At 39.0% G+C, this 128,354-nt stretch overlaps 6 protein-coding genes and 1 long non-coding RNA gene across 14 annotated transcripts; 6 read left to right on the top strand and 1 right to left on the bottom strand.

Moving 5' to 3' along the window:
• The first annotated feature begins 14,316 nt into the window (after positions 1-14,316).
• Positions 14,317-15,473, top strand: LOC124856152. Its single transcript, XM_047346387.1, has 6 exons — positions 14,317-14,372; positions 14,461-14,487; positions 14,581-14,877; positions 14,983-15,264; positions 15,345-15,387; positions 15,470-15,473. Exons 1-6 carry the CDS (start codon positions 14,339-14,341, stop codon positions 15,471-15,473), a joined length of 687 nt encoding a protein of 228 aa, XP_047202343.1. The 5' UTR covers positions 14,317-14,338.
• LOC124857244 lies at positions 15,400-30,395 on the top strand. Its single transcript, XM_047348431.1, has 10 exons — positions 15,400-15,638; positions 16,166-16,225; positions 16,311-16,400; positions 16,651-16,707; positions 26,507-26,563; positions 27,593-27,640; positions 27,966-28,052; positions 29,190-29,230; positions 29,343-29,377; positions 29,630-30,395. Coding segments are annotated over exons 1-10 (615 nt in total). The 5' UTR covers positions 15,400-15,499; the 3' UTR covers positions 29,631-30,395.
• A 3,953-nt stretch (positions 30,396-34,348) lies between these two features.
• On the top strand, positions 34,349-38,111 carry LOC124857273. The gene is made up of 3 exons (XR_007035557.1): positions 34,349-35,326; positions 35,743-35,783; positions 35,886-38,111. It is a non-coding gene; the product is annotated as an uncharacterized LOC124857273 (long non-coding RNA).
• Positions 38,112-41,065: 2,954 nt separating this feature from the next.
• Positions 41,066-47,343, top strand: LOC124857297 (endochitinase 2-like). The gene is made up of 13 exons (XM_047348508.1): positions 41,066-41,160; positions 41,308-41,334; positions 41,455-41,751; positions 41,857-42,138; positions 42,219-42,512; positions 43,033-43,092; positions 43,178-43,267; positions 43,563-43,574; positions 44,610-44,657; positions 44,970-45,056; positions 45,625-45,665; positions 45,778-45,812; positions 46,071-47,343. Coding segments are annotated over exons 1-13 (1,347 nt in total). The 5' UTR covers positions 41,066-41,087; the 3' UTR covers positions 46,072-47,343.
• Positions 47,344-49,891: 2,548 nt separating this feature from the next.
• On the top strand, positions 49,892-51,315 carry LOC124857503. Its single transcript, XM_047348782.1, has 5 exons — positions 49,892-49,967; positions 50,056-50,082; positions 50,176-50,472; positions 50,578-50,859; positions 50,940-51,315. The coding sequence occupies exons 1-5, from the start codon at positions 49,895-49,897 to the stop codon at positions 51,275-51,277; spliced, it is 1,017 nt and encodes a 338-aa protein (XP_047204738.1). The 5' UTR covers positions 49,892-49,894; the 3' UTR covers positions 51,278-51,315.
• A 10,352-nt stretch (positions 51,316-61,667) lies between these two features.
• LOC124856096 lies at positions 61,668-78,239 on the top strand. Of its 5 annotated transcripts, XM_047346296.1 has the most exons (16): positions 62,319-62,338; positions 62,455-62,481; positions 62,570-62,638; positions 62,722-62,857; positions 64,728-65,024; positions 65,117-65,194; positions 65,378-65,407; positions 67,556-67,600; positions 67,693-67,770; positions 67,957-67,986; positions 70,740-70,841; positions 71,542-71,589; positions 72,915-72,949; positions 76,297-76,363; positions 77,857-77,897; positions 77,981-78,239. In XM_047346296.1, the coding sequence occupies exons 4-16, from the start codon at positions 62,749-62,751 to the stop codon at positions 78,020-78,022; spliced, it is 1,002 nt and encodes a 333-aa protein (XP_047202252.1). In that variant the 5' UTR covers positions 62,319-62,338; positions 62,455-62,481; positions 62,570-62,638; positions 62,722-62,748; the 3' UTR covers positions 78,023-78,239. The 5 variants fall into 5 exon arrangements, with proteins under 5 accessions (XP_047202248.1, XP_047202249.1, XP_047202250.1 ...); XM_047346292.1 differs by having other exon boundaries at positions 61,668-62,338; positions 62,570-62,857; XM_047346293.1 differs by lacking the exon at positions 70,740-70,841 and having other exon boundaries at positions 61,668-62,338; positions 62,570-62,857.
• A 193-nt stretch (positions 78,240-78,432) lies between these two features.
• LOC124856095 (voltage-dependent calcium channel subunit alpha-2/delta-3-like) lies at positions 78,433-127,196 on the bottom strand. Of its 4 annotated transcripts, XM_047346288.1 has the most exons (40): positions 126,973-127,196; positions 125,632-125,713; positions 123,279-123,500; positions 121,827-121,943; positions 119,067-119,126; positions 112,054-112,216; positions 111,407-111,538; positions 108,878-108,938; positions 108,620-108,770; positions 107,409-107,483; positions 107,209-107,298; positions 104,170-104,283; positions 103,190-103,268; positions 101,172-101,305; positions 100,793-100,810; positions 96,184-96,255; positions 94,481-94,561; positions 94,324-94,398; positions 93,433-93,516; positions 93,099-93,170; positions 92,937-92,998; positions 91,379-91,446; positions 91,155-91,200; positions 90,951-91,048; positions 90,786-90,879; positions 89,418-89,513; positions 89,161-89,282; positions 87,230-87,307; positions 87,089-87,150; positions 86,941-86,985; positions 86,803-86,865; positions 86,413-86,454; positions 83,516-83,586; positions 83,351-83,426; positions 83,108-83,148; positions 82,967-83,022; positions 82,742-82,859; positions 82,527-82,639; positions 82,282-82,364; positions 78,433-79,282 (listed from the first exon to the last, which is right to left on the bottom strand). In XM_047346288.1, the coding sequence occupies exons 1-40, from the start codon at positions 127,083-127,085 to the stop codon at positions 79,190-79,192; spliced, it is 3,522 nt and encodes a 1,173-aa protein (XP_047202244.1). In that variant the 5' UTR covers positions 127,086-127,196; the 3' UTR covers positions 78,433-79,189. The 4 variants fall into 4 exon arrangements, with proteins under 4 accessions (XP_047202244.1, XP_047202245.1, XP_047202246.1 ...); XM_047346289.1 differs by lacking the exon at positions 86,413-86,454 and having other exon boundaries at positions 82,527-82,657; XM_047346290.1 differs by lacking the exon at positions 86,413-86,454.
• Between the last annotated feature and the right edge of the window lie 1,158 nt (positions 127,197-128,354).

Below are 128,354 nucleotides of genomic sequence, written 5' to 3'. Positions count from 1 at the left end.
AAGATTAAAAGAATACATATGAGTACAAAGATACACAAGGTGATTTCAGATTATTAAGAGATAAAATATTGAAACATTTATCAGCATTTGGATTGTAAAAGAGGGGTTCTAGTAATAAGTTTTTCCCAACTCTCAAAATTTAAATAGCCAAATTAAAGAAAATGATGTTTGTTCTTTTTTAAACACAATGTGGGAAAAAGTCCAGTTTGGAGACAAGCTTCTTATCTTAATTTCTGATTAAGTCAAACACTGCAGTTTTGTTTAGTTTGGGTATACCATAAAAATGTCAATGCCGACTTTTCTAATTTCCCCTCGGGGATCAATAAAATATCTTTGAATTTGAATTGAATTAAATTAAAAATACTTCTTTGCATTTAACTAGAAATTCTGCAATACAGCTGCGATCAAATTGAGCCAAACAAAAAGAGAATTATAACAATAACTCTCAGGATTGTAGTTATTATTATAGAGTTACAGTACAAAGAATTAGCAAAAGGTTTCAGCATCAGTAAATTTGGATTCATATAAGAGAAAACTGTTGCTGTGCTTCTAAATACTTTGAGATCTCTTTGGACTATGTGCACTCATTTTTAAAAAGGATCCTGACGATTGTCATAACAAAATTGATCAATTGTAGCATTAAAAGATATGGTTGAGAAAACATATTCTGAAAAGAGATTGTTAAAAATTTCTTTGAATTCTTGAAGCTTCAAATTTGGCCATTTGTTTGTCTCTGATGTTTTGTCTTTGTTTTGTTGGTATGAATGTTTGATTATATGTTGCATGAAACAATAATCCATGTTTGGAATAATGTTTCTAAATCTCAGATTGATTAAACTTTGAGTTTTCAGGAGAATTAAGAAGCAGCTTGTTTCTGAGGTAGGTGCATGTTAACACTTTTGTAGTTTAAGTTTCATTAATGTGGGATGGAATGAAGAAACTGTGGGGTCCGCCCATAGGCTGTCAATCAGAGGTTAGTTCTGCCTGACTCCGCCCACCTACTAGGTTGGTTCATGCCTTTGTTGTCATGGTAACGCTCAGCACCTCCCTTCCCAAGTTTTAACATTGTTTAAGAGACAATAGAGTCAAAATGCTTGTAGTGATTGTTGCCTTAATAACATGTTTTTTTTTGTATAATGATAAAGGATGTAGCATGACTTTTAGATTTATGTGTTTTATTATTAAAAGGTTAATGAAATAGTTTAAACTAGTTTGAAGAATTAGTTTTGCATGCAGAATCATTGGTGATTTATTAGATTGAAAGTTTCCCTGGTGCCATTAAACTAGTTGACAGTTCAAGATATGCAAAAGTAAGGAATATATTTTTGATAAAGAATCAGAGTCATGCCTTTATACTTGGTGGGAATTATTTATTTGATTCAATTTGTAGGGTTTATTCATCCAAATTACATTGGATGTCCATTAATCTAATACTCATCTTTGTACAAGACAAATTAGGATGATGTGTGACTAATTTCTAAGTGAGACATTGATGACGTGAATAACTAAAGTTTGTGTTTAGTTGTTGATGGAACTGAATTGCAGTTAAAAAAAACATCTGGATGTTCTTTATGTTGCTTTTCTTAAATTCATAGTGACACATAGTTATGTCAGAATTCATTTCTTTGGTTCTAGGTTATGTGATCTTGGTTACTAGAACATTTTTGTACAAACTTTTTGCTGGATTGTCGCATGGGTTGGACCCTGCGCCAGAAGAGGGGAATGTCAGAATAAAGTAACATGGGGTTCCAAAAGTTGTAGCACTCATGGGAAAAAGGGTAGCTCAAACCTCCAGTGAGGACTTAGTGACAATGCGAGAGAGACGTTGTACTTTGTTTATATAAATGGTGCATAGCTCCCTAAGACCACATTATGAAAACCTCTCTGAAATTATGGTGTTGATTTTTTGTGAAATTTTATATCTCCACAGATTAGACCATTTTTGAAATTCTTTTTGGGTTTTCTGAAACTATGAAATATTGACCTGTAATCAGACCTTCCTCAAACATCATGTCACATTTTTGATATTCAGAATATTTAGCTGATGGTCATTGCTAGTATATCAGGTGAAGTCAGAAGATCAATTCTTTTGATTTTGTTGGATGTTTTGATGAAGTTCATGTAGTTAAGCACTTAGGTTTGAGAATGGGACTTTGAATTGAAAGTTAGCCAAGTGTTGTGAAGGCCCTGCCTATTGTTCTCACTTATATGAGATTGAGACAAAGGACACAGGCAAATCTCAGTCCTTTTGAAGTGCTGTGTGGCAGGTCTCCTAATTTGGACATGGGAATATTGCCAAGATAATTTTCTTCCACATCTTTGTGTGAAGATAGGATGTTGTTTTACTGTCAAAGCCTGTCCACTGTGTTTTCTCAAGTTTCACAGACGGTGAAGGCTGCATTACCAGAAACAACCACTTCCACCCTCCAGTCCTTTATTCCTGGCGACTGGATTCTGGTCAGAGAATTTAGGAGAAAACACAGGAAGTCCAGGCGCTGGAATGGCCCATATCAGATCCTACTAGACACCCAGGAAAGCTGCAGGAAAGCTGCAGGAAAGCTCCAGCTCCTCCAGCTTCATCTGGCTTCCAGGACACAAGTCATCTTCCAACTGGATCATCCACGGCCTGAAAGGTGTGAGGACAGCGGACCACCACAAGACAAAGAACTGTAAGCTGATCACTGGCGAGTGATTGAACAGGTGGTTGAAGAACACTGTTCTTACAAGGGCACAATAATCCCTTGGGCAGTGCAACGTTATTTCAGAATCTACTTAAGGCCATCGCATTGCCTGAAAGTTAAAAATCATAAGTTGGACTATGGAAGCCTAACTTCAAGCAGGTTAGAGTTCCTGTTTCTAAACATATTTCTAGAGGAGCTTCCTACGACCGCCCACCTGTACCAGACTGGTAACAGGGCAGCTTGAAGCGCAGAAGCCACTCAGGAGAGGCAGCAGGATTTTTTTATTATTATTTTTTTTAAAGTTGTTTATAATTTGTTTTCTTTGAGAAAAAACTGTTTGCTTTCAGTACCAGAAGAAAGGACATTCCACTTCAAGGTCACGATGCAGTTAAATGGAAGATTGTCTGTTCTGATGCTAATGATTGGTATTTCAAGTATTTTTATAACTCTTGTGTTCATTTGGGAAAAGGTACAGCAAAGACAATGTAAGGCTAATTTGAGGAATTGTGTTAATAATACTCATCAGCTGATTTGAAGAGAGATCCATCACTTTTCTGACTACTATGATCATACTGATAATGTCTGGTGGCAACTGATGCATCAAACCGTGAGGAAGATAAGAAATGATAGTTGCTATGTTTGTTGTTTGATTCCACATGCTATTAATGATCAACCATTTTTGGTACCAGTTCCTATTGATACTGCTTATACTCTAGCTACTTTCTTTCCAGATAACCGGTTGGTGGAGGTCATTTTTCCTTGGGTGAGGAATTATGCTGTACGGACAAGCAGAAATGTTAGTAAATTTTCTAGTGAGACTAATTTAACGTGTGCGTCTACAGGAACTCTTTATAGATTTCGGGGTAATAGAAATCCAATTAAAGATCCAGATATTTGTATTGCTCAGGAGGAAAGCACACCTTATTTCCTTGGATTATAAGCTTTGGGTGATGCTTTTGTAGAATTTTCTTTTAGTTTTGTGATTATCTTGTAATCAGAAGAAAGGAGTGTAATGGAAAATTCTTTTAAAGTGCTCTGACATTCCCTTCACCTCTCACATTTGAGTCTGTGTTTTATCACCCACAGGTGATTTTCCATCTACCCCTCACCTCTGACCTAGGATGATGTCAGGAAGGGCAGTTAGGTCTGTTCCTAGATAACCTTGTCACCTTTGAACTCAAGAAGGGTTTGGGTCATAAAGCACAGACTCTTGGAAGTTGAGATAACACAGTCATGTTCTGGTATAAATACTGTGTGTAAATGTTGATCGGGGCTCTGTTTCACTGACTAACCTCAGTGTCAGGGTCTTCAAACGCTGAATGCCTTTGAATAAAACTTATAAGACAAAGTCCGGATTTTCTCTTGTTGTGAGTCAACTTCTACCCACTTTGATAAGAAAATTCCACAACAAACCGTCGAGCACCCTGTAGAGGGTATAGAGCTGGTCCAGTGTTCCACGGCCGGGACGAAAACCACACTGCTCCTCCTGAAGCCGAGGTTCGACTATCGGCTGGACTCTCCTCTCCAATACCCTGGCGTAGGCCTTACCAGGGAGGCTGAGGAGTGTGATCCCCCTGTAGTTGGAGCACACCCTCCGGTCACCCTTCTTATGAAGGGGGACCACCACCCCAGTCTGCCAGTCCAGAGGCACTGTCCCCAACCGTCACGCAATGTTGAAGAGGCGTGTCAACCATGACAGCCCAACAACATCCAGAGAATTGAGGTACTCAGGGCAGATCTCATCCACCCCCGAAGCCTTGCCACCGCGGAGCATTTTAACCACCTCGGTGACTTCAGCCTGGGTGATGAAAGAGTCCAACCCCGAGTCCCCAGCTTCTGTTTCCACCACGGAATGCATGATGGCAGGATTGAGGAGATCCTCGAAGTACTCCTTCCACCGCCCGATAATGTCCTCAGTCGAGGTCAGCAGCCTCCCACCCCCACTATAAACAGTGTTGGCGAAGCACTGCTTCCCCCTCCTGAGGCGCCGGACGGTTTGCCAGAATTGCTTCGAGGCCAACCGGTAGTCCTTCTCCATGGCCTCACCGAACTCCTCCCAGGCCCGAGTTTTTGCCTCTGCCACAGCCCGGGCCGCAGCACGCTTGGCCTCACGGTACCCGTCAGCCGCCTCAGGAGTCCCACAAGCCAACCACAGCCGATAGGACTCCTTCTTCAGCTTGACAGCATCCCTTACTGCCGGTGTCCACCACCGGGTTCTGGAATTGCTGCCGCGACAGGCATCGCAGACCTTACGGCCGCAGCTACGGGCAGCAGCATCGACAATAGATGCGGAGAACATGGTCCACTCGGACTCTATGTCTCCAACATCCCCCGGGATCTGGTCAAAGCTCTCCCGGAGGTGGGAGATGAATACATCCCTGGCCGAGGGCTCCGCCAGGCGTTCCCAGCAGACCCTCACTATGCGCTTGGGCCTGCCAAGTCTTTCTGGCTTTCTCCTCCTCCAGCGGATCCAACTCACCACCAGGTGGTGATCAGTGGACAGCTCAGCCCCTCTCTTCACCCGAGTGTCCAAAACATGCAGCCTCTGAAGGTAGAGAGGCCGGGTGGGAAGATGGCTGTGGAGTAGAGTAAAAGGGGTTTGTTTTACTCATGTATCGTTGTTGCTGTTTTCGTCTTTCTCTTACCTCTCTGTCCTGAAAAGCTCTTTTTTCTGCATCAAAGACGGAACCTGCAGCTACTGACATAGATGAGCTGGAACATCCGCTAAGAGATCCATCTGCTTCAGCTGGAATGTCTAATCCATGCACTACAAGTGTTCCATTCTGTACTTCCAATATGGGGTACAATCCACCAGGGGGCGGTGTGGGTGCTTCAATGAGGGAGCTGCATGAGGAGGAGGGTCTATATGCGGGAGGTGTGTCTGGACACTTCCCCTGAGCTGATTTTGACACCTCCTTCTTGTCTCCCCCTCTGGGTTTTTTCCGCTGCATTGTGTGAATTCCTCCTTGGTAAATCAAAAGGATGTCTGCCCAGAATCTTTCTTCTTTTTCAACTTTATTTATGTTGGTCTTGTGCTTACCTTTGGACCAAACAGTGTTCAACTAACTTTGTGCGTCCTGTGTGTTTTTCTTCGCTGTGTTGAGTTTCTTTCTAAACCAATCACCTAAATCGCACCCGTCCGTCAAATTAATTCCTTCCGCCTTCAATGTTTGTCTTACCTTCATTTCGATCTTATTTTTAATTTTTTCACCTTCCTCCTTACTTCTCGTTTGGAGAACCAGTGCTTGTAAGTTAGTTAATTGTGTTTCTAAATCTACCCACACTCTGGCTGCAGCCCCCCTTTCAGAGACATTAATTAATTCCCGGTCTCAAATTCCTCCGTCATGTTGTGCAAAATCCTGTGAATTAAATGTTCAATCAATTCTTCACAATATGCGCACAAAATCCGCTTATCACTGTATTGTCTTAACAGCACAGTTCACCCGCAATGGTAAACCTGCTCTCCGCTGGCTTTACCCAGACACACATACACTCAGCGTCTTTCTCAGTCAGTCCCTCTCGTTACACACACACACACACACGATCAGAGCTCCTCACAGCCACTCCCGTTTAACATCAGCAAAAACACTTAATATTCACATTTATTCTATAATCCGCCACACAGACACTTATCCCTAGGACTCGACAGTTATTTTAACCCAAATGATCATCTCGCTCAGTGCACACACACACATTCCAGCTTGGACTTCCTCAATTCAACAGCACTAGCAGTTAGTTAGGGTGAAAAACAGAGTTCTGGCGGGCGACCAGGAGGTCGTCCCGAGCAGGCACAAAGTTCCGGCGGGCGACCAGGCCTGCACCAAAGACGTGGAGGCCGATTGAGCAGAGTAGAGGACCTCCCAGACACTCTGTGGAACTCCAGAGGCGTGGAGCCTGGCGCACCCTCAGAGGCAGAAGCTGAGGCGTCAGCCGGACCCTCAGTGGCATGAGCTGAGGCTGAGGCAGAGCCTGGCGAACCCTCAGAGGCGTGAGCAGAGGCGTCGCCGAGACCCTCAGTGGCGTGAGCAGAGGCTGAAGCAGAGCCTGGCGAACCCTCATCTCTGGGTTCAAAGGCCAGAACGAGGACAAAACTTTCCTTAAATCCCTCAGGAACAGGGTCCAGCGGCGCTTCCTCCTCAAACCCCTCGTCGCAGGGATCAGAAGCCAGAACAAGGACCAGTTCCTCACTGAACCCCTGCAGCCTAGGAACAGGAGCTGAGGCGTTGCCGGGGCCCCCGATGACTTGAGCCGGGGCGTCCCTTTTACGACTTCCTCTGCAACGTGTGTCTGGCCTGGAGTCAGGCTGTGATGTGTCTGGCCTGGAGTCAGGCTGTGATGTGTCTGGCCTGGAGTCAGGCTGTGATGTGTCTGGCCTGGAGTCAGGCTGTGATGTGTCTGGCCTGGAGTCAGGCTGTGATGTGTCTGGCCTGGAGTCAGGCTGTGATGTGTCTGGCCTGGAGTCAGGCTGTGGTGTGTCTGGCCTGGAGTCAGGCTGTGGTGTGTCTGGCCTGGAGTCAGGCTGTGGTGTGTCTGGCCTGGAGTCAGGCTGTGGTGTGTCTGGCCTGGAGTCAGGCTGTGGTGTGTCTGGCCTGGAGTCAGGCTGTGGTGTGTCTGGCCTGGAGTCAGGCTGTGGTGTGTCTGGCCTGGAGTCAGGCTGTGGTGTGTCTGGCCTGGAGTCAGGCTGTGGTGTGTCTGGCCTGGAGTCAGGCTGTGGTGTGTCTGACCTGGAGTCAGGCTGTGGTGTGTCTGGCCTGGAGTCAGGCTGTGGTGTGTCTGGCCTGGAGTCAGGCTGTGGTGTGTCTGGCCTGGAGTCAGGCTGTGGTGTGTCTGGCCTGGAGTCAGGCTGTGGTGTGTCTGGCCTGGAGTCAGGCTGTGGTGTGTCTGGCCTGGAGTCAGGCTGTGGTGTGTCTGGCCTGGAGTCAGGCTGTGGTGTGTCTGGCCTGGAGTCAGGCTGTGGTGTGTCTGGCCTGGAGTCAGGCTGTGGTGTGTCTGGCCTGGAGTCAGGCTGTGGTGTGTCTGGCCTGGAGTCAGGCTGTGGTGTGTCTGGCCTGGAGTCAGGCTGTGGTGTGTCTGGCCTGGAGTCAGGCTGTGGTGTGTCTGGCCTGGAGTCAGGCTGTGGTGTGTCTGGCCTGGAGTCAGGCTGTGGTGTGTCTGGCCTGGAGTCAGGCTGTGGTGTGTCTGGCCTGGAGTCAGGCTGTGGTGTGTCTGGCCTGGAGTCAGGCTGTGGTGTGTCTGGCCTGGAGTCAGGCTGTGGTGTGTCTGGCCTGGAGTCAGGCTGTGGTGTGTCTGGCCTGGAGTCAGGCTGTGGTGTGTCTGGCCTGGAGTCAGGCTGTGGTGTGTCTGGCCTGGAGTCAGGCTGTGGTGTGTCTGGCCTGGAGTCAGGCTGTGGTGTGTCTGGCCTGGAGTCAGGCTGTGGTGTGTCTGGCCTGGAGTCAGGCTGTGGTGTGTCTGGCCTGGAGTCAGGCTGTGGTGTGTCAGGCTGTGGACCTGGCGTGGGCTGCTCTGCAGCAGCAGCTCCCTGGAGACCTGGCGTGGGCTGCTCTGCAGCAGCAGCAGCTCCCTGGAGACCTGGCGTGGGCTGCTCTGCAGCAGCAGCAGCTCCCTGGAGACCTGGCGTGGGCTGCTCTGCAGCAGCAGCAGCTCCCTGGAGACCTGGCGTGGGCTGCTCTGCAGCAGCAGCAGCTCCCTGGAGACCTGGCGTGGGAGGTGGACGGCAGTAAAACTGCCTTACTGCAGCCTCATAATCCCTCTCCATCTGCCTGATTCTGTCCATCAGCTCAGGAGAGGAATACATGAGGCTGGTCTTCCTGAAGCTCTTTATCTGTCGTGCGTAAAACCTCAAACGCTGCTCCAGCTCGTCAGGTGTTGCCTCAGAACACCGGGCTGGAGCGAGCGCAGACGGCATGGGCGGAGGTGCAGCAAGCCTGGGAGACAGTGCTGTGGCAGACGAAGATGCGGGCTTACTTGCCGCAGCGCTCACGTCGGCTGGCTGGGAAACCACTTCCTCCCCAGCCGAACCACAGGAAGGTGCTCCACGCCGGCGTTTCTTGCGGCGAGAGGAGGGCGAGGGCTTCACTGCTGGACCAGAGTGCGCAGCCAGGTGAGCAAGCGGAGAAAGGCGACGAAGGGGACCTGTCCCCGGACATGGAATCGCCAACCCGGATCCACCATAAGCCGACTGCGGCACTGACAGCCCTGCAGACCGGCGCAGTGACTTCTCCGCCTCCCGAGACAGGAATGTAAAGAGGTCCACCGCATCGCGGTCAGACCCGGGACCAGCAGGTGCGAGTTCCATCTCCTCCAGCAGAAGTGGAGAGGGCACAACCTCCAGGTTGGTCGGCAGATTGCTCATAGCCTCCTCCTTCTGACGCTGAACCCAGCAATCCAAGGTGTCTGCCTTGTGCGTGTCCGCGGGGTCCGTGGTTGGCGGAAACATTCTGTTATGGTTTGCCAGATACAGGACCCCAGAATGCAGACCAGAAGGCAGCATGACGGTAAGTGTAAAAGATTTTAATGACAAAAAACAAAAACTCACTCACAGCAGGAGGCAGGAACAAAACAACGGACGGGCAGGCGAGACAGGCATGGCATGATCCGAAAATAAGACTTGAGCATCAAAACTTGACATGAGCAAAAATCTTTCCGCGAAGACTAAACAGAAAAGGTGTGTATAAATGGAGCAAGGTACAGGTGGAGCAACAAAACTGATTAACATGGTGCAGGTGAACCAAATAAACTTAATTGACAGAACAAAACGTGACTGGAGCAAAACAGAGACTCAACACAAACTAGAAAAACATGAAGCAAAAGCATAACCAGATCCAAAAACCAAACTTGACAAAATATGAACAAGATGACAAAACAAAAGCATGAGTCAAAACCTCAACTGTGAAAAACATAAGAAACCCGAAACCAAACACCAAACAGCCCTACATCATGACATAATCATGACTAAAGTAAACAGAGAAACTAGAGGGAACATAGAAAACACAACAACAACATGAGAACAAACAAAGAACCCATAAAGAAAACCTGAATACAAAAGTAAACAAACCTAACCACACTGACTGAATTAACTGGAAAGGAAACAGAAAATAAACTAGTAAACAAGAAGAGTGCAAAGGAACAAATAAAACACAAGTAACCACAAAGATACTAAAGAGAAATAAAACTAGAGAATCCAAGGAAGACCAAGAACTATAATAATTACAATAATAATAATAAACCATACCAAGTAATAAGAAAACAACCATAAAAGAACTTAAGTACTAAACATTAGGAGGCAGAAGAGGGAGAAAAGAAAACATTATACAAAAACCAAAATAGAACAATCTAAGCAAAAGGTAAACAAACACAAAGCCACAAACAGAGTCCAAAAATGTCACTCCGTGACAGTAAAAAGATTTGGCTTTTTTGTTATTTAATTATCAAGAAAGAATTGTTCCTTGAAAGTTGTCAATGTTGTGAAGTTGTGAATAACAAAGTTTTATATTGGAACAAATTTGTTATTTTTAATAAAAAAGAAATTTTTGCGGATGTTTTGTTATGTATTGAAAGCTGCAGCAAGCTAGTCAGCCTAAATCCATTCGATCAAGCAGAAAGTCACTAAAACATAAAGGTGATGAAACATTTAAATAGTCCGCCCTGGTCCAAATCCAAATCCATTTTATTTATACAGCACATTAAAAAAACAATTTGTTTAACCAAAGTGCTGCATGGTACTAAAACAGGGCAAACCAAGACACAAATAATGGGAATAATAAAATATAACAAAAACAATTAAAGTTGAATGAAAATGCACTTCCTTGACCGTAGTAAAATAAAGAGAATCAACAGCAATTAAATCATATTGTGTCAAAAGCCAAGGAAAATAGCTGTGTTAAGAAAATCACACTTATAAAGAGTAACAAACCCTTTTCACTGAATGTGTTTTGTTTTTCAGGTATACTAGTTCATATTTTGTTGTTGTTTATTTCTTATGTTGTCGTGCCTCCTCCCCATAAAGCAGTTTCAAATGTTTTCCACATAAATACATTTTGTATTTACATTAATTCTGGTGCATAATCTTTGTTGGAGTCCGCACAGATTCTTATCGACAGTTTGGTCTATAGAGGACCCAAAACTTTGATGACCTCACATAAGCTGATACATAAACTCAGTTCAGCAACTGCAGAACTTCTGAGAACAACCAGTGTATTTGAGAAAGATTTGGGAAAGATGCTTTATTTATTTGCACTCTGGAGCTGGAAATCTAGCCACCATGGTGTATTTGAGGCTGGTGTGTAGAAAGCAGACATTAGAATAACTTAAAGGCTGGAAAAAGGTGTGAACATTAATGTAGGGTGAATAAAATATATAATATAGCATAGAACCTTGTTGGACCACTTGTTGCTGAATATTGGACTACTTGCACAGACACCAGGCCTCCTGATGCTTTCGGCCATTTTGTATCCAGGACAGTCCGCTCCTCCATATCCCGTCAAGCATCACGACTGATATGACAGGGCGTCCCAAGTCTGACGTCACAAGACGCTATACAGGTCCTTCTCAAAATATTAGCATATTGTGATAAAGTTCATTATTTTCCATAATGTAATGATGAAAATTTAACATTCATATATTTTAGATTCATTGCACACTAACTGAAATATTTCAGGTCTTTTATTGTCTTAATACGGATGATTTTGGCATACAGCTCATGAAAACCCAAAATTCTTATCTCACAAAATTAGCATATTTCATCCGACCAATAAAAGAAAAGTGTTTTTAATACAAAAAACGTCAACCTTCAAATAATCATGTACAGTTATGCACTCAATACTTGGTCGGGAATCCTTTTGCAAATGACTGCTTCAATGCGGCGTGGCATGGAGGCAATCAGCCTGTGGCACTGCTGAGGTCTTATGGAGGCCCAGGATGCTTCGATAGCGGCCTTTAGCTCATCCAGAGTGTTGGGTCTTGAGTCTCTCAACATTCTCTTCACAATATCCCACAGATTCTCTATGGGGTTCAGGTCAGGAGAGTTGGCAGGCCAATTGAGCACAGTGATACCATGGTCAGTAAACCATTTACCAGTGGTTTTGGCACTGTGATCAGGTGCCAGGTCGTGCTGAAAAATGAAATCTTCATCTCCATAAAGCTTTTCAGCAGATGGAAGCATGAAGTGCTCCAAAATCTCCTGATAGCTAGCTGCATTGACCCTGCCCTTGATAAAACACAGTGGACCAACACCAGCAGCTGACACGGCACCCCAGACCATCACTGACTGTGGGTACTTGACACTGGACTTCTGGCATTTTGGCATTTCCTTCTCCCCAGTCTTCCTCCAGACTCTGGCACCTTGATTTCCGAATGACATGCAGAATTTGCTTTCATCCGAAAAAAGTACTTTGGACCACTGAGCAACAGTCCAGTGCTGCTTCTCTGTAGCCCAGGTCTGGGGAATGCAGCACCTGTAGCCCATTTCCTGCACACACCTGTGCACGGTGGCTCTGGATGTTTCTACTCCAGACTCAGTCCACTGCTTCCGCAGGTCCCCCAAGGTCTGGAATCGGCCCTTCTCCACAATCTTCCTCAGGGTCCGGTCACCTCTTCTCGTTGTGCAGCGTTTTCTGCCACACATTTTCCTTCCCACAGACTTCCCACTGAGGTGCCTTGATACAGCACTCTGGGAACAGCCTATTTGTTCAGAAATTTTTTTCTGTGTCTTACTCTCTTGCTTGAGGGTGTCAATAGTGGCCTTCTGGACAGCAGTCAGGTCGGCAGTCTTACCCATGATTGAGGTTTTGAGTGATGAACCAGGCTGGGAGTTTTAAAGGGCCTCAGGAATCTTTTGCAGGTGTTTAGAGTTAACTCGTTGATTCAGATGATTAGGTTCATAGCTCGTTTAGAGACCCTTTTAATAATATGCTAATTTTGTGAGATAGGAATTTTGGGTTTTCATGAGCTGTATGCCACAATCATCCGTATTAAGACAATAAAAGACCTGAAATATTTCAGTTAGTGTGCAATGAATCTAAAATATATGAATGTTACATTTTCATCATTACATTATGGAAAATAATGAACTTTATCACAATATGCTAATTTTTTGAGAAGGACCTGTATAGGAAGGCGGACATTTCGAAAACTCGCTTTCAGCTGGGAATCTTGACAAGGTTACCACGCAACTGGAGCATCCTCTGGAGAAGAAGAGATCCCACGTGGAGTCTTCATTTATTTCTCTCTCTCGTTGGCCAACGAACAATTCATAACAGGTTTCTGGACTAGGAAGGCCAGAAATTTCACTTTGCCGATCGAAGACATGAGTTTAACACGTAACCAAAAACACGGAGTTCGAGGAAACGAACCGCCATCGTGTTTCATCCTTAGTCGACTGCTGATGGTCAGATCCTTTTTTTTTCCTTTTCGTCAAGAAGACCAAAGGACGGGACTGACCGCTCTCTTGGAGTGTAACTGCGGACGCGCACAACGCTTCAACCTCCCCCTTTTTCCCTCTCACTCGCTGCCCCAGAAGGAAGCTTCGACAAGTAAAACCCATCTTTTATTTAATCTTTTATTTCTTTATTAGAAGGCCTGGGCAGGGTCAGAGGTGTAGAGCGATCAGAATCGCTAGTTAGGATCTCATGTGTTCTGAACGATATGTGCATGTAACCTTGCTTATTGAAACTTTGATGTGTTATTTTGATATCTGGAGCCGCCGCGTTCCTAGCTCTGTTTGTGTTTTTACTATCTGGGAGTCAACGCGTGTGCGTTGTAAGACTGGACTGTTAAACAACCTCATGGTAAAATTCTCCATTTCCCTTTTGTCTTCAATATCACTGCTCGCTAGCTTGCCGCCAAAAGCTTTATAACCCTTTGTCTGCTCAAGAGTTGGGGGAAGTTTTATGAGCAGAACATCACTGAGTACAGTCGGAGTGGCGCCCCCCCCCCCCACTCTCCACTCACCACCACACCTTTTTGTCATATTCTCAATTGTGCCATAAATGCTGGTTGATTCAACACCCACTGCTGTTTTCTTTATTTTTGCTTAGTTAGATGTGTTACCCTTGTTATGTAGAATTTTGCATGTTGAGTAGGTGAAGATTAATAAATATTCACATAGATAAAGAGAGAGCGTTTTGTGTTCATTGTGTGCAAAAAGTGATTCGTCAGTCAAAATAAGGTTAACGTTCCACACGTTTCAGCAGAAACGGTCGATTAAACAGTGACATCTCCGGCAATAGTTATTAATTATTACGGAGTATTTAACGGTTGTAATTGTCAAAGGCGTTGAGCCGCAATTACAACACCAGAAACATCTCTGGTCTTGATTCATAAATGAGGATTTTGGTTAAGAAATTGATTTTGTCAAATTATGATTTGTAATTATAATTATTGATCAAGATTAATCAATCAATAATCATAACCCCCAACAACCCTAATAAAAATAGGTGTCAGTAAAGTTAGCGACACAAACAATAAATGTTTCAAACGTTGTGGTCTTTCGATGCTGTGGGTTTAGCTGATCTGCATCACTGATGTACTGTGCATGCCGTGGGTTTGAGGAGTGTATCAAATATGTGTTTCTGTGGCCAGTAGGAGGGTCCACTTCTGATCATGTGGGCTTTATTAACAGCAACATAAGGTGGTCTATTCAGGATATCACCAGCTTCATCATGGCTTTAGAGCTGCTGTTCTTCATCCTCTTCAGTAAGTTTAGGTTTTTTTATTCTTCATATTAAGTTATGGAAATTATGACACGTTGCTTCTTTGTCTCATTTTCAACATTTTTCAACAGATTTGTGTCATGAGGCCAAATCTGAAGGTTGGTTTAAGTTTAATGTTTGTGATGTAAATATAATATGTCCTTTCTTAGTTGCTAATAAAAGCTGATACCTAAATATCTGTAAACTTTCAGCTCTTCCTCAGCCTAACTTAATGGTGGATCGACTTATGATCACAGAGACTGACTCAGTCACATTAAACTGTTCGACTTCACCAGATGTTTCTGTGTCTCGGTGTGATTTCTACATTGCAAATAAAAAGATGTCTGCAGACTCCTCCTGTGTGGAAACAGTGACAGGAACCAAGCTGTTGAGCATGGCAAAAATAAGGTCACCAGCCGAGGTCAAAGTTAAATGTTTCTACAGTGTAAAGGATGGAGCTGTTGATATTACATCATCAGACAGTATATCAACAACCATCACCATAAACAGTGAGTGATCTGGTTAACAGATTGTTGCAACATTGCTTATGGACATACTGGATATCCCTCGTATATCCTTGATTAACCTGCTCTTTACTGTGCTCATATTTTCAGATCTGTCTCCACCTACACTGACAGCGAACCCACTGGTGATCACAGAGTCAGACTCAGTCACTTTAAACTGTCAGCCTCCATCATCTGTTCCTGTGACTGAGTGTTTTTTCCACATTGGGGGAGGAGAAACACCCCAAAGATTTCCTTGTCTGAAGACACTGAGAGGAACTGAAATCCTGTCTTTAACAAAGCAAAGTTCACCTGCTAACTTTGATGTAACATGTTTTTACCTGAAAGTATATGAATCTCCACAGAGTAACCTGCTCAACATTATAATAGAACGTGAGTAAATACTCCTGGTGTGGACTAATACTGATTACTGTGATATTCAACTGTCTGAATTATCTTCTTTACATTTTCAGTTCCTCCAGCTGAACTGAGAGTGAATCCACAGCAGATCACAAAGTCAGACTCGGTCACATTGAACTGTGGGACTCCATCATTTGATTCTGTGGCTACCTGTTCTTTATACTTCATAAAATCAAAGATAGCCAGAAGCATCTCCTGCGTGCAGAACATGACAGGACGTGAGCTCCTGATGATGACACATCAAACCTCGCCTGCTGAGGTTGAACTAACATGTTATTACACTGTGAAGAATACAGGAGGACAGCATCTGTCTCCAGACAGTCACATATCCTCAGTCACTGTTCACAGTAGGTTTCTAATTCTCCCATCCTCCTCACTACCTTGATCTCTAAATGTAAAACATAGTTCAGTCTGTCAACCATCTTCTCTGTAGACTTCACACACCCTGCACATAAACTGAGTTTTACCTTCAGGCCGCCGCTTGTTTACTAAAACGAGCCACCACAGAGACAGTTTCTTCCTCCAGGCTGTTTCTCTGTTGAACATTTAATAGAGTAAAAGTTGCAATTCCACCTTGTATATGTGTATATTGTATATATGTGTTTAAGGACATAAAGATATATGCAGAATATATCTCACAACGCAAAAACAAAACAACCCCCCCCCATAAAAAAGCAAAGTGTACCGGAGTGAAATTCCTTGTTTGTTGTATATACGAACCTGGCAATAAAGCTGATTCTGATATTTTGTTAATATTATTTCAGCTTCATATAGTTTTTTTTTCTGATCTCTGACATATAAATACATTTTGTATCACATATTTTTATTTGTCACCTACTTCTGAGAGGTCTACATGCGTCTTCTGTCATTGCAGATGTTGAGAAAATAGACTCAACCACATCTCAGAGAGTATCAACATTCAGTGTGACTGCTGGTAGTATCTGCTTTCTAACTCCAGTCCTGAACATTTCTACACATATATGTTTGTATTTACTATGTAACATGTTTTTATCCAACAGGTCAAACATTTAGCACCACAGCAAGGAAAACAGACAGCTTATCTTCCATTTCCCCAGGATCAGTTAAACCCACAGTAGGTGGTACAACAGGTCAGTCTAAACATTTGAAATATCTTCAACATCACTCTTTGAAATTGAAATGCATGTGTTATTTCCAAAATATTTTTATTATCTTCAGATCTAAGTAGAAATACAGCAGTTAACACCTTGTGTTCAATTGGTCAAGTAGCACGAGGTCATTTCATAACCCTATTTCATATACTCGAATTAGGCTGTTTTTATGGTACTGAAAAGTTTTATGATTCATATATCATTACGTTTTCTTTTTTAACTTTTACAGATTCTACGGACAAAATGACCCCTGGGTTTCTTGTGACGTCACCAGTCCCCCAAACAAGTAAGATAAATACTTATTAAAAAGACTCAAGGAACAATTGAGGTTGTTAAGTCAAGCACAAGTTAAACAGGAAGCACTGGTTTAAACACCACACGTTCTTGGTGTCCTACTGGGTCCGGATTCAGCGACCCTATCGGTTCTTAGAGCTGCTCTCGCTCTAGTCTGCACCACAGCAGATCATCAAACGGTTAGGACCAGCCACCTTTCGTTTGGCTGAGGGCTCCTGTTGGCATGGCTGCCAAGTCCCTGCCTGTAGGGGCAGTTCTAACCCTGTGTGTGTATTGATTTGAGATTAGATATAGCTGATAAAAAGACAGTGAGCACACAGTAGTTGTCCGTACATTATTGGATAAAAGACACAAGTACTTAAGTACTTAAGAAGTACTTTAAAAGGTTTCAGGACACTCAAAGAAAAAACCCCCCAAAAAACTGTAAATCGGCCACTCCGCACGGAGCCTGCTTGAGGTTTGTTCCTAATACAACTATTATAATTAGAACAAATATCATTATTATTATAGTTTAAATAAATCATGAGTTGAAGAGACCAACGTGCCATTGCATTCTCGAGGCACATTTGCGCATCACAAATAGGTTCCACATATATTAAATGAAAATGCATTTTATTTACAAAAGCATATTCACTTACAGATGTGGCCCTTATAGCAGTATGGGTGCAGTCTATAGCACTGATAACATTCAGAAATCGGCTTCTTGCTACAAATAAGAGCCACGGTTTAGGGGAACTTTATATTTGTGAGCAACATACAGATGAGGCCGTGCCATATGGCTGGCATGGCACGGCTCAGGGACGACCTGTCAGTCAGCTCCCTCTGGAAAGCTCCGGTTGAAAGGACCACAGCGTAGTGAGAACTTGAACTGGCACTGGCGACCCACGGTTTCTCCTGGTTTCCCTCTACAGCATTGGGGCAGAGCTCCATAATAATTGTCCTGGGCAATCTAAACCTGCTAATAACCCATGCATCATCATTTACCAGCAGGTCAGTATATGACCATCTTCCATTGATGTCCTTCAGCTGTACCAAAGTTCCATCTTTATGCAGCTATTTATAGACATGTGTGATTGTCTACAGCTTGTCCACTTTAGCAATCATCAAACCTGACTTGTTAGGAATTAATCAGCTGTCTCCGACAACGTTTTCTTCTCAGTGAGAATGAAAGTGCCCCTTAGATGATTCACAAGCATTTTATGCTACTCAGCGCACAGACTGATGTGCATTTCCATCTACACAAAAACAGAGGAGGTTTCACAGACTGACTGAGGTCGTTTACATCATTTGTTGAGGTGTGTTAAGTTATTGTATTAGGCTAAAGGTGATTAAGGTTCATCGGTTGGGTTTAAACCATAAAAGCTCAAACTCATTAAAAAACATCAGGTTTGATGCTCCATGAATTAAACAAAACTTTATGGAGTCATATTTCAGTGTATTTGGGGGAGGTTTAGTTCTCTGTAGTTTATTTATTGTCGATAGAAAATGTTTGTGTGGCTGGTGCACATTTTCACAGCAGGTCAAAAGTTTGCCTGGATTTCCACACACTATAACATAAGGTTCATTTTTGTACATGCCGAGTTGTGCATACGCAACGTTTGTACATGAGGCCCTTACTGATGAGGAAATTCAGTCATTTGATACAGGTGTGTTTGAGAAAGAATGCATCCAAGAGTTGCAGAATTGTAGCTCTCGGGGACTGGACGCCAAGCAACATGGATTCTCTGCCTCTCCACTGTTCCTTCAGACTCTGGGACCTTAATTTCCAAATGAAATGCAAACTTTTCTTTGATCTGAGAAGAGGACCTTGGACTGTTGAAACAATCTGTTGAAACAGTCCAATTCTATTTTTTTTCTTAGCACAGGTAAGTTGCTTCTGATGTTGCCTCTGGTTCAGGAGTGGTTTGACACGGGATTCATCTGTGTGTAACCGGTCTCTACTTCACTTCACTGTCGCAGACCGGTCCAAATAAACCCCCTTGACTCTACATTGTGTGTTTTTCTTAAAGAAGTCAAGGAGTTTTTTGGTTGATAAGGCAATTTATTTCCTGTTTGGAAGTGTAAATGTCATGAATCAGTGCAAATGGCGCATCACATGTAGCTCTCGTACAGCAAACTCTCATGTGATCATCATAAACTGGCTGTGATTACTATAACCAGCAATATATAACTTAATATAGCACAATAAAACTCAATAACATAAATGATGTACTTGTGTAGAAATGTAAAAGTGAGGAATCAGTGCACATGGCGCATCACATGTTGCTCAGCACACTACAGCAGAGCAAGACAGTAGCCTTCTGGTTGGCATGGTGTTAATTAATATACAACCTGAAAAGACAGAAACTGCTGTAGGACACTTTCCCAGTAAGTGCTTATTACACACTGTTTATATAAGTTAGTAAAAACAGGTTTCATATATAGTCAGTCAGTCATTTTCTACCGCTTATTCCATAGTGGGTCGCGGGGGAGCTGGTGCCTATTAGAGGGTGACACGGGAGTGGATTTTCTCTCCTGTCCCATCCCGCTCCCACAGAAAAATGTCTTGTCCCATCCCAATCCCAGGCCAGCATAACGAAAAAAATCCTGTCCCATCCCACTCCTGGTAAATTGACTCCCACTCCTGTGCCACTCCCATTTTTGTTTTCTTCATTTAGTCTTTTGGCATTTTCTTTCTTTGAAGGACCAGTTAGGTCCCTGTTTTTAGCTGTAGTAAAGGCCAGTTAAAGTAAAAATAATAATAATGAAGAAATAATAAAATATCAAACAAGGAAACACACCATGCCTATCTTAGCTGAATAAACAAAATGTACATAGTTGTATTTTACTCATTTATTAAGTGATCGTTTCCTTTGAACAATGACATCACTTTTATGTTTCAAGTTGCTGAAACTAAAGAAAAAATGCACCTAGTAAGAAAACTGTACTTGTTGAACAAAGGGCAAAAAGGCATTACCTTCATAATTTAGAAACTGCAGCTCAATGGTTCACAGCCCTGGTCCTCAGGGACCCCTTCCCTGCAAGTTTTAGATGTGCGTCTGCTCCAGCTCACCTGATTCAAATTCTGACATGACCTCCTATACAGGCATCAAGAATGGAGGGTCAAACTGGACAAAATTAATACAATAAAATCATCATTAAATAAATAAATGTTGTTAATGTCCCGTAAGTGAAGTAAATGTAACATTAAATGTGCCATTAAATTAAAGGTACCATTTATTTATTTAATACATCATTAGAAACAATAAATGTACCATTATATCATGAAATTGACTATTATGCAATTAAATGTGCCACCGAATAATTAAGTATAATTTTAAAGACCCCATGACGTAATTAGTGGTACAGCTAATATTTAATGATGTATTAAATAAATTGTACATTTAATGGTACATTCAATTTTTTTCTATTTCACAACATATTTATTTAATATCTTCCCTTGATGAAGCCTTTCAACGAGGTCCACGAGGGGACATGGGGGAATTTTTACTCTTTTTGCGTTCTCACGCAATACTTTTTGCATTCTTACGCAATAGTCTTTGCATTATTTCGCAATACTTTGTGGGATAGTTTCCAAACCAGATAACTGCAAAAATGAAACAAACACTACACCCGTTTTGAGATTTATTGAGTTTTATTTTGAAATAGGCCTTAAATAAAATTATCTTCAAATCAGACTAAAAGACAGTTTTTATGCACAAGCTGTCAAACAAACTACTAAACTCTGGACAATAATACTGCACGAAACCACATCTGTGACACTTTTTTTTTTGTACCCCATTAGTGTTTTTGTTTTTATCGTGATTTGAACGGTTCTTCTTATCCTAAGCATTTCATCGCATTGTTTACTGCGTGTTAACCTGCATATGACAAATAATCCATATCAATGACATATCAGTGCTGTTTGTTTTATGAGCAGTTCGTCATCCGTGCAGCTGTTCCAGCCGAACGCAAAAGTATTGCGTGGGGACGCAAAAAAAAAAAAAAATCCTCTTTGTCCCCTCTTGTACCTTTCCCCTCTATTGTGGCAAAGGCTCTTAAATCCTTACTGCACATGGAGCAGTTTTGTTGGTCAGATGACACTTGACACATGATGGTACTTTTGGTTTGATGAATGAAGAGATGCAGGGCTGATTCAATCCAGAATCTGTCTAACAAGTGTCCCTTAATCACTGGTGTCATTGATTACAACTAAACACGTTTTACAAGCAGCAGACTGCGTGTTAACACTGCTGCATTCAACTCTCCTGAAGTTCGGTAATATTTGCGATTTTCCTGTCAGCTCTATGAGTTTAATAGATAAGTCCTTACTTCTGACTTTACGTTGCAAATCCAATTTTACCACGTCCAGTTCTCCACCTGCGTTTGCTCCCTCCATTCTGAACGCAGGTGGAAAACATCGATCAGAAGCACTGTTGGCTTGTGGGTCGTGTAGTTCGTTTGACTCGCATTATAGTATATGCTTCTTGGAAAAAAACTACACAATGGCGGCGTCGATCCAAGTTTTTTTTTCTTAAAGTTTATAACAAAGTCTCAGTTTTACATTTCCAAGGACAATTGATCCTAGTTTATTTTCCCTCCTATTGCTTAGCTCCCGCTCCTGTCTGCTCCTGTTCATTTTTTATCCTGTACCGTCCCAATCACGTGATCTTTACTGATGCTGTCTCCCGTCCTGCGGGATTCCCATGGGAATCCCGTGACCCATGGGACTCCCGAAAAAATGTCAGCCTCTGGTGCCTATCTCCAGCAGTCTATGGGCGGGAGGCGGGGTACACCCTGGACAGGTCGCCAGTCCATCGCAGGGCAACACACAAACAACTATGCACACACTCATTCATACACCTAAGGGCAATTTAGAGTTACCAATTAACCTAACAGCATGTCTTTGGACTGTGGGAGGAAGCCGGAGTACCCGGTGAGAACCCACGCATGCACGGGGAGAACATGCAAACTCCATGCAGAAAGACCCCAGGCCGGGAATCGAACCCAGGACCTTCACTTAACTGTTCCCTTGGTATGGGTGTGAATGTTCCTTCTGCTGACTCACCTTCTGCCGTGACTGACATAGCTTCAACTGACAGTGTCCATGTAGCAGGTGTGTCTTTCTGTACCTCAATGGCCTGGATCGCAGCCGCAATAGTGTCTGGTGGCAATTCTTCAGAGCAGCCTCTCATTAAAGTCTCTACATCGAGTGGCATCCTTGATAAAGCATCTGTGTCACTGTTTTCTTTTCCTGGTTTGTACTTAATGGTGAAGTGGAAATCAGCGAGCTCTGCGACCCACCTTGATGTGGTTGCATTCAGTTTGGCTGTTGACAAGATGTATGTTAACGGGTTGTTATCGCTATAGACAGTAAACGTTGGGGCATAGTATAAATAGTCTCTGAATTTGTCCGTGATGGCCCACTTCAAGGCTAAAAATTCGAGTTTGCCTGCATGGAAGTGGTAGTTTTTTTCAGCTGCTGTTAGAGTACGAGAGCCATAAGCAATAACTCTCAGCTTACCAGCTTGTCTCTGGTACAGCACTGCACCTAGTCCTTTGTGTGAAGCGTCTGTGTGCACGTCGAACAGTTGTGTAAAATCTGGAAAGCCAAGCACTGGTGGATGAAGCAAACAATCTATTAGTTCCTCAAGTTCACTTCGATGCTGGTCAGTCCACACTATTTGTTTCGAGGAGGCCACAACTTGACTGGCTTTCTTTGGTCTTGTCTTTGTCACTTTTGTTGTGTCTGAGTTCTCTGTGTTTTTGTCAGCTTTTAATAGTTCATACTGACAACTCGCTTTTCTGGAAAAGTCTTTTATGTATTGTCTGTAGTAGGAGAGGAGACCTAACATTTTTCTGAGCTGACCAACATTCTGTGGTCTTGTAGTTTTGAGTGCTTTAACTGCTTCAAAGTCTGCAGGATCAACCCTACTGCCCTCTGCTGACACTATTATGCCCAAATAGCGCACTTCTGGTTTAAACATGTTGCACTTATTTGGCTCGAGCTTTATGCCAAAGTCTCTTAATCTCTAGAGCACTTTCCTCACATCCTCCACATGATCTTTGAACGTTTTACTGTAGACCAATGTGTCATCCAGGTAGGGGATGCAGATGTTGTCACGCAGTCCCTCCAAGCACTCCTCCATATAGTGCTGGAATGCTGCAGGGGCATTCATGAGTCCAAAGGGGATGCAAATCCACTCGTACAATCCCCAGGGGGTCACAAAGCAGTGAGTGGATGACTTTCCTCTGAGATGAACCCCTGGTGGTACGCTTTACCCTGGTCTAAGAGCGAAAACCAGCAGTTTCCACCTAAACTGTCCATAATGTTCTGGACGCGTGGGATGGGCTGACGGTCAGGATGGGTTTTCCTATTCAAGTCTCTAATCTATACACAGTCTTAAAGTGCCATCTTTTTTTCTAACGCACACAACTGGTGAGGAGTATGATGAGTCGGACTTTCTGACCCGGCCTTGTGCTATTAAATCATGAAGGTAGCTTTTCATCTCTTGGTAGAGTGGTCGTGGCACAGACAGGTATGTGCGTTTAACTGGCTCATTCTCTTTGAGTGAAATAGTCATTTTCAAATTTTCAATGTGGCCTAAATCATTGTCTGTTTTCAAGAAAGACTGGCATTCCTCTTTGAGCATCTGCTTCACTAATACTCTCTGCTCTTCACTAAGGTGGCTAAGATCTACAGGTGGGTCCCACTCTTCACTAGAGCTACACTGGGCTTACATACTTGTCTGGTTAACGGTAGCTACAGATGTGGCTTTTTAAAACATCTGGGCAGGTAAAACAGCTGTAACAATCTGAACTGAGCCAATTACTGTACGGCCTGAAATGACAATTTCATGGTTAGTGGGATTAGAGACACCTAGTGTTATGACTGGTAAAGCACCTTTCTTAACTTTAACCACAGCGTCAAAGAACTCAAGATTGTCTGGCCACTGGGGATTTAAGTCTGGCTCAAACATCATTATCATGTCTTGCTTAAATGGCGCTGCTGCTATGCGACTCTCAACCTGTATGTGACTTTGTTTAGGTACAGTAATAGAGTCTTTCTTTGTAATTACTTTGTACTCATTAACTGTATATGCACTAACAGCCTGTATAAAACTTTTCACCTTGTGTCTTTTGAGGCTAGGAAATGCTTTTCTTACTGTACTGTACTGATTAGCTTGGTCAGTCTTAGTAAGAATGTATTCAATGACATTGTAGCCTATAATGGGGAGTGTCAACTGAAAATCTTTCATTACCAACATGGGGATGGTCAGTTTCTCCACTTGTTCAATCCCAGAAACAAGTTGGAAGGTTGTCTCAATCCACCCAAGATACGACATGCTGGTCCCATTAGCTGCAGTCAGGGTAAGTTCAGATGCGTCTATAATTTCTGCAACATCTCTCAGCTATACGTGAGGCAAATAGTCCTCTTTCCATTTCTCATCAATGATAGACACCTGTGAGCCTGAACCCCACAGAACTTGATGTCTGTGGCCGCCCAGGAAACACTCCACCAGACATTGCCTGCCCACCAGAGATGTGACTTTATGAGTGGTATTTACCTGAGGTGAAGGCAGGGGAATCTGGACAGTCTCATTTTCATTGTTTGTCTTTAACCCAGTGCATTGTCTTTTATGTTTTCTCCAGTGTTGCTTCTGGCATGTTTTTGAACAATAAAGTGCCTTTTTGCATGCTGAACACTGTCTCAGGCTCTTACCTGACTATTCTTTTTTGCAGTTGGAGCATTGTTGGGACTTGTGGGTGAGGGACATGGTTAACACTCGTACCTCGGTGGTAACCACTGCTGGTTTAAATAACTCTCTTTGGGTGGTCTCACACCTCTGCTTTTACATCCTGCCTGAAAGTGTTCTCCACTCCCCACAGAGGTAGCAGTGTGTGCAGTGCACATTGACCCCAGCTTTCTGACAGAAGCGGCAACGTCTCTCGCGGTGAACTGGAAAACTTGGGTAGTGTTGTACTGGAGAATGACGGGGTGGTAGTCTTTGGCGGGGCCATGGAAACTATAGTACTGCTGCTGCTGATCCCTGTCATACTGCATAACTGGTGGTGGAACATATGACCGAGGAGCAGGCACTGGTTGCTGTAGAGTCTCTTTAATCTGAGCTATCTCTGCACTGAGACCTTTTAGGGAGGCTACACTTGTCTTAAGCTCTGCTAACTCAGTTAAAAGTTCGGATGGTATTTTAGTCCTAACTTCCTTCACAGGATTCTTAGCAGGTAATACATCAACTGATTGTACTGCACTTACACTTGTAGCAAACTGTGATGCTAAGCATCTTTTCTTGTTCTTCCTTTCTGCCTCATTAGCACAAGCCATATTTAACCTCTCTAACAGAGGTTCATCAGGTTTCTCACAGTCTAACAGGAGTGGCTGCATATCTATCCTGACACTGTTACCCTGAAAGCCTGTGAGTATGGTGTGCAAGCACATACGCTGGACTAAAGCTGGGTCATATTTAAGTCCTGACTCTGACTCTTGGGATGCAAATACAAACCTTCTGTTTTAGATCTAAAACCCTCATCAGAAAGCTTTGGGCAGTCTCTTTTGAGGCCTGTACCTCAGAGGCTAGTTGTTTGTAGAGTTCGGTGGCACTCTTCTCTTGAAAATGGGAGTGGAGGATGCGGCGCAGAGTTGGAAGGGTGAGTTGAACTTTTCCCTCCAAGTAGCTGCGTAGCTGTAGACCTGGTAAGATAGTTCTGATGACAGCATCTACAATGTCTAGCTCTGAGTGGCCACTGCTCAGTCCATTTTCAATCTGGTGAGCAAGACTGGAAAATGTCAGTTTATCTTTTTGGCCGGGTTCGCCGATCTGGCCCGATATTTTGTAATCTTTCTGCCAATAAAGGCTTGGTCGCTGGGGGACATTTGAAACAGGTGAGGTAGTAACAGTGTGATTAGCTTGGGAGTGGGGAGTAGCCACTTTGTTAACTACATTAGCTGCCTCTGTTACCAGTGAAGTTGTGTTATTTGGTTGGTCTTGGTGCCCTGAATTCCCCCTTTCATTTGCATGTCGTTTAGTCTCAACATTTGTTTCTTTCACTATCTCAGCAATCTTGTCATGAAGCAACAACAGCTCTGACATTCCTTCATCCTCGAGTACTGTTATATCTTCTCTTTCAATATGTATCTGGATGTGTGTTAACAGTGACAGACGTGTTTTCCTGCTAGCATCTATTTTGTCTGCAATGCCAAGGAAATCACAGATTGACATATTTTAAATCATTTTTTTGAATAGAGAATTAGTATTGCCAAAGATACACACACATTATAGTTTATTTTGTTAGTGTCACTAAGTGTATTTCTCCCAAATATGTATGCAAACCTTTAAAAGAAATTTCTTTGAAACTCTTTGAAAATACGATGTATATTAACTTGACCGCATATTAAAAATATATTTATTTATTTAACTTATTTGATTGTTTGCTTCCCCATTCAGATCTGAAATTGAAATATCAGGTAAATACATATAAGTTAATTGGACCTTAACATTTATCAAAACATTTTCAGTTAAACCCACAGTAGGTGGTACAACAGGTCAGTCTAAACATTTGAAATATCTTCAACATCACTCTTTGAAATTGAAATGCATGTGTTATTTCCAAAATATTTTTATTATCTTCAGATCTAAGTAGAAATACAACAGTTAACACCTTGTGTTCAATTGGTCAAGTAGCACGAGGTCATTTCATAACCCTATTTCATATACTCGAATTAGGCTGTTTTTATGGTACTGAAAAGTTTTATGATTCATATGTCATTACGTTTTCTTTTTTAACTTTTACAGATTCTACGGACAAAATGACCCCTGGGTTTCTTGTGACGTCACCAGTCCCCCAAACAAGTAAGAGAAATACTTATTAAAAAGACTCAAGGAACAATTGAGGTTGTTAAGTCAAGCACAAGTTAAACAGGAAGCACTGGTTTAAACACCACACGTTCTTGGTGTCCTACTGGGTCCGGATTCAGCGACCCTATCGGTTCTTAGAGCTGCTCTCGCTCTAGTCTGCACCACAGCAGATCATCAAACGGTTAGGACCAGCCACCTTTCGTTTGGCTGAGGGCTCCTGTTGGCATGGCTGCCAAGTCCCTGCCTGTAGGGGCAGTTCTAACCCTGTGTGTGTATTGATTTGAGATTAGATATAGCTGATAAAAAGACAGTGAGCACACAGTAGTTGTCCGTACATTATTGGATAAAAGACACAAGTACTTAAGTACTTAAGTACTTTAAAAGGTTTCAGGACACTCAAAAAAAAAAAAAAAAAAACTGTAAATCGGCCACTCCACACGGAGCCTGCTTGAGGTTTGTTCCTAATACAACTATTATAATTAGAACAAATATCATTATTATAGTTTAAATAAATCATGAGTTGAAGAAACCAACGTGCCATTGCATCTATCTATCTATCTATCAAAAGGTCCAGAACAACAACATGCATACTTGGATTGATCTCACATTATATTCTATTGTAAAGTCAGTTGTGTATATATGTACATTAAAAAAGATAATCTTTATTTCCAGTATTAAATATCCCAAAAAAAATCCTCACTAAGAGCAAAGTGTACCGGAGTCAAATTCCTTGTTTGTCTCTACAAACTTGGCAATAAAGCTGATTCTGATTAAACTTTTTCATAATATCCTAATTTTAATATCTGTATTTTGGCTTTTCATTATCTGCAAGCCATAAAAATAAACATTACAAGAAATAAAGGCTTGAAATATTTAACTCCATGTGTAATGATTCTATGTAAGATATGAGTTTTACTTTGAATAACAAAAGACATTGAATTCTTTCAGGATATTCAGGTTTTTAGATGTACCTGTTTATTCCACACACACTGAAGGGTCTAAATGTTTCCCCTTTCATTGCAGATGCTGAGAACTTCTCCCAGACCATCCCAGCTTTCCCTGCAACAACTGGTGGGACTTGCAACAACACTTAAAAAAGTTATTACATCACGGTGTAAAAACATTTCTTTGTTACTTGGATGAATCTTAGACAGTTTAGCAAAATTGTGCTAATTTTGTGTGCTGTTTCTTGATAAGTTGATGTATCTTTTAACACAGTTTTAACACAAAGTAATTATTTGAGCTTTGCAATGAATACTAAAAACATAAATGGTCCACATCCTAAAATAAACAATTTATATTAAAGACATAACAGCAAGTGTATCCTGCAACAAACATTAAGACATAAATAATTTTACTACTTTAAGTTTTGAACATGCCTCTTCTCTTCATGCAGTGATGATGATCTGGAGGTTCATAGCAGTTGGAATTACCTCTTTATTCCTGCTCAGATTGACTCTCTATTTTTGTAAAAGCAGGACGGGTAAGAATGAAAATCTAACACTACATTTAAGCCAATTTCAACAGAAATGTCTGAGTAAACTGTTATTCTGTTATTTAAACAAGACCTAAAATAATACAGTAACTGCAATCAGCAATTCTCTGGTGCAGTTCTTTACTGAATTTCCCCAAGAAAGTTTTAGAAATATTTTTATATTTTTATTATTTGTATTTTTTTCTCCTAGAGAAATGTTTTCCACATAAGTAAGACATGTTATTTTCTAAATATTTATGGGCAAATTTCCAGGATTTGTAAGCTGCATCATTTTTTCTTACTTTTATTAGGTTAGTTTCACAGTTTTCATCCTCGGTTTAACAATGAACAACATTTTTGATCGTCTTACTCTTCTATGCTTTTAAAAAGCTGAAGATAGCTTTTTCTGACCTTCTATAAAACAAGAAGGCAGAAGGTAATGCAATAAAAACCAGCTGAGGTTGCTAAAGACATTCATAACATTATTTGTTAGGTGGTAAATTTGTAAATAGTTTTTTTTGAAGTCCTTTATTCTATTTTGATAAAGATTATTCTAGAGATATATAAACATAAAATCATCTGCTGACCAGAATCACTCATTTTAAGCTCTGGATGGACTCTGTTGCTAGGGGAAGATTCAAATCGAGATTAAAAATTAAGTCAGAGGAAGCACAGAGTTATATGCAGCTGTCAGGACACATTTGCTTCTTATTCAGGCTTGGAGAGAGTGAAACTTTCAACAGATAACAGAAAGGCTGAAAGTATTACAGCAAACATGCTCTTTGATCCTTTTGAGCTTGCAACCACTGGCTGTTATAAAACCGGCTGGATTTGGAAATATTGGCTGCCTTTTGGAAATCTGTTATTGGTAGGGTGTACATTCTCTTCTCCTAATACATAAAAATCTAGACATTAGAAGCTGTGCTTTCTTCTAATCACAACTCTATCTAAAACGTGATGTTTTTTTAATCACACAATTTATAAAATTGTTTCTTTTGCCACTTCAGGTCAAATGGTAAAATCTCAAGTAAATAAAACTAAAAGTTTGTTGCTCATTACCAATACGTTACTCCTTTATCACACAGCAGTAAAACTAATTGATTTTATGTCTGATTATAACAAAATGTCCTTTTGGTAATTTTCCAGTTGAACAGGTGTGGATGTCTAGTTTGAACAACAGAGAGATGGTTAGTTAAAATACCTGCTTCTGCTAAAATGATGAACCATGCAGTTATTCTGTCTTAGATGGGACTGTCCTCCTGCTTCTTTCCTTCAAACATCTTATTAAATTATTTACAGGCAGGTTGTGACGAACCTACACTGCTGCAACACTGGTAAGTTGGGTTTGTATTTTAAATGAAGAATAATGTTTATTGATAGATAGTTTGTCCACTTGGGGGAGCAGTTCTGCTAAAAAATGGAAACAAAAATTGTTTCATCTGAAACTGACATATTAGTAACGATACAAAGATAGAGATTTTCGTAAGTAGAAAAGTAATAAACTTAAAGTTGGACAATATCAGTTTAGTTTGTCACCAACTGCACAGAAACAAAGAGTTGTGAGGAATGTCTCTTTCTTTTCACAGAGTGACAACTGAACGCCACAGCCTCAGCCAACAAAACTACAGGAAGATTGAGAGTAAATTAAATCATTTGAATGAGAGGTTTTCAAAGTGTGGGAGAGTGATCCTTCCTCAGAGAATAAATAGACAGCTGTGCCCTTGAAATAACATTATTGCTATAATTTCTGTTAAACATTTTTCTTGTTGCTTTGCTTAATATTCTAAGTATACTTAGTTTAGCAATCTGTGCACACAGATTACTAAACTGAGAGCACAGTTTAGTAAAGCGTGAGCACGGATTCCCACCGGCTTTGTTTTTTCCCACCCACTGACACTTGCGTAAGAACTCCGTAAGAAGTAATTTGCTGAGAGAATAAAAAAAACATTTTTAATTGTGTATAAACCAACATAGAGAAGGAGAATGTGTGGATTTCAGATTTTCTAAAAATGTATTACATCTTTATTATACCCATTTATTGTGAGCATTACATTTCTGAATCATTTCTACTTGAACCAAAAATGCTGTCAAGCGACTTCAGATGGTTATTAATGGTCTCCTGGTGGTTGAAAGATGATCATATTCCTCTTAAATCAATTTTAGAATTTGTCACCAGTTTAAGACAAAAGTGTTTTATAACAAAATGTAAATGTAACAAGATTTGGCTTTTTTGTTATTTAATTATCAAGAAAGAATTGTTCCTTCAAAGTTGTCATTGTTGTGAAGTTGTGAATAACAAAGTTTTATATTGGAGCAAATTTGCTATTTTTAATAAAAAAAATTTTTTTTGCAGATGTTTTGTTATGTATTGAAAGCAGCAGCAAGCTAGTCAGCCTTAATCCATTCAATCTAGCAGAAAGTCACTAAAACATAAAGGTGATGAAGCATTTTGTCATAATTCTATTTAGTGGTGGACCAAAGGGCAGACAAGCACAGAGAAAAGCAGAGAGGAGGTCGAAAACTCCTTTAATTTAAAGTGAGTCCACTTACATGCAGGCGAGGTTCTGGATGACAGGATCATCCTGATTACAAGGCATCTTCAAAACAGAACTTAACAGGATCCGCAGCAAGAACAAAATCCAAAGAGACATAACGACACCGCGTGGAACAAAGGACGAAGGCAAACTTAAATACAGACAAAGGTGGATAAGAAACAATAGGGCAGGTAATCAGAAGAACATGGAACAGGTGACACAAGGAGGCTGGGAGGCAGAGGGAGCAGGTGAAACAGATAAACCAATAAGGAAAAACACAGACCCAAGCAGAACAGGAGAAAAGATGACTAGAATAAAAGTAAACAGTAACTAAAGCTAACCTGTTAAAGGATTTAAATAGTCCGCCCTGGTCCAAATCCAAATCCATTTCATTTATACAGCACATTAAAGAAACAATTTGTTTAACCAAAGTGCTGTATGGTACTAAAACAGGGCAAACCAAGACACAAATAATGGGAATAATAAAATATAACAAAAACAATTAAAGTTGAATGAAAATGCACTACCTTGACCGTAGTAAAATAAAGAGAATCAACAGCAATTAAATCATATTGTGTCAAAAGCCAATGAAAATAGTTGTGTTAAGAGACTCTTAATACTCACTTCTCCATGTAATCAGAACTTTAGAAATCACTGCTTAAGGTTCCTTTTTTATTCACTTATAAAGAGTAACAAACCCTTTCACTGAATGTGTTTTGTTTTTCAGGTGTACTAGTTCATATTTTGTTGTTGTTTATTTCTTATGTTGTCGTGCCTCCTCCCCATAAAGCAGTTTCAAATGTTTTCCACATAAATAAATTTTGTATTTACATTAATTCTGGTGCATAATCTTTGTTGGAGTCCGCACAGATTCTTATCGACAGTTTGGTCTATAGAGGACCCAAAACTGAGACTTTGATTACCTCACATAAGCTGATACATAAACTCAGTTCAGCAACTGCAGAACTTCTGAGAACAACCAGTGTATTTGAGAAAGATTTGGGAAAGAGGCTTTATTTATTTGCACTCTGGAGCTGGAAATCTAGCCACCATGGTGTATTTGAGGCTGGTGTGTAGAAAGCAGACATTAGAATAACTTAAAGGCTGGAAAAAGGTGTGAACAGTAATGTAGGGTGAATAAAATATATACAGGTCCTTCTCAAAATATTAGCATATTGTGATAAAGTTCATTATTTTCCATAATGTCATGATGAAAATTTAACATTCATATATTTTAGATTCATTGCACACTAACTGAAATATTTCAGGTCTTTTATTGTCTTAATACGGATGATTTTGGCATACAGCTCATGAAAACCCAAAATTCCTATCTCACAAAATTAGCATATTTCATCCGACCAATAAAAGAAAAGTGTTTTTAATACAAAAAACGTCAACCTTCAAATAATCATGTACAGTTATGCACTCAATACTTGGTCGGGAATCCTTTTGCAGAAATGACTGCTTCAATGCGGCGTGGCATGGAAACAATCAGCCTGTGGCACTGCTGAGGTCTTATGGAGGCCCAGGATGCTTCGATAGCGGCCTTTAGCTCATCCAGAGTGTTGGTTCTTGAGTCTCTCAACGTTCTCTTCACAATTTCCCACAGATTCTCTATGGGGTTCAGGCCAATTGAGCACAGTGATACCATGGTCAGTAAACCATTTACTAGTGGTTTTGGCACTGTGATCAGGTGCCAGGTTGTGCTGAAAAATGAAATCTTCATCTCCATAAAGCTTTTCAGCAGATGGAAGCATGAAGTGCTCCAAAATCTCATGATAGCTAGCTGCATTGACCCTGCCCTTGATAAAACACAGTGGACCAACACCAGCAGCTGACACGGCACCCCAGACCATCACTGACTGTGGGTACTTGACACTGGACTTCTGGCATTTTGGCATTTCCTTCTCCCCAGTCTTCCTCCAGACTCTGACACCTTGATTTCTGAATGACATGCAGAATTTGCTTTCATCTGAAAAAAGTACTTTGGACCACTGAGCAACAGTCCAGTGCTGCTTCTCTGTAGCCCAGGTCAGGCGCTTCTGCCGCTGTTTCTGGTTCAAAAGTGGCTTGACCTGGGGAATGCGGCACCTGTAGCCCATTTCCTGCACACGCCTGTGCACGGTGGCTCTGGATGTTTCTACTCCAGACTCAGTCCACTGCTTCCGCAGGTCCCCCAAGGTCTGGAATCGGCCCTTCTCCACAATCTTCCTCAGGGTCCGGTCACCTCTTCTCGTTGTGCAGCGTTTTCTGCCACACTTTTTTCTTCCCACAGACTTCCCACTGAGGTGCCTTGATCCAGCACTCTGGGAACAGCCTATTCATTCAGAAATTTCTTTCTGTGTCTTACCCTCTTGCTTGAAGGTGTCAATAGTGGCCTTCTGGACAGCAGTCAGGTCGGCAGTCTTACCCATGATTGGGGTTTTGAGTGATGAACCAGGCTGGGAGTTTTAAAGGCCTCAGGAATCTTTTTCAGGTGTTTAGAGTTAACTCGTTGATTCAGATGATTAGGTTCATAGCTCGTTTAGAGACCCTTTTAATGATATGCTAATTTTGTGAGATAGGAATTTTGGGTTTTCATGAACTGTATGCCAAAATCATCCGTATTAAGACAATAAAAGACCTGAAATATTTCAGTTAGTGTGCAATGAATCTAAAATATATGAATGTTACATTTTCATCTATTTTGAGAAGGACCTGTATATATATATATATATATATATATATATATATATATATACAGGTCCACTTCATGCTATATATACATACACTACTGAAGCATTCTTGAGGACCATGTGCATCCAATGGTTCAAACATTGTATCCTGAAGGTGGTGCCATGTATCAGGATGACAATGCACCAATACCCACAGCAAGACTGGTGAAAGATTGGTTTGATGAACATGAAAGTGAAGTTGAACGTTGAACATCTCCCATGGCCTGCACAGTCACCAGATCTAAATATTATTGAGCCACTTTGGGGTGTTTTGGAGGAGCGAGTCAGGAGACGTTTTCCTCCACCAGTATCATGTAGTGACCTGGCCACTATCCTGCAAGAAGAATGGCTTAAAATCCTTCTGACCACTGTGCAGGACTTGTATATGTCATTCCCAAGACGAATTGACTGTATTGGCCGCAAAAGGAGGCCCTACACCATACTAATAAATTATTGTGGTCTAAGACCAGGTGTTTCAGTTTCATTGTCCAACCCCTGTATATTTATAATGCTGTGTTTTTTGTAGCCTTCTCATGACTGATTCCTTTTTATGGTGAGACCATTGTGATCCTTTATAACCTCTCGGGTTTGGCTAAAGGATGTAAATCACTAAATGTAAGGATAATCTGGCTAGGGCAGCTGAACTTTTATTTATCAGATTTTCTGTAATTCATGGCAGGGGTGTAACCAAGAAAGATTGAAGCTGGAATTGAATCAAGGGTATGTTTAGAATTAGCACACTAATGCAACAAGGTCATTGTGGCCTTTATATTTTTCAAATTTTTACCACTAACAGATTTGCTTGTTTTTCTGTTGTTTTGTGCAGAAATAACAGTATGTCACATTAAAGTTGAAAAAAATTCAGATATCAATTGTTTGGTCTAGTTATTTACATTACACAAATCTGGCATTTTAACGTGGAAGTTTAGACGTTTTAGTCAGAATCCGAAACAGCTTTATTGCCAAGTTTGACTCTGCTACACTTTGCTCTCACCAGTCTTGTCATTTTGTTCAAGATAGATCTGACCCACAAAACACTCAGAAGTACAACTGAAGTAGTGAAAGGTGTTTTATTTACAAAGTGATACTTGAACGTGAACAGTAGAATCGTCAACTGCAAGGAAAGAGGGGAAGGAGCACTGGTGAAAACAAGAACTATAATCTTTAGGAATAAACGAGAAGTTATTATGTTAATGGTAGAACGGCTTTCTAAGTGAGTGAAGTCACGTCGCCAGGGGCAGAAGAGTAGGGACCCAGGTGTGTGAAGCAGAGAAAATCCAGATGGTTTACTTGAGCTGTAGAGTGAGTTCTGGTGAGTTCAGGAGTTAATTCAATGTTCAGTTAGTTGCGTTGGAGGGTGGACAGGGTACGCTTCTGCCTTGGTTCAGGAGATGGAGGATAACAGGAAGCTGCCAGCTTGGAAACGAGTACATGGAAACGAAATCCACATAAAATCCACCAAACACAGATAATCTTGATCATCCAGAAACTTCTGGAACCAAAGTCAAATTTCAACGAAGAATTATCAGAAGGTTCAGGTTTCTGCCTGCGAAGGAACATAAACAATATCAGCTTATTGACAAAGAACGAAGCATAGCTTAGTAGTGGCTGAGCTTGTTACCACTGAAGGCAACCACTCTGGCATTAAAGTGCTGGCAGCCTCCTGCTTAAATACTCCTCCAATGCAATCAGCAGATAGGTTGCACCTGTCACCCAGCACACCTGAGAAACTCCAGCACCACCTGGAAACTGAAAACAAAATGCAGACAAAAACACAAACACACACAGAAACCAAAACCCCGATAATTATACTATCAAACTCTGTCTTACCTTTTGTTATAGATCAATCTACAGTGATAGAAAATGGGAACAACAAAGAGATGGTAAATAAAAACATATCATTAACAAAACATTGGGTTACTTGTGTTTTTCATGATTTTACTTTTGTTCATATTTCTCCATGTTTCAAGTTCTCAGCAAAGAGACGGAGTCTACAGTGTCATCCAGTTTGTACCTGCTGCTGACTGTCCCACAGGTAACAGTTTTTAGTTTTACACTCACCTAAAGATAATCACAAATGTTTCCTAAAAATAGCATGCTAGAGGCAACAGGAGGGACAATCTGAAGGCAACCTATTGGGATGATGACTACTAATTAAAAAGACTTAATATTCAGATTGTAACTTCACATATTAACTAAGTTACAAAAACACTGGTACTTTTTAAAGCTAAGTAAGCATACACTCCATGTTCTCAATATCTTTGTGATAAACTCACCTATTAAAAAGGAACATTTATCACATTATTGCAACAAATGAATAGAAATATCTTACACTGTATTTTTTTTGGATCAGTATAAATCTTTCTTTCAGTGGTAATATTTTTTACACATACAGTAAACAGCCAAAACTGATCGTTACTCATGTTACGGTTTTTTTCCCCCTTTCTTCAGGTCCTGGGAAACCTATCAGAGAAACGTCCCAAAATGATGATGTATGGGACAGTTATCACCAAAAAATAATCATTCTGAACTTTGCAGCTGTACAGATGTTTTAAATTTAAATGTTTCTCCCATCTGATCTCTTTCTTTTCCAGTCAGATGTTTACCACGTGTACTGCACCGTTCCTGATTTGCCTTCTGCATCAACAAGAATGATGTGATGTACAAATTCCTGCAAAACCAATAAAACACATCTTCAATCATAAATGAGAGATCAAGGGCCATACAGATAACGATTCTTATTTATGCTGGATGACACTGTCCAGAGGAAAAGTGTACAGTGCTGTGAAGAAGTATATTGTTGCTCTTAAAGTTCTTATAATTCATGAGAAACTCCTCTTTTTGTTATCATAGTTTACTTTTCACTGTGATATGTGTAAAAGAGATTGATCAATTAGGCGACTGGGAAATGATTTCCTGTCTTTAAAACTTCTGAGAGACAAACTTTACCAATCAACTTAGATAATATTCTAAGCATTCATTTCCAGCTGGAAAACATTTCTCTTGAAGTTCTGTTACTTTTCATGGTGGTTATTTTGTTTTGGTTTTGTTTATTGTTTAAATTAATTATTAAGAGACTAGAACTTAGATTGATTTATAATTATTGTAACCCTTGATAACATGCAGTTAGTTTGATTGTAAATAAATCTTATTTTTGATAAATATACCAAATCTCTCCTTTGCTTGTATAAAATGTGTAATAAGACAGCTCTATAAGTATGAAAAAGATTGATCTTTCATCTAAACCTTTCAGTAGAGACTGATCAACTCATGTTTAATGAGACTATTCAATGTTTGATGCATTAACAGTTTTATGCATCCTTTCAGTTTGCTACTGTTACATCACTGATGATGTTCTGGCCTACTTAGAGGCGACTGTGGCTCAGTAGGAAGATAAGTTGTTTGGCAATCAGAAGGTAGTGGGTTTGAATCCAGCTTCCTCCTGCCCTATGTTGATGTGCTGCAGTGCACTTGACCTCAAGTTGCCTACCTATCGGAGTGTGAATGTGGCTCTAGTGTAGGGCGCTTTGAGTGATCTGTATGATTGGAAAGGCGTATATAAGTTCAGTTCATTTACCATTTTACTTGATAAGCTAAGTGCTTTGCAATAAACATCAGACAATTTCATAACTTGACTCATTGAAAAGGATGAAAAAGAAGTTGTTATTATACAATACAGTGTAGTTTATGGTCCCTCCTGAGAAATTTGTGCTGGACTCAAAAGTGCTGCATTTAACAGATAAACAAGAATAAACAAGAAAAATATGCACACGGCAATACCTTCTATGTTTGCCACAGCAGCAGAATACAACATGGACAACATACTCTTTCTACTTAACCCATATTGTAGCCTGAATAGATGTCCTGCTCATATATGGAGTGAAGGTGCTAGAGTTCAGTCAACTATATCACCTTCATGGCTGTGTTAACCCAATAAGCTAGCTTAGCCATTAGTTGTACATCCAGGTTCTCATAGCATTCATGCTGCAATCCCATATTTTGGTCAACTCTCTCTGACAGTCTGGAAAAAACAAAACAAAGCATAATTTCCCGATACACACCATAAACTCTCAGTTAGCCTGACAAAAAGAGTCTTTGCTGAATTCGAGGACAGACACAAGGACCTTCAGGCTGAAGGTGTTGTTCATGCTGAACATGAGTTCCTACCAAGGACCCGAATTTGTGTCATAAATGTGCACCAGACTATAAATCCCCATTAATTATGGGTCCAAACCCATTTGCAACAACAAAGAAACAGAAATAAAGAGGAAATACTAATTTGGAAGGTCACATGCAGCTGTTATGTTGTGCTGTGACAAAGAATGGGTGCACATTTGATGAAAAAAAAAAAAATGTTTCCCTGAGTTTTTTGTTTAGTTTAGTCTCTCCTCATTTTTTCCGTATCTTAGTTTCCTCATAGCCATTGTAACCTATTTCCCTCAGTTCCCTACACCTGGTCATCACACCTGACAGTACTCACACTGATTACCTGCCTCTCCTTCCCATTGTCTCACTTTTCACTTCCCTCTGTATAAAAGCTCACGGGTTTCACTTCGCCGCGTTCTGCTATCTTCCTGGTATGTTCCTGATTCCATGCCAGTCTCGTTTCTGTTTCTGTTCAGCTCTCAGTAAGTCCTGTACATCTTGTTTATCTTGACCTGTTTCTTCAGGTCCATTAAGCCTGCATTGAAAACTCTGCTCATCAAGCCTTCCAAATAAATAATGGATCTTAACTATACCATAGGGCTCCCGAGTATCTCCCTGCATCCTGGTCCGATCCCTCAAACACAATTCCTGACAATTTTAAGGCCATGTATGTAGCTGATCAAATTTTTAATATGTAGATCAGTTGAAATGTAACAAAATTACTTTTTAAATAACTGTAAGCCCAAAGGTGAAGATCATATCCCATCCTGTCCAACTGCAAGTGTACAGTGCTTGTTTAGTGCATGGTATTGTTGTCATGGCTCTTCTCCATACAGCACCTTCTGATACTTAATAGATGTGGAAGTCAAAGGAGTCAGCAGATAAGGGTAGTTTGTTCAGGGTGATGAATCTGTTCACGTTCCTCATGGTTGCAAAGCTGCTGCTCATCGTCTTCATCATTAAGTTCAAAATCTAAAAAGGTTTTTCAACTGATATTTTCAAATAACTTGAACTCAAATGTCAACATTTTACCAGTATTTAATGTTTAATTATTTTATCAGTTCTTTCTAAGCAGGCACCTTTCAAGTTATAAAAGCTGCAGATCATTATGCATGTTAAATGTTTTCAGTCAACAAATGGCACATTGTTATTATTCTTATATTTTGAGAAAAACAATTCTCTGTTGTCTTTGCTTACAGTATATCTAGTTCTCAACTTCACATTTTCAATGCATGCTCTAGCATATGAACCTCCTTACTTCCAGATCATCTTCAGCCTAAACTGATGGTTGATCGACTTGTGATGACAGAAACCGACAGTCACCCTGGACCGTTTAGCGTCCATCTCATGGTTCTGTCTCATGGTGTGATTTCAAAACTGAAAGTCAAAGAACTTCCACCAACAATCTGTGTGAAAACGCTGCTGAGCTGAACACAAAGCTGAGCTGCTGAAGAACACAAAGAAGATCACCGGCTGAGGTTAAAGTTGGATGTTTTTACAATGCAAAGCTTGTAGTCAGTGATGCAATTCCAGATAGTGACACAACCACCATCATCATAAACAGTGAGTCACTACTTAGATATGTACCAGTAATACCTATGGGATAATCCAGGGACCATGGAATGTGTTTAAAAGAGGTGGGGCCCCATCAGTCACCAATGCTCATGTTGTTTCCAACGGGACTTTCTGTCAAGACGTATTTCTTCTCCATCTGCACAGCTACATAGATTTTTACAGCCGTTTTAACTCCATGGTGCAAATCATTCACTCGATTCACTATACGGAAATAACACTACACTAAATAAATGCATATTGTTTTCAGCTCTTCCTAAATCACATTCTTCTGTGATATATAAGTACTCTAATCTAGTACAAGGTAATTGCAATCAGAAAATGTGAACATAGTCTTAATCTAAATCTCTGTAGGAAAATATAATATCAGGGATACTCTTTACACCATAAATGAAACTATAGCTCTCATAATCATGTTTGTTTTCTAAAACTGATTATTTTTTGTTCCACGGAGGGTGTACCTATTTCTCTTTCAGTGTCTGTCTCTTTCTACTTGACACTGACAAGGCAGAAGAACCTAAGACCAACCCAATATGACTGACAATAACTAAATATTTCCTTCGCATGTTAAAAATGGTATATTTCCATAATAAATTGGATTTTGAAAATAAAACAGGCCACTAAGCACAACATTGTCTGTAAGGATCCTGTCAGCCTACTCAGAGGCTCCAATCACAGTCACTCTTTGAAGCAACACTGGCAGACTGGAATGGTAAAGGAGCAGCAGATGTGGAGCTTTGTATTTACAGCTCCATGAAGATTTTATGGGGTCCACCTTTCACCTTTAGCTGAAACTGACCTGAAATAATCTGCATTGTGAGCCATTTGTGAGTAAAAGCGAATTAGCAAACAGAGTTGTAAACTAGCAGTTCACTGTGTGAGAAAGATGTGTTCATTGATTGATGTGAACCTTGACTCATACTACATGTCAGTCAATACATTTCTTAAATGACTTGTCAAACGTGAGAGGTGGTTTAGAGGAAATGATGCATTCAGTGACAGAATTTGGCTATGGAGTTCCTAATACTTTATCTTTTGTGTTGTTCTCTGTCGTGTTTTTGTTTTATTGTTTGTTTTTACAAGATGCTCAAAACCAGGGAGGGCCTGGTCCCTACCTACCTACATTTGGTAACAGGAATAGCTGCTTTCTGTTACCAGACATCAGAATACCAACTTGTTTTATTACAGAAATTGTGAAAGATAATTCCCCAGAACCATGACATTACCACCCATTAAGAACAAAGAAGGATATATAACCAATCAAAAATCTGAACAATTTTTCTAGGATTTTGTGATTAATATGAGTTTTTAAAGGTGGACAAAAGACATTGTTTTACTGTGAGAAAATAATTTGTGTTTCACAATGAGATTATGTGTTGGATAAAAATTCCAACATGCAGTATTAAAATAGTTTTATTTGAAATTTCCAATAATCAAAAAATAGTTTAAATAATTTTTTTTGTCTAGAGAATTAGTATTGCCAAAGATACACACACACATTATAGTTTATTTTGTTAGTGTCACTAAGTATATTTTTCCCAAATACGTATGCAAACCTTTAAAAGAAATTTCTTTGAAACTCTTTGAAAATAAGATGTATTTTAACTTGACCGCATATTAAAAATATATTTATTTATTTAACTTATTTGATTGTTTGCTTCCCCATTCAGATCTGAAGTTGAAATCTCAGGTAAATAAATATAAGTTAATTGGACCTTAATCAAAACATTTTGTGCCAAAAACTGGAAAAATTTTTGTTTTTTTGGCTTTTTCAAAAATATTTTTCATGCAGATTCATGCAGATATTTTGTCTCTGAAGACAATGTCCTCAAAGTACCTTACATCAAACATGTTCATTTAAAACAGACAGACAGGATGTCATTAAACGTTCCATGTTGTTTTCTACAAGTGCTAAATTGGGAAGATGTGTATTTCTTCAGCCTAAACTACCAATGCATCGACTTATGATCTTATGATGTGTTGTGGGCAGTAGGAGTGTTCACTTCAGATCAAGTGGGGTTTTGATTCTCAGAACAACTTCTGAAACGTAATGTGGGTGAAAGTCAAAATAGGAAGACATGCTAGTGTGGTCTGTTCAGGACATCCACTGCTTCATCATGGCTGTACAGCTGTTATTCTTCATTCTTTTCAGTAGGTTTGAGTTTCTTAATTCCTGTTGTGATGTATTTTTTATTGTATGTTTTAGTTGTAGTTAACACCTTGTCATCAGAAAAGTTAAATTGGCTATTGTTTAAGTCTTGTTGCTTCTTTGTCTCTTTGTCAACATTTTTCCAACAGAATCTCTCTATGAGACCAAAGCTGAAGGTCAGTTTTGAGCTAGATTTTTCTGTTGTTACTAGATTAATGTTTCATTGACCGATTCTGAAAATCTTTTTTTATTCGTTGCTAATAAAAGCTGATACCTAAATACCTGTAAACTTTCAGCTCTTCCTCAGCCTAACTTAATGGTGGATCGACTTATGATCACAGAGACTGACTCAGTCACATTAAACTGTTCGACTTCACCAGACGTTTCTGTGTCTCGGTGTGATTTCTACATTGCAAATAAAAAGATGTCTGCAGACTCCTCCTGTGTGGAAACAGTGACAGGAACCAAGCTGTTGAGCATGGCAAAAATAAGGTCACCAGCCGAGGTCAAAGTTAAATGTTTCTACAGTGTAAAGGATGGAGCTGTTGATATTACATCATCAGACAGTATATCAACAACCATCACCATAAACAGTGAGTGATCTGGTTAACAGATTGTTGCAACATTGCTTATGGACATACTGGATATCCCTCGTATATCCTTGATTAACCTGCTCTTTACTGTGCTCATATTTTCAGATCTGTCTCCACCTACACTGACAGCGAACCCACTGGTGATCACAGAGTCGGACTCAGTCACTTTAAACTGTCAGCCTCCATCATCTGTTCCTGTGACTGAGTGTTTTTTCCACATTGGGGGAGGAGAAACACCCCAAAGATTTCCTTGTCTGAAGACAATGAGAGGAACTGAAATCCTGTCTTTAACAAAGCAAAGTTCACCTGCTAACTTTGATGTAACATGTTTTTACCTGAAAGTATATGAATCTCCACAGAGTAACCTGCTCAACATTATGATAGAACGTGAGTAAATACTCCTGGTGTGGACTAATACTGATTACTGTGATATTCAACTGTCTGAATTATCTTCTTTACATTTTCAGTTCCTCCAGCTGAACTGAGAGTGAATCCACAGCAGATCACAGAGTCAGACTCGGTCACATTGAACTGTGGGACTCCATCATTTGATTCTGTGGCTACCTGTTCTTTATACTTCATAAAATCAAAGATAGCCAGAAGCATCTCCTGCGTGCAGAACATGACAGGACGTGAGCTCCTGATGATGACACATCAAACCTCGCCTGCTGAGGTTGAACTAACATGTTATTACACTGTGAAGAATACAGGAGGACAGCATCTGTCTCCAGACAGTCACATATCCTCAGTCACTGTTCACAGTAGGTTTCTAATTCTCCCATCCTCCTCACTACCTTGATCTCTAAATGTAAAACATAGTTCAGTCTGTCAACCATCTTCTCTGCAGACTTCACACACCCTGCACATAAACTGAGTTTTACCTTCAGGCCGCCGCTTGTTTACTAAAACGAGCCACCACAGAGACAGTTTCTTCCTCCAGGCTGTTTCTCTGTTGAACATTTAATAGAGTAAAAATTGCAATTCCACCTTGTATATGTGTATATTGTATATATGTGTTTAAGGACATAAAGATATATGCAGAATATATCTTACAACGCAAAAACAACCCCCCCCAAAAAAAAGCAAAGTGTACCGGAGTGAAATTCCTTGTTTGTTGTATATACGAACCTGGTAATAAAGCTGATTCTGATATTTTGTTAATATTATTTCAGCTTCATATAGTTTTTTTTCTGACCTCTGACATATAAATAAATTTTGTATCACATATTTTTATTTGTCACCTACTTCTGAGAGGTCTACATGCGTCTTCTGTCATTGCAGATGTTGAGAAAATAGACTCAACCACATCTCAGAGAGTATCAACATTCAGTGTGACTGCTGGTAGTATCTGCTTTCTAACTCCAGTCCTGAACATTTCTACACATATATGTTTGTATTTACTATGTAACATGTTTTTATCCAACAGGTCAAACATTTAGCACCACAGCAATGAAAACAGACAGCTTATCTTCCATTTCCCCAGGATCAGTTAAACCCACAGTAGGTGGTACAACAGGTCAGTCTAAACATTTGAAATATCTTCAACATCACTCTTTGAAATTGAAATGCATGTGTTATTTCCAAAATATTTTTATTATCTTCAGATCTAAGTAGAAATACAACAGTTAACACCTTGTGTTCAATTGGTCAAGTAGCACGAGGTCATTTCATAACCCTATTTCATATACTCGAATTAGGCTGTTTTTATGGTACTGAAAAGTTTTATGATTCATATGTCATTACGTTTTCTTTTTTAACTTTTACACATTCTACGGACAAAATGACCCCTGGGTTTCTTGTGACATCACCAGTCCCCCAAACAAGTAAGAGAAATACTTATTAAAAAGACTCAAGGAACAATTGAGATTGTTAAATCAAGCACAAGTTAAACAGGAAGCACTGGTTTAAACACCACACGTTCTTGGTGTCCTACTGGGTCCGGATTCAGCGACCCTATCGGTCCTTAGAGCTGCTCTCGCTCTAGTCTGCACCACAGCAGATCATCAAACGGTTAGGACCAGCCACCTTTCGTTTGGCTGAGGGCTCCTGTTGGCATGGCTGCCAAGTCCCTGCCTGTAGGGGCAGTTCTAACCCTGTGTGTGTATTGATTTGAGATTAGATATAGCTGATAAAAAGACAGTGAGCACACAGTAGTTGTCCGTACATTATTGGATAAAAGACACAAGTACTTAAGTACTTAAGAAGTACTTTAAAAGGTTTCAGGACACTCAAAGAAAAAACCCCCCAAAAAACTGTAAATCGGCCACTCCGCACGGAGCCTGCTTGAAGTTTGTTCCTAATACAACTATTATAATTAGAACAAATATCATTATTATAGTTTAAATAAATCATGAGTTGAAGAAACCAACGTGCCATTGCATCTATCTATCTATCTATCAAAAGGTCCAGAACAACAACATGCATACTTGGATTGATCTCACATTATATTCTATTGTAAAGTCAGTTGTGTATATATGTACATTAAAAAAGATAATCTTTATTTCCAGTATTAAATATCCCAAAAAAAATCCTCACTAAGAGCAAAGTGTACCGGAGTCAAATTCCTTGTTTGTCTCTACAAACTTGGCAATAAAGCTGATTCTGATTAAACTTTTTCATAATATCCTAATTTTAATATCTGTATTTTGACTTTTCATTATCTGCAAGCCATAAAAATAAAAATTACAAGAAATAAAGGCTTGAAATATTTAACTCCATGTGTAATGATTCTATGTAAGATATGAGTTTTACTTTGAATAACAAAAGACATTGAATTCTTTCAGGATATTCAGGTTTTTAGATGTACCTGTTTATTCCACACACACTGAAGGGTCTAAATGTTTCCCCTTTCATTGCAGATGCTGAGAACTTCTCCCAGACCATCCCAGCTTTCCCTGCAACAACTGGTGGGACTTGCAACAACACTTAAAAAAGTTATTACATCACGGTGTAAAAACATTTCTTTGTTACAGTTTAGCAAAATTGTGCTAATGTTGTGTGCTGTTTCTTGATAAGTTGATGTATCTTTTAACACAGTTTTAACACAAAGTAATTATTTGAGCTTTGCAATGAATACTAAAAACATAAATGGTCCACATCCTAAAATAAACAATTTATATTAAAGACATAACAGCAAGTGTATCCTGCAACAATCAAACATTAAGACATAAATAATTTTACTACTTTAAGTTTTGAACATGCCTCTTCTCTTCATGCAGTGATGATGATCTGGAGGTTCATAGCAGTTGGAATTACCTCTTTATTCCTGCTCAGATTGACTCTCTATTTTTGTAAACACAGGACGGGTAAGAATGAAAATCTAACACTACATTTAAGCCAATTTCAACAGAAATGTCTGAGTAAACTGTTATTCTGTTATTTAAACAAGACCTAAAATAATACAGTAACTACAATCAGCAATTCTCTGGTGCAGTTCTTTACTGAATTTCCCCAAGAAAGTTTTAGAAATATTTTAATATTTTTATTATTTGTATTTTTTTTTCCTAGAGAAATGTTTTCCACATAAGTAAGACATGTTATTTTCTAAATATTTATGGGCAAATTTCCAGGATTTGTAAGCTGCATCATTTTTTCTTACTTTTATTAGGTTAGTTTCACAGTTTTCATCCTCGGTTTTAAAATGAACAACATTTTTGATCGTCTTACTCTTCTATGCTTTTAAAAAGCTTTTTTTAATCACACAATTTATAAAATTGTTTCTTTTGCCACTTCAGGTCAAATGGTAAAATCTCAAGTAAATAAAACTAAAAGTTTGTTGCTCATTACCAATACGTTACTCTTTTATCACACAGCAGTAAAACTAATTGATTTTATGTCTGATTATAACAAAATGTCCTTTTGGTAATTTTCCAGTTGAACAGGTGTGGATGTCTAGTTTGAACAACAGAGAGATGGTTAGTTAAAATACCTGCTTCTGCTAAAATGATGAACCATGCAGTTATTCTGTCTTAGATGGGACTGTCCTCCTGCTTCTTTCCTTCAAACATCTTTTTAAATCATTTACAGGCAGGTTGTGACGAACCTACACTGCTGCAACACTGGTAAGTTGGGTTTGTATTTTAAATGAAGAATAATATTTATTGATGGATAGTTTGTCCACTTGGGGGAGCAGTTCTGCTAAAAAAATGGAAAAAAAAAAAAAATAGTTTCATCTGAAACTGACATATTAGTAACGATACAAAGATAGAGATTTTCGTAAGTAGAAAAGTAATAAACTTAAAGTTGGACAATATCAGTTTAGTTTGTCACCAACTGCACAGAAACAAAGAGTTGTGAGGAATGTCTCTTTCTTTTCACAGAGTGACAACTGAACGCCACAGCCTCAGCCAACAAAACTACAGGAAGATTGAGAGTAAATTAAATGATTTGAATGAGAGGTTTTCAAAGTGTGGGAGAGTGATCCTTCCTCAGAGAATAAATAGACAGCTGTGCCCTTGAAATAACATTATTGCTATAATTTCTGTTAAACATTTTTCTTGTTGCTTTGCTTAATATTCTAAGTATACTTAGTTTAGCAATCTGTGCGCACGGATTACTAAACTGTGCGCTCCGTTTTGCAATCCGTGTGCAGATTACTCAGTGACATCTGTGGAGAGTTTGGACGCCTTAGTGTAAGAAAAATAAAATATTACAAGCTGTGAAGTGTGCTGATTAAAAAGGGGCAGTGCTTTAAGTTTATATATGATCCACTGAGCTAACTTCGCAGGCGTGGGCCATATGTCCAAAGTCGACGTGTGTTTCTTAGTAATCTGTGCGCACAGATCGCAAAATTGAGAGCACAGTTTAGTAAAGCGTGAGCACGGATTCCCACCGGCTTTGTTTTTTCCCACCCACTGACACTTGCCAGGCTCCGTAAGAAGTAATTTGATGAGAGAATAAAAAAAAAATTAATTGCGTATAAACCAACATAGAGAAGGAGAATGTGTGGATTTCAGATTTTCTAAAAATGTATTACATCTTTATTATACCCATTTATTGTGAGCATTACATTTCTGAACCATTTCTACTTGAACCAAAAATGCTGTCAAGCGACTTCAGATGGTTATTAATGGTCTCCTGGTGGTTGAAAGATGATCATATTCCTCTTAAATCAATTTTAGAATCTGTCACCAGTTTAAGGCAAAAGTGTTTTATAACAAAATGTAAATGTATCAAGATTTGGCTTTTTTGTTATTTAATTATCAAGAAAGAATTGTTCCTTGAAAGTTGTCATTGTTGTGAAGTTGTGAATAACAAAGTTTTATATTGGAGCAAATTTGCTATTTTTAATAAAAAAAAATTTTTTTGCAGATGTTTTGTTATGTATTGAAAGCAGCAGCAAGCTAGTCAGCCTTAATCCATTCAATCTAGCAGAAAGTCACTAAAACATAAAGGTGATGAAGCATTTTGTCATAATTCTATTTAGTGGTGGACCAAAGGGCAGACAAGCACAGAGAAAAGCAGAGAGGAGGTCGAAAACTCCTTTAATTTAAAGTGAGTCCACTTACATGCAGGCGAGGTTCTGGATGACAGGATCATCCTGATTACAAGGCATCTTCAAAACAAAACTGAACAGGATCCGCAGCAAGAACAAAATCCAAACAGACATAACGACACCGCGTGGAACAAAGGACGAAGGCAAACTTAAATACAGACAAAGGTGGATAAGAAACAATAGGGCAGGTAATCAGAAGAACATGGAACAGGTGACACAAGGAGGCTGGGAGGCAGAGGGAGCAGGTGAAACAGATAAACCAATAAGGAGAAACACAGACCCAAGCAGAACAGGAGAAAAGATGACTAGAATAAAAGTAAACGGTAACTAAAGCTAACCTGTTAAAGGATTTAAATAGTCCGCCCTGGTCCAAATCCAAATCCATTTCATTTATATAGCACATTAAAGAAACAATTTGTTAAACCAAAGTGCTGTATGGTACTAAAACAGGGCAAACCAAGACACAAATAATGGGAATAATAAAATATAACAAAAACAATTAAAGATGAATGAAAATGCACTACCTTGACCGTAGTAAAATAAAGAGAATCAACAGCAATTAAATCATATTGTGTCAAAAGCCAATGAAAATAGTTGTGTTAAGAGACTCTTAATACTCACTTCTCCATGTAATCAGAACTTTAGAAATCACTGCTTAAGGTTCCTTTTTTATTCACTTATAAAGAGTAACAAACCCTTTTCACTGAATGTGTTTTGTTTTTTAGGTATACTAGTTCATATTTTGTTGTTGTTTAGGATTTCTTATGTTGTCGTGCCTCCTCCCCATAAAGCAGTTTCAAATGTTTTCCACATCAATAAATTTTGTATTTACATTAATTCTGGTGCATAATCTTTGTTGGAGTCCGCACAGATTCTTATCGACAGTTTGGTCTATAGAGGACCCAAAACTGAGACTTTGATTACCTCACATAAGCTGATACATAAACTCAGTTCAGCAACTGCAGAACTTCTGAGAACAACCAGTGTATTTGAGAAAGATTTGGGAAAGAGGCTTTATTTATTTGCACTCTGGAGCTGGAAATCTAGCCACCATGGTGTATTTGAGGCTGGTGTGTAGAAAGCAGACATTAGAATAACTTAAAGGCTGGAAAAAGGTGTGAACAGTAATGTAGGGTGAATAAAATATATACAGGTCCTTCTCAAAATATTAGCATATTGTGATAAAGTTAATTATTTTCCATAATGTCATGATGAAAATTTAACATTCATATATTTTAGATTCATTGCACACTAACTGAAATATTTCAGGTCTTTTATTGTCTTAATACGGATGATTGTGGCATACAGCTCATGAAAACCCAAAATTCCTATCTCACAAAATTAGCATATTTCATCCAACCAATCAAAGAAAAGAGTTTTTAATACAAAAAACGTCAACCTTCAAATAATCATGTACAGTTATGCACTCAATACTTGGTCGGGAATCCTTTTGCAGAAATCACTGCTTCAATGCGGCGTGGCATGGAGGCAATCAGCCTGTGGCACTGCTGAGGTCTTATGGAGGCCCAGGATGCTTCGATAGCGTCCTTTAGCTCATCCAGAGTGTTGGGTCTTGAGTCTCTCAACGTTCTCTTCACAATATCCCACAGATTCTCTATGGGGTTCAGGTCAGGAGAGTTGGCAGGCCAATTGAGCACAGTGATACCATGGTCAGTAAACCATTTACCAGTGGTTTTGGCACTGTGAGCAGGTGCCAGGTCGTGCTGAAAAATGAAATCTTCATCTCCATAAAGCTTTTCAGCAGATGGAAGCATGAAGTGCTCCAAAATCTCCTGATAGCTAGCTGCATTGACCCTGCCCTTGATAAAACACAGTGGACCAACACCAGCAGCTGACACGGTACCCCAGACCATCACTGACTGTGGGTACTTGACACTGGACTTCTGGCATTTTGGCATTTCCTTCTCCCCAGTCTTCCTCCAGACTCTGGCACCTTGATTACCGAATAACATGCAGAATTTGCTTTCATCCGAAAAAAGTACTTTGGACCACTGAGCAACAGAGCTATGAACAGATTACGTTCATAGCTCGTTTAGAGACCCTTTTAATGATATGCTAATTTTGTGAGATAGGAATTTTGGGTTTTCATGAGCTGTATGCCAAAATCATCCGTATTAAGACAATAAAAGACCTGAAATATTTCAGTTAGTGTGCAATGAATCTAAAATATATGAATGTTAAATTTTCATCATTACATTATGGAAAATAATTAACTTTATCACAATATGCTAATATTTTGAGAAGGACCTGTAATGTACCTGAGAGCATCGATCTTTGCCTGGTTCAAATAGTGACTGATTCATGTACGAATGTCTACGCAGCAAGAATTTGTGTATCGTTAAAGAACTTCCAAACTGAAACCATGAGTGGGATCCAGCATAGAACCCTAATAAAAATAGGTGTCAGTAAAGTTAGCAACACAAACAATAAATGTTTCAAATGTTGTGGTGTGTCGATGCTGTGGGTTTAGCTGATCTGCAACACTGATGTACTGTGCATGCTGTGGGTTTGAGGAGTGTATCAAGTATGTGTTTCTGTGGCCAGTAGGAGGGTCCACTTCTGATCATGTGGGCTTTATTAACAGCAACATCTGAAACCTAATGTAGGTTAGAGTGATGACAGACAGACATGTCAAGGTGGTCTATTCAGGATATCACCAGCTTCATCATGGCTTTAGAGCTGCTGATCTTCATCCTCTTCAGTAAGTTTAGGTTTTTCTATTCTTCATATTAAGTTATGGAAATTATGACACGTTGCTTCTTTGTCTCATTTTCAACATTTTTCAACAGATTTGTGTCATGAGGCCAAATCTGAAGGTTGGTTTAAGTATAATGTTTGTGTTGTAAATATAATATTTCCTTTCTTAGTTGCTAATAAAAGCTGATACCTAAATATCTGTAAACTTTCAGCTCTTCCTCAGCCTAACTTAATGGTGGATCGACTTATGATCACAGAGACTGACTCAGTCACATTAAACTGTTCGACTTCACCAGACATTTCTGTGTCTCGGTGTGATTTCTACATTGCAAATAAAAAGATGTCTGCAGACTCCTCCTGTGTGGAAACAGTGACAGGAACCAAGCTGTTGAGCATGGCAAAAATAAGGTCACCAGCCGAGGTCAAAGTTAAATGTTTCTACAGTGTAAAGGATGGAGCTGTTGATATTACATCATCAGACAGTATATCAACAACCATCACCATAAACAGTGAGTGATCTGGTTAACAGATTGTTGCAACATTGCTTATGGACATACTGGATATCCCTCGTATATCCTTGATTAACCTGCTCTTTACTGTGCTCATATTTTCAGATCTGTCTCCACCTACACTGACAGCGAACCCACTGGTGATCACAGAGTCAGACTCAGTCACTTTAAACTGTCAGCCTCCATCATCTGTTCCTGTGACTGAGTGTTTTTTCCACATTGGGGGAGGAGAAACACCCCAAAGATTTCCTTGTCTGAAGACACTGAGAGGAACTGAAATCCTGTCTTTAACAAAGCAAAGTTCACCTGCTAACTTTGATGTAACATGTTTTTACCTGAAAGTATATGAATCTCCACAGAGTAACCTGCTCAACATTATAATAGAACGTGAGTAAATACTCCTGGTGTGGACTAATACTGATTACTGTGATATTCAACTGTCTGAATTATCTTCTTTACATTTTCAGTTCCTCCAGCTGAACTGAGAGTGAATCCACAGCAGATCACAGAGTCAGACTCGGTCACATTGAACTGTGGGACTCCATCATTTGATTCTGTGGCTACCTGTTCTTTATACTTCATAAAATCAAAGATAGCCAGAAGCATCTCCTGCGTGCAGAACATGACAGGACGTGAGCTCCTGATGATGACACATCAAACCTCGCCTGCTGAGGTTGAACTAACATGTTATTACACTGTGAAGAATACAGGAGGACAGCATCTGTCTCCAGACAGTCACATATCCTCAGTCACTGTTCACAGTAGGTTTCTAATTCTCCCATCCTCCTCACTACACGATCTCTAAATGTAAAACATAGTTCAGTCTGTCAACCATCTTCTCTGCAGACTTCACACACCCTGCACATAAACTGAGTTTTACCTTCAGGCCGCCGCTTGTTTACTAAAACGAGCCACCACAGAGACAGTTTCTTCCTCCAGGCTGTTTCTCTGTTGAACATTTAATAGAGTAAAAGTTGCAATTCCACCTTGTATATGTGTATATTGTATATATGTGTTTAAGGACATAAAGATATATGCAGAATATATCTCACAACGCAAAAACAAAAAACCCCCCCCATAAAAAAGCAAAGTGTACCGGAGTCAAATTCCTTGTTTGTTGTATATACGAACCTGGCAATAAAGCTGATTCTGATATTTTGTTAATATTATTTCAGCTTCATATAGTTTTGTTTTCTGACCTCTGACATATAAATAAATTTTGTATCACATATTTTTATTTGTCACCTACTTCTGAGAGGTCTACATGCGTCTTCTGTCATTGCAGATGTTGAGAAAGTAGACTCAACCACATCTCAGAGAGTATCAACATTCAGTGTGACTGCTGGTAGTATCTGCTTTCTAACTCCAGTCCTGAACATTTCTACACATATATGTTTGTATTTACTATGTAACATGTTTTTATCCAACAGGTCAAACATTTAGCACCACAGCAATGAAAACAGACAGCTTATCTTCCATTTCCCCAGGTTCAGTTAAAACTACAGTAGGTGGTACAACAGGTCAGTCTAAACATTTGAAATATCTTCAACATCACTCTTTGAAATTGAACTGCATGTGTTATTTCTAAAGTGAATATTTGTTTTCCGTCCGAGTAGAAGTTCAGTGGTTACCACTTTTGATTCAGTTTCTATTTCACCAGGTGATTTTAATATTCCATAATGTGAGAACATGTTGTTTTTTGTACTGGTGAGGTGAAGTCTTTAGATATACTTAAAAAACAATAATAATGTTTGCTAAAATTCAATAAGACCAGCAAAAATTAAATTTCCTTTTATTTTTTAATTAACTTTGGAGAAACTTTTTTTTATAAATAAGACAAAGATTGTGAAACCAGACCATACTATACATTACATAGATTATAAGAAAAAAAAATGTCTCCTCACTCTCTGGTATTAAATCAGACTAAGCTTTTTGTAGGTGAGTTAAGATGACCACAATCAATTTCTATTTACTAAATGGCAAAAGTAAAGAGAATAAGAAACATTTAGAAAGTAATAAGTTTACATGCATTTGCTTAGTATTTGGTAGAATTGAACTTAATCTGTATGACTTAGGTGAAATATTATTGGTTTCCTTCTACGAACATCTGACAATGCCTTGCTGTAGTTTTGGCCCTTTTTCCTAACAACTGAGTCAGATTGTAACTAAGTCAGGTTTGTGGGCTGAGTGGCTGACACACCCTTTCAGCTCTGCCCAGAGGTTTGTATGCGACTGAGATTAGAGTGTTGTGATGAACAGTCCAAGCATTAAATTTGCTATTTCGAACCACCAACTAATTTGGCTGTATTCTTTGGGTCATTGTCCATTTGAAGAGCCAAGCCTTGTTTGAGGCCGATGATTCTCTGATAGATTATAAAGAGATTTATAGATTAATTGAACCTGCTTACACTTTTGATTGATTCTCTACATTGTTGAGATTCCCATCAGAAGACCATATCACCACATTTATTTGCCCAGAACACATTTTTATTTTATTGATTTCACATTGTGTGTGTTGACTCTTACAGATTCTATGAGTTACTATACCTCCAGGTCTTCTGTGGCTTCAGTTTCCAGGTCTTCTGTGACTTCAGTAACCCCCACATCAAGTGAGCAAAATACATTTTCTGTTGTGTTTTTCTTAACAGCAAGTTGTTTTCCAACCTTCAGCTTGACATCAATGTTATATTCGACATACTAAATACTGTACATGCTTTATTTACATGCAGATCAACAACCATTGTGGGTGTAAGATGAGTGTATCACTAGCAATTGTTCAATATCTCTTTGCAAATTATGCTTTGCATGTCAGAAACTACCTTGGGCAGCTATGATATCAGTTTTACGCATTTCTTCCAGTGTAAAGCTTGGTGTAAAAAGGTGCCGTGACTGTTTTGACCCTTCAAGGAAGTGCAACTGACTCCCTGTGGTTTTTGTTTTCCCAGAAGCAGAACCGAAACCTCTACAAAACTGGATGCTCTTAGCTCCACCTGGTTTTGGAGTAGGTGTGGGTGTAGTTTTACTCATTGTTGGACTTCTCTGTTCCAGATGGAGAAGTGGTGAGTACTGACCCCTGTGATCTTAAAAAACCTGAAAGTGTTCCTGTAACTTTATAGTTACTACCCATTTTGACAACCTTCAACCGTCATATGTTTGATATTCATACAGCTTTAGTTAAAAGTGGACATCTACACATCATGGACATATATGTTACATTAGTTTCACTTGTTTTGGAATGAACTGATCAAATCACAAGTTGGACTGCAACACGAGGTCCAAATTCTGCATACAGGCCCATACATTCCTTAGGAGCTTTTATGAAAACCATTAGCTTTCTCTAGCCCTGACCAAAACTGGCTTATTTCTTGCTGGATGCTTGATCATTTTTATTGGAAATGGTAGAGGTAATTTCAAAAGGTTGTTTTTTTGTGATTCTGGCATTTAAACGTAGTCCACAAATTTTCTGAAGCTTAATGTTAGCCAGCCAGCAATTTTGATGTGTTGCATCACGACGCTGATTAGAGGAGAAGCTGAGGAATTTGGAGCTTCTTCTCCATCTTAATCATTACATACACCTGTGCTAGTACCTTCAGCTGTTAAATATACCCTAAGTATGATAATACCACTATCATGTTTGACAGTTGGACTGGAAGCCTAACCTTAACTCTCCAAACATCTTGTCATTGTTGCAACATAACTCATTCCTTCCCATCCAACCATAAAAAAATTTTTCCAGACGTTATTTGGCCTGTCCATGTGCACAGCTGCAAATGTCAGTTAAGCCTGGAGGTGTGCATTTTGGAGCAGAGGCTTAATTCTTGATTGACACCCTCTCAGTCATTGTCTCTTTAAAACTGTCTTCGCTATGGATAGTAAAACTGTTGCTCCAGCAGATTCTAGCTCAGCATAGACTTCACTCTTAGTGGTTCTATGGTTGTTCCTGATTGCCTTAACTCATTTGCTTTCATCTGAGAGACACAATTTGGGCCAGAAACGTAGGCAGATGTGGTTGTATTAAAAGGACAATGATCCCAAACAGACATAAAAACTGGTTTTTGAAGAGTCCTGTCAAAGGCTTCATCCTACTGAATATTTATGGCCAATGCTTGAAAGCAATTTATGCACCATGCAACTAACAGGTTTAAATAAACTACCATTTCTGATAAGCAGAGTGATCAAATATCAAGAAGGAATAATGCCAGAAGCTAAATAAAGGCAACAAAGTTTGTGGTCAAGGTGCAACGTGCAACAACATTTATTGAAATATTAATGATGGTCAAAAATTTATTTTGACCCTTTGGTGATTGGAGAATATTCACATTAAATTCAAACTTTTTCCACACTATTCTTGTTTTTACAAATCATTAAAGTTGTTTGTTATTTAATTTTCCTTCCACCCTGGAAAAACACGATTAGAAAAAAAATATTAAAAACCCTGAGAAATATGACATCCATGCTCAGGATGATGTAAACTTCTAATCACAACTTAAAATTCTTTCTTGTAATTTAGATCAATGTCTGATTTAACATTTGTTTTGTTTAATTCTTTCCAACCGTTTTATATACTGTAAACAATACTTTGATAACATGTACGAAGGTATTAGTTATGTTCAGTTGATTGGGACAGATCAGTTTATTTTTTCCTCTGCATATAATTTGTTTTAAATTAAGTGGAAAAATAGTCTGTAAAAGTACTTCTCTTTATTAATCCTATGCATTGACTGTTTTCAATTTCTCTTTTTGTTTACACCTTTTTTTTTAGGCAAAATTACTCACAGGAGGTAAGACTTTTTCTCTTACTCCTAACCAGAGGTCAGGGGGATCTGTTTGCTCTGCCCTGTTGGATAAAAAGGTTTATCTTAATTGCTTTGTCTTCTACAGGGAAATTTCTGGTTCTATTCAATCATGAAAGAAATAAGTGTTTAACTATCTGCACCGCATATTTTTCTCAGGATGAACACTATCTATTAGTTTAGCTAGCTAAAAATAATAAAAAAGATTACACAATTGCAACATGTTTTAAAATGTGTAAAAATATCCTTATAATGTGCTTTCTGATTGGGTAAAATGTTCGCTCTTCATACTGATTTTTTTTTTTTCTCATCTTTGCTTCCTCAAAGATCACGAGTCAACTTTAATGGTAATGTAAATATGTAATAATCAGGCTTTACAATTTTTTTTTATATTCTGTGTATTATGTTTACATCTTGTCTCACTTCTGTTGCAGAAAACTTTATGGGAATGAGAAATTTTACCACTGCAGAACTGGTAACTTTTTGATAAATGTGTGTATCAAACAGTTGGAAGACAAATGAAAAGTGCATAAATTTAAAGTCTATTTTCACTCTTCTCTTTTCACTCTTCTATAAAAAGTCACCTGTCGGTGATGAAAATGGCTACAATAGGATCACCTCCATTCCTACAGCTAACTCTGCAACCGGTGAGCTGCTTGTTTTTTGCCAATAGGACCTTTGAAAAATGTGGACAGATGTATAAGTTTGTGTCCTGTTTGACTGTTTCTTGTTAGCTTTTGGAAAAAATCTGAAAGTGTACCATTAAGTTGATGAGTTTGTAGTTGTAATATTGTAATTTTACACTACAAAAATTTATATCACATTGTTGATTTGATTACTTTTCTTCTGACAACATGGCGGCAAGAATGGTAAAAATGAAAGTCCTCAAAAGGCAGCAATTTGACCTGGTTTTTTAAATAGAGAAACGGTCAAATACATCAGGCGACATTAATAAAATGCTTAATTTCATACGTTTTTCCAGAGGGTGTTCAGGTGAATACACAGCACTATCAAAATGAGAACGTAAGTAAGATGCAACAGCATTCCAAAGTTTAGCGTATTTGCTTTAAACAGAAAATGTTACAAATTAAACCTTTTTTTCTGTTGAATTTTTTCTTTAACAAGACTGACGTTTACCACGTGTACTCCACCATCCCTGATGAACCAGCAGCATCTACCATAGTGAACGAGATGTACTACACTCTACAAGCACAATGAAAAACAGCTTTTTATTTAAAGCAGAAAAGCCTGAAGATGCATCAGAATTTTCTGCTAAATATATAGTTATAGGTGGTGTTTGTTAAAATATGAATTATTTTCATCCAGCTCCCATCTGGAGTATATTTACATTTCATCATGCAGGATTGTGAAAAGGTATTTGACCGAGACAGAGGTCTTCTGTTGTTTTGTTTTTTGACACACTTACATGTTTCAAAATGTCCAACAAATCTTTATATCAGACGAAGATGACTTGAGTAACAAAATATAATTTTCAAATAGTGATTTCATTTGCCAAGGGAAAAGAGCTATTAAGACCAACTTGCTGGATGTGGACAAGAGATTTTCCTCCTTGTTAAGCCATAACATTGTTGTTAACAGCCAAATTGTTTTAGAAAACTGAGTTTAATTTTATTAACCAAACCCATGCCTGACAACAAGAGGTAGGTAAATGGATTTGTTTTAATTCAGCCACTTTGGAGGATTTTGAGCCTGTTAAAGATCATGCTACAGCATCTAAATCAGATTTAGGTTCGGACTTTGACTAGGCCACTCCAAAACCTTCATTTTGTTGTTCTTTTTAAGCCAGTCAGAGATGCACTTGCTGGTGTGCTTTGGGTCATTATCCTGCTGCAAATCCAAAGTTCTCTTAAGCTTAAGATTACAAACTCATGGCCAGATGTTACCTACAGATTGTTCTATTAGAGAGCAGAATTCAGGGATCCATTAATTACGTCAATGCTTTCACGTCCTACAGCAGCAAAGCATTCACAGACTATCACACTACCTCCACCATGTTTGACTGTTGGTATAATGTTTCTTTCTTGAAATGCTGGCTCAGTTTTACCCCAGATGTAGAAGGACACATGCCTCGCAGAAGTTCCACTTTTATTCTCTTCAGTCCATAGAAAAGTTTCCCAAAAGATGTTTCCTGAGAAATGTGAGACAGGTGTTTGTGTTATTTTTACTCAGCAGTGGTTTTTGCTCCTGAATTCTCTTGCCTAGTCTCTTTCTTTTTGTTGTGTAAGTGAGGCCCCTGCAGTGCTTTAGATGTTCAGATTTTTTAACCCACTGGATGAGTAGTGGATGCACATTTGGAGTAATCTCTGTAGGCCTGCCAATCCTGCGAAGGTTCTCCACTGTTCCATGTTTTCTCCATTTGTGGATAATGCCTCTTACCATGGTTTGCTAGGGTCCAAAAGGCACAAAACTGAAACCAAACCATTATTTACAATGGGAGCGATTCCTTCTTGTTTTTGTTTTTTTTTACAAAGGTGCAAGTTGCTTTGGGTTGATTTTTTCTCAAAATGGGGTGATCTTTTAAAAACATTTATTTGTTTTTACTCAGGTTATCTTTGTCTGATATAAGCATTTGTTTCATGATCTTAAACATGTAAGTGTTACAAAAATGTAAACAAGAAATCTGTAAGCGACAGATGGATTATTAGTAATGACAGCTGCAAACTGTTACAAATGGTACAAAGAGAACTATTAAAGTGGTCATAATTTGCTGATTTGCTTTCTTTTGTTTACAATCTACGTTTTCAATTCCGTAGACATAATAAATGCACTTAAGGCAAATAAACGGCCATAGAAAAGAGCAAATAGACTTTAAATGAACTGCAACTATTGATATTAGTAAGAGAAGTAAGAATCATTGCAGTATGAGTGGTATTTAATCACCAACGAGTTCCATTTGTGAATGATATGATGCTATATGCTTTGATTGTGTATTATCTTGTTCTAGATGGCATAAAAATTAATTCATGAGTTGTGTTTTATTGCTGAATGTTGATATCTTTCTCTCAACCTGAGATTGATGCTGGAGCTTTGTGCAGAATTAAGTTAAGAAAATATCTACTTTGTTTTCAAAAGTTTTTACAAACAAAAATCTGAAAAGTGAGGTATTTTATTTGTCTCCAGCCACCTTGAATCAATGCTTTGCAGAATCTTCTTCTTCCACTGCAGTTACATCTTCAAGCTTTTTGGAGCATGTTTCTCTCAGCTTTGCACATCTGCAACCCACTCTGGAGCCATGCCTGAAGGTAGGGGAACGCTGGCGAGCGCCTGGTAGCCGGGCTTTCACCCATTGAGCCCGGCAGGGCACAGCTCAAAGAAGAAATGTAGGTCCCCCTTCCGATGGGCTCACCACCCGTGGGAGGGGCCAAAGGCGTCGGGTGCAATGTGGTGTGGGTGGCGGCCGAAGGCGGACACCTTGGCAGTCTGATCCTTGGCTGGAGAAGCTGGCTCTTGGGACGTGGAATGTCTCCTCTGGTGGGGAAGGAGCCTGAGTCGGTATGCGAGGTAGAGACCTCGACGCACGGCTCTGGCTCTGGAACCAGTCTTCTTGAGAGAGGTTGGACACTCTTCCACTCTGGAGTTGCCCTTGGTGAGAGGCGCCTAGCTGGGGTGGACATACTTGTTGCTCCCCATCTTGGTGCCTGTACATTGGGGTTCACCCCGGTGAATCAGAGGGTAGCCTCCCTCCGCCTATGGGTGGGGGGACAGGTTCTGACTGTTGTTTGTGCTTATGCACCAAACAGCAGTTCACACTACTCTCCTTAAATAGTAGTAGGCTGTTGGTGCATATCGCAGTGGCAATCCTCGAACCCGCTGGTAGACATCGGTGGTGAGGGATGCTGTCAGGCTGAAGAAGGAATCCTATCGGGTCTTTCTGGCCTGTGGGACTCCAGAAGCAGCTGATGGGTACTGGGAGTCCAAGCGGCATGCAGCTTGGGTGGTTGCTGAGGCAAAAACCCATGCCTGGGAGGAGTTCGGAGAGGCGCTGTTGACCTCAACTCAGGATGTTGACCTCCTCAATCCCACTGGCACGTCTTCCACTGAGGAAGTGGAGCCTGGGTACCTTGTAGCAAGCTCTCCAATCTCTGGTGCTTAAAAAGCTCCTCGGTGGTAAGGCCCCGGGGGTGGATGAGATTTGCCCAGAGTACCTTAAGGCTCTGGATGTTGTAGGGTTGTGTTGGTTAACGCAACTCTGCAGCATCGCGTGGACATTGGGGGCAGTTCCACTGGATTGGCAGACTGGGGTGATGGAGTCACACTCCCCTATAGTAAGGTCTATTCGGAGGTTCTGTAGAGGAGGGTCCGTTGGATAGTTGAATTTTGGATTCAGGAAGAGCAGTGTGGTTTTTGTCCTGGCTGTGGAACACTGGACCAGCTCTACACCCTCAGCAGGGTCCTGGAGGGTGCATGGGAGTACGCAAAACCAGTCTACATGTACTTTGTGGACTTGGAGAAGGTGTTCGACCATGTCCCTCTGGGAATCCTGTGAGGGGTACTCCGGGAATATGGGGTACCAGGCCCTTTCAATTCAATTAAATTCAATTCAGTTTTATTTATATATCGCCAATTCACAACACATGTTGTCTCAAGGCACTTCACAACAGTCAGGTACATACATTCCAGTTAATCCTAACCATTGAACAGTGCAGTCAGATTCAGTTATTTATTCAAATTGGATCAAATGTTTTTCTGTCTAAGGAAACCCAGCAGATTGAATCCAGTCAGTGAATTGCAGCATTCACTCCTCCCGGATGAGCATGTAGAGACAGTGGACAGTCACTGGCGTTGACTTTACAGCAACCCCTCATACTGAGCATGCATGTAGCAACAGCGGAGAGGAAAAACTCCCTTTTAACAGGAAGAAACCTCCAGCAGAACCAGGCTCAGTGTGAGCGGCCATCTGCCACAACCAACTGGAGGTTTGAGAGAACAGAGCAGAGATACAAAGAGAACAAAGAAGCACTGATCCAGGAGTACTTTCTATGGGAAGGAAAAGTAAATGTTAATGGATGTAGCTCCTTTAGTCGTTTTATCTACAAAGAAAGAACAGATAAACTCTAAGCCAGTTTTCAAGATTAGAGTCTAAAAGAGAGCACATAGAGTTAGTCACAGTAAAAGCTCAGTCAATCGCCATGTCTAGGAGAGAGAAAGGGTTAAACACTGAAAGACAGGGTCATGTGGATCATCGGTAGAAGGTGAGCATTAAGTTGTTGCCAGCAGAAGCTTGGACGATGCCCCTCTCCAGGATGGTGTCTTTTTGTGTTTCTGCTGTGTTCTCTCAAACCCCCAGTCGGTCGTGGCAGATGGCCGCTCACACTGAGCCTGGTTCTGCTGGAGGTTTCTTCCTGTTAAAAGGGAGTTTTTCCTCTCCACTGTCGCTACATGCATGCTCAGTATGAGGGGTTGCTGCAAAGTCAACGCCAGTCACTGTCCACTGTCTCTACATGCTCATCCAGGAGGAGTGAATGCTACAAATCTCTGACTCGATGCAATCTGCTCAGTTTCCTTAGATAGAAAAACGTTTTATCCAATTTGAATAAATAACTGAATCTGACTGCACTGTTCAATGATTAGGACTAATTGTAATGTATGTACCTGACTTTTGGGAAGTGCCTTGAGACGACATGTGTTGTGAATTGGCGCTATATAAATAAAACTGAATTGAATTGAAAACTGAATTGAATCTTTTTAAACATTATTTTGTTGCTACATGACATTGACACCTTGTATGCCAAAGTTTTGTAAAGAACCTAGAGAACATCTAATAATCAATCTAAAAATATTGTAATAGAAAACGTTTATATGATTTTTGCATAATCCTGTAAACAGAAGCAACGATATAATGGAGAGCAAAAAAGTTTTTTTCCAAAGTATTTTCAATGTATTCACCTGTTTTTGTTTCACAAAATGCTGTTAATTTGCCTTTGCCTCTGTTTAGTGAATAATGACTCAGTGTAATATTTTGTGTGCTGGTCTGGATCTAAAAGTGTATTTATTTAATTGTAATATCTAGTGAGAAATATATTTTGATAAAAATAAAAGTGTAATGGAAACAGGTGTATCGCTGTTACTATTCCAGTACCACGGCAGTAAATATGTTACATTATTTTTATATGGTTCTTTAGAATTTCTTATATTCAGGTTTCCCATTATATGAAATAGTCATATGAAATGTCAGAGAAGCTGAAAATAGGACATAAGTCACTCTTTTACACGAAATGAATTAAGTTAAATAGTTTTGCCAGAGGGTGGCAGTGTTGACGGCTTGTTGTGGTTTAATTGACGTCAAGAAGTTGCTTAAACAGGAAATCCCCTTAAAAGCAGAAAAAGAACAGCATCAACTGAGGTGAACAACTTCAAAATGGAGAAAAGGAGAGATCCTGTTTTTAAAATTAATCTGAAAAGTAATTTGTGAATTTGGTTACATTTTTAATCCGTCCATCCATCCATCTTTTAGTTAGGGCATCTACAATTTGCCATTATTTAATTTATCAGAATGTGTGGAGTTTATAAACAACTTTGAGTGTGCTGCCAAGTCAATTTGGACAGATCTGATGTGCAGGTTTAACTTTACTGCTTTGATTGCTGCTTGTTTGGGTTTGAGATTAGTAGTCCATATTATTTTTGATGTAAAGCATAAATATTATAGCAATTGTTTGAAATTATTATTTGCAATTTCCACACTTAATATTGCAAGGAAAAGTAAAAAAAAACCTAATCCTTCCTGTTGCTGCTACAGTGTTTCATTACATTGTTCTTTGAACAACAATAAACAGGTATAGTTAACATGAGATAATGAACCCTCCAAATCAGGTTTGCACAGCTACTAGTTTCTGCTCAGGGTGGTAACATCTAAATTTAGGCTACTGACATAAAAGGGTCACTTAGGTCTCTGTGGACTATCTATGCTATTGATGTACTGTGAGGTTTTCCTGTCGAAAACTATAAATTGTGTCTAACAACCACTTGAGCTTTAGAGTCTGATAACTTCTCAGTAGTGTTTGGAAGACCTTTCTTCGTCATGGCTAAAAGCGTGTTCTTTGTCATCCTCATCTGTAAGTTATCTTATATATTGTATAATCATTCTAGATTTTATTAAATTTAATTAATGTGGACTTTTAACACTTAAGTACAATTCAGTATTTCACTTGGTAACATTTGTTTCCAATAGGTTCAATTCATGGCTTTGGGACCAAAGGTAAGTAATTGAAAAGATAAATAATTTAAGACACCTGACATTATTAACTTTTTACATTTGATTTCATGTTTGATCTGTAACTTTTCAGATTTTCCTCCACCGAAACTAACAGCGAGTCGCTCAGTGATCATAGAGACAGACTCAGTTACGCTGAACTGTGAGGGTCTGCGATCTTCTGATTCCAAGTGTTCTTTTTACACTCAAACTGGACGAACACTACATGACCTCTTGTGTAATCAGACACTGACGGGAACTGAACTGCTGCAGATGGAAAAACTCTCTTCACCTGCTCAGGCTGAGCTGAGCTGCTGTCCCACCATTCAGCCTGGAACAACATGCTCTGTCTTCAGTGAGATATTGTCCATCAACATACAACGTGAGTGATTTTCACCTTCACTTTTCTGACAAGCAATTCCTTTTGTCAAGTTACTAGATATGATCAATTTAAAAACAATGTCAAATTTATTGTTATGGTTATTTCAACTAAGAGGTCTGGTATAGTAGCGGTCTGATATAGTGTAAAAAATAATATTATTTTTTACACTTTGTCATGTTACAACTGCAAACTTTCCCATGTGTATATTATATTATTGTGATTTTGTTTCTTTTGCTAATTAAAACCAGGGTGCTCTCAGGTTGAGAGAACCAGGTCGCTACTGGATTCTAGAGTTTTAGACTTGTTTCCTGGAGTGAAGAATCATGTTTCTCTGTCAGGCAATCTAATGGACAAGTCCTGGTTTGTAGTTATAGAGACAGCGGGCAATACTTGCCTGTCTGCATTTTTAACAAGCGTAAAGTTTGGTGCAGAGAGAGTTATGGGGTGGTGCTCTTTTCAGGAGTTGTGCTCAGTCCCTTAGTTACAGCAAGAGAAACTGCTAATACTTCAGCATATTTTGGATAATTTTAGGCCTCAAACTTAAATGGAACGTTTTAGAGATATTGCCTTCCTATTTCAACACGACGGCACAACTGTGCACAAAGCACGGCCATAGAGACTCGGATGACTGAGTTTGATTTGAAAAAGACAGACTAGCCTCCACAGAGTCCCAACCTTGATCTGATAGAAAACCTTTGGGATGAATTAGAGGGAAGAATTTGAGCCTGCTTGTCCAACATCACTGTCTGACCTCACAAATACACTTCTGGAAGAATGGTCAAAAGTTCCCATGAACACAATGTTAAACCTTGTGGAGAGCCTTCCCAGAAGAGTTGAAGCTGTTATAGCTGCAAAGGGTGGGCCGACCTCATATTAAACCCTATGGATTCAGAATAAGATGTCACTCAACTTTATGTGTGTGTGTATGAATGAGTTGATGACTGATTGGAATTTGAAGCACTTTAGTATAGCACTTGATAAAGTGCTATACAAGTCCAGGTCAATTACCATTCATATATTCAGTCTTACTGGCTAGAATTACCTTTCACTGCAATTAAAGCTGTATGTCTTCCAGGGTATGCCTTCACCAGCTTTAAGCATCTAGAAGCTACAAAACTCAACTTACCCTGCTTAACAAAACAGCTTAAGCTCACTCAGGTTGCATAGAGAAAGTAAGTGAACAGAAATGTTCCTCAGATTCTTAGTTTAATTGAGGTTTGTGTCATTCTAACACATAAATATGCTTTTAAACTAAACAATTCCATTGTAGCTCAGTCCCAGTCATACATTCTGCTGGGACCGTGGTGTTCCAGGCTCTGTTCCCTGTTTCTATGTCCCCTACATGGCTTAAGGCAAGAAGGTTTTCTTTCTTTCTTTCTTTCTTTCTTTCTTTCTTTCTTTCTTTCTTTCTTTCTTTCTTTCTTTCTTTCTTTCTTTCTTTCTTTCTTTCTTTCTTTCTTTCTTTCTTTCTTTCTTTCTTTCTTTCTTTCTTTCTTTCTTTCTTTCTTTCTTTCTTTCTTTCTTTCTTTCTTTCTTTCTTTCTTTCTTTCTTTCTTTCTTTCTTTCTTTCTTTCAACGGCTTAATTCTTAGCACTATTTTATAAAAGCCAGATTTGTAGAGTGCACACAATAGCAGTAGCAACTTTTACTATTTTGTAAACATCTTCCACAAGTTTAGGAGTGTGTTCATGGTAAGATGAGAAAACCAGAACTGCAGCCTCCGCTCTAATTCATCCCAAAGGTGTTCAAGAAGGTTGAGGTCAGGACTCTGTGCAGACCAGTGAAGTTTCTCCACACCAAACTTTATACACCTGCAGCCATAGTGTATGTTCATATTAAAAAGCTTAAAAAACATTTTTTTTATCTGCAGGTCTTCCTCCACCTAAAGTCACCGTGAGTTCAGCAATGATCACAGATACAGACTCAGTCACATTGACCTGCGTGGCTCCTTCGCCTGTTTCTGTCTCTGCGTGTTATTTTTACATTTTGGTTCAATCAAAAGGATTTGAAAGACACAGTTCCTGTCATCAGTCGCTGACAGGAACTGAACTGCTAGAAATGGAAAATCCAAGACTGCCTGCTGAGGTTAAAGTTAACTGTCGATACACAGCTGAGCCTGGACAGGTGTATTCTCCACATGGTAACCTAACATCCATCTTCATTCAAAGTGAGTGACCATTACTGCCATCTGCTGTTTATTGATTTTTACATCCTGACGTAATAGCAGTACAAAAATTGTTTCTGGTGTAATTGTTTCAGATAAAATGGAGATGAAGACTGATTTGACAACAACCTTAATTCCAAGCCAAACTTCAGCTGAAGTCAAAAGCAATACAGGTATGTATTTGAATTGCATTTTTAGTTTGAGTTCTAATTTTATGCTATACTGAATGTAGATATTTCCTGCTTTTCAAATGGGTTTATTGTATTAAATCTAAAGATATGATCACATCAACACTTTTATGCCTTTTGAGCTCCTTGTAGTAGCAGACAATAATATGACTTTTCTCTTTGCTTTAGATAAAGTCTTTGACATGACCAGTTTATCAGGTAAGTACATGTCTGCCACTGTATTCATTTTCATTGTGGGATTTCATCTATTAATCTCAAATATTCATTTTCAGATTGGACACATAAAACAAACAGCATCTAGGCTTTCTAAACACGAACTGTGTGCACCTATTTAGATGTACTGTGCTTCAACTCAACGTCTGTGTCTCTAATCCACATCGGCTCAACATTATACATACAGGCCTAAATACAAACCTACACTACAACCAATATTTGATTAGATGTACCTCAGCAACCTATTGTTGTGGTATATTTGACCTCTCATCAAAGCAGAATAAGTTCCTTTTAGTTTGTTAGTTATCAGCATTTGCAGTAGAGTTTAGGTTGGGGATATTCTAAAAAGTTAATGTTAGCCTAGTTTGTCTATTCCTAAACCAGTTTTGATGTATGTTTAAGAATAATATTTGAGCATCCAATTTCGCCCAAGACTAACCATCTAGCTGTTTATTGGAGTGAAGATTAATAATTTAGAAAATGCTCTGCTTCCTCTTTATATTGTAAGGAGTTTGTATCCTCACAGTTGGACTAGAGTCTCTTTACTTGTCTTAACAAGAAAGAGCTGGCTCGTCTGCAGCTAGTTCAAAACTCAGCTGCAAGACTTTTGATCAGAACCACCAGGAGGGCTCACATCACACGTGTGTTTAAATCTCTCCATTGGGTCCTGTTATTTATCATATTCAGTTTAAAATTTTAGTGATAACTTTTCGAGCCCTACATAGACAGGCTCCTGCCTACATTTGTGACCTAATTAGGCCTTACAGCTTAACTTGTAGTCTGAGGTCATCTGGACAGAACCTGTTAATGGTTTCACGAACTTTCTTTAAAACAAGGGGTGACCTTTCTTTTAAAGCTACTGCTCCTCGACTCTGGAATGAACTTTCTCTTGAGCTGCGCTCTGTGGACTCAGTAGATGTGTTTAAAATGCTCCTTAAAACCTATTTGTTTACACAAGCATTCCAGTCTTAACTGACCCAATGTTGCCACTTTTGTATTGCTCCATTTTAATGTTTTACATTGTATGTTTTGATTACTTTGAAGCACTTTGCGACTCTGTGTCTGTGAAAAATGCTAAATAAAGCTTATTTACTTACTTAAGCTTTGTACAAATTGCCAGTGCTATTCCTATAACGGCTCCACAGCATGATGCTGCCACTACTGGGCTTGACAGTTGGACAGTGTTCTTGTTTGACCATAAAACCTTTCCTCAGAACGGGTTTGGTTTGTCCACATGAGCAGCTGCAAATTTAAGTCAACCTTAAAAGTGTTCATTTTTGAGCAGAAGTACATTTTTTGATCGATCCCCTTTCTGGTCATGACAATGTAAACCTGCTACAATTTGGACACTGGTGTTCCAGTAGTTTCCAGTTTATAGTAGGCTTGAGGCTTGGTGGCTGCAAGGTTTCTCTGTAGATCCCAGTTAAATGTTTTTTTTTTCCTGAGGGTGAAAGTTTGGGTTGAATGGTTGCAATTTGAAAGAATTGGGGCTTTCAAAAGGACAAGTACCCCCAACATACACAAAAATAGATGCTAGAATTACACAGCGATACAATGTATTTATTAATTAGGTTACTTTTGATCGCATTTAATTGCATCGCATTTTATTTTGGGGTAAATGAATAAAATGAGATGAATTGATAAGTGAGTTATATGTTTTAGATTTTTGGTTAAAAAAAACTTTTGAATAATTTTCCTTCTTTCTGATGCTAGTTTGTAATTATGTCCTTTGAGTTGGTTTATCCCAATATTTCCTACTAAAATAGGCTGAAATCTGTCCTTGTTAAGTTAAAAATTTGAAAAGTTTAAGAGGTAGGCTATAAGATGTATTGTTTCAAGACACTGTCGGTGACAAACTTACCTATAAAAATATGATTTGGACAAATTAGTTGAGTACTTCTTTTAGCCAAATGGTGGTGCAGCTCAGATACAAAATTATTAACGTACACTATATTGTCAAAAGTATTTGTCCGTCTACTTTTACATGTACAAGAACTTGACATCCTATTCTAAATCTGTGAAGTCCCATTTGTTGATGGACCCATTGTCGCCCGCAATAGCAATTTTTACTATTCTGTAAACATCTTCATATTAAAAAGCTTAAAAAAGTTAAAATGTTTTTTTTATCTGCAGCTCTTCCTCCACCTAAAGTCACCTTGACATCCATCTTCATTCAAAGTGAGCGACCATTACTGCCATCTGCTGTTTATTGATTTTTACATCCCGACATAATAGCAGTACAAAAATTGTTTCTGCTGTAATTGTTTCAGATAAAATGGAGATGAAGACTGATTTGACAACAACCTTAATTCCCAGCAAAATTTCCGCTGAAGTCAAAAGCAATACAGGTATGTATTTGAATTGCATTTCTTGTTTGAGCTCTCATTTTATGCTGTGCTGAATATAGATATTTTCTGCTTTTCAAATTGGTTTATTGTATTAAATCTAAAGATATGATCACAACATCACCGCGTTTATGCCTTTTGAGCTCCTTGTAGTAGCAGACAATAATATGACTTTTCTCTTTGCTTTAGATAAAGTCTCTGACGCGACCAGTTTATCAGGTAAGTACATTTCTGCCACTGTTCTAAAGTTTACATAAACTCCTCAGGGGCATAAATGTAATTTTTATTTTATAACCTCAACAAAGAAACCAACAACATCTACAGCATGTTTTATAAGCAAGAAGCATGTACTGTGCTTCTCTCTAATCCACACCGGCTCAAAATTATACATACAGGCTTAAATACAAACTTTCACTACAACCAGTTGATGTACCTGAGCAACACAAATTGTTGCAGCAAATTTGACCTCTCATCTTGGCAGAATTGAAAGAGTTCCTGTCAATTTATTAGTTATTGTCTGGCAAAGTAGCACTCAGATTTGTCTGACCACACCAGTGTACAAACTGATCCACCTCCTGTCTGTATGTGGACTCATCACTGTCCTGGATCAGTCCAATAACAGTGGTGTCATCTGCAAACTTCAGGACTTTCACAGACGGGTATGCTGAAGTGCAGTCATTTGTGTAGAGGGAGAAGAGGAGTGGGGAGAGAACACTCCCCTGGGGGGTGTCAGTGTTGGTGGTTCTTGTGTGGGAGAAGATGCTCCCCAGCCTCGCCTGCTGCAGATGGTCCTAGAGGAAGCTGGTGATCCACTGACAGGTGGAGGCTGGAACTTTGAGCTGGATGAGCTTCTGGTGGAGGATGTCTGGGTTGATAGTGTTGAAGGCTGAGCTGAAGTCCACAGGATCCCTGGGTGGTTGAGGTGTTGCAGGATGAAGTGTAATCCCAAGTTGACTGCATCATCTGCCGACCTGTTGGGCCGGTAGGCAAACTGCAGGTGGTCCAGCAGGGGGCCTGTGATGTCCTTCAGGTGCTTCAACACCAGCCGCTCAAAGGATTTCATGACCACAGATGTCAGTGCGACAGGCCTCTAGTCATTTAATCCTGCGATAGTGGGTTTCTTCGGTACTGGGATGATGGTGGAGCGTTTGAAACAGGAGGGAACCTCAGACAGCTCCAGAGACTTGTTGAAGATCTCAGTGAAGATGGGTGCCAGTTGGTCATCGTAGCCTCTCAGGCATGATAGGGAGACATTATCAGGTCCTGATGCCTTCTTTGTTTTCAGGTGCTGAAAGATACTATTTACATCTTCCTCTGTGCTCCTTACTGCAGGCAGGGGGTCTGAAGGTAGGGGGGTGGTTGGTGTATGGCAAATATTTGTGACTGATTGGGATGTGGAGGAGTTGGGTTGAGGTGTAAACTGCTGCTTTATACCTGTAGCAGAAGCCATTCAACTGCTTTGCTAGGTGAGGATTCTGCTCAGGGTTGGGGGAAGGTCTCCTGTAGGCAGTCAGGTTTTTCAAACCATTTCAGAAGTTTTTCTTTAGCTTCTCTTCGCTGCTTTCATCTCCTTGGTCAGTTTGCTCCTGGCCTGCTTATACAGGACCCAGTCCACACTGCTGTGAGCCTCTTCCTTATTCCTGCGCAGCTGCCTCAGATGGAAATTGAACCATGGTTTATTGTTATTGTATGTGCAGAAGGTCTTGGTCTGCACACACCTGTCCCCACAGAAACTGATGTATGATGTCACCACCTTAGTAAGTTGGTTTAAATCAGTGGCAGAAGTTTCAAAAACAGTCCAATATGTGCAGTCAAACAGGCCTGTAACATCTGCTTTGACTCATCAGTCCACTTTTTAACAGTCCGAACCACAGGTTTGGAAGCTTTCAATTTTTGCCTGTAGCCTGTTAAGATAAGGTGAACCAGAGAGTGGTCAGAAAGTCCCAAAGCAGCCCTGGTAGAGCATGATATGCATCCTTTAAAGTTGTGTAGCAGTGGTCCAGAGTGTTTTTATTATTAAGTGTCCCAGAGTGGCACACGTAATGTGCTGTCTGTAACAAGCATCCCCAACAAAAATCAAAATAGGTTTTTGAATTGTTAATTAGGGCTTCCAGAACAGCCTTCCCAAAGGCCCAACCCTTGTTAACTATACTGTAAAGCAAGGTCCATCCAAGGGAACCAAATAAAAACAAGATAACCAATTTGATAAGTTCTAGAGCGGTCAAATATCCAACCAGAACTATGCCAGAAGCTTCTGGGTTATTATAAAAAATTTGTGGACAAGGCGCAACTTATTTAGGGCCATTTAACCACATATTAGTGGGGTGTATTTAATAAATAAGGAATATTATTGAAACTTTCATTTATTTCAGTAACTCAGTTTACTGATAGAAGCACATTATATAGATTAATTTCACACAAACTGAGGTTTTCAAGCATTTATTTCTTTGAATTATGATGATTGTCCTCTCACAGCTAATGAAAATATGTAAGAATACAATATTATATCAGAGCAATAAAAATGCTTTTAATAGTAAAATCTGGGCTTAATGAAAACGATGTTTAATACCTGCTAAAAGGTTATTTTCTAAAGGAACTTTAAATCTGACAAACAACCCTTATCGGAACACATATTCATATATTCTTGATTCTTTTGTAGATTAGAGAAAACCCAGCACATTACTAACCTTTGCACCCAAGTCTTGTTTTAAAAATCATTGCAGTGGTTTTTTGTATAATATTTCCATCGTGAAGAAAACAATGGTTCAAATGCGCTAAAGTTACTGACTTTCATGCCCTTGGTGAATTAATGTTAACATCAGACCCCAAGAGTATATTAAAGATGTTTAAAATTTAAACTCTGCATTCATTTGATTTGTTAAATTGACTTTATCTATGTTGTGTTTTGGCATAAACAGCATAAAGGACCCAAAAGTGCACACATCTTATTATGACTTCTATTGTTCCAACAGTTTCATGGAATCTGAAAGTTGTATTTGTGGTCTTGACTGGTTTTGGATCAGCTGTTGGGATTATTTTCCTGGGTTTCACATTTGTGATTCACCGAAGAGCTGGTGAGAAACATTTCATGCACACATACAGTCGGGAAGATATTTCTTTAATCCTTTGTCCTGTAGGTTTGCTTTGTAGCAAAACATTGAAAAATGTCTTATTATGTTAAGCTCATTTTTATGTAGTGACACAATATTAACCAAAACAAAACTGAAAATACTTGTAGGATAAAAACCAAAAATTTATTTGGATGCCATTTTTGTAATCAGTACTTCATCCCCTATTTCTTAGCCAGACCTTTGCCTCCCACAGAGCGGTTGTGTTCCCATATGCACAAATTAGTAAGTTAATTAGAGATACTTCTGATCTGCACTCTGTATGTGTATAAAGAAAACCTGTTCAAAGCATTAGCTTCTTCCTTTTCAACCTCTCCACCACCATGGTGAGGACCAAAGAGCTGAGGACAAGATACTAAATCTCCCCAAGGCTGGAGATGGGCTAAAGATCATCACAAAAATGTTTTGGTCAATCAAGTAACTGCTGGTAGGATTGTTCCTTAAATAGAAGAAATTATAAATCATTGTCAGTAGCCCTCTGCTTCAACCTTCATGCAAGACCCCTTGACATGGGGTGAAAATGATCATGAGAAAAATGAAGGATCTAGCAAAAACTACACCAGAGGAGCTGGTGAGTGATCTGGAAGCAGTTGGGACCCCAGTCACTTTCACGGCTATTGGTAATTGTCACGTTTCGGGTTTGCAGGTAGGACCAACGTACAGGAAGAGGAGACCAGGAGTCCGTGGATTTCTGGTAAGTGGAGATTTTATTACTCACGCTCAGACCAGGACATGAACTCTAACAGAACTTGGATAATCTCAGACCGAACTTAGACCACCTTTCTAATATGACGAACCAACCAGGAACAATTAAAACAAAGGCGCATAAGTACAACCTGAGAGTACCTGGAGAACCAATAAACAACAAGACTGGGTAATCAAGGACAACTGAGAACAGGTGAGAAACCAAGCTGCGGGGGAACAGAGGATCAAATCAATTAACATGAAACATGGAACAAAACAACACACTTAGAACACAGAAAATGACAAGGTCTGACAGTAACACAATGCCAAACAATGAACTGAAGATGTCACACTGTCACAGTACATGCACAGGTTGGTCTTTAATGCTGAGTGTGACCCTAACATCATCATATGTTGTGTGGTAAGATTATGCTGTCGGACACATTTTCTGGTATGAGGGTAAAGGACGACTTTGCAGCAATAAGGGAACAATGATTAGGGCTGTCTGTGTCATAAAATCTTGGATGAGTATCTTCGTTCCTCACCCAGAACACTAAAGATAGGTCATGGATTGGACTTTAACTCAAGATGTTCCATTGATGCAACAAAGTATTCAGATTTAGAATCACAATCAGCTTCATTTACCAAGTTTCTGCACACAAACAAGGAATTTGACTCAGTTCCACTTGCTCTCAATGAAGACATATAAACATATAAAAAATTAAAAATAAAGGTTTGCAAGCAAAGAGTCATATTAAGGTAATAGAATAACTTAGTCTGTCTCTAGACCCCAGTCTTGGAGAAAATATTAAAACTAAGCTGAGACTTTGAGTTGCCAAGCAAATCTGAAGGGATTCAGAGATTTTCTGTAAAGAGGAGTGGGTGAAAATCCAGACACAGACCTATAAATCTGGTGACAAACTACAGAAAATTTCTTAGGTCTACGTCCCTTTTTTGCTGATAGCTTTTTCAACTCAATGACTGGAAAACCAATTATTGCCTTTTGTGTAATTTATTGAAATGCCCACACAAATGCAAGACTGTTAATTTTTTCATAAATGATCAAATTCACAAAAATATGCATTTCTAATTTTTAAATTCTATCTTGTTTGTTTTTTTTTATTAATTTTCCCTCAAAAGTGTTTCCTCGCAGGTAAAAAATAAACAATGTTTAGTTTGTCAATACTTGATTTTGTCTCATTGCATTATGAAAAACAATTTACCTTTACTTCCTTTTCAAAGGTAACAAACCTTTTAAGTCCATGATTCAGCACATTATATCTGCACGTAATAAAAATGGTTGTGATATTTGTGTTTTTGTTTCTCACTTTATAGATGAACTAAAGGATACCAGACAACCTGGAGAAGTGGTAATTAATTAACTAATAATTTATATTAATCAAAATAAAAAATACATACCTTATATACATACCTAGGAGAATCAGAACAAATCACTGTAAATATCAGATTTTTTGGTCATTATGCAACAATTGCTCTGATTTTACAAGGTTTTATGGAAAGTGTGGAAGAGAAAATCCTTTTTTAAAAAACATTTTGTTTTTAGATTTAGTTTGAAACTCATTTGTGTCTATTTAAATTTATCTCTGAGCCATTTTCTGCCCATTTTTGGATTTTTTTTTAATCAAAAAAAGTGATTAGTGGTCCTTCTTGATAGTTTAAATTGAACCCATATTGAAATATAAAGGAAAAAAAAGAATGATTTCATCAGTCAATGCAAGTTTGCAAGAGCAACTGTAAGATGGACCTACCTCCAAGCACAGACTAGCTCATGCTTCATAGTTGATTAACTGTTTTTGTTTTTTTTCCTAAAATCTTGTATTTGGTTCACACCAAACATGTCCTCTGTTCTCGTATCCAGATAATTCAGTTTAGACTAACCTGTCCAAGGAACATTTTTCAAGACGTATGTTCTCACTGGCAAACTTTAGTGTAGACCTCAATGTACTCGTACTCGTCGTCTTCCGCTTTATCCGGGACCGGGTCGCAGGGGCAGCAGACTCAGCAGAGACGCCCAGACGTCCCTCTCCCCAGACACCTCCTCCAGCTCCTCCCGGGGGAACCCAAGGCGTTCCCAGGCCAGCCGAGAGACATAGTCCCTCCAGCGTGTCCTGGGCCGTCCCCTGGACCTCCTCCTGGTGGGACGTGCCTAGAACACCTACCGAGGAAGGCGTCCAGAAGGCATCTGGTATAGATGCCCGAGCCACCTCAACTGGCTCCTCTCAATGTGGAGGAGCGCCACCTCTACTCCGAGCCCCTCCCGGATGGCCGAGCTCCTCACCCTATCTCTAAGGGAGTGCCCGGTCACCCTATGGAGGAAGCTCATTTCAGCTGTTTTTATCCGGGATCTCGTACTTGCGGTCATGATCCAAAGTTCATGGCCATAGGTGAGGGTAGGAACGTAGACCGACTGGTAAATCGAGAGCTTCGCTTTTTGGCTCAGCTCTCTCTTTACCACAACGGACCGGCACAGCGCCCCCATTACTGCGGCAGCCGCGCCGATCCGTCTGTCGATCTTCGGCTCCATTTTTCCCTCACTCATGAACAAGACCCCGAGATACTTACACTCCTCCACTTGAGGCAGGAACTCCCCTCCAACCTGAAGAGTCTGAGGTTTAAACATGGCAAACTTATTCAAAATGCAGAGTAATCATGTTTTGATCACATATACCTGCTATAATACATTTGTTTGATTCTTGCCATTTTAGGTGAGATTAAATGTGGGGATGTACTAATTTATTACCCAACATAAGTTGCATTTATTTTCTCACATTTTGATAAAAAGATTGAATTTTTCCTTTCAAATTTTGTTTTATTTCTCTCTAAATATAATTTTTCAGTATTGTTAAAATCTATATTTAACATCCACGAGCGCTAATGTTGTTGAAAAACATATCGCCTGATGCAGCCTGTAATAATTTTTCCACATAGTTGTATTTTCCGTTGTAAATTAAATCATCTTTGCTGAGGAAGCTCAGCAGCACGATTCAAATCAACTGAGTTAACTTGTAGACCTGATGGCTGTTTGCCGATGCCCTAATTTTCCAGATTTATATCGAACCAGCTACTTCTTGTGCCTATACCTTTCTCTTCACATACAGGTCCTTCTCAAAATATTAGCATATTGTGATAAAGTTAATTATTTTCTATAATGTCATGATGAAAATTTAACATTCATATATTTTAGATTCATTGCACACTAACTGAAATATTTCAGGTCTTTTATTGTCTTAATACGGATGATTTTGGCATACAGCTCATGAAAACCCAAAATTCCTATCTCACAAAATTAGCATATCATTAAAAGGGTCTCTAAACGAGCTATGAACCTAATCATCTGAATCAACAAGTTAACTCTAAACACCTGCAAAAGATTCCTGAGGCCTTTAAAACTCCCAGCCTGGTTCATCACTCAAAACCCCAATCATGGGTAAGACTGCCGACCTGACTGCTGTCCAGAAGGCCACTATTGACACCCTCAAGCAAGAGGGTAAGACACAGAAAGAAATTTCTGAACGAATAGGCTGTTCCCAGAGTGCTGTATCAAGGCACCTCAGTGGGAAGTCTGTGGGAAGGAAAAAGTGTGGCAGAAAATGCTGCACAACGAGAAGAGGTGACCGGACCCTGAGGAAGATTGTGGAGAAGGGCCGATTCCAGACCTTGGGGGACCTGCGGAAGCAGTGGACTAAGTCTGGAGTAGAAACATCCAGAGCCACCGTGCACAGGCGTGTGCAGGAAATGGGCTACAGGTGCCGCATTCCCCAGACCTGGGCTACAGAGAAGCAGCACTGGACTGTTGCTCAGTGGTCCAAAGTACTTTTTTCGGATGAAAGCAAATTCTGCATGTCATTCGGAAATCAAGGTGCCAGAGTCTGGAGGAAGACTGGGGAGAAGGAAATGCCAAAATGCCAGAAGTCCAGTGTCAAGTACCCACAGTCAGTGATGGTCTGGGGTGCCGTGTCAGCTGCTGGTGTTGGTCCTCTGTGTTTTATCAAGGGCAGGGTCAATGCAGCTAGCTATCAGGAGATTTTGGAGCACTTCATGCTTCCATCTGCTGAAAAGCTTTATGGAGATGAAGATTTCATTTTTCAGCACGACCTGGCACCTGCTCACAGTGCCAAAACCACTGATAAATGGTTTACTGACCATGGTATCACTGTGCTCAATTGGCCTGCCAACTCTCCTGACCTGAACCCCATAGAGAATCTGTGGGATATTGTGAAGAGAACGTTGAGAGACTCAAGACCCAACACTCTGGATGAGCTAAAGGCCTCTATCGAAGCATCCTGGGCCTCCATAAGACCTCAGCAGTGCCACAGGCTGATTGCCTCCATGCCACGCCGCATTGAAGCAGTCATTTCTGCAAAAGGATTCCCGACCAAGTATTGAGTGCATAACTGTACATGATTATTTGAAGGTTGACGTTTTTTGTATTAAAAACACTTTTCTTTTTTTGGTCGGATGAAATATGCTAATTTTGTGAGATAGGAATTTTGGGTTTTCATGAGCTGTATGCCAAAATCATCCGTATTAAGACAATAAAAGACCTGAAATATTTCAGTTAGTGTGCAATGAATCTAAAATATATGAATGTTAAATTTTCATCATTACATTTTGGAAAATAATGAACTTTATCACAATATGCTAATATTTTGAGAAGGACCTGTACTTAGTAATCAACCCTTCTGTTTTATTTCAGTTAATCCAAAATATACCTGCAGGTGCTCATCAGCCTTACATGATCACTTCTGGTTGTTTCCCTGCTGGTAAGATTGTTTTTTGTTGTTGTGTTTTTACAATGCATCTACTGGAATGTAAAACATGCTTCAATGGAGTGCCTTTGACACTTTAGGTACTCCTGGCAAAGATGTCTAATAAATCTTAAAATAGATTTTTTTATTTTATTATTGAAGCAGTATTATCACACGCTAAAAAACTGAGAAAAATCAACTCTTAATCTAAGGAGTCTGAAAAAAATCCCGCACTGGAATGTATTTTTCCACTTTTTTATTGAAATCGCCAGTGCCTTTTCTATAACATTTATGTAACTTAAGCTCTTTTTTTAAGGTAAACTTCGCTTTTTTAAGTAAATCAGAAAGTCTTTTTGGGTTTCATGAGGTAGAAATAAGATGTGACACAGAGGCCCATTTCTCTACTTTAGAATGGTAAAAACATGACAACATGCCACTCAAATACTGCAAAAACATGGTTTCATGAGGATCCATATTTATCATGCCAACAGCAAAGTGTGAAGGATGGTAAGAGAATAGAAAAATCTCCAAACCTAACTGCAAGAGAACTGCAGTAAAGAGTAGGTCATCTCGACTCTTTAATAACCATTTGATGCTATTTACTTATGTCTTTATATATGAGCCACCAAACTGAGTGCTCAGTGAGACTGATATGAGCACATATGTCTATGGTAACAAACTATAAATGCAGATTCAATTCCTTCATAAAATTTCCTTTAACCATCAAATATGTAAACATGTGGTGCTGAGTAAACACCAGTTTAACTGTTACTATGCGCTTTTATTAGAATACATTAAGATTGAGCTTTTCAGCAAGAAGCCATCCAGATGTGTTTATGTAAAAAAAAAGTAGCATGAATGTGAGGAAAAGCACCCCATGTAACTGTAAAGTATGGTGGAAGATCTATGGGGCAATGGGCCTTATCCTCCGTCAAAACCCCCTGAAACAGTGATGGTGTGCATAGCATGTTTGAAAAATGGTTCCTAATCCAGCCTTTCTCAAGGCATAAACCTGAGGGGCGAGCTGAAGAAAAGAGCACGAGAACACAAGACTGAACCATTTGTGCAAAGAGGATTGGTCAAAGAGCCTTCTCTCTGTATGCTCTACAATGTGAAATAGAGGAGAAAACCGAGCGCTGCCCTATTTTTCATTGGGGGGGTTGTAGTATTTACAGCAGGTGTGGCTGAAATATCAACTATTTTGTAAAATTAGATTTGTTGTAAGCCTATGTTAGACTACAAGTAAGATTACTGAAATTAAAGGGGATTTTGTTTAAAGATTTCTTTTACACATTGTAACCAGAGGTGCCAACTAATATTGAGGGTTCTGTTAAAACCATCCTAAACATTTACTGTCAAAATAGCCATGGGTCATTATCATAATTACTTTTGTACTTTTGTATTTAATTAAAGAAGGAAACGAGATTAAATCAAACTTAATACTTTTCTTTTAGCAATATTTATTATTTTAAAAAGCACTTGCTTAAAAATAATTATTTTTGTTACAGATTTCCAAGTGCAAAACATGCAAGAGAATGAAAATGATGACGTAAGCCTGACACAATCTGACTAGATCTGGTTTCATGTAGTGTATCCTCAAGCTGTGCTTGATGCTTTTATTTTTTCTTTCAGCCTGACAACTTTTACCACACTTACTCCACCATCCCTGATTAGCCCATGGTATTGGTCCAAAGCAGAATGACTGAGTGGCATGAAGATATATCGAAATATAAACCTTTTTCCATCCACTGTGATAAAGAAGATAACAAACTCCTTTAAGAACTGCTCCCTCTAAAATCATCACTTTTTAAATAGTATTTTCAAGCTTTCATTTCATCCTCCAAGCTGAGAGATGTTTAATTAATTAAATTTTTCTCTTTTTCTTTTTTAATTCTTGTTTCATATTTATTTGCTTCAATCAGCTGTAATTCTCTATAGTTTCTACATCCGCCCCATACTTGTGTTTCCCTTTCTCTACTAAAATGCATGCTTTTATGATTAAGTTTGTTATTTTTGGCTTTTTATTATTTCTACTTAAACCCAATGCTGCACACAAAGACACAAAGAGGGAACAGCACAAAATATAAAGAAGGAAAATATTTCTTTAGGTTTATTCATCTGTTTTTTTGACACATGGTTAAGATTACATGGACATTTTGATAAATTATGGCTGAACACATCAAATACCATTCTCCAAACACACTTCATCTTTATCATGCATATTAACTTTTCTCATTTTAATTAAAGAGAAAATGGCACGACCTTTGAAATAATATTTTATATATTATCTTTTGTAAATTATATTTTTGACACAATAGATATTTTGTTATAAAACCAACTTAAATATTTTGGGAAATAAAACAATTGCACAGTAAATTATTTTCATTGATTTATAGCCAAGTGGGCTTTTCTTCTCCCTTCAGTAGTTCACAAAAGTGCATTTTACATTCCTTTTTATTTTCATCATGACAATGAAACAAACATATAATCTCCTACTTATCTTTTTTGCACAGTGGACTTGCTAAGACAAAAAAGTGCTGTTTTCATTTGACGTTTTCCCTCCCATTAATTCAGCACATATTCAACAACAAGACAAACTTTCAGTGTAGTGATTTGCAATGAGCTGACCAAAGTCACCAAGCACACACTCATTATTATTTGTTACTTTGTGTTTTCTGCAATAATGGATGTGAGCCTCGGAGTTACTGATAAAGACTTAATAGAGTCTTAGTAGAGTAATGTCTGCTGCAGAGGTGAGCGAAGTCATTTCTGATCCGTCATGTTTTCTAAGTGTTTCTAAGCATCTTCTTGTTGAGTTAGCTTCAGATGTGCAGCTCATGGTCACCTGCTGACGGTGGCTGCAATCAGAGGCAGCAGCTGTACTGCCAGGCAACTGGAGAGGCTACTGGCCGAACCACACTCCATAGCATTTTCCTGCAGTAGACACACTCTGCTGTTATACCTCAACACATTAACATGATGTTAAACAGTTTGACATGTATCTACTTACAACGGTCCTGATTTTGTTTAGAGATGTAAAAATATTGAAAAAAAGTCAGTCGGGCAGAGTATAAAGTGCAAGGTTAAAATTGAAAACCCTCAAACATCTTGTCCTGTTACAACTACAGGTCCTTCTCAAAATATTAGCATATTGTGATAAAGTTCATTATTTTCCATAATGTCATGATGAAAATTTAACATTCATATATTTTAGATTCATTGCACACTAACTGAAATATTTCAGGTCTTTTATTGTCTTAATACGGATGATTTTGGCATACAGCTCATGAAAACCCAAAATTCCTATCTCACAAAATTAGCATATTTCATCCGACCAAAAAAAGAAAAGTGTTTTTAATACAAAAAACGTCAACCTTCAAATAATCATGTACAGTTATGCACTCAATACTTGGTCGGGAATCCTTTTGCATAAATGACTGCTTCAATGCGGCGTGGCATGGAGGCAATCAGCCTGTGGCACTGCTGAGGTCTTATGGAGGCCCAGGATGCTTCGATAGCGGCCTTTAGCTCATCCAGAGTGTTGGGTCTTGAGTCTCTCAACGTTCTCTTCACAATATCCCACAGATTCTCTATGGGGTTCAGGTCAGGAGAGTTGGCAGGCCAATTGAGCACAGTGATACCATGGTCAGTAAACCATTTACCAGTGGTTTTGGCACTGTGAGCAGGTGCCAGGTCGTGCTGAAAAATGAAATCTTCATCTCCATAAAGCTTTTCAGCAGATGGAAGCATGAAGTGCTCCAAAATCTCCTGATAGCTAGCTGCATTGACACTGCCCTTGATAAAACACAGTGGATCAACACCAGCAGCTGACACGGCACCAGACCATCACTGACTGTGGGTGCTTGACACTGGACTTCTGGCATTTTGGCATTTCCTTCTCCCCAGTCTTCCTCCAGACTCTGGCACCTTGATTTCCGAATGACATGCAGAATTTGCTTTCATCCGAAAAAAGTACTTTGGACCACTGAGCAACAGTCCAGTGCTGCTTCTCTGTAGCCCAGGTCTGGGGAATGCGGCACCTGTAGCCCATTTCCTGCACACGCCTGTGCACGGTGGCTCTGGATGTTTCTACTCCAGACTCAGTCCACTGCTTCCGCAGGTCCCCCAAGGTCTGGAATCGGCCCTTCTCCACAATCTTCCTCAGGGTCCGGTCACCTCTTCTCGTTGTGCAGCGTTTTCTGCCACACTTTTTCCTTCCCACAGACATCCCACTGAGGTGCCTTGATACAGCACTCTGGGAACAGCCTATTCGTTCAGAAATGTCTTTCTGTGTCTTACCCTCTTGCTTGAGGGTGTCAATAGTGGCCTTCTGGACAGCAGTCAGGTCGGCAGTCTTACCCATGATTGGGGTTTTGAGTGATGAACCAGGCTGGGAGTTTTAAAGGCCTCAGGAATCTTTTGCAGGTGTTTAGAGTTAACTCGTTGATTCAGATGATTAGGTTCATAGCTCGTTTAGAGACCCTTTTAATGATATGCTAATTTTGTGAGATAGGAATTTTGGGTTTTCATGAGCTGCATGCCAAAATCATCCGTATTAAGACAATAAAAGCCCTGAAATATTTCAGTTAGTGTGCAATGAATCTAAAATATATGAATGTTAAATTTTCATCATTACATTATGGAAAATAATGAACTTTATCACAATATGCTAATATTTTGAGAAGGACCTGTATAAACTTAAATGTATTTTATTGGGATTGTTTGTGATAGATTAACATTGGTGAAATGGAAGGTAATTGTTATATGGCTGTCTAATTAAAAATAAAACTCAAAAAAGTGTGACATGCATTTTTAATTTCCAGTCCACCTACATTCCTGCTTTTGTGGGGTCTTATTGGGGTATGTCTCTACCAGCACTTGATATCTATGCAAAATAGCTCATGCTCAGTCAAAATGGATGGAGAACATATGTGAACACCAATTTAAGTCAAGGTTTTCTTCCAGGGTTGCTCTCTATTTAGTTGGGTCCCTCTTCTCATGATATCTGACTCTGATCCCCACAGCATTATGCTGCCACCACTATGTGTCACCCTTAGGAAAATGTGTTAAGTCTATAGTTTTCCACCATTTAGTGTTTAAATTCAGCACAAACATGACATTCGTTTGTTTTTGCACCATACATGACCTATGGCAAACTGCTAAAAACACTCAAATTTCCTCTCTACACTCTTCCTCTAAGAGCAGACTTGTGAACTGCACAAATCATGGTTGTCCTGTTGACTGATTCTCCAAACTGAGTTTTGGTTTTCTGAAGCTACTCTAGCGATACCATGACCCTTTTAGTTGCTTGTCTGGTTAATGTTCCCTTTGGTCAGCCTAGCAGGTTTTCATACAGCTGTGCCACAATCGTTTTATATCTGGATGATTGAATGAACAGATGCTCTTTAGGATGTTTAAAATTTGGGTTATTCTGTTATATCCTTTAAACTTCTTCACTAATGGTCTCTAAAAAAACCTCTTACGTCGCATAGTTGTATTGATACTCTGATTAAATTACACACTGGTGGACTCTAGATACTAAAAACGACTTCTGAAGGGAAATGATTGCACTAGATTTTATTATGCACCATACAAGGTGGGCTGACTACAAATGCAAACCACATTTTTCTCATTTCTGTTTGTTTGAATTTTTATAAATACAAAATTAAAAAAGTAGCATTTTTGCAAGCTCAGCAGATAAAGAGCATCAGGAATGCTAAAAACCTGGTAAATTGACTTATTATATCTTACATATCACTTGTATAAGCTAAAGAAAATAAGTTTATTAAACAAATCAACCAACATTTTATAAATTCACAATAAAAGTATTTAATGGTAGGTCGCTCCCAAGTTAGCTTAAATAGGAAATTAAGCTAATATGTAGCTTTGGCTGTCTATCACACCAGCCCTGTGGACAAGAACAATTCTCATACCTCAGGATGGAAAGGATGACATGACTCGGGCTTTTTCCTGTCCTTCTGAAGCTTTAGTCTGTCACATTTTAGCGACTCGTTGTGTTCAAAGGAGTCAAGGATATAAATGATTGAACAGGGTGTTACAGCTTATATTTAAAGCTTCAAATGTATTATCTTTTCAATTTCCACTAAAGAAGAAATCCTATAATCAACAACACGTTTAATAGTTAAAAAATGCAGTGTGTCTAATTTATAAAGGATATACATAATCTCGATGGGATCCATTGTTACAGGAGGAACGATGCTGCAGTCACACTTGTTGTCAACTACGACCATGAAGAGGTTGCTGCTGGGAATCTGTTGTATGACAAAAGACCTGCAGCCCACACACAGACTGGAATTAAAAATGTTACAGTGAAAAGTGGAAATGATTTAATGATTCACTGTTAAGCTTATTCACATGAGCCTAAATCAGTACCTAACACAGCCGTTGCAGTCAATGTTGCCTGTTGTTTCTTTAATGGTGCGTTCGGAGACAAAGGCTGGGTATTCTGTGTCGCAGGGCACCATCATGGTTTTACCCCGTGCTCTCTGAGCTGTGCAAGAAATCAAAGGTTGAGCTTCACCGCAGAGCCTGCTCATAAATAATAGAAGTTTTCCTTTGTCACGCCTGGCTCAGACACACAACATTAACAATAACTACCTTTAACTGAGAGGTCGACATTCCACCAGCTGTACAGGTTGAATTCTAGCAGGAAACTAAGAAAACAAACCAGAAAATGTAACCATGCGTCCTTCGTGGCATTTATTAGAATTAAACTATTTTAAGTTTAAGAATTATTACATGATAAGTTCTGTCAGGAGCCACTTAACCATTGAAAAAGGCTGAAAGAAAACAAAAAGGAGAAAACATTTAATTAAACGCTAACCATTACAACAGTGCACAAACAATAATAACCATTAACGCACAGACATCTATCACAGTTGTTTCTGATCATTTTAACCGTGGTCATATAAATGTTAATGCAACAGCCCACAGAGTATTGGTTTTCTTCTATTTCCTGACTGATGTTTCTCAGACACTCACATCTGATAAAGTGCGTGCGCTGTCGCTGCTTCCAGCGTAGTCTCTGCAAAGGGCCTGGTAATCATACAGGGTGATTCTGCAACACAACCACAACAGCAGAGGTTGTAATACACATCATTGTTAAGGCCTGCATTGAAAACAGAGTGAAAAGCCAGTTTGTTTGACCTCTTAAAGGACCCCATTTGGAGAAGTTTGTTCATGACAGCACCCTCCACCTCTCCAAAGAAAAGCCCTGTCTGAGAGAGAAGTTTGGTTACTAGCAGTACTGCAAAGTCTTGCAGGAAGAATGTATGGATTGCATCAGTTTAATGAAAATAATTCAAGGAACATGTATTCATGCAACAAATGGCTACCTTTCTTAAAAACTATTTAGCTTTGCCTCAATGAGAAGCTGTGGACTAACAGCAAACGTGTTTAAACCCCTTTGACCTACAGGTCCTTCTCAAAATATTAGCATATTGTGATAACGTTCATTATTTTCCATAATGTAATGATGAAAATTTAACATTCATATATTTTAGATTCATTGCACACTAACTGAAATATTTCAGGTCTTTTATTGTCTTAATACGGATGATTTTGGCATACAGCTCATAAAAACCCAAAATTCCTATCTCACAAAATTAGCATATTTCATCCAACCAATAAAAGAAAAGTGTTTTTAATACAAAAAACGTCAACCTTCAAATAATCATGTACAGTTATGCACTCAATACTTGGTCGGGAATCCTTTTGGAGAAATGACTGCTTCAATGCGGCGTGGCATGGAGGCAATCAGCCTGTGGCACTGCTGAGGTCTTATGGAGGCCCAGGATGCTTCGATAGCGGCCTTTAGCTCATCCAGAGTGTTGGGTCTTGAGTCTCTCAACGTTCTCTTCACAATATCCCACAGATTCTCTATGGGGTTCAGGTCAGGAGAGTTGGCAGTCCAATTGAGCACAGTGATACCATGGTCAGTAAACCATTTACCAGTGGTTTTGGCACTGTGAGCAGGTGCCAGGTCGTGCTGAAAAATGAAATCTTCATTTCCATAAAGCTTTTCAGCAGATGGAAGCATGAAGTGCTCCAAAATCTCCTGATAGCTAGCTGCATTGACCCTGCCCTTGATAAAACACAGTGGACCAACACAGCAGCTGACACGGCACCCCAGACCATCACTGACTGTGGGTACTTGACACTGGACTTCTGACATTTTGGCATTTCCTTCTCCCCAGTCTTCCTCCAGACTCTGGCACCTTGATTTCCGAATGACATGCAGAATTTGCTTTCATCCGAAAAACAGTCCAGTGCTGCTTCTCTGTAGTCCAGGTCAGGCGCTTCTGCTGCTGTTTCTGGTTCAAAAGTGGCTTGACCTGGGAAATGCGGCACCTGTAGCCCATTTCCTGCACACGCCTGTGCACGGTGGCTCTGGATGTTTCTACTCCAGACTCAGTCCACTGCTTCCGCAGGTCCCCCAAGGTCTGGAATCGGCCCTTCTCCACAATCTTCCTCAGGGTCCGGTCACCTCTTCTCGTTGTGCAGCGTTTTCTGCCACACTTTTTCCTTCCCACAGACTTCCCACTGAGGTGCCTTGATACAGCACTCTGGGAACAGCCTATTCGTACAGAAATTTCTTTCTGTGTCTTACCCTCTTGCTTGAGGGTGTCAATAGGGGCCTTCTGGACAGCAGTCAGGTCGGCAGTCTTACCCATGATTGGGGTTTTGAGTGATGAACCAGACTAGGAGTTTTAAAGGCCTCAGGAATCTTTTGCAGGTGTTTAGAGTTAACTCGTTGATTCAGATGATTAGGTTCATAGCTCGTTTAGAGACCCTTTTAATGATATGCTAATTTTGTGAGATAGGAATTTTGGGTTTTCATGAGCTGTATGCCAAAATCATCCGTATTAAGACAATAAAAGACCTGAAATATTTCAGTTAGTGTGCAATGAATCTAAAATATATGAATGTTAAATTTTCATCATGACATTATGGAAAATAATGAACTTTATCACAATATGCTAATATTTTGAGAAGGACCTGTATATTACATTTTGTCACAGTGCGACCACAAACTTCAGTTTATTGTACTGATATTTTATGTAACAGTCCAACACAAAGACATGCATAACTGTTAAGTGGAATGGCAATGATACCTTGTTATAAACATAAAAAACCTTAAATAGTGTCTGCATCTTTTTTGGTGTCTTTCTACCAGCTTAGCATGTCTTGACACTAAAATGTTTACTAATTATTCTGCAACATGGCTCAGGCTCTGTCAGAATGGCTGAGGAACATATGAATTATGTCGAGTATATCAAGTACTGAGTTTATCAAGTCCTGACACAGATTTGCAATTGGATTTTGATCTGTTTGCTGCATATCCTGCATAGCTTGTGGCAAACTGCAAATTGTACTTCTTATAGCTTTTAACAGCGGCTTTCTATTTGAAACCCTTACATATAGGCCAGATTTGTGGTTGCAGAACTAATAGTTTTCAACAGATTCTCCCACATGAGCTGTGGATCTTTGTAGCTTCTCCAGAGTTACCACAGGCCTGGGAACTTTTTTGATTAGTGCTTTTTTCTGGCCAGACAGATTGGGTCGATTGTGCCATTATCGTCATTGTTGGATGATTGATTGAACAGTTTTCTGAGAAATTTAAAAGCTTACCATATTGATTTAAAGCCCAACCCTACTTTAAATCTTTCCACAGCTTCATTTCTACTGTTACTTTGTCTTCATGATGCTGTTTCTTGACTACTGTTCTCTAAAAAACCTCTAAGGCTTTACAGAACAGATGGATTTATTCTGAGATTAAATTTTACACAGCTGGGCTCTATTTACTAGTCAGGTGACATCATTGGTTGTACTGGATTTTATTTAGGGATGTCAACGTAAAAGGCAGTGAATACAAATGCACCCCACGTTTTTGAGATTCATTCTTGTAAAAAAAGTATTTCTTCCACTTCAGAGTTGTGCCTTATCTTGTGTTGGCCCATCTCATAAATTCACAAGAAAACACACTGATGCTTGGGGTAGTAACATGGCAATACTTTTGCAGGGGACTGTAGATAAAAACCTACCTTGTCCATAAGAGGTTTTCGAGATGTAAAACTTAACATTTCCTGTTTGAATAAATGAAAAGTTTAACCGGCAATAGACCGATCAGTCTTCACCAAGTAACCTTCCTGTTGGCTGCTAAACATTCAGACTTGTTGTTTATCTTGCAGGAATGTATTATGATTACACATTTTTTTGATCTTAGGGCTCATTTAGCTGCTATTCTTTTCTTTTATGACTTTCCAAACATGGAAATCCAAGCATTCAAACTCTTTTCAAAGCTCTATCAGAACGCTCCAGAAACTTTCAAACATAAACACCTAAGCTCGGGTTATGGTTTTTGTAATCTAAATTTCTTAATAATTGGACTGCTTGTTGATGTCAATGTGTAAATGCAGAAATACAGAGTGTACCTGAGACTGTTCCTCTGTAACAAGAATGAAGCCATTGTTGTCAATGAGGTAGCAATTAAAGTCCTGTAAGGAGGGAAAAGAAGATTGTAAAAATAAAACCAAACAGCTATAAAAGTAGTAATATTGAAGCTTTCTTACCTCACTATCACAACTAATGATACATTTTCCATCCAGAGCTGTGCACTAAACAAAACACAATAGGACTTTAGCTTCATTCATGACTAGGAAGTGAATTATTTTAAAATATTATGTGACAGTAGTTAGAGAACGTTAGATTACAAATTACCTGTCTGCAGGCGGTCCAGAACTTCCTCTGAAAGTACTCAAGCTTCATTTGGATCCCCACAGCTGAAAACAGCATCAGGTAACAGTGAGTTCTGACATGACAAACAGAGCTGTACACAGATGCGATGTTGACAACTATTACCAGCAACAATTGGAGACTTTCTGTCATCGAGGAGCTGAATAGCTGTGCTGGCCAACACCACGCTCTTGTTTTCTAAAGCTAGAAAAGAGTAGTAAAAGTTGTTCATGTTACCTTTTATGCTCACTAGATGGCACCCTTTACCCGGCAGCTTCCCAATGGAAGTAGAGTCCAGTTAGAGCTTTCTCAGCGCCAACATTACTGTTTCTAAAATGAGTGTTGGGACCGACCATTATAGGTTATGCATGCGGCCATTTTAATTGGAATAGGTGATAGAAAAGTTCTGCAGAGAAAGCCAGAGTCTTTCATATCCTTCAAACTTTGGATTGAACCAGGTCCATTAAAAAATGACTCATAGGTTACGAGGCAAATAAACACATCCTGCTTGTAAAAATCACATTCCAAAATGGGATTTTCCTATTTAAAGACAGATTTATATTTTGCAATGATGAATATGTACAGCAAGCATGTAATTTCAAAGAAAGTGGTCTTTGCTGGCAAAACGAAACAATAGAAGTACATCTCAGTGGAATGGAATATTGTTTAAAAGTTGGTTTATTTCAATAATTCAAAAAGTAAAAATCCTACATGATTTAGATTCAGGGTGGGCTCTCTTGCATGGAGTTTGCATGTTCTCCACATGTATGCATGGGTTCTCTACCGGTACTCAGGCTTCCTCTCACAGTCCAAAAACAAGACTTTTAGGTTAACTGGCCACTCTAAAGTGCCCTGAGAAGTGAAGGTGTGCATGCCAGTGTTGTTTGTCCTGTGTCTCTCTGTGTTGCTTTGTGATGGACTGGCAACATTACACACAATTATGATTGTAGCTTACAGCTAATGTAAAAAAAAAATTAGAATATGATATTTTGTAGTAGTGACTGCGTCAATGTAGAGCGGCACAGAGGCAATCAGCCTGTGGCTCTGCTTTAGCCTTTGTCAGTGTGGGCAGGTGCCAAGTTTAACTGAAAAATGAAATCAGCATCTCAAAGCTTATCAGCAGAAGGATGCATGGAGCGCACTAAGGTTTCCTGGTAGATAGAATTAACAAAACTTAATAAACCAACACCAGGTGATAACATGGCTCCTCAAATCAGTGCTGATTGTGGAGACTGAACCTCAAGCAACATGGATTATTTGCCTCTCCACTCTTCTTCTAGATGCTGGGACCTTGATTTTCCAAATTATCATCTGAAACCAACTTTCATCTCAAAATAGGAATTTGGACCACTGAGCAACTGTCCAGTCATTTTCTCCTTTGCCCAGGTAAACCAGGTGGATGTTGTCTCCAGTTCAGTGATGGTTTACACAAAGAGTACAACAGCTGAAGCTCAGGTCCTGGATACTTCTGCATGTGTTGGCTCTAGAAGCATTGACTCTAGCTGTTGTCCACATTTTGTCAATCTTTTGAAAACTCTTGAATGGGTTTTGCTTCACAATCTTCTCAGGGTTGCAGTTATCACTTTTTCTTGTGCACATTTTTCCACTTTGTAAACAGCCAGCTTCTTTAACAATGACTTTCTGTTTCTTAACCAGTCAATGAACGTCTGCTGAACAACTGTCATGTTTGCAGTCTTTCCCATGATTGTGTAGACCAGAATATGAAAATAATATAATATTGAAGCGTAACAATCTTTTTTATTGGTCTAAATCTTTTGAGAAGCTAAATCCTGGATTTTCAAGTCATAATAATCAAAGTTACTGAAACAAATGACTGAAGAAAACTCACTTTTTAGCGACATTGTAATCTACTGAGATACATCTGTATTTGTATACTGGGAGATGTAGAAGATTTAGCAGGAAAAAAATAATAAATTTATTAAAATCAAATATAGAGCTCATGTTAGGTGTAGTTTTATAAGGACTGTGAGAACTGAGATTTGACTCTTCTCAGAGCCCACAGCGAGTCCTGTAATCACAGCTTCAGTGCAGAGTACCTGTGCTGAAGGGGATGGAGTAGACAAATGTGCCTGGGACCTGCTCTGCCGCTCTCTTGTACCACAGGGGGAAGTGATCAGCATTAAACACACCCTCCTTGTCCTCCGCTGTCAGGAAATCTCTGTGCAGCCACAGAGACACACAGAGAGAGAGAAAATCGAGGTGAGAAGTGAATGATTAGATCCCTCAAACACAGTCACCACCTCACTTCATGCTGTAAGTAATGATTAGAGAGATGCTGAGCTGCAGCACTCACTGATTGGAGAGCTGATTGGTGGGTAAAAACAGGTTTGTTCTCGACAGACCAGTCCGCGTGCCTAAGAAAGCAATCTCCACTCCTTTATCTGGGTTCCTGTTGGTAGGGGGCATATCAGAGAGCGTGGCCGCTGTTAACCATCTCTTTGTTTCAACAATTAGATTGAGGTTAAAGGACTCATACTATACTTTTAAATGTGGTATTGCAGGGTATTTAATTGGTTTGAGAAAGACAACACGTCATTGCTAAAGTTTTTAAAATCCATTGGGTAACATTTAAGCAGGACTAAACACATTGATTAGTACTTTTTTTCATTAGAAATAATCAGCTGTTCTATAATAAAAGGTCTGGAAGATCCAGCAAAACCAAACATATGATAAGCAGCAATTTCAAGTGTTGCATTTCATGAAATTTAATGTTTGCAATAACCAGGTTCTCTGTTCCTAATAACTAAAATAATTCCCACACCATGATGCTGCTATAATCATGAATTCACCGTGAGGGTAGTATGTAAAGGGTGATTTTCAGTGTTAATTTGCCTCCACTCAGAATGCCCACCATGTAGGCCAGGAAGTTCAAACGTTGTCTCATCTGACCACAACAGCCTCTTTCTCTCTTGCTGTGTTCTCTACGTGGTTTGAGGCAAACAGAAACCAGACTTATGGCGGTCATTCAATAATCTTTCATTTTGCATGTTTCCATAATTGCCAGATTTGTGGAGTGCACATCTAACAGTTGTCATGTTAACATATTTTCCCATCTGACCTGTAGATCTTTGCAGTTTCTCAAGGGTTAGCTTGGGCCTCTTGGCTGCTTCTTTGCTCTCCTAGCCCAGAGATTAAAACCCTACAGTAGGCTGTCTGTACTTTGTACTAGTTTGGTAAGTCCATATAAACATAAAGAGACCCACCAGTGAGACAGTGAGACCAGGGCCAAAAATTGCTACCCTCATCTTCTATTCAGAAAGTTGAGCCATCCAGTCTATTATTTCCTTAGGATAATCACTTAGTATTGTTTGGAAGATCAACCCTTCTATTTCAGGGAGACATTAAATAGGTATAATTTCCCTAGCAATACAAAGGACGTTTGTGTTTTCTAAGAATCAAACAGAGAGGCAGCAGGCACAGTAAAAATAGTAGAGATCCAGGTAGTTAGCCCTGCATGACTCCACAAAACAATGGAGCAAGGCAGAAGCTGAAAGTGCTGAAACACAAAAAGTTATTTGAGTCAGAAATTATTTGAAATCAGAACATGGTGAAGGAGCAAGTAGTGAAATGGGAAGCTAAAAATAAAAAGCCATCATGACAAGAAACAAAACTTGATTGGAGACAGGGAAGGAGAAGAGGAAGTGTTTGTTAATGTTCTTACTCTGATTTGTTGAGAGCAAGACTGTTCCAATAAGTCTTCAGTGGAGCCGTGACTACAGTGTCGAACAGCACCTCCTGTATCAACTCTCTGTCACCTGAAGGATGTAACACAAGTTACCTTACAAACCACAACACCCAGTTTAGGTGTAACTCAAATATTTCTTACATTTGAGGTGTGGTCTGCGGCCAGTCATGAAAAGCTTTATGGCTTGAATCTGGGTCAGGTGACGATGCTCATGCTTCTCCTCTGTATTGCAGTAGGTCCTATGCACAGCCCAAACAAATCAGAACCCAATCCTCATAACGCAAAATGAACCATGCTGTAACCTAGATAATGCATGAATGGCCACCTTTACAACCCTTGCCTCACCATTCATCTGCCAGGGCGACATCTGGCTGTTCCAGATCACGGAGCCCTGAAAAACACAAGTCAGTAACGCTCCAGCAATGCTGGTCTACATTGACTCATGTGCTGACTGAGTTTACATGGATAAAAATGGTCACACAGAAATCTGAAAGCTATGCTATGTAAACACATTGCTGATCTGTCTCTGTTGGAATCATATTGTATGAGATGAACTTGGATTAAAGTACCTGCGTCCATTGATACATTTCCTCTGAAGAAGTACTTTCCATGACCCCGAGAGAGAGCTACTCCAACACTGGAGACACAAACACAGAGGAGCATCCTCAAAAGTAACTTTCATTTTAATAGGCTGCATAATTTACAGTTTAAAGAGACATAAACAAAAGTTTTCCTGTTTTAGTTTACCAGTCAGTTAGCATTGCCATAAATATTGCTATCTGCTAAATGCCAAAATAATGAGCAGGAAGATTTTTAGAGAGTTTTTTGTCCCTTTTTCAAATTCAGAAGTTTAAACAATCTGGGAAAGCCCACATGATGATTTCAATACTCTGTGTGGTTCACAACATTTCAGTTAAAACAAGTGAAACGTTTGCATCAACTCTAGAACAAAAGCAGAAGACCTTAAGAAGCTGCTGACTGAAGCTGATAAGAGAGTGTCATTACCTAACGTTAAACGAGTCCTGTACCATAATAGACTGAGAGGTCACTCAGAGGAGAAGAAGTCATTACATTAAAAACATAAGAATCCACATTACTGTTTTCTGATCCACTTAGAGTTAAAGACATTCATTTTTAGAAGCAGGTGGTCTAAAAAAACTAAAACCGAAACATCTGGAAGAAAAAGGGAGAAGCTTGAAAGCCTGAGAAGACAATCCCGGCCTCAATTACTGGGGGACCAGCACCATGTTGTGTGACGGTTTTGCTGCAACAGTGACTGGCACACTTTACAAAATAGATAGCTTCATGAGAAAAAAGCATTAAGTAGAAATATTGAAGCAACATCTCAAGATATCAGCCAGGAAGTTAAAGCTTGGGAACAAATGAGTCTTCAAATGGAGAATAGCTGTAATTTTGCTGCCAGATTAGTTGAAGTGGTTTAAGAAAAACTAAATGTTTTGGCAGAGCTGAAAAAGGTGTGAGTGAACAAGGTGGCCTGCAAACCAGACTCAGTTATATCAGTTCATTCTGGATGAATGGACCAAAGTTCCAGCAAAGTAAGCTTGTTGGAAGGCCACCCAAAATATCTGATCCCCTTCGTACAGTTAATATAAAGCTCTCTTTCATTATTCTGGCATTTAACAAATACAACAAGTTTGGTAATCCTAGTAAACCTAAAACAGAAAATGTTTAGTCTTGAGTTTTAGTCAGAAAGAAAAAAAGTTACATGTCAAGCTATTTTCGACTGGGACTGACAGATGCACCAATTAATAGGTCAGAGGTCAGAATGTGCAGATCACATTCTGAAAATTCAGAAATTTTATTTCTAATTCCTTAAAAGCACCAAAACTGAAAATTACCGCCATCGATTGCCTGATAAAGATTTGAGACACAAGTTATCATGCTTCAAAGAATAATCTTATAATTCCATCCTTTTTTGCTGCGTTAAAAAACAATGCTGCTACGTAAAACATGCAACACATTTTTTTTTCCTCTTCTATGTGTTATATTGCTAATTTAAAAAAATGTAGTTGGTAGGTAAGAAATGAAACAAAAAATGTAAATCAGTATCAGGCAGAAAAAGCCTGATTGTTGCATCTCTAGAATGGAGTAAAACCTTTAAATCACCTGAATGGAGTTCCTTTGATGTCAGTGTAGTAATAGTCATTGTGCATCTTAAGAACACGTCTCTGAAAATAAAGAAGATTTGCTCCTTTATTCCTAAGAGATTAAAGAAGAAGACCATCAACTGACAGAGTCAAAACTAAACAGCCTTATCTGCAACCTCACCCCTCGGTCCACGGTCCTCTTCACCTCCATAGAGAAAGTCCCCGTCCTTCTGTTTACCATAGCGTTGCGTAGCTGAGAGATAAGAGAGGTTGAAGCTTGGTCAGTGATCTAGCATTTTGTCTGCTCAGGATTTCAATGCAAATATGCAGTAAAAACTGTGCTTGGAAATAACAAGACAGTTCTCAGGATCATTTAGTCTAATGGAAACTCTTGATAAGATTGGGAAAAAAAATATTAAAAAGTAATGTTGCAGATCCAAACACATTGAGTCTGTAATGCATTAGGATAGGAAAAAGTCAACTTCGCTCATTTTGTGATAAGGTTTTGCACGTACGATGTCATCCTTGTCTTCCCACTCCACCTCAGAGAGATCCACGCTACTGTAATAGGGCTTCCTCCTCCTCTGTCCTTCCTGGTACTGCACAAAGTGAAACAAGGCACACAGTTTAGTGATCCCTTCTCTGCAATGCTGCTTTACTTTACTAAAAAAGCTCACACACAGAAGCTAATCTAGTCTGAAATAATCTTCTCCCTATTTTTATAATACAAAATGTAGATATGAAGGACATACATTTAGATCTTTTTTACTTAACTCTGTCTTTCTGTTATATAATGAATCCTCACCCTAAACTCTTATTTATCAAGCAATGTTAAGGCGCTTTTGCAGACTAATTATTTAACAAATCATCTGTGAAATTAACACTGTCAGGTGAATTAAAATGAACTAATATGACTAATAGAAAATCCACGCTCAAACAAGTACACGTCAAGCTCTGCCACTGTCCCGATCCACATAAAATGTCAACGACTACAACGACAGCCACAAAGAGACACAAAGAACCAGCACAGACTGACACACACAGCCGCACAGAGAGCTGTAGCACTAACACTGGCGTACACAGATCCACCAGCACAGCCAAAGCTCTTTGAGGAACCAGCGGTCCCAGAGCGAGGGGCTGTGGTTTCTGCCAGCAAGTGTTAAGTTACCTCTGGGAAATCTCAGGCCAGCCAGCCTTATGAGTGGCCTTTATCCCTGCATGCATACATCAAAGGAAAAGGTGGGATTACAGACTATACGAGCTCATGTTGCCTCTTAGCCAGATATCACATCAGTCTCTGTGTGCCTTCATGTATATTTTTAATTATGTGCACAAAACAAAAGGAAAAACAAGGGTAAAGGAATGCTGCAAGACTGAGCCAGTCTAGACGCAGTTAACTCAGTTACCAAAGGTCTGAGGTCCGGATGTGTCAGGATATAGCCATTATTAGTGATGGCAAATGCATATCCATGGATCCCTAACTGCAGAAAGAAAAGGAGATGTGTTAGACAGGGTTAAAGAAGACATAAAAACAGAGATCCAGAAGAGGAAAGCTGATTGTACCATATGTTTTGGGATGAGCTTCATCAGCTCCTGTAGAGGGATGTCTGTGCCAGCGACTCCCAACAGAATACCCTGGTTTTTCTGCATGAGAAGTTGCCACAGATCATGAAGGAGGCATCACACAACAAAAACTACGAAACATGTACAGTTGTAGTAAAATATAAGCACACCCTCTATTGTTTTTTCCAATGTATCAGTGATCATGTCTTCACTAGGTTCTAACATTTTTGAAACCTCCTTGGAAAGTTTTTATAGGGGTGGCCAGATGGGGACTGCTAATAATCCTGCGGTGAGGTGGCTCACCAAAACCAACAGCCATAATTTCAGGGTTTATTTTTCCTCTTTTGTTCTGTTTAGGTGTGGTGGAAGTGAGTGACAGACAGTGAAAATCAGCATCCTTGGACAAAAATGATAAATAAATAAATAAATTGAACCGAATTTCACAACAAGTTTACCAAAGCACATCAATGATTACACCAATATTTGTAATTATTAAACAGATATAGTCTGTAAAAACAAAGCAAAAAACCCTGGATATGCAACAGTTTTAACAATTTAGTTTCAAAACTGCTCAAAGTTTCCATCATACTTTGAACTCCTGATGCCAGAGAACAATGAAGGAGTAATTGGAGATTTCTCTGACTCTATGGGGCATGCACTAACACAGCGCTACCTTCCCCCACCTGTTGCTGCATGCAGCTGGTCAGGTGACTAAAAGAAGACAAACAACTTTTCCCTCACCTCCAGGAATGACAACTTTGTCTGTTTGGAAATATTTCCCTTCAAAAATAAAAAAAACACAAAAAACAAAACAAAACCAAAAACACAAAAAGTCATGGTGTGGAAATGAAATACTGCAGTTTGGAAGTCTGTTATCATCCGACTGCAGGCTCTGCCCAAGCAGTTACCTCCATTAATTAACCCAATATTAGCTTGTTTTATTACCAGTTTGACTTTATAAAGAGCAGGACAGCAATCAGGAGAAGCTATTCTATAAGTACTTGAAAACTACTACTAAGTTTAGTGGATGTTTGTTCTATGTTTTACACTAACTCAATGTATCAAACATAACATTAAATAAAAACTGTAGAAAACATTACTATATTTGTAATAATCAATATAATGTGTCATTTTACTAGCAGTTGGAAACCATTTTGGTTTTCTGTTTAAAATAAAAACTGTTATGTTCTATATTTTGTTTTGTGGTAAAAACCACAACACCGTAAAACTTATTATTTTTATTGTAAAGTTATTACTTCAAGTTATTTCAGCATAAGAATCTCCTACCAGCCCATGCCTTCTACCAGGTATCAATTCTGAACTTATCAACAGAAACTAAGTCCTCCTCAACATTAATAAGTCAGCTTCTTTATTTTTTTCTTTTCTCTGGACCTGTTTTATTTATTGGGGTGTTGATTGCTTGTAGTTTTTTTGCTGGACCTTCAAACATCACATTTAGGAAAACGCAACTACAGAAAGACCTTTTATGACAAAACTGTAACAGTGTTGGTCAGTTCCTCACTATTCTCTCTGTGAGGCTTGGCATCAATTTTAAGGATGAATCTGAATTGGCGCGGGCAGCAGAAAAGCCACCAAATCAGAGCATTTATTTTTAAAAGTTAGAGAAGCACTGTGATTTGGAAACCTGCACTGTTAAGTCAATTTACCCAACCTCCAGTTTGAACCTCTAGCAGTGCACTTACCGTCTCATTCTTGGTGCTAAAGACCGGCATGGCTACTGTCGTCGTCAGAGTTGGGCCTGATTTATCGTTAAGCTGAAAACAAACAAACATAAAAAACATAAACAAATAAACATTACTGTCTTATTAAAGCAGACTAATATCAATTTGAACTTATTGAAAGAGAGGGAATTGTGTCTTCAGATAACCTTTTTCTAAAGAAAATGTATTTGTCACAGTGCGTGTTTTTTGGTTGGTATTTGTTTACGTTTAGTCAGGTGTTTTTTCTGTTCTAAGTATGGTTAAGTTTTGAGTCCTCGTTTCTGGTGTTTTATCTTCTAGGTTCTGGTCTGTTTACTGTGTTAGTTGTGTTCCTAGATCTGTTATCTTCCCGTGCTCTGGTTCCGGTGGTTTGTTTATTGTTTGTCTTGTCGGGCTCCTCGTGTTCTCGTTATCCCTATCTGGTTCACCTGCCCCTCTGTCTTCCCGCACACCTGTGTCTGTTTTCCCTGATTACCTGCCCTATTGTTTCATGTCCACCTTCGTCTGTATTTAAGCTCGTCTTTGTCCTTTGTCCGATGCGGTGTCGTAAGTCTTATTTAGTCTTGTTTGCCTGTCTTGATTAAGCTTCGTTGATTTTTTCACAGTGATCCAGAAATCTGGATTTTTTCATGAACTTTTTTACCTGGATCTCCTGTAAGCCTGCACCGGCTCTTGTAAGTTGCCTCATCACATTAAATGATCGATCATCTCATCTACTGTCTCAGCTCGTCCTGCACCCCTGGTCCACCATTATTTGAGATCATGTCAGTATTTCGCAGAAAAGTTTTATTTCTGTCATAATTTTGACAGAATTCACAAATAAAGATATTAAAAGAATATCATAACATAATCCTTATATAGTAATGACTAAAACAAAATACTAAAAATATAATGTATTTTATTTAGAATAGCAATAATAGGCAGACAGTTTTCAAACAATTTATGTATTTTTAGGAACATACGTCAAATTTTTTTAATTGTATCTTGCAGATATTAACTTAGTAAAAGAGACTATCCGTAAATTTCAGAACTACAGATATAATTTAATAGACATTAAAATGTGAAATGAAATTACATTTACTCTAAAAGAAGGATGATATCCTGTAACAGCTCATTTAACAAAGCAAATGAGGCCAAGGTTTGGCTATTTATCAACTCTACAAACAAAAACAAATCCTAGTAAAAAAATTAATAAATTCTTGATGAATTTAAATAAAACGTTCTAACATGGTCCAGTATTCAGTTGGGAAATGCACACCTACAGTTATGTATACTTATTTTATAGTCTTAAATTTTACATCTTCAAGCAACCTTCTGAATGTTACAATAAAGGAAATAAGTCATTAATTGGCCATTTGAGTTCCAACTAGAGGTTTTCCATTCTCTATTTATTGATATATTTAAACTTGTTTACATGGCAAATCAATCGGAAAGTAAATTTTTAAACAATTCCTACAGTCTTATGCAACTTTTTTACATTTTGAAAATAAGTATGAATTAAAAATATGAGAATTATTAGTACAAGTAAGATGTTTTTTTAATTTTGTAACCTAATGGGACAATGTATGTGAAATAAGGAATGATGACTGGAACATTAAAAACAAACTATGAAAGCTGTTACTTTTGAAAATACTTGAATATGTTATTATCTTATTATGTATTCAGTAAGTATTAGACAATGTCAATTGCAGCTTAGATAATTAATAAAAAAATATATTAATAAATTAAATAATTTAACAATATATTTAAATAGGCATCTCCATTTAGGTGTTAAATTTCTTCTTTTATTCAATCACTGAACTATAAAAAACTGTTTTGAATGTGTTGTCTGACTTTAAATGTTCTTTTTATACATGTACAAGAATCAGTCCAAAAAACATATACAGGTCCTTCTAAAAATATTAGCATATTGTGATAAAGTTCATTATTTTCCATAATGTCATAATGAAAATTTAACATTCATATATTGTAGATTCATTGCACACTAACTGAAATATTTCAGGTCTTTTATTGTCTTAATACGGATGATTTTGGCATACAGCTCATGAAAACCCAAAATTCCTATCTCACAAAATTAGCATATCATTAAAAGGGTCTCTAAACGAGCTATGAACCTAATCATCTGAATCAACGAGTTAACTCTAAACACCTGCAAAAGATTCCTGAGGCCTTTAAAACTCCCAGCCTGGTTCATCACTCAAAACCCCAATCATGGGTAAGACTGCCGACCTGACTGCTGTCCAGAAGACCACTATTGACACCCTCAAGCAAGAGGGTAAGACACAGAAAGAAATTTCTGAACGAATAGGCTGTTCCCAGAGTGCTGTATCAAGGCACCTCAGTGGGAAGTCTGTGGGAAGGAAAATGTGTGGCAGAAAACGCTGCACAACGAGAAGAGGTGACCGGACCCTGAGGAAGATTGTGGAGAAGGGCCGATTCCAGACCTTGGGGGACCTCAGTGGTCCCAAGTACTTTTTTTGGATGAAAGCAAATTCTGCATGTCATTCAGAAATCAAGGTGCCAGAGTCTGGAGGAAGACTGGGGAGAAGGAAATGCCAAAATGCCAGAAGTCCAGTGTCAAGTACCCACAGTCAGTGATGGTCTGGGGTGCCGTGTCAGCTGCTGGTGTTGGTCCACTGTGTTTTATCAAGGGCAGGGTCAATGCAGCTAGCTATCAGGAGATTTTGGAGCACTTCATGCTTCCATCTGCTGAAAAACTTTATGGAGATGAAGATTTAATTTTTCAGCACGACTTGGCACCTGCTCACAGTGCCAAAACCACTGGTAAATGGTTTACTGACCATGGTATCACTGTGCTCAATTGGCCTGCCAACTCTCCTGACCTGAACCCCATAGAGAATCTGTGGGATATTGTGAAGAGAACGTTGAGAGACTCAAGACCCAACACTCTGGATGAGCTAAAGGCCGCTATCGAAGCATCCTGGGCCTCCATAAGACCTCAGCAGTGCCACAGGCTGATTGCCTCCATGCCACGCCGCATTGAAGCAGTCATTTCTGCCAAAGGATTCCCGACCAAGTATTGAGTGCATAACTGTACATGATTATTTGAAGGTTGACGGTTTTGTATTAAAAACTCTTTTCTTTTATTGGTCGGATGTAATATGCTAATTTTGTGAGATAGGAATTTTGGGTTTTCATGAGCTGTATGCCAAAATCATCCGTATTAAGACAATAAAAGACCTGAAATATTTCAGTTAGTGTGCAATGAATCTAAAATATATGAATGTTACATTTTCATCATTACATTATGGAAAATAATGAACTTTATCACAATATGCTAATATTTTGAGAAGGACCTGTAAATAAACTTGGCAAAGAGGAGCTCAAATTACAGATCACCTGTACAAAAGGGCTCTTTGCTTATCTTTATGCTAATACGCAACAGAATATCAAATTTTTTTGACTTGTGTAGATTTATTCAAAAAATATATTTTTAGAATTTTAAAACAATGTATTTTAGTCGAAAAACACAGGTGAAAATTCATAGAATGTAATCAGCTTTCACTGCAACATTTTGGCAGCAACACAGTGTTGACAAACCAAACACTGGGTGTTGAACAAGCCTTTCAGGGCCACCACAGTTTTACTTATCCATGCTACAGACGAGTATTTAAACTTGTCTTTAAATTGCAAGACCCAATAATAGCAACAAAAATAGAGTAAATGTTCATTTAATTCTAGCATCACATTATTACATGCACTATGCATCAATATAAGGTGCAGTGGTAAAGCATCTGACAATGAACCTGGTCAAAGCCTAGCACCATTATCACATTCGAAAATTCATCCTCAATGCAGAATAAAAAAACTAAACACATGTTCACAGCTGGAGCAGGTTCGTTATGTCTTCCCCATGTGAGTCAGAACAAGTCAGTGCATCTGTGTGTCTTTGGTTCTTGTTCATGTGTGTATGTGTCGCAGATTGTATGTGCATAAACATAAGGCAAAAACACTTTGAGCTGCTACAGGTCCGCTCGACAAAATGAAGAATGGAGGGTGCTTAAACTCATCACGGCAGACAATGGTGGACAAATCCAGACTCCTTTAGTCTCCACAAACTGTGTGCACACAAACATGCACATGAGTAAACCAATGGATGACAAGCAACCTGCACCCCATCCCTCTCTCCCTCCTCTCCTCTTGGTCTCCCCACCAATGTCAGTTTTATTATGGGTTTTAGAAGATAAAGTGCAATGATCCACAGAATGATGAATGGTGTGTCTGAGGTTGAGATACAGGAGCACACACTCCAGAGGACAATCCCCCAACCATGTGTGTGTGTGTGGTTTACTGGATACATTGTCCCCTAACTGGAATGAAGAACAATAAATGCCTCAGCGCTAAGAGTATCTCCACACTTTAAATTTCGTGCGAAATATTGAAACATGATTGCACTTAATTATTTGTCTTCTAGTCCTTTTTGCTCTATACAATATAGCTCATATTTGCTGAATTTGAGAGGAAAACATTTGCTATTCTTGCATTATTATTCTTGCATCATATATCCATGGGTCAGTTTAGTTTGTCTTATATAACAACAGAAACCAAACATTGCCATTAAGGTATTTACCTGATGAGCATGAGAAAGCTGACAGGCAAGAAAAGACACACAAAGATTGAATTGTTAGTAAATTAAAGTATGCCTGTGCATTGGATGTGTAGACACAGATAAAAAAGGGAAGAGGGGAATCTATGCAGATTAATGGAGCTCATAATCAGGAATCATTACAGAAGCATAATTAATAATGATGAAAAACAGATCCACACATGGGCACTCTTGACTGTACGCCACAGGCAGGCGCCTCAGACTACCATGCAACTCAAGATAACAACACCATGAATGATAATCTAAAGCTTATCGAGACATATATAACTAGATTACCGATGAATATAAAGGATTCATCCTGATAACACATGGGACTATGGTTAATGCAGTGTGACATACTTACAGCACTGTCTGCGTAGGCTTCGGTCCACACTGTATCGTGTTCATGATCGATGACCTTTGGACGGCTCATAACATGAAGATACCTCATCACATTCTCCTGAACGTCCGCTAAAGTGGAGATCTGACTAAAATATCCTGCAAGGAAACATACAACCTTACTCAAAGTACAGTAAAAAAAAAAATCTGATGAGACCAATTGAGCCCAACATGTATTTGGATTGTCTGGCCTAATATAAAAAAATAAGATTCTGTGATTAATAAGCACTGGTTCCAGAAGGAAGAGGTTGTCATGTTATCATGGGATTGGTGGTTTGATCTTCAGCCCTTCCTTGACTCAAAAAGTTAAAGAGAAAACTTTGAAATGCATACCAATCTTTTATGTGATTATACATTGCATATCTTCTGAGTTTTTCCCTTATCATATAAAAGCTTTATTTCAAAGGTTATGTAAAATAACTTTCAATATTTTTAGTAATGAATCTACTGAGCCCAGCCAATAAAAACTAGCAAAAAACATATTTTTTAAGCTTCCTTCATTGCTACTGAAAAGCAGTATTGAAAAAACAGATTGGACTTGTAATGTGCCTTTCGCAGATCAATAGGCAACACATCATCATGTGACAGGAAGAAGCTGGAATCAAACCTGCAGCCTTCCAACTGCAAGACGTCGACTATAACCATTCAGCCATCCCCAATGCAAAAATAAAACTGACCAAATGTATTTTTTAAAGTTCAGCATTTCCTTTTCTGGCCAATCTCTTCAAATGGTACCCTAGAGAAGCAGAAGCCAGGAGAATAAAGAGGATGTTCCAACATTGAGTGTACACTCAACTTGAGACTAGAGCCACCCAGATCTGAGAATGAACAATACTTGACAAACACGTGAGGAAAGAAGGCATCATATAACACCAATTACCCATGGCTGGGGGAGCTAAAAGCTGACCACAGCGTTCTCCCATGGCAAGACTCAGTACACGATAGTGGCAGGGATCCAAAATAGAATCAAGTAGTTGGGTTGCACCATGCCTGACCTTATCTATGTCTACTGGCTAAATAAAGTGACTGCTGTGGAATCCCTGGCAGCCATGTGGATTGGCATCTCTTACCCAATGACTGGGCATGCAAATAAGCAATAGAAAACTTGTTTAGGTGAAAGTTCAGGGGAACTTTTTAATTCAAGAATGTTTGCGTCCTCGATGCAGCTGTCCCCTGGTTCGACTCCTGGCCACGGCAACCTGTGCTGCATGTCTTCCCCCATCTCTTCACCCCATTTCCGGTCTGCCTATTTTAAAGCAAAATAAAGGCCTCTAGTGCCACAAAACAAATCTTTAAAAAAATGAATGTTTTTACCACTCTATAAGACTGCACCCAGGGTACAGAGCCATAATGGCCATATCAAAAAACTGCCACTGTAGCAGAGCACTGAATAAAAGTGCAGTTTTCAACAAATGTGGGGTTCCTCAGATCTATGCGGCCATTTTGTACTTCATTACTGTCCAGCGTCATCATTACCGAAGTGCACTGAACCATGCAGTTGCAGCTTTCCAGCATATTAGAACAGCAGGGAAATCATTTTACTTGTAGTCAGCTCCTGCTGCTTCTGACAGTGTTTCACACTAGACATGTGAGGCTCTTTCACAAAAGGGGGGTCTGTCAGGGCAAGGGGGTCTGATGCTTGTCATTCTACAACCCCTTTGTGATCCGTTTTCCCGGCTGCGACTTTCCCATTCAGGGGGCACTCATCCGAAGCGATGACACGTGGCAGTCATCAGCAGTGAGCAGCCGAGAGGTAGACAGTGACAGGAAGAGGGATTAGAGCGGATTGAACTCTGACCCCCCAATCAAGTGACACTTCATTGCATCTTGGCAGGCAATATCTGAGGCAGACCATGCAGACACACACATACATGGGATAGGTGTAAAACGCTAAACCACACAGATTTCCAGATATCTCTAAGATATTATATGCATGCAGACAAAGCAAACAGCACAGAAAGTGTTTATCAAAAAGTCTTCAACCTTTGTTGGCACAAGCCATCCATTTCAGATTATCTGCAAATGCAGACTCTCGTCCAATCAGGTAGGGGAATATGCGCACCTGTGCAAAGAACACAAACATGATAACAAATCAGAGATTACAAGATAAAAAAATGTTGGCCTAACTTGCCGTTTAGCTGCTTTTAAAGTTAATTTTGCCAAGTCACTGTATTTTTATTGCCCTTTTGTTTTTTACTCTCTGCTGCAGTTAAATCAATTAATTTTCCTTTTGTTGGGGTCTGAGGATGAGGGCATGAGTAACTGTCCCTTTGGAGAACAGTGTGTGACACGCTGCCAGGCCTGCACGGCTCATTGGCTCCAGATGCTTTGCTAAGCATAAAGCATATAGAAAAAACTGAATGGCTGCCATGCAGGAGCCCTGAGGGTGCATGGACAAGGTGGGGGTTGGGGTGCCAAACACTGCCTTGTCCTCTGCCAAACCCTGCCAACACACATATGCTTGAAAGGCCTGAACAAAGGCCCCAAGCTGTTGCTATTGTTGCTCTGTGAATGGCACAGTAGTTGAATTAATTTCTATTGCCTCTAGATTATACAAACATAACCAGACAAAGAATTTTAAAACCAGCGTTGAGTCCAGCAAGAGGTGTAATGCTACAAGCTTCTAAATTGAGCTCTCATACTTGAACTGCCCTTGAAAGCTGTTAATTTGCCATGTTATATTCCCTGTGGGGGTAAAATGAGTTGTAATGCATCAGCATCAACATATTGAAAAGAAAAAAATCCCACTGACATGGATTTTACATTACTGAGTAGTAATAAAGTAAGAAACCAATTCCTCACTACATCAGGCAGGAGCAGGGGCTGGTGTAAAGTACTAAAATGTACATATATTACTGATGAAAGAAAACTGCAGAACAAGCAGAAAAGTAAAAAAAAAAAAAAAAAAAGACGTGCGACAACGGAGAGTTTTAAACGGAAAGTAAAAAGAGGTCAGGACTCACTTTTCTGTCCGGCCAGTTGTACTTCTCAAAAACATTATCGTACATTTTTGTTGCTCCGTCCGTTACAAGCATGATGGCCTGACTGCACACGCTGCCACGTCCAGTCTGATTAAACTACAGAAGGAGGGAAAAACAAAAAAGAGCCACATTACAAATTTGTTTTTCTATCCATGTTTGCAGAATGTTGGTCAGTAGCGGACACTTTGTGTTTAAGTAATCCTGAATGACGTGCCGTGCTGCATTCTGACCCCAGAAGATGCAGTGCAGTAATTAACTGGTTTATTGACCTGTAGCAATGCGACCATGGAGACAAAGAGGTGCATAGTGACACAATCACAGGATAAATCCTGCTGAGCTCCTCTGCTTTTGAATCAGGTGTTAGAAGGCATTCAATTCATTCAAGAACAGGTAAACACAAAGTAAACAACAATGCAAAGTACTTACAGTTTTATTTGACCAGTTTCTTATGCAAATTCAGACTAATTTTGTACAGCATCCTTTGCTGACTGGCACAACAATATCACATGATGCTTGTCATCAGAAAGGTTTTATTATCACACAAAGGTAACTTGAGTAAATCCTGAATAAACTGTAATTCAAAAACTGTAATGTTTGGTTAAGTTTTACTAGCCACACCCAGGACTGAATTCTGCCTAAGTTGTAGAATCAGGAAATGACTTAAATAGAACCTGTTTGACAAAATGAAGTAGGCTAGAAAATCTCAAAAAACAACACATAATTTCCCAGAGAAGAAACAAAGTCATTGACATCTATGACTGGAAAAGGTTAAAATGCAATCTTTAAGATTTTGGGACTCTAGCTGTTATGCAGAATGATAGAAAACATGAAACAGTGGCGAACCTTCGGAAATACCAGCCATCAACTTAAAAATATATAAACACAACATCTTTTTCTCTTGTAAGTTGTGAAGATATTCTGTCACAATTGAAATCTACACTAGTTCTGTATCTGTGAAATCAAGTATAACGTAAATACCTAATGGCCTGCACACTTTTTATCAGCGAAAGCTGAAAGTTATGACTTCAAACAAAGAACACATTTGATGAGCTGCACAGATTGTACAACTTTCACAAAAAATCAGTCTCTACTATTAAAACATTTTGAAGGCAGAATGTTTCAGTTTATGAATTTCCTCCAGGAGAGAAATTGAAATGTTAAACCTTAAGTCAATGCTTGAAAAAAACTTCCACCCCATTTAACAATAATTAAAGTAAACACACATTTGGTTCATAATGTGCCTAAATTTACCTTAGATTTGTCACAAATGAATTCTAACAGCGTGACAGTGGATCATATTAAACATCATAAAGAACTAAAGCATCTTACTAATTTGATTTATTCTAGGAGTTGACATGATTAGATGTCTACTGAGATAAAGACTGATGAATTCTGGTCCATTCATCAAATGACGTTAATGCTGCTGAGGAGATTATTGACAGATGTCAGAGTGACAACAGCTTCTTAATGTGGACTAACTCTTAAGAATACACTCTCTGTGGTCTCTGCACTTTTGCAAGGCTTTTATGTAGTTTGTAGTTTAATCGTCGACTCTAGAAAAATTAGATTTTTCCATAGTTATCTGAATTATATTTATAGTGCCTTGAAAAAATATTCTTACTTCTTTAATTTTTTTCATATTTTGCCACATTACAGCCATATAAGATCTGTAACAAGCAAAAATCTGAAAAGTGTGGAATGGTTCTGTTTTCAGCCACCTTTGCCGTGATACCCTTAAATAAAATCCAGTTCAACTGGCTTCCCTGCTGAAGAAAAGGATCCCATAGCATAATGCTGACACCACCATGTTTTACTCTGGACATTTTAGGGTGATGTGCAGTGTCTAATTTCATAGTTGTGCACTAGTTGGTGATAACCATGAAGTTTGTGGTTACATTGAGACAAAATGTCAAAAATATCAAGAGATATGAATACTTCTGCCAGTCATTATTAACTGGGATCGGTCAATTGATATCGATAAGATTTGATCAGACCAAATCAGTTTTAAATTGATGCTCCTCTTTTTGAAAAAAAAAAACAATTTACCAAACAATTTAACAACCTTACGTGGTGACAAATGTTTTTATCAAAGACTTTGTTTTTATGTCAATGGTTTGTTACAGGAAGTTCTCTGTACATTTTCTGTTGCATTGATACTCTCACCTAACATCTTAATATTAATGTTGCATCCCCTTTCTTGTCCGATTTGGTCTCTGATAGGCTCTTCAGACTTGATACATAGAGTATCTGCATAACTGTAAGTTTCAGCAGCAGGCTACGGGCTACCTGATTACCATTTTCATTGCAGAGCTTTAATTAATCTGACAAACACAGAGGTAAAAGCTGTGCTCCCTCAGCTTTGGCGGCCCCGACCACAGCTTGTCTGAAAACAGGGAGATAAAAGAAGTGCAGCACGGCTCCTGGCTTTATCTCCTCTGTGTTCTAATCAGCTGCAATATTAATCATTGACATTAATTAGAGCCATTAATCACTTTTCAGAATAGATGTGTCCGTGTTTGAAGAGTGGAACGGGGAATTGAAATGGAGCGTTTCAAAGGGAGACACACCTCCCAAATGCTTGAATATATTTTATTGGTGCTACTATTTGAGATATATTTTATGTGTAATGTCTTTAATGCTGTTTTTGTCCAAGTCACTGTGGTAAAAAAGTATTTCAATTTCAAAAGGTCTTTCCTAGTTAAGTAAAGTAAAAATAAAATAGTAAAGATTCAGAAGTGAATACTTTCTGTCACTGAAAACAAATGTAAATATGAAAGTTTTGCTGCTTGTTTTAGCCATGTGAATCCTTTACCAAAAAGAAACTGAATCCATTTGTTGTAGTCACTCAATCCTATTGTTTATGTCAAATTAGTATGGACAATAATCCCAAAAAATCAGTCAACAAAAAACAAATAAATCTGTTTGGTATGTATTGTTTATGTACAGTTTAACAGAACACATAAATGTTTGAACAGCATCTACATTTAACTAATGGTCATAGGATACTGCAGTGAAACTTACATCGTTCAGGATGGTGAAGGCCTCGGTCAGAGCTTCACCCAGCAGCCCAATCCCTTTGGCAAACAGTTTATCCAAATGTTCACGGAAATGCTGATAGATAACCAAACCAATTAAAAGCAACAACAATTTTAAACACCATAATCCCATAAAACATTCACTATGGCATTACTAAGATCCCCTGTATTTATTTAAGGACTCACATCTTTATTGGTTGTGTCGGCCCTGACCAGCGTACCATTCAAACAAGGCTCCACATAGTGGATCTCCTGATTATACTGTGGATAAATAAGAGTGAACAAGCAACAGTTACAAACATTCATACTTTGTCTTCCCTTGAGCTTTTTCACATTTTAACCCATTATATCTTCAGCATTCAATCTACTGCATTGGGTTTTGATGTGATAGACAATCTCTGAATGACTGTATTCAGTCAGTCATTCAGTCAGTATGGTGTGTTCAGGGTGATGTGCTGATTTGCATGATAATATTGGTATTATCTGGCCAGGGTACCTTCTTCCACGTGTTTGCTGTGTCCCTTACATGGCTTGTGACAAACTGCAAAAAGTATTACTTATGACTTTCTTTCAACAATGGATTTCTTTTTGTCACTTTTCCTTAAAGGCCATAACTGTTAAATGGACAACTAATAGTGGTTGTTGACATGTTCACCAACCTGAGTCATGGACCTGTGCATCTCCTCCAGAGTTGCCACAGGCCTCTTGACCACTTAAATAATTCTGTCCTTTCACTGCATTAAGGTTGCCTTTAGCTGGGGGGTCATGTCTTGGTACTTTTTTTCATGTTTGAATACAGGAAGGATGCTAAGTTCCTCTGCTTCTCATGAATGCTTCCTCAACTGTCAGAACACAACCACAATAAACATCTCAACTAACCCAAACAATTTGTCTGTAACTCAATCATAAATCACACAATATCAATGATTACATGACATGTTGTAATGGAATCCCTGGTCTCCATTACAATGATTGAACAGGGCTTGCTGAAATGTTGGGGTATTGTTTAATAAACTAATTATGCTTTAAACGTCTCCACAACTTTGTTTCCCGATCTGTCTGCTGTGGTTCTTGGTTAGGCAACTTCTGAAGGTAATTTTCTGGATTTTATTTAGGAATATAAGAGTTAAGGGGGAATAATACAAATGCACACAACACTTTTCTGATTTTTTTAAATATCTTGAAAACCATGTATTATTTTTCCTCTACTTCACAATTATACTCTACTTTTTGTTGGATTATCACAAACTTCCAATAAAATACATAAAAGTTTGTAACCTGACAAAATATGAAAAAGCTAAAGATTCCTTTGCTAGACGCTGTACAAAAAGTCCTAAAAACTTTTTCTTTTACATAACAACGAAGGAGTGAAATGACCTATAAATAAGTAAACATACAGCAATGATGTTAAAGAAGTCATCATCTCCCAGCGTGTCTAAAATGGAGGAAACCGTCTGCCTGGCAATTGTCAGCCTCAGCCCCTTCATACTCCCACTAACATCTACTAAGATCACCACATCTTTTGGAGATGTAGCTGCCTGGATGTACCTGTGGCATAAAGTTAAATTAGACACCTCATCAGAACATTAATGCAATGAGAAAACTAGTCAAATTTAAATAATTTCCCCTCTATTCTGATTGAAGGGCCCACTTACCACTTCCGATTTCTGCAGTCAAAGCCGATGACGCCGTGCTCGTCTGGATGCCACTTCACTCCTGTGGAATAAATTAGGAAGTAAATTTACAGGAAAACAGAGAAATAAGTGGACATTATTTAACAAAAGAGAAAACAAAGGCTAAGGATATTGTTTGTAAATTATGAAGGAGGGTTGTGAGCTCAGAGGACAATCTCTTTAAATCTCAGGTTCTTAAAAAGTACAAATGATATGATTATACTTTATGTCTAGACTTTTAATCATCAAGTGACTGGATTTGCTAAATTAAAAAAATGTAGACATAACAACAATAGATTTAATACATTTGGTACATTTGGTTTAAAGCAGTACCTCAAACTTTTTAAATTGTAGCTACACCACCTTAAAAATGTTCAGGTACAATGAACATGACCTTTGTAAACACACTTTGGTGCCTATAACACATTTAAACCCACTGTTACGAGCAAAGAAAGAAAGAAGGTTATCTGTAAATTTTACACTAGAATAAATGTGATGTTTTTGCAGTTTATTTTAAACAACAAAGCCCCAAGCTTTCAGTCTCAAGCCCCAGATCCATGTCCAGCTTGACCACATGCACTCCATAATAAACCATCATTCACTGTCTATACCTGCTTTTCCTTGCAGGGACATAGTTGCCAAAAGCTGGGGTTCATCTAAGACACGTCCCCACTCCATCACAGAGCAACACACAGAGATACAGGACAAACAACCATGCTTGCAATCACGTGCAATTTACGGAGACATATTAACCTAACATCCATGTTTTTGGACTGTGGGTGGAAGCTGGGGAGATGTACAGAAAGACCCCAGACCAGAACTCAAACCTAGCACCTTCTTGCTGCAAAGCCACCGTGCTAACAACGGCCCCACCATATACACTCTCCCATGATAAACCTTAAGTTAAAAAACTTAGTTGTTTGGATGCTGCTTTTTGAAAAATAACTTAACAAAAACATATGTGATGGCAAGGTCCTCATGATTCTGCTATATTTTTACAGAAAACCTAAATCACTGTATGCACCTCTGTCTTTGGTCAAGGACTGGTACATGCGCAGTAAAACAGCAAACAGAAATGCCAAATTCTGCATTTCTATCAACATTTTGTGGCAGAACATAACATATATACAGAAGCAGGAATAACATTTATAAAACCCTTCATAAACCAAAAGGCAACCAAAGTGCTGTACAGGTGAGTAAAAAAAGAAGATAAAAATAAGATAAATAGTGTAATGGTGATTTTGCTTTACAAATAAAAAAAATATTTTCTGAAAAACTCATTCACTTAGAATCAAACATGCCCTGTGATGTAGTGGTGAAATATCCGAGGTGTACATGCCTCTTGCCCACGGACCACTGCAGACAGTCAACAGCTAATCTTGCAAGGATTAAATGGGTAAAAAAAATCTATGCATGCCTGAGTTGATGAATAAAACCAAAGTAAACAATAAGCCCAAAGCGACAGGTATCTTTCTTGTTATGAAAATAAAAAAGAATACAAATAGAAATTAGATTTAAATTATTCTTGGCAGTTTTTTTTAACAGCAATTATCAGAGACCAATTGGTTGGAAACTTAGAATTCAGATCTTGGCATATTGGTAATCACAACTCTGTAATCATTGTCTTTGTCTTAAAATACTAAAACCCTGCTTGACAGTGACTCTTCTTTAAAACAGTTTAATATTTCATGACTCATGCCTAAAAGACTAGAATTGTTTTATGTTATTCCTGTATCTTCTTATATTCCTGTTCTTAAAGGAACAGGAATTGTGACCGGTACATATTTTTGGGTTTTATGCTGCTTGTTAAACATTTTGTAGAATATACCAAAATGCATATGTATAATTTAAATGTTTTGAATCACATGAGCACCTTTTCTGGATTAGGAAACAGAGGGTTGTTCCCTCAGTGACTGTAGACTAACACTAGCAAATTCTGATTAATTGCGGTCTGTTTAAATGCATCCTCTCTGATGGTCTGTAAAATTACAACATTAGCCAAATTACCCCTTTAGAAAGCCTAAATCATTTGTTCTGATCAGTGTTTTTCTTTTTGCTGCAGTGACAGCTCTCATGGGGCAAAGCTTTCTCTTCTGTCTTTTTCTCAATCCCACACACAAACATATTAAGCTAATCCTTATAACAGTATGCACTGTGCATGTTCTGGTCTAATGTATGGCCAAACTTGATCAGTAACTTCTCAATTTAAAAATGATCTATTCTACATTAGGTTCAGACTTTACTGTAGAAACATGATCTTTTTACATACATAAAAAATTGTTCAGAGAGATTGTTCAGTTTGCAACTGGGAGAACTTGACACAAATATTTTTATTATTAATTAATAGTCTTAACTACCTGCTGAAATGATTTAGACTTAAGCTTTTAAAAAAGAAAAGATTCACAATTTCGCATTGTTTTTATAAGGTTGGCTTAAGTTTCAAGAAATGCTGCAAAGAAATAACAGAAATTGGTGCAGAAACACGTGAAGTACGACAATGACAGCTCTCACCAGGGTACTGCCTGAAGAAGCCTTTGGCACTTCCAAAGTACTGCCAGATAAGTGTTGGATCTCTTTCAAAGTTTTCTACAAAGACTTTGTTCAGGGCCTCGGACCAGTAAACCCCATTCACAATATCTGGATCTGAGGAGGAGGACACAGAGACACAGAGGCAAAGAGGCAGATAAGTGAATTAAATGGTGATAATGGTAGCCATCTTGGTCGCCATTAGTGACTGCAGGATTGACCTTTGTCCCTTATTGACTCCCTCATAAGCCAACACAATGGCTGCATCTAAATCATCCCCTCCCCTCCTGCTGCTGGATGAGCCTCTCTTTGTGCAGAGAGCAGAGACTTATAGGGAGTATATTTGAGCCAAACAAAAGCCACCCAGGCGATGTGACAACAAGAAGCGACTGAGCTGCTACCGTATGAACATCATCTTTACAAACAGCTCTGCCTTTATGTTTGGGCTGCTATCGATTGCCCGACTTTACTTCCAACAGCTTGTGGCACTGATACATCTCCAGCTACCATTCCTCACTTTCACCACTCACTTATCCCATTCCATCTCTCCTCCCTCTTCATCAGCCTCCTGAACTGTAGGTAAATAACTCTCACACAGCCCTGTCTTTCTGGCATGCAACACAAGTTCTCACCTTTATTGTACATGTTGGTGGGCACCTGCACCACGCTGAGGCTCAGGTTGACTGAAAGGTTTTTGAAATGGTCATTAGGCTCCAGGAGGAACTCTCCCCCCAGCTCCACGTTGTTGCCCTCTTCATTCACCTCATTGATAAGCACAGCATTGAAGTACTCATACTACAATACAAGGAGGGAATACACACAGTGTAAGACATTAAGATTGAACTAGAGCCATCAAGAGATCGTAGCATATCCTAACATAATAATCATAAGATTATTGTTATTATTATTTTTTATCATTATTATTTTCTTTTTTCAGGCAAGCTTGTGTTTTTAGTACGGTATATGTTACTCCAGCTAAGTCTGTGTAGTTTATTGATGTGGGAGGCATTTTATAGGAGGTCACATGCTTTTTTTTGTTTTTGTTTTTTATAGTATATATTTTTCACCTTATGTGTGTCTGTATGCTTCCATTTGCCTTTTACTTTGCTGCTGATACACCTGATATTTCCCTATTGTGGGACAATAAAGCATTTTTCCTCTTCATCTAATGAGGATTTTGAAAGGATATACAAATCTTTCTTTTTTTATCTCTATCATATACAAAAAGAAAAAAATAACAAGAACTAAAAAGAAGCAAAACAAATTACTGTTGTATCCCATAGTTAAGACAAAATGGAAATTAGCTACATACTGAAGATAACTTTGAAACCAGTATTAGGTGAAATTTTCAGTAAAGATGGCATGACTGTTGATTTTTACAGCAAATATACTGTAGCAATATAAAAAGATCTGTTCACTACTGGATCCCTGAATAGGATAAAAATAGATTTATGTTCATAAAGAAACTGTTTGTCAGGACACTTCTTCAGTTTATAAAATATATAAGTTGTGCTGAAAATAGAAATTGTAAAAATGCATTAATGTATTTGAAGTTTTTATGATAATTTTAAAATTGTTTAAATTAAGTAGAGAACACATCCACAAACAGTTGTCTTAATTTTTTAATAAACACAACAAAAACACTAATCCATAATATAATATAATATAATATAATATAATATAATATAATTAGGCTAAAATATTAAGATGCTCCTTTACTAAACTTTACAGTGAATGAATATTCATCAGGAGGTTACTGGATTACTGGAAACTTTTCTTAATCTAACCAGTCTGGATAAATAAAGGTTAAATTAAAACTAAAATAAAACATTTTCTCCGACCATGATAATGCAAACACCATGCTTAAAAATAAAATAAAGGTCCAAGCACATCTCCAGTCAATGTGCTCCATCATCCTAATCTTTCTTTTATTTGTCCAAAAGCTTTGGTTTTCATGCAAACTTGTAAACTTCAGTCAAACCTCTTGTTTTTAGAAATCAGCCTCATCTTTAGTTATGCCAAATAAATTTGACCTTTGATAGAAACATGTTCCAACATCTTCATCTTCATGGCTGCTTAGTGATTTGCCAATTTCTGTATTTTTGACAGTCTAAGCTGTTTCCCCCCTCTTGTTTAGGTCATTTTTAGACATCTACAAAAGTTAATGTTTTATACTAGAGCACCGATGTTTAATATTGTTTATCGTATTGGTTACCAGTTTAAACAGCTTCTACAGTGGTTTAGAGATTACTCCAAGGGTCATATTCAGTCATGGAGCAGAGATTAATGCTGTTGTGTGACAGCTGGGTTCAACTTTCCTCTGGAACGTCTGTGCATGCAGTTTGACCCACAGTCTAAAAACATGCATGTTAGGGACAAAAGAGTTTCTAAATGATCCTGAGCTATGAGTGTGTATAGTTGCTTGATTCGTGTCTCTGAGTTGTTGTTTTGATGGATTGGCTGCCTGTCCAGGAGGTAGCGCCCCTTTGACTGCTGGAGATCAGCAACATCAAGACCCTGAACAGGATTAGGGAGGCATAGAAAATGGATGGATTTCCATTCTCACACCTACAGTGAGCTGACTGACCTTACCTATTTGTCTTTGTGCTAATTTAAATAAATGCTAAAACACGTTAATTATACACTTGAGAAGTTACCACCTGCTGTAAATTATGACAGCACATTCTGGACTGGAACATTAGCATAAACTATTGTTCCAAAGTTTGGGATAACTTGTAAAGTGTCAGAATCAACTTTGAAGTCAGAATTGTCAAAGAAACATCTCAGACTCTCAGGCAATGGAAAGTGGCACAGAAAAAATGTAATGGACAGATGATTTTAGGTCTGAGGTCTTCTGATGAACATAGCATTTGAGAACAAATGGAGTGGTGCAAGAAAAGTGCTTAAGAGTGCCAGTCAAGGATAGTGGAAGGATACGATGCCCCCAGGGAGTTTTTAGAGGTTCTTGATCCAGAGAATGCTCAAAGTGGCATCTTGATGAAGCATTTCTTCCTCTTTGCCCACATCTCTCCACAGGCTGCATTGGTTACGAAGAAACCATGGATGCGAAGCAAAATAGGGTCTGCTGTTTGTGTATCTGGTGACCGAAGCCTGGCCGAAAATACGACCTGAAACTGGCTGCCTGAGCTTCTGCAAAAAAACAATCTGAGCCAAAGATTCTCAAAGAAGAGAGGATGTCCCTAATTACTTTGAAGAAGCAGTTTTCCCTCTATGGCCCTGAGAGAAGAGGGCATAGGACCCACAGCTACACACTCTGCCACCTGTGCCAGTCTGAGAAGACCAGGGTACACAACACAGCAGGCATGTCAGGGATAACGTTGAGGAGACTTTAAAGCAGGATTAGCTAAACCATGTCCAATTGTGTAAAAACTAAAAGTTGAAAGGTATGAAAACATTTGCAAGGCACACTGTGTTAAAGGAAGTTTTTATACTTCTAACTGGAACTGCTCATCTTACATAGGCCCTGTGGGATTACCTCAGATTTGCTTTGAGGTATTCCAGTCCAACAAAGTATTAGTGCTTTGACACAGGTAAGAAAAAAAACAACCCAGCAAATTTAAATGCAGTAAGAAATATCCCCTCTAATAAAGTCCAGTAACAGAATGCCCTAAAACAATACGGTTCTCTCACTATAGAAGCTTGGAGTCAATTACTCAAGAGGATTTTCACACATGGATGATTAGTCAGTAAGAAAAGTGAACAAATTAGTATTTGCAAATTTCTCATTAAACAGCTTTTCATCATATTTTCTGTATTTATTAAAATGTACTTAAAAGAGATTCATCACTAATTGAATGCAAGAATGTCCCTGGATATGCTAGGAGGACTTTGTGTAAAGTGAAAAAGTCGGTGCTTACAGTTTGCATGACCTGTCCTTCGCTGCCTGCTGCTGCTGCAGTTAAAGAATAACTCATCCTGTCTGAGCGGCCTCTCCATGGCCTCTATTGTGCGCACCAAGAGGGAAAGAGGGAGATGGGAGATATGGGGAGGGAGAGAGGGAGAGATGCCTGATGGACTCCACAGCATCACTCTCCGGGGAGACTGAGCGGGCATCACCATCAAGCAGCCTCTGACAGCTCATACCACGCCTGAGCAGCTCTCTGACGAGCTGCGGCAGTGCTCAGAAAGGGGAAGGAGGAGCCTCGGATGGGCATGGCGGGGAGGGGGGACGTGCACACTCAGCAAAAATTCAGTGCTGTAGAGAGGCACGTTAGCCACAAGGGTTATTACTGTGGAGCAGGCCGTGGGACTGCAGTTCTCCGATACGGCCCACTGATTCGCACAGCGCTGCAGTTAGCTGGAGGCCATACTGCAGAGATGTGCCCTCCATTACAGACTGCAGGGGCCTCACTGTACAACCAAGCTTATGGTGACAAGGGAGGACTCTCGCTGAGCTTTTTTGTGCGTAACAGGCCAGCTCTTCTTATTACTATCTGCTAAACAAACTCTACAGAAATCCTCTTATACTGTGCATCAGATATGGCATCTTGCAAAACTGTTCACATGTATGCCATAACGTTTATTCTGGTCTCTTACCTTCTTCTTCTTGTTTGCTATTTGCTTTGCATGGCTTGTGGCAAACTGCAAACCTTGTCATTGCTTTTTTCAGCAATGCTTTACTTCTTGCCACTGTTGTAGAGTACACAACTAATAGTTGTCCTGTCAACAGATTCACTCATCTGAGGTGTGGATCTCTGCAGCTTCTCCATAAGCCTCTTGGAAGCCTTTCTGATTAATCATGTTCTTGCCAGACATGCCAGTTTGGGTTTACATTTGTTTCATACTGTATTGAATGATGAGTTGAACATTTCTCCATGAGAAGTTCGTGTTTTATTGCCTATCCTTACTGTTAACCTCTCCACAACTTTATCCCTGATCTGCGTGGCGTGTTCCTTGGACTTTCTGATGGTGTTTGTTCACTAATGTTCTCTAAAAAACATGGAAAGCCTTCATAGAACAGCTGTTTTTTTGTAAGATTAAGATACACACAGATAGACTCTTATTTACTAATTAGGTGACTTATTAAGGGAGTTTTATTTCACTGGTAAACATGGGTCTGAATTCAACTGCATATGGTACTTTTCAGATTTGTATTTAAAAAAAAACATACATCCTTTCCTTTCACTTCACACTCATACTCAGTTGTGTTTCACATAAAATCCTAATAAAATACCTTTACGTTTGTGGTTGTCACAATACAAAATGTGACAAAGTGAAAATTTCTGCAGGGCACTATAGATGTGAAACAGTTATTTTATAATCAGGGAAAACACCTTCAAATACTTTAATTCATTTTATGGTGTTACAAAACTCAGTTTTAAATATTGCCAAAAACCATGTGGTTTAGGATTTGAAAAAATAACAACAACAAAAATACTTCTTTCTTGGTATTAATTTTGTTGATAGTTTGAATATTTTAAGCACTGGAAAAGCTTAAATTCAATATATATATATATTATTTTCAGGTTTTGAAGAAAATACATTGTGGTTAAGGGCTGCTAGAGTGGCTTCTCATAATAAAAAACACCCCACATCTTGTATGTGCTTTTTTCCTATATAAATTATGATAAATATTAATAAGTCAGAACTGCACCATCAGAAATGATCTAAACAGCCTCCCTTCTGCACCGCAGGCTGGACTCAGGTCAGATCTGACTGTCCTGACGGGAAGCAGCTGAGATAAGTGCAGCCGGCGTATCTGCCTGTGGTTGGTGAAATGACGCGTGAAAAACGCGTTGTGACAGAGGAGGCGGCGGTTCACTAAATGATGCCAGAGGGAGCGACATCAGGACATCAGATCATTACTACCACAGGTGGATATTGCATCTTCCTCACTTTTTTTTAATGGCCATTTAGATTAAATGACATGTAAAAGCCTGTGTTGTATGCCAGTACCCAACAATGATAAGACGCATTTGTTTAGTTAAAAATGAATGAAATGATGCCAGAGTTTGATAATGTTCTATAAATATGTATATAGAAAATAAGCACTGTATTTTTCATTGTAAAAAAATCAGATACTTTATTATACATTACTGGGGTCAAGAATGTTGATTTTAAACTTAAACTCGAAGGCATGAAAATTGAATCGTTGAGTTTCAATTCTCCAAAAAGACAGGGCATTACAAAGAAGTGAGATAAAAATCTTATTTGAATTTTCAATCTTCCTGTCTGGTTCTGCGGGTATAAACAACGATGGAAACAAGTGGAGGAAACAAGGGTGCTGAATGTATTCAGACGATGTAAATGCTTCTACTAACTGCAAACTGCAGCCGTTATTTCTGTGTTTTGTTGCTCGAATGCGCTTTCCAATCTAGAGCCATGGGGCTGAAACAATGCGTTGCGCAAAAAAGAGTTTCATTTATCTTTGTCCACGGTGCAGTGAGAGAGAGAGAGAGAGACAAGAGGGAGAGCGCGGGGAAATACTGCATTTTCACTGCAGAGACCGAGGGGCTCAGACAGTGCGCCCTGCAAATTCGCAATGAGTCGATTAACAGTGTCCCGTACAGGTGCAGCTATAAATATATTAATAGCTCAAAATAACTGTACCTCTGATTCTTTCTCTGTTTTTTAATGGCAGAACAATAACGCTGCTGTAGGCCCTATTTTTTACATAAAATGTGGCCAATATGGCCGTCCGGCCTGGGCCCAGCGGTTCCAGAACTCCACAGGCGCTCAAAAACGTTGCTTGTGCCTTCAAACATATTTTCATTGATAACTGGCAAATATATACCACCAAACCAACAGTAGTCTTTTTTAATAGGGATACTATGGCTCTTCAGCCAGGGCGCAACTGTATCAGAGGTTGGCAAAAAAGGGTCTGACATTATTTCCTACAAAGGAAATGATGTCAGCTCCGACCTGGACACATTTTGAAGCTAGTACCTGATATGAGATTCATATTAGAGGCTCAATTTAAGGTTTGTTTTTAAGGAATCTGGAGTGCACTCAAGTAGTTATAGTTCATAACCTCAAATAGTGTTCACATTTGAAGACAATTATTCAACATTGATTATTGAAAACAGTTTGAGATTTATGAAATCGTTACTTTATTTGTAACACAAAACAAAAACAAAAAAACTCCCATTCATGTTTTGCTTAGACAACCATTAAGACAAGCATGATAAAACAACACTAAGAACTGTCTAACCTGGACGGAATTGTTCTAGGCTGATTATAGATTCCTTAAAACCTTCTTTGAAAACTGACAAAGGGAGATTATTTATTTTCTTCCAAAAAAAGGTACAAAAGGTATCAATGCAACCCAGACCTGCAGGTGTAATCACAGCAGGTTATTCCAGCTACGATATAAAGGTTTAAGTTGTTGCACAGATGTGTTCTTGCTCTGTGAGGTAAGTCATATCAGCGTACTGACGCTAGCCTTGGATAAGTGCAGCATTGTTCATCCCAGGGACCTTATGTATCAACCAACTGACAGGACATCAGAGCAGAAGAAAGATAATTATGGCTGGGCTATTTGAAAATTTCAGGACCTATTAACCTTCTCTAACCTTGCAGAGGCTCCTCGTCGGTCCAATTAACAATAATTCATGCTCCACATTTTTAAGATTTTGGTCCCTCTCTTTTTTTAAATATTTGTTTTTTATTCTTGACTGAAACTCACCTGCAGGTCTGGGTTGTCTTCGTGCTGATGGTGCGCTTCTTCCGCAGCCTCCACCAGTCGCTGAGAGAAGGAGAAAGGCCCATTAAGACGTGCACATGTGTTACTTGCAGAAGGCCTCCAGCATTCAGGACATATAGTATTCTTATTTTGTGGACAAAATCAAATTTAGATAATGCACAAAATGTATAAGCATTCGCCACCAAACAAAAACTTCGATTTGACGTTCCCTCTGCAATGCGTGTTGCATGTTTACGGTGTTCACCTATAAGATTCCTATATATGCCTATATTTAAGTGGTGAAAAATACTAAGAATGTTTTTCATTTTTATAATATATTTTAAAATGCATTTGGGAATTTTACGGATTGTATGCATAAAATGCAATCCATATAAACCTTAAAGTCCACATAGCGGCGGGATGATGGATGGAGGCTTGGTGTCGCGGCGCTCACCAAAAGCGCGATAACTTACAGCTGTAATAACGCGGTTCTGGATAAAAAATAAAATAAAATAAATGAAAAAAATAAAAATGTGCTTAGCATTGGTGTTTCTGGGGGAAAAACAGCACTGGAATCGTTCTTGCCTTAGGAGCCAAGCAGGTAATTAACATCTGTCACATGTGTCAAAAATAACTGCAACATAAACACAACTCAGGCTGCTGAGCCAAATTCATTTGACCTCACAGCGAAATCTTGTTTCGTCAGCAAAGAGAGAGGAGTAAAGCATCATGGCTTGAATTTACTGTTTAATGGAGAGGGTGGAGAACGCATATTTTCCTTTTAATAAGATGCACCTTGTTAAAAGCTTCTCGTTCTCCTAAAGCCAAAACACGTTTTGAACCCTGTGATTTGAAGCCAAAATGATTACACGGTCAATTCTAAGTTGATATTGTACTATATGCTTTTAATGCAGCCACATAGTCGCACATTTTTTACATGTAAAATGTAATCCTTACTTATCTCGTAGAATCTCTTTTATTAAATTAAACGCCATAATTCACACCCTAATTGTCGCGACTTATCATACTCTTGGGATCATGCGCAAAGAGATAACCCTTATCATTCCCCAGCAGTCCTTGCAGAGGTGCAGCACTAAAATGCTCCCAAGCTCGTAGGTCTTAGATAAGGTGATGCTGCTCCGAAACATATCATGAAACTAAACAGAAACCAAGAGTTTGTTCTGTAAGAAATGAGAAGAGACTAACCTGTACTACAAAAACACAGACCCCGAGTAACGCAGAAACTCATAAAACGTATTCACCGATTTGAGAATAAAATTACAAAAGCATAACTGACAATTTTCTGAATGGTATTTACTTCAGTTAATGACTTAAATAAATTTATTGACCTTGTTATCATTCTCATCGTATCCCAGACTAATGAAATAACTAAATCATATAATGTTTGAGCTGCATATTTCTAAATGTACTAAACAGCACATCTAAAGGTGGAAAGAGATTTAACAGATTTAATTAGGCGCAGTTTTATGAAACTTGTGCTTTAATTTGGCATTTCCATTTTATGTTGACCATTGTCAATTCCATAATATTTATTTTTGATGACTTTAGTCCGTTTGAAATTGATATATATTTTTAGTCATAATTTATCACTCACTTCGTTTTATCCCTCAAATTACAGAAGAAACACTTTTGAAACACATATTCTATTAGTTCTCTGTGCTGTAAAAACTATTGCTCCACCAATAACAGGTACACTTTGAACATACTATTTAAACACGGATGCCCCAGTATACCACTGAACTCATGGTCTCAATTAATAATTTAAGCATTTTATTTTACTTATTTTGCTGCTACTCCTTAAATACTGCTGCAGTATTAACACCTATCAGGATCTCTGGTTAAGATTTGTTATCAGAGCAGCATTTTGTCAAAATGACAAACTCAGAAAAATCCAACCTTTATTTAAGTACATTTATGAAGTTAAGAAATAAAAACCTATGAGACAATTACTGGTTGCACAATGATTGCCAACAATAATTAAAGAAATATAAAGATTTTCATTTATATTTCACTATTTTAGGTTTATCAGAGTGAACTTTTATTGTTGACCTATTAATATTATGTGACACAAAATAAGTCTTTGTCCCAGCCACTCTTTAAAATGTGCCAGCAGTAGGTAATGTAGGACCCATCCACATACAAGAGGCAAGCAAGACCATCTAAAAGGAGACTTTTAATAAGATAACAGAGTCCAAACTGTTTGTTGATCTTCATTGAGTCAGTAAATGATACTATAAAACAGCTGTTTAGATACATTAATTTTATCTAGAGTCAGAGCAATAACTAAAAAGTTTAAAACCAGTGGATCTGTGACAATCAAGCTGGATGACAACTCAGGTTTATCTTGCCACCATGCAGAGAGAACAGTGTGGTACAGCAGGGGAAAAAAACTCACACTAGGGCAGCTGCAGCAAAATAGTTGCAACTTTAAGTCATCAAGTTTCCATAACAGCCATTTATTCTAAAGCTTTTGTACACATCTTTACCAGGAGTCCTAATAACTATGGAGGGCGACATGTAAGTAGGAGTTTTTGTGAAGATAAATAGCATCATCAGAACATGTGAGATTATTTTATTGAGCTACTACCTTTCAGAAAAGCTAAAACACCCCTGAGCCTCCATCTCAATTTCTAGGGACATCCCAACTCCACCTTTACTGTTCCACAGACTCCCATTTTCTGCTCTGCAGTGAATAAACTGAGCCCTGATTTGTTTTCCTTGACAAGTTGTATTTTTACCTACCCTGGTTGCCTCTGCTTTTCTCTGGAACATTTCCTCCATCTTCACAGCCAGGTTTTTAACCAGCTTCACACCGTCAATCTCCTCCACTCTGATCGACTTTTCAGGCTCTTTATATTTCTGAGAAAATAATCATAAACAAAAGTGACAGCCAGGATGAGTGAGATCTTCAAACACAGGGGGCAACTCATCAAGCCTGATGCAGCTATTCACAATAAATGACAAAATGAGGAAATGATAAGATGTTTCATAACATAGCAGTACTGCATTGTTCCACTTCACTCACTCCAGAGAGGCGAGCGCTGTTAAGTAAGGATTATAAACGTTCATGTGTTTGCTGACATGATGCATGCAGCCAGACTTAGATGAGCGCCTGATAAAACCTGCAGCTCAAAACGACTGACTGTCTTTATCTGCTCTCAGTGATTGCCTGCATGAGCAGGGTATCTTTTTCACTCCGATTGGCTGGAGGTGGCCATGTAGGGGTCGTCATGGTGAGGGGGTGCATGGATGGGAGTGAAGGCTATGCATGGTAAGAGGATAACTGAAATGGAGTCAAAGCACAAGAGAAAGATAATAACATGTCAAGCTCGGGCAAGTCCGGGTAATGAACTACACCTCAAATAATGCTGATTCTGCTGGATGTACAGGACCTCCTGTGGTAGAACAAAAGCTTGCTTCGGCTCAGAGGAATATAGCATTACATAATCCAACACCTGCCTGGCACGCACGCACAGATTGTAACACACATCAAATAAAAACAAAATCCTTCACATTTTCACACTATCAGCTGCTTCCATTAACGTTATCCTGAAAAGAACACAGTAGGCTCACACATTCAAAAGGAATACAGAATGTGTGCAGAGGACACACACACCAGAACATGAGGCGACAAATTACCTACTGAAAGGAAGAGTGTGAATTTGCAGTGGAGCAGAACAGTTCATTTCACGCCTGTCCTCCTCGCCCCAGCACCCCAAGCCCCCAGCCCTGGCACAGACCCCCAGCCTCACCACCTCGCAAGTCTTTATGTCGTAAAGTGGAGGTCAAGCGTCATCTTTCAAAACCCCTGATCATGATTATTGATTAGACTAATGACCGATGCAGGAGCTCTGGGAGCCAGAGGAGCCTCTGAGCTTCCTCAGATTCACAGGAATTGTAATGAAATCAGGGAGATCACAATAAAAAGCAGGTGATGATCATCTTTCTAACAATCTGTCTGTTGGATAACAGCTCGATGCTTTGTGCTGACTGGTTCGAAACAGCTCTCTCCAGATACGCCTGCATGCACAAGAAAATGTGCAGAGTGCTTATATGGCCATTAGAAAAAAATTTGCATGGTGGATGGCAGGATGCGTTTGTACACTGATGAAATGCATGTTCTCTAACATACTGCATGATGCTTCAGTTCACACCACACAGTCAAACCTAGATCTGGTATAAAGGAACTGTTACCTCAGGGCAGGAGAGTCCTGGGTTTTGGGCTTGAAGACGTTTTCTAAATGCCGTTTGGACACTTTCTCCGTATTTTCGAGGAATTCCTCGCTGTGCTCCACTCTCCTCCCAAAGACAAGCAGCTGTGATCTTGGGGTTAATCCTGCTGGTGGCCCTGACTGGGGGACTGGCCTCAGTAGTGGAGTTGGCTCCTTGACGAGGCGCTGTAATGGACCACAGCTCCTACAAACAATAAATTAGTTCAAAGCTGAGATTTTATGAATAACACAGTCTTGAATGCATTTAGGGGAACGATCGAAGTTGTCATCAGTTTTTTAACAGTATTCAAGTTAATACTCAGTGTCATGATTACCTTTTATCTACATGTAAGTTTGCTTCCTATGCAACAGAGAGCAGCCCTACATCATGCTATGTCTTTCAGTTCAGACATAAGCAACTGGAATACAGGAGCTCACACAGACAAGCTGTGAATCTTACTGCATTATATCATATCATATAACAAAGTGATATCACAGCTATTGAACAACTTTGGAAACAGTTATAACAGCCATTTAAACCTGCAACAACAATCAGAATTTATTTAATTCTTTCTTTTATAATTTGCACATACAAAGATCTCTTTACTTTATTAAACATCTTTGTTGGACAGCTGGACACGCCAAGAAAAAGAACCATTTAAAGAAATGATTAAAAGCACAGATTTTAGATTTTTCCTCTTTGTGTACATAATTACAGGAACCTTCTACTGTAAAGCTTCTAAGACCAAGACAAGAAAGAATAGCTAAACCTGCAAAGTTTTATCAGAACTATAAAACAAACAAAACAATTAGAAAAGCTACAGATTCCCTATAGTTTTGTTTAAGTAACCAAAAAGCAACTAAGCAACTGTGTCTCTTTTTTTCTCTCAGAAAGCAAAAAAGAAACCTGAGTCAAGCTGGTGAAAAATTTCTCTAAAACGTATCATTTATTTTAGCATAAACTTACACAGAAGATTTGCTGCATCAATCAGTTTAATCTCTTCCCCAGATTGCTTTCATAATAAAGTTATACAAGTACAAACTACTTTAAAAACCTAATAACAGTCAGCTTTTTTCTAGTACTGCTCTCAAACACCAAATTTCAAGGAAAATGTAAAGATCTCAACTGAACCTCAAAACTCAAGGCATAACAGGTAGAATACAACCTTATTTTTAAATTATTAGTCAGCTGAAAAAGTTGCACATCCAATTGTTAAACATTTTTGTGTAAATTTGTATGTAACAATGAGTTTATGTGTAGGTCAAATTTAAATTTATTTGATTCGTGGGGTTTTAGAAAACACATAAAACAGAAAAATGTCCATGATTTTTGGGATCAATTCAACATTAAATGAAGACAAGTATTACAGTTACAATAACTAGACAGGTCACTAAGGGACTGAATTATTCAACACAGTTTCTAGATTCATTAAAACATAGTTTGGACTAAAATTGGATTCCTACTTTTCTTAAAAAAGTTTAAAATCTCTTCCCTTTGTAAAGGAGAAGGTTGCATGCACAAACCACCAAAGTGTAAGCAAATTTTAATTGATATGTTGACATTGTCGCAATTGAATGGTAACAGATTTCTTTGAATTGAGAAAAAACAATTTAACCTGGGCTTTCCTTCCCATCTCTACTACATTTCTACTGAAACTCTGTTAGCAGTGGCTGGTAGGTGATAAGCTTAACAGGAAGTGCCTGTTGTGCCTCTAAAGTTTTTAGGGTCTTAGGCTGATGTTTGGTGTAACCACACACAATGTTGCCGTTATACAGCATTCATACAGAGGAGCTGTTTACTGCACATCCTCTGGTGTAATCCCAGTGAAGTGAAAAGGACTGGTCACCATTCATCAACCTGACTTCACCATGATTGCCTTGAACCCACCTCTGCCATCAAGTGGTCACAAAGATAATCTGCATCTTGCGTTCTCTATTTATTCCACTATCTTGTTCATCATTTCATCCCCTCCACACACGCTCTTTTAGCTCGCCACGTTCACAGCCGAGGCTCGACGCTCCCCACTCAGGAGAGTTCACAGGAGAGAGGAGATGAGTGAGGGAAACAGAGCTGCGGTTAATGGGTCACGTCAAACACACATGGACTCAAAGACACACTGACACACACCCACACAGCTCTCCAAACACACCTGAGTCTCCTCTAAAATAAGGCCAGAATAAGGCCAAAATGTTCAGCTGAGACACTCAAATATCCCTTGCAGCCATCAGGAGAAAAAGACAACATTACAACATAAGTGGATGTTACTCCATAAACTGTGAGACAAACAAGGAATTCATTTATATTTAAAGAAAAGACTAAGAAGTGAGAAGCATACCTTTTGCAATAGCTGGGAGCCAGAATATTTTGCGGAAATTGATTTGATTTCTCCACCGAATGCGGAGGCCCAAAGCTTTACACTGCCAAAGAAGCGAAAGGAAAACTGATAAATTGGCAAAGAGTCACCAAATTAACTTCAGAAAGAAACATTAAAAGAGTGTAACTAACACACATATGATGGTTTGGGTAACTAAACCAAGACTCCCTGTCTACTGCAGCTGTTAAACATTCGTCTTTATGTGATACCATTAGTCAAATGATCCATATGGCTTAAAATTACACATTATAAGTGAATTTTATTCACCTTTTATGTAATTATTTAAACCGGGATGTCATTTAAACCACTTTTCTGTGAAGCAACAATCTGTAAGGCTTAGCGGAAACGTTGTTTCACATGCTTAGATGTATGTTGTGCCTTTTGGACACTTATTGGAGAAAATGAGAGAAAATGCTTCATAAAAAAAACCAAAAAAACATTTTGTCAGCGGATGTTTGTATGGATGATGCATGCTTATTTTCAGTTTCACTAAACAAGATTGATTAATTTTTTTAAAGTGTTCCTGAAAGCTTCAAATTGTGTCAAAAGGTTTTCCAAATTTTCACAAAGAAGAATAAAAACATATTTCATCCTGTTTTTTCTTTTTTCTTTTTTCAATTTATCATCAATATAAACTTAAACTTTCAAATTCTATGTGAAATCTTTGAGGTGTTTATTGGTTTTGTTATAAAAGGTGCGCAATGCAGTTTTTTTTTCTTCACCGCAAATCCCCTGAAGAAATACTGGATATAATTTACACATTTGTTTTATGATAAACTTTCAAATTTAACCATATCAGCTGATAACGTAACAGCACCCCCAGAAACGATTGATTGGTGTAACATAATACAATGATCAGTGATGTTTTCCTAAATTGTAATTTCTGTTAAGAAGAAAATATAACTTTTTGTTGCTTGTGCTTTTTTAGGCAAATCCATATAGAGGACTCTAATGATGACACATTTATTAAGTATTTCTTAGAATTTAGCTAATCTAAAGCTTAGTTGAGTGAATTATTAACAAGCATTTCAACAAAACAAGCAGTTGGTTGTGTCTGTCACATTTAACAGTTTACCCAACAGCTTTTCATCACTCTGCAAATTTTCTGAAATAGTATAGTGTCCAAACTAAAGTACTATTTTTCCGAGATGCAATGAAGAAATCACAATCAGTCTGAAACATGTTTGATGCTGAACATATTAAGTTGAAATGTTTAGACCTCTTTACAAAATTTAACAAACTGTTTAGATGAGTAAAAAAACAAAACAAAAAAAACTGAGCATCCACCTAATTGTCACTCACACTGACAGAGGGATCCCTTGCTGGGACCCCGTCACCGCCGTCACATTCCAGCCGATGAAGATCCAGAGAAGAAGGAACGTGTGCAAGAATTGGATTCTGCAGATTCCTCCCATTTCCAGCTCTGTGCTACCTCTAGAAAAAATCTGCACAGTGAAAATCCCGTTTGAGCGTGGTGCAGCTCAATCCCCTCCCACAGTGCAACTTCTCCACCTTCTGCTTCCACTGCCAACACGTCCTCAGCCCTACTACTGTATCTGCGTGGGTTTGAAAGAGAGAGAAAGAGAGAGAGCATCATCCACCAGCATGTTTCTCCATCTTTTCCTCCCCCCTACCCTCCTGGAAAACCCACTCGGCTCATGGTGCAGGAATTACAGAGCTCCTCTCTTTGTTTGCAGCTCAGTAGCTTTGAGAAGCAGATTATCATTTTTTTGGAGACAAAGATTGGCTTTATTCCTTTTCTAATGCAAACAGAAAAGCATGCATGGATGTATCAGTCACCAAGTTGCAAAAAAAGAAATAAAATTGGTCACATGTTTGCAGTCTTACTGAGACAAAAACATCACTGTTCTAAAGTTGATGCATAAAACCGCTCTAACGGATAATAACTAATAATACTGCAATTGTTTCCATAATTGCAAAAAAATGGGATTTCCAACCAGTAAAAGCACCTTTTACATCTGATCACAAATTAAACCACATAGAAATAGCCTATGAGTTATAAATGTTTCTGAACACAAAGTTAAAACTGGAAACCATATTGGCTAAATGGTAATTTACTTTACTATCAACCCTCTCAGTGGGAAATAATGATACTGCAGATATCAAGTGAGGGCCTCAGCTCTGCTACAAAAAAGGGAGAAATAAAAAATATAGAGTTATCAACATTGGCGCCAACAAGGGGGGGCCAGGGAGGAACAAGGACCGGACAGGGAAAGTTTCAAAGAGTTGTAACGTATTTTTTAAAATAAATAATTTATTCATTATTATTGTTTTTGCAATTTACTTTATAGTACACTTGCGCACAGTTTTTGAAGAAACTTGGCTGGTAGGTTGTTCTAAACATCTTGGAGAACTAACCCCAGATCTTCTGTGGATGTAAGCTTTCTCACATCCTTCTGTCTCTTCATGTCATCCCAGACACACTCCATGATGTTGAGATCAGGGCTCTGTGGGGGCCATAAATCACTTCCAGTAAGTCTTCTTCTTCTTTACGCTGAGGATAGTTCTTAATGACTTTGGCTGTATGTTTGGGTACACTCACATATCATATTGTAAATTGATAAAAATAAACAATCATCATTTATATTTCTGAAAGCTTTCTTTGTTTAAAGCATTTTTTCACACCTGCCTAACACGTTTGCACAGTACTGTAGAGTCATTAC

The sequence above is a fragment of the Girardinichthys multiradiatus genome, chromosome 20, assembly GCF_021462225.1.
Source record: "Girardinichthys multiradiatus isolate DD_20200921_A chromosome 20, DD_fGirMul_XY1, whole genome shotgun sequence".
Taxonomy (NCBI): Eukaryota; Metazoa; Chordata; class Actinopteri; order Cyprinodontiformes; family Goodeidae; genus Girardinichthys; species Girardinichthys multiradiatus.
Note: the sequence above shows the minus strand (reverse complement) of the source record. Positions and strands in the feature narration are given on the sequence as shown.

Coding starts and splice junctions, on each gene's coding strand:
- LOC124856095 (XM_047346288.1), bottom strand. CDS start 127,085: ATGGGAGGAATCTGCAGAATCCAATTCTTGCACACGTTCCTTCTTCTC. Junction 112,217..119,066: donor AAGACAACCCAGACCTGCAG/GTGAGTTTCAGT, acceptor CTTGTATTGTAG/TATGAGTACTTCAATGCTGT. Junction 83,587..86,412: donor GAAAACCTCTTATGGACAAG/GTAGGTTTTTAT, acceptor CTTCTCTCTCAG/ACAGGGCTTTTCTTTGGAGA.
- LOC124856152 (XM_047346387.1), top strand. CDS start 14,339: ATGGCTTTAGAGCTGCTGTTCTTCATCCTCTTCA. Junction 14,488..14,580: donor TCATGAGGCCAAATCTGAAG/GTTGGTTTAAGT, acceptor GTAAACTTTCAG/CTCTTCCTCAGCCTAACTTA. Junction 14,878..14,982: donor AACAACCATCACCATAAACA/GTGAGTGATCTG, acceptor TCATATTTTCAG/ATCTGTCTCCACCTACACTG.
- LOC124857297 (XM_047348508.1), top strand. CDS start 41,088: ATGCTAGTGTGGTCTGTTCAGGACATCCACTGCTTCATCATGGCTGTA. Junction 41,335..41,454: donor CTATGAGACCAAAGCTGAAG/GTCAGTTTTGAG, acceptor GTAAACTTTCAG/CTCTTCCTCAGCCTAACTTA. Junction 41,752..41,856: donor AACAACCATCACCATAAACA/GTGAGTGATCTG, acceptor TCATATTTTCAG/ATCTGTCTCCACCTACACTG.
- LOC124857244 (XM_047348431.1), top strand. CDS start 15,500: ATGACAGGACGTGAGCTCCTGATGATGACACATCAAACCTCGCCTGCT. Junction 28,053..29,189: donor TTTTTGTAAAAGCAGGACGG/GTAAGAATGAAA, acceptor GTAATTTTCCAG/TTGAACAGGTGTGGATGTCT. Junction 29,231..29,342: donor GTTTGAACAACAGAGAGATG/GTTAGTTAAAAT, acceptor AATTATTTACAG/GCAGGTTGTGACGAACCTAC.
- LOC124857503 (XM_047348782.1), top strand. CDS start 49,895: ATGTCAAGGTGGTCTATTCAGGATATCACCAGCTTCATCATGGCTTTA. Junction 50,083..50,175: donor TCATGAGGCCAAATCTGAAG/GTTGGTTTAAGT, acceptor GTAAACTTTCAG/CTCTTCCTCAGCCTAACTTA. Junction 50,473..50,577: donor AACAACCATCACCATAAACA/GTGAGTGATCTG, acceptor TCATATTTTCAG/ATCTGTCTCCACCTACACTG.
- LOC124856096 (XM_047346292.1), top strand. CDS start 62,305: ATGGCTAAAAGCGTGTTCTTTGTCATCCTCATCT. Junction 67,771..67,956: donor TGAAGTCAAAAGCAATACAG/GTATGTATTTGA, acceptor TCTTTGCTTTAG/ATAAAGTCTCTGACGCGACC. Junction 70,842..71,541: donor TGTGATTCACCGAAGAGCTG/GTGAGAAACATT, acceptor TCGGGTTTGCAG/GTAGGACCAACGTACAGGAA.